This window comes from Bubalus kerabau, chromosome 9 (assembly GCF_029407905.1).
Source record: "Bubalus kerabau isolate K-KA32 ecotype Philippines breed swamp buffalo chromosome 9, PCC_UOA_SB_1v2, whole genome shotgun sequence".
Classification (NCBI taxonomy): Eukaryota; Metazoa; Chordata; class Mammalia; order Artiodactyla; family Bovidae; genus Bubalus; species Bubalus kerabau.
The window spans coordinates 108,961,892-109,106,070 of NC_073632.1; the positions used below are offsets into that span (position 1 = coordinate 108,961,892).

Consider the following 144,179-nt stretch of genomic DNA (forward strand, 5'->3'; position numbering starts at 1 on the left):
CTGCGCATGACGTAGAAAGGAGCTGATAAGTATGAGAGGTAATTGATGCATGCGATTTTTTTTTTTTTCATATGCATGGTTTGACATTTCGAGATCTTGTGTAGGAGAAGTAAGTGGGAGGCTAGAGGAAGGCAGAATCAAGTGAACAAACTTCAGGGCCTGAAAAATCAACTATGATCTCAACAGGAGGACAATAAAAAAGAAAAAGCAAAGATTACATCAACCACAAACCAGGGCAACTACACTGTGGCCACCTGAAGCCAAGAGCCGGCTCGCTGGGAAAGACCCGATGCTGGGAAAGACTGAGGGCAGGAGTACACTGTGGCCACCTGAAGCCAAGAGCCGGCTCGCTGGGAAAGACTGGGGGCAGGGGGAGAAGGGGACAGCAGAGGGTGAGATGGCTGGATGGTATCGCTGACGCAACAGATGTGAGTTTGAGCAAGCTCTGGGAGATGGTGATGGACAGGGAAGCCTGGCGTGCTGCAGTCCATGGGGTCGCAAAGAGTCGGATGCGACTGAGCAACTGAACGACAACAGTTAGTTAAATGGCATTTCGGTAAAATCTTACTTCCTTTTCAATTTAATTTTGAATAGGTAATAAATTATTCAAAAATCAAAAAAAATATAAAAAGCTATGGCGTGAAGTCTCCCTACATCTCCTGTTGCCCCTGCCCCCGGGTATCCACTGCTCCCACGGAACTGCCAACAAAGCACTGGGCGCGCTTTCTGAGTTTCCGCCATGTTTCTTTATGCAGCACAGGCGCACACAGGCATACGCTTTCACTCTTTTCCAACACAAAAGTGTGGGTGTGTGCACGGCTTTACACTTTGCTTTCTCCACATGACGACGTATACAAAGAGCTTTAGTGCATTCATTTCACTGCTACAGATTTTCTTCAGCCTGGTCCCTACAGGCAACTTCCGGTGGTTTCTTCGACTGTTCTCTTCAACCAGCGCTGCCATCAGTTAATACTGGGATTCTCAGGTGGCACTAGTGGTAAAGAGCCCGCCTGCCAATGCCAGAGATGCAGGAGATGTGGGTTCAATCCCTGGGTCAGGAAGATCCACTGGAGGAGAGCGGGACAACCCACTCCAGGATTCTTGCCTGGAGAATCCCCATGGACAGAGGAGCCCAGTGGGCTACATTCCACAGGGTCGCAAAGAGTTAGATACGACTGAAGCAACTTAACATGCATGCTAATACCCAGTGAAGTCATCTTGCCTGTGTGTGAGTACATCTGAATGATAAACTCCCAGAAGTAAAACAACTGATTCAAAGTGAAGTGAAAGTCACTCAGTTGTGTCTGACTCTGCAACCCCATGGACTGTAGCCCACCAGGTTCCTCTGTCCATGGAATTCTCCAGACCAGAGCACCGGAGTGGGTTGCCATTTCCTTCTACAAGGAATCTTCCCAACCCAGGGACTGAACCTAGGTCTTCCGCACTGCAGGCAGATTCTTTACCGTCTGAACCACCAGGGGAGCCCAACTGATTCAAAGAGTACATGTGTTGTTAATTCTGATCGACACTGCCAAATGGCTCTCTTCCTGGGCTCTACCAATCGGTGCTCCCACCAGGAATGCACACCAATACCTGCCTCCTCATAAAATTACCAATGGTGTGTTAAACAATCTACTAATTTTTGCAAATCCAACAGGAGAAAATGGTACCTTGGTGTGCTTTTAAATGGCGTTTATCTTATCATGAAAGGAGCTTCCCTGGTGGCTTAAATGGTAAAGTGTCTGCCTGAAATGCAGGAGACCTGGGTTCAATCCCTGGGTCAGGAAGATCCCCTGGAGAAGGAAATGGCAACCCACTCCAGCATTCTTGCCTGGAAAATCCCATGGTCGGAGGAGCCTGATAGGTTACAGTCCATGGGGTTGCAAAGAGTCAGACATGACTAAGCGACTTCACTAGCTTATCCTGAAAGAGGCTGAGCATCTCTTTGTTCATTTTTGACTATTTTTATTGGGTTGTTCTTTTTCTTCATCATTCTGGGAGCTCCCTGTATGTCAGGCAGAGCTCTGCTGTGATACGGACTATTAGAGTTTTCTTACAAGGCTGACAGTAAAGAAGAGCCTTGACTGCCCTGTTAGAAGCAGGAGAGAGATAATGCAGACAGGCAGAGGGTGTCACAGAATAAACTGTGATTCGATGTTATTTAGGACCATCAAAAGGTGTTTTTGCAAATGTAGACTAACTCCTCAATCTTTCCTTTGATTAATTCCAGATTTTGAGTCACATTTAATGGCTCTCCCTACTCCAAGGCAAAGTCAGACACAACTGAACTGAACTGAACTCCAAGGCTAGAAAGGAACTTCCTTGTTTCTATGGTATCTTTTTTTAAATGTATATTTAAACATATGATCCATATGGAATTTATCCTGGAGTAAAAGATAACCTCTAATTTTATTTTGTTTCCAGATGAGTACTCAGTCGTCCCCAAATCATTTATTCAATAATCCATCTCTACTTCTCCTACATGAGATGACACTTTTAAAGTATACTAAATTCCTCTACGTGTCTGGCGCTGTTTTAAGGTCTTTCAATTCTGTTGTACTGGTTTATCTGTTCACATGCCCACACCACATTGTTTGAATCTCTGCAGTTCTGTGAGTAGGTATTTAACCTGCCTTAAGATAATTAACCATGAGAGGCAAAGAACATTATCCTAAAAAGGCACAAGGACTGAGGACCCGAGAATGTTTCCACAGTAAACTTCTGGTCCTGGGACAAAAGAAAATTGGAAAAAAAGCATGCAGTCTTAATAGCAAAGATAAAGTGTACAATGACCCAAATGGAGGCAGCACAGTGATCAAGCTCCTGTGGGTATCACTGCAGAGGTTTATCTGAGAAGCTGCTAGAACCCCGGGACAGGGGAGCACACCCAGGTCGTGGGCAGAGCGGCGCAGCCTGACTGCCCCCCCCCCAGCCCCCCTGCTCGGGGTGCTCCGCCCAGGCAGGGACGCGCTCTTCCTGCAAAACTGCTTCTTACACAGCACTCACCGACTTCTAAAGTCCAGATACGCTTGCATGCTTATAAATAATTCAGCATGTCCAAACACATGGCACTGTTTCAGCATTTCATAAGCAACGCTTTCTCTTTCCTAGTCTAGAAAATGTTTTTGTCAAAGTAAAAAGCTTTTTATCACCACCTCGGGAACTAAAGCTGAGGCGGCCAGAACACTCTTAATGCTGATCGCCCCTCCGCCCTCAGCCCTGGAGCTCCCCGAGCCCATGGCTCAGACACAGGAAGATGCCACGCTCTCAGCGACTCCGAGGCCCTGTCACTGGGTCCAGAGCATACTCAGACCCCGTGGAAAAGAAAAAAGAATCAAAGAAGTTCTGGCTTACACGGGCAGAATTTATTGGCCACATTACCTATCTCATTGTTCCTCTATGGAAACTCATGTTTTTACAGGACCGTCTTGCTCAGTCTCTCCCACTCTCACACCTTCTCCTGCTTATTCCTTAGACTTCTGTCACTGGCATTTGTGCGAGGCACTGAGGTTAAGACAAGGAATAGAAGGTGTTGCCTGCCCTCGGGGAGCACACGCATGTGGACCAGTACAAGCTTCAGGCACTGGGAGACACAGATGGGCCCGTGAGCAGCTGCAAGCAGGGCTGGACTCCAGAGGACCCGAAGCAGCCCTGGTTGGGGGGGAAGGGCTGGGTGTAGAAGGAGACCTCCTGACCCAGCCAGAAGCTCAGGGTCCCAAGCGATTGGCACCGTGGGCATTGGAGGGGAGGTGAGGCGGGAGGCGCCTGGGGTCACCGCACGGAGAGCTTTAAAGGCAGATGGAGGGGGACACAGAGGTCTTCCTGGGGGCGGTGGATACCATTAAAGCACGTGCTTCCCACTGTGAAACCCTCCACCAGTTGCCAGTGATCGCCTTTGATCTTGTCCACATCCCTCATCACACAGCAGCTTGTCGAAGGCAAGGATGAGTCCGGACCGACGCATGAGCAGTAGGGACAAAGGCAGCTGGTGCTCAGTGGACACGCGCATGTTAGATCATCTGATGACGCCCCTTCCCCAACCAAACACTGAAATGACCTGGGGTGGTGGGGGGGGTGCAGGGCGGGGCCGGACCTGGTAGTCTCTCCTGGCTCCCTCCCACCAGCTTTATCTTCCCTCCTCTGCAGGAAGCCCCCACGAGATCACCCCACTTCTGCGTCCGGGATTCTGACGGCAGACTCCCCTCCAGGCTCAGCTCCACACGCCTAACACTCCGCCCCCTCGAAACACTTCTCAAGTCTCATCCCGCCGGACCATTTTCACCAAGCTGTGTCCTCAGAGCTCACAAGTGTCCACGCTTCCTGGTTCAACACAGACGAGCGTGCCCATGCTCTGTGCCAGCTCACCCTCATCCACGCCCCCCGACGCACTGTGAAGGGTCAGCCCTCCATGCTTCTTTCACCGTATACCTTCCCTCCTGCAAGGCTCTCCGATGTTCCCATCACTCCGCTAACTGTCCAGTCTCCTGTCCACCCTCTGACCAGGGCAGGACCTTCCAATCGCGCCCCTGACTCTGGTGTGGGCCTGGGCAGCTCGGCTCAGGGGACTCGCCCCACTACCCTCCCACTCCCATCCCCCTCAGAGCCCAGGGCGCTGCCCAGTCAGGGAGCCGGGCAGGAGGGCCCGCGAGGGGGCTGTCAGGCCCTCAGCCCCTAGGCCGCTCACCCTGCCCCCTCTCTGAGGACAAGGGGCTCGGAGGTTCTGTCCCACTCTCTTTTTGCTTAGTCTTCAAACTCCTTTTCCTCAACGAATAACTCACCGGCCAGTCCTAGGTGGGAAAAGCCAGCACGTCCCTCCCCGGGCCATGGGGTGACCCCCAGGTCACGGGGTATCCCCTGGGTCATGGGGCGACCCCTGGGTCTCGGGGCGACGTCTCCCCTTCCTTCTGTGAGGATTGAACACCCCGCGGTCTCGTCTCCACTGCCCCCCAGCCCCTGAAGACAGCTCCGCCTCCACCGCTCCCCGGAAGCCCTGCGGAGGCTTCGCCTCCTGACTCTCAGACAGCCCCTCCTCAGGGCCTCCACGGCCCTTTCTCTCCCATTGGCTTTGCCTCTGGCCCTTCACTCCCACGGTTATTTCGAGTTCCCATTCAAAACAGGGCTCCACCTGCTCCCTGAGGAGTCACAGATCTCCTCAGTTCCCTGTCCAGAGCCCCCCATCACTCATCAGAGCCAGGGGGAGCCTCACCCCACAGCACAGGGCTGATTCTTGAGCGACCCCCACCAAGACTCTCGACTTCACCTGAAGCACTCGCAGACTCACAGCAGGGAACACACAATCCCATGGCTTTAAACACCATGATTATAATCTAAATCCTCCGGTCTTGGTCCATCGACCCCTTCAATTTCCAGACTTAACTTATCCAACTGCCTTCTCATCAGCTCCACTGAACTGCGCCACGGGCATCTCAGACTTGACACGGCCACACAGGACGCCTGAGTCCCTCCCGTCACAGCAGTTTCGCTTGGTGCCCCCATGCTCCAGCCAAAGCCTGGGTCTTGTTCTGGACGCCTTGCTCCCCCACCCCCCACCTCTCCACGTAGCTGATCCACTTGCACGTCTCATACATTCTGCCCCCAAACACGGCCCCGAAGCCACGGAATTCGACGGCTTCCTTTGCCATCATCACCACCCTGATCCAAACGACCACTGTCTCTGGTCCCAACTACAGCGAGGTGGCCTTTGGGCCACCATATCCACCGCAGCCCCTCAGACTCACTGGCCTGACAGCAGGCAGAATGGACTGACCTCACGGATCACCCATCACACACCTGCCTAGAACCTTCGGAGACCGTCCCCCACCAGGGAGCAAAAGGCAAACTTGACAGGACCCTAACCGCCCGTGGGCACCTCAGGGAGGTGCTCCCAGGGGTCAGGCCTCACTCTGCTCCTCGGGGCGACCTCTGTCTGGGATGACCTCTTTCTCACGCCCACCGAGCTGGCAGCCCTCGGTCGCTGACATTCCAGTGTAACTTCCTCTTCCCAGAGAGACTCTCATGGATCACCCAGACTGGAGCGGCCAACTGTCCAGTTTAACTCACTGCAAACTCTGAAGATGCTTGACACTTCTGCTATCTGGGGTCCCCGCGTCTGACGGCTCAGGGCCTACAGCACAGCAGGCAGGCACCACCAGCAGGGCTTGCCACAGGGCAGGCACAGCGTCTTTCCATGCTGATCTTTCTTTTCTCCAGGTCACAGGACCATGCCCCCGCCCCCAAAATACACCTCCACCGTCCCCGACCTCACGCGGTCACCCAGCCCATCCTGCCCGGCCCGGCCTCCCCTCACCTGGAGGAGGGCCTGCCACAGAGGAGCCCCCCGCCCTCGCCTCCGCCTCTGCCCAGCTCTACCTCAGAAGGTGGTCTTCTCACCTTTCCCCTTACGTCTCTGTACAGCCCTTCAAAGGACAACCGTGAGACCCTCGGCAGCGGCCTGGAGAAGCTCCGTCAGTCTTACAGCCCCCTCCCCAGGAAGCCCCTCAGCCACCTCCTGAAGGGACGGGGAGGCACCAGCTCTGACTGCCTGCGGGTCTCTGTCTTGCCCATCGACCACTGCTTCCCACTGCCTCTGTCAGGACAATCACTGAAAGGATGCCATCTCTAGGCTTCCCTGGTGGCTCAGAGGTAAAGCGTCTGCTTGCCATGCGGAAGACCTGGGTTCGGTTGCCGGGTCGGGAAGATCCCCTGGAGAAGGAAATGGCAACCCACCCGCTCCCGTACTCTTGCCTGGAAAATTCCACGGATGGAGGAGCCTGGTAGGCTACTGTCCATGGGATCGCCAAGAGTTGCACGGGACTGAGCAACTTCACTTCCTTAATGGTCTGCCTCGGAGAACCTGCCCCACGGCCAGAATGTGAAACTAAAGAGCCTTTGTTCAGCTCAGGGGAACACCCTGACCCTGCCCCGGGGTTAATGGCTGCAGGAACTAAGAAATTAACACATCCCCTCCCGGAGGCCAGCCTCTTACTTGGCTCCTTCAGGTCCTCGCCCTCCCTGTTCTATGAAAGACCCAGCCTCCAGACTCCCATAGAGGGTACTCCAGGACACTAGTCCACAATCGTCCTGGATGCCAGACTTTGGAATAAACTTGCAGCTCCTTGCATCCACACCTCGTCTTCTGATTACCGGCTCGTCCTGCAGTGAGCAGACCACCCCTGGACTCAGGAACACAGACGGTAGGCTCCGATGTGCCCTTCCCCGGCCCTCTTCCCCCGGCCCTGCCTGGAAGAACCCTCCACTGCAAGACCTGGCCCGGCTGCTGTGTAATGTTTTCTGGGCCCTCCGAGGAGAGGGGCCTCAGCTCGGGCCCAGAGCTGCTGCACCAGCTTCGCCAAGGAACCTGCTGTCTGCTGGCCCTAACAGCCCTAACCTGCTGTCCGCTGGCCCGTCTCTGTGCTCCCTAACACATGGTGGGCCGACTCCTGGCTCCTCGGGACAGGGCCAAGGCCAAGGGCACTTCTGATGAGTGGCCTTCAGCGTCTAAGCTCCTAGAAGGCAGACATCATGTTGCTGTTCGGCTTCCTTTCGCCTCTGAATTTTCAACACAAGGATCGGCTCCTTCCATGGGTGTGTCACCATCTCTCCAGGCTCAGGACTGTAACCCAGAAGAGGAGCCCCTGCCCTCAGGTTCCCACCAGGCTCACCTTCTGCACAGGGAGACAGGCAGCAGCAACCAGGCCAGGCCCTGAGTGAGAGAACTGCAGAGGTGCAGAATGCGACAAGTAAAATCACAGTGCGGGCATCCTCTACGTCCTTTGTAAGATTTGAGCAGCTCCACCGCTGAGCTGACTATGGCTCCAATCATCAGCTTCTTATTGCAAAATTCAGACTCAAATTGAAGAAAGGAGGGAAAACCACACTTTGGAGAAGGAAATGGCAACCCACTCCAGTATTCCTGCCTGGGGAATCCTATCGGGCTACAGTCCATGGGGTCGCAAAGAGTCGAACACGACTGAGCAACTTCACTTTCACTTTCTTTCACTCAGGTATGACCTAAATCAAATCCCTTATGATTATACAGTGGACGTGAAGAATAGATTCAAGGGATTAGATCTGGTAGACAGAGTGCCTGAACAACTATGGACAGTGCTTTGTAGCACTGTACAGGAGGTGGTGACCAGAACGATCCCAAAGAAAAAGAACTGCAAGAAGGCAAAGTGATTGTCTCAGAAGGCCTTACACATAGCTGAGGAAAGAAGAGAAGTGAAAGGCTAGGAGAAAGGAAAAGATAAACCCAACTGAATGCAGAGTTCCAGAGAATAGCAAAGAGAGATAAGAAAACCTTCATAAGTGAACAATGTAAGGAAATTGAGGAAAACAATAGAATGGGAAAGACTAGAGATCGAGTCCAGAGAACTGGAGATACCAAGGAAACATTTCATCCAAAGATGGGCTCAATAAAGGACAGAAATGGTGTGGACCTAACAGAAGCAGAAGACAAGAAGAAGAGGTGTCAAGAACACATAGAAGAACTGTACAAAAAAGGTCTTAATGACCTGGATAACCAGGATGGTGTGGTCACTCACATAAAGCCAGACATCCTAGACTGTCAAGTGGGCCTTAGGAACTATTACTACTAACGAAGCTAATAGAGGTGATGGAATTCCAGCTGAGCTATTTCAAATCCTAAAAGATGATGCTGTGAAACTGTTGCACTCAATATGTCAGCAAATTTGGAAAACTCAGCAATGGCCCCAGGACTGCAAAAGGTCAGTTTTCATTTCAATCTCAAAGAAGGGCAACGCCAAAGAACTTTCAAACTATCGCACAGTTGTGCTCAGTTCACAGGCTAACAAGGAATGCTCAAAAGCCTTCAAGCTAGGTTTCAGCAGTATGTGAACCAAAATCTTTCAGATGTTCAAGCTGGATTTAGAAAAGGCATAGGAACCAGAGATCAAATCACCAGCATTTGTTGGATTATAGAGAAAGCAAGGGAATTTCAGAAAAAAAAACATCTACTTCTACTTTTATTGACTAGCTAAAGCCTTTGACTGAGTTGTTGTTGTTCAGTCACTAAGTCATGTGCAATTCTTTGCAACCCCGTGGACTGTAATACGTCAGGCTTCCCTGTCCTTCACTATCTCCGGGAGTTTGTTCAAACTCATGTCCATTGAGTCGGTGATGCCATCCAACCATCTCATCCTCTGTCATCCCCTTCTCCTCTTGCCCTCAGTCTTTCCCAGCATCAGCGTCTTTTCCAGTGAGTCAGCTCTTCCCATCAGGTGGCCAAAGTATTGGAGCCTCAGCTTCCACATCAGTCCTTCCAATGAATATTCAGGGTTGATTTCTTTTAGGATGAACTGGCTGGATCTCCTTGCTGTCCAAGGGACTCTCAAGAGTCTCTCCAGCACCACAGTTTAAAAGCGTCATTTCTTTGGTGCTCAGCCTTCTTTATGGTCCAACCTTCACATCATTCATGACTTCAGATCTGACTGTAGGGATCACAACAAACTATGGAAAATTCTTAAAGACATGGGAAAACCAGACCACCTGACCTGTCACCTGAGAAACCTGTATTCAGATCAAGAAGCAACAGTTGGAATTGGACACAGAACAATGGGCTGTCCAATTGGGAAAGGACTACATCAAGGCTGCATACTGCCATCCTGCTTATTTAACTTGTATGCAGAGTACATCATTTGAAATGCTGGGCTGGATGAAGCACAAGCTGGAATCAAGATTTCCAGGAGAAATATCAGTAACCTCAGATATGCAGCCCTCTAACGGCAGAAAGCAAAGAGGAACTAAAGAGCCTCTTGATGAAGGTGAAAGAGTGAAAAAGCTGGTTTAAACCCAACATAAAAAACTAGGATCATGGCATCCAGCCCCATGACTTCATGGCAAATAGATGGGGAAAAGGTGAAAATAGTAACAGATTTTCTTTTCTTGGGCTCCAAAGTCACTGGGGATGGTGACTGAAGCCATACAATTGAAAGACACTTGCTCCTTGGAAGAAAAGCTATGACAAACCTGGACAGCATATTAAAGCAGACCCATCACTTTGCCAACAAAGGTCTGTATAGTCAAAGCTACGGTTTTTCCAGTAGACATGTATGGATGTGAGAGTTTGGACCATAAAGAAAGTTGAGTGCTGGAAAATTGATGTTTTTGAACTATGGTGTTGGAGAAGATTCTTGAGAGTCTCTTGGACTATAAGGAGGTCAAACCAGTCCACCCTAAAAGAAATCAGTCTTGAATATTCATTGGAAGGACTGATGCTTAAACTGAAGCTCCAATACTTTGGCCACCTGATGTGAAGAGTCAACTTACTGGAAGAGACCCTGATGCTGGGAAAGACTGAAAGCAAAAAGAGAAGGGGAAGACAGAGGCTGAGAAGGTTGGATAGCATCACTGACTCAATGCACATGAGTTTGAGCAAACTCTGGAAGACAGTGAAGGACAGGGAAGCCTGGCTTGCTGCAGTCCACGGGGTCACAAAGAGTGGGACAAGACTGAGCGACAGTGTAACAACTTAGTGGAGCTTCCCTTTAGTCAGATTTATATCAGCTGGAGGAGCTCGATCTACATTTTAAAAGGAAATTAAAATGTTTTTTAATTAAAACTGAGTTCTTCTTTTAAGAGGGAAATATTCCTTTTTCGTTAAAATTATTTTTTCTTTCCTTCTCACAATTTGTGAGCTGATTTTAACAAACAATAGCTAACAGTGTATTAACTGGTAAAATGTTCACCACATCAAGCTTAACCTTCTGTACAGTAAACAGAATCTACTACCTTGTATACTGCATTTGTATGTGTGTGATAAGTACTTTTAAGATCTACTCCCTTGGTAACTTTCAAATATGTAATACAGTATTAATAATTACAGTCACCATGCTGTATCCCCATCACTTATTTATTTATTGCTCCTCACTTAATTTTGTTAATGGGACAGAAAAAGTTTTAGATGCAAAATTACCTAAAGCTCATGGGTCAGGCTGACGTTGCAGAAGACACCATCTTCTACGGTTTCCACTGTTTCTCATTTAAATGTTTAGGGATTATCTTTGTTCATGGAAGTTGCTTGAAATTAAAAGAATTTTGTGAAACTAAAAATTGACAAATCTGAATAACTCCTCCCGGTTCAAACAGCTTCTCCTTTGGATTAAACCCTGATTCCACCAGTCAGGACAGACACTGGCACCTCCACTTCACTGGGCTCTTTCCTGATCTCACCCGGGCCTGGCGGCAAGTCCTCACAGCGTTCCTCTGCTGGTTATCTTGGTGGGTATCCCATCAGCACTGCAGCTCCTCCGAAGGACTGGTTTCCGCTGTTTGCATCTCCCTGTCAGTTGCTGTTAACTGATGTCTACTCAGTTTCGCTGCTGTGTGGTCAGCCTCGCATCCCACTGCAATCCCAGAATCATCAGGTCCACAGGAACAAGTTAAATGTGAAGTCTAGAGTAGAGTCTGTGTGTTACACGCACTTGCTCTTAAAAGGGACCATATTTATCTCAGTTTGCTCAAGTGTTGGCCACACAGTATCTTAAGTCTCAAGAAACAGAGCAAGGAGTGGTTAGTCATGGATGGAGAGTATATTAAAAATCCACCTTTCCTAGACACATACACATTTTCTGTTCAGAATATTTTAGAAATACACAACAAATTGTAGCGTGAAGACGTGTTTGCCGCCTGCACCAACAAACACTTTCTCATCCTATCTCATCTCTCTCTATCTCATTTTCCTCGCTATCTCTGCTGTCTATGAGCAGTATTTTTCTTTTCTACAGCTCTATGCATTATTCACAGCAGCCTACTGGGGAAACACCCATGAGAAGAGAGGCAGGAGCATTTGTGTGAGGAAGAAAGAGACAAGGACCTTCCTTTAACTTTCGTGTGTCCTTAGGGCAGGATTCCCAACTCAACTCCAAGTCCTTGCCCCACCGGTGTACATACCTCCTGCACGCCCTGCCACGCTCCACGTGTAGACAAACTGAGCTGTTTCCTCCAAAAGACAATGCAGCTCCTACTGGCCTGTCAAAGCATGGCCTCTTGGCATTCCTTTCCTGTCTGTGTGCGTGCGCGCGCGCACACACACACACACACACACACACACGCGGCACTGCAGAGCGAACTTCAAAGCAACACCTCTGCGAGCAGTGAAGTCCTGAAGCCCAGTGCCGGAGGACAAGCTCAGAGGTCAGCGCTTAAAGGCAGATGGCTGATGATGCTCAGTTGGCACCAGCCTGCCAGGGTCAGAGAGCGACCGCCAAGCCCCCTGGCACTGGGCATCATTGCCGCACTTGCTTCTCGGAGGCTCTCTTCTCAGGTTGGTGAACTCTGAGACTACAGCCTGGTAGGGCAGCACCTGGCAAGTGGCAGGAGCTCTTAATAAGTGTTTGTTCCGTGTATTACCGAGCGAATCAGTGAATCTGTGTGACCAAAATGCAGAGCCAAAATGGACAGGAGTGGAAACAGGATATTATACTCTCAAAACACGATTTGCTTTCCGATGATGGTAAAACAGGCATTTCTACAAACAACAATCAGACATAGCAGCCTTTATGTGACAACTTGCTTGTTAGACCCAGAAGAGATCAGACAGAAAGGAAAAAAGGGAATAAACGTCCACCAGCTATGACACATCCTTACACATGTGGGCACTTTTGCATTCTTACAGAAGCCCAAATTTTTCTCAAAAAGACTCATTTTCATTGACAAATATCAAAAAAGTCTGCCAAGGTTCAGGTACTTCAGCAATTCTCACAAATGTGGCTTGTCACGCAGCAACAGACAGAAAGAGTCCCTAACGTGAAGGACACAGTGTCCGAGCAGAAACTGATGCGGTCCTTAAAGCCACCATCTAGCCTCTTGCCATTTTTGCAGTGAGCTGGGTCCAATAATAGATTTTTCTCAAAAGCGTGTGTGCGTGTGTGTGTGAAAGGCCCTCAGTTGTGTCCGACTCTTTGAACCCCATGGACTACACAGTCCATGGAATTCTCCAGGCCAGAATACTGGAGTGGGTAGCCATTCCCTTCTCCACGGGATCTTCCCAACCCAGGGACCTTTAGTATTTACTACCTTAGTAATGTCCCAAAGATTTTTATAAACATTGGTTCCTATTCAAATCCCAAGCTACTTCTCACTGACTTGGTTAAGGGGGAGGAAAAAACAAACAAAAAAAAAAACCATGAAACAAACAAACAAAAACCTTCAACAACTCCTGAGTCTATTATCGCTGGGCCTCTCCCTGTGGAAACTCCCTGCAGGGCCGGGGGTGGGAAGGGGGGCAGATGGCCCTCTCCCCGGGGGGTCCTCTGTCTTTCCAAAAGGAAAGTTTGCTAAGGACTCTCCCAGGACACCTCCATCTTACCTGAGATGTTCATCTTTATTCTTCTCCCCAACACCCCTCCCAACCTGCCCCACCCCAAACAGCAGTAACAACAGGAACAGAAACCTCATCATTTTAGGGAAATCCCTACATACCCAGTCTCCCTAGCACAGTCATTCACCCAAAACTTTCAGACGCAAGGTATGGGAGCCTCCCCCCCTTCTCCCTCCCTTCAACCATCTGCAAATTGTGAAAAACTGCTGTTTTATTTTTTAGTGAAAGAAATCCCTAGTTCAGGAGGAAAGGGTCAGACTGGAACCCCAGTCCTAGGCACCGGACTAAGTCAGAGTGAGTTAGGAGCTCCACACTCTCCACCAGCCTTCCTTCAGTTCACTGCCAAGCGGCGTCCGTTTCAGCAAGTACAGATGTCCATACCTAACACGTCTAAGGGCAGCAGGCGAGGCCGCTCCCCGCAGACCGTGTCCTTCCTGAACCGCAGCAACTAGGAGTCAAGCAACATCCGCAAGGTGGGGGCCCGAAGGAGGTAGACACCTGAGAGCTGCCCTGCGGGTCGGACTAGGGGGAGGCTACAGGATAGGGGTGTCCACTGGGCGGCCAGGGCCCACACCCCGCTGTCCTTTCAGGTCAACGGCAAACACGAGCAGAGACTGCCGCCAGCGGCTCCAGACCGCCAACAAGCGTCCGCGAGGCCGCTGTGTCCCGCGGCCCGAGCGGGCTGAACCTGGCCAGGGAGGCGGGAGCTCGCGGCAGGATGGGGGGCGGCGGCCAGGCCCCACCAGACACGCTCACACGCCCGGGAACGGCACCCCAGAGGCTCCCGGGCGGGCGGTGAGCCCAGACGGGTTCCGGCCGCGAGAAGGGGTCGGACCCCAGGTGCCCGGGAGGTTGCAGGCCGGCCAGGGCTGCGGAGTGAGCGGCAGATGGGAGCGGGAAGCCGAGAACGGCCACCCTGGAACCGCCGGCCGGGAGAAGGCGCCGCGGAAACGCGGGTCCCGGGCGAGAAGCAGACAAAGGCTCGGGTGCGCACGCGGCGGACGGTGGCGCCGGAGCCCGCGCCGAGGGCCGTGAGGAGCCGCGCCCGACCCGGCTGGCGCCGGAATTGCCCGGGGTTCCCGCGGGCGCGACCTCCCGCCCCGCCCCGGTCTCCGGTCCTCACCTCGCTCGCCCTCCATCCAAGACAACGGCGGCCCCCTCCTCCGCGCACCCGGCGCCTCTTCCCTGAACATCTCCTGCCTCCTGCCTCCTAGCAAATATCTGCCTCGATGCTTCTGCTCGGTTTTGCCCCCCTCCCCCGTGACACGCCTTTCGCCACCCCTGCTCCAGCGCGCTCCGAGCCCCGCTCGCGGGGAGTGTCCGGGGTCCCGGGTGGGGCGCGGCCCCAGGGGTCCGGACCGGCGGCGCCGTTCTCCTTCGCCCTAACAGCCCATTGTCTTGCCCCTTACCAACCCGAGCACCGGCTAAGCCCCAGGATCTAGACTCGAGATCCGAGAGAAAGTGGACTCTGGGCGGAGGCGCACCCATCTCCACGCGGTCAGTCCACGCTCTGGAAACGGGTCCCGGTGGGACCCGGGGTAGCCAGGCCGGGCCGCGACACCGAGCCCGGGGAACAGCCCGTGCCTCCACCTTGGGGAGCGCGGGGTCCCGGGGCCCTGGCCTGCCCTCCTCCAGCCGAGGCAGGCAGCGGGCGGGACCCCCCCGGAGGAAGGAAGCGCCTCTGCTCCAGCCAAATGGCCCCAGACTAAATAGAGAGGAGCCAGCGTCCGTGGTGTGGGAGATGATAGCAAAAGACGTGTAGGGCGAGCGTGGCCAGAAACAGCCCCGGGGGCCCGAGGCGGGCAGCAGCAGGTCCCGTCCCAAGCGCGCGGCTCCCGCCGCCCTCCCGGCTTACCCTTCCCCGCGACACGAGGAGCCTGGGGAAGCCCGGGGTGCCGGGCTGGCCGAGCCCCCCCGACCCTCCAGAGAAGCCTGTCGCCGGCCGCCCAATGCCCCCCGGCCGGCCACACACACCCGGCCCGCCACCCGCCTCGGGGAACGCGGAACCTGGCACTTACTGGGGCTCAGGAAACACTCCGTCAGCCTTCGGAAGCAGCTCGCGTTATTAGAAGGTCCATCTTCCATGTCGGAGCCGAAAAGCAGCGGGAACGCGGAGGCGAGCGCGGCGCCGGCGCCTCGGGGCCGCCGCGCCGTTCGGCCGCCGCCGCCCGGGTTGGGACCGGGACCGGGAACCGGAGCGGGGCAGCCCCCGCCGGCGCCCGGGAAGCCGCGGGAGCCCGCGCGGGGGGCGGCCGGGCCGAGCGGGAGCCGGGGCGGCGGCGGCGGCCGGGGCCCGGCGCGGGGCGAGAGCAGCAAGCCTCGGAGCGCGGGGGAGAGGAAGAGCCGCCGCCGCCCGCCGCCGCCGCCGCGGTGACTCCTGCTGGGGGGGACGCTCAGGGGAGCCGCCTCTTGTCCGCCGCCGCCGCCGCCGCCAGCATCGCCGCCGCCTCCTCGGGCCGCCGCCGCCGCCGCCGCTGCGCCCTCCCTTCCTGGGAGACGCGCGGGGAGGTGAAAAGCAGATGAGGAGGGGAGAAGAAAAGGCGGGGGTTGGGGGGGCGGCGGCCAGAAGTAAAAGGAAGATGGAGCGGAGACGCGGACCGGGGAGGAGAAGGCGAGCGCGAAGGGAGCGCGCGCTGCGACCCAGCCACCCCCGCCGCCGCGCGCAGACAGGGCGCCGGGGCCCCCCGGGGGGCTGGCGCGGCCAGCGGAAGAGGGGGGCGGGCGCGGGGACCAGGCGCGCTCGGCCCGGCCGCGACCAGGCGGCTCGGGGGCCGGGCCCGGGCCGGCTGCGCTCCTCCCGCCGGCGGCGCTGCGCCCGGGCTCCGGGCGGAGTTTGCCAGAGCCGGGCTCGTCCCCCGCCGCGGGCAGGGGGGCCTGGGGGCGGGGAGCAAGTGGCTCTTCGGGGCTGGCCATGGCCCCCCTCCTCCTCCTCGGGCCGCCGGTGGGGGCCGGCCGCGGGCGGGAGGGGCGCGCGACAGGCCGGGACTCCGCGGGCTCCGCCCCCGCAGGGCCAGCCCTCCCGGGCCGATCGGCCCGTTCGTCAGTCTAGTCCTCCTCTCCTGTCTTCCGCGCCCGCTCGGCCCAGTCTTCACATCGTATTCCGCATGGGGGGCCGGGAGGACCCGGGGCCCGGAGGGCGAGTCCCCCGCGGCGGCGCCTGGCTGCCGGCCGGCGCGCACAATCGGCGTGCTCCCGGCGGGCGAGGGGCGGCGGAGACGCTGCCTGCAAGCGTGGCGTGGTCTGTGCGCGCTCCGGTGGTGGCTAAGCCTCAGCGACTGCTCGAAAGCAGCGGAGAAAAGCGCCGCAGTGCCGCTGCCCGTGGAGGCGGCGGCGGCGGCTGCAGAAGACGCCCACTGGCGGAGCCAAGGCGCCCCACGCCGCAGCCGCCCGCGCCCACGCAGCGCGCCCCGCAGCTACTTGGCCCCCCGGCGCCAGGCCCCACACCCCAGCGGCTCCCGGGGTCCAGGGTGCGCCCCGGGCCCGGGCCGGAGGACCGAGCCACGCCCGGGTCTCTGCGAGGCGTCCTCACATCTGGGCCTGGTGTTAGATTCTTGATACCCGCCGCCCTGCAGCTGCTCCAGCTGTGCGCCGCCGGGCGAGCCTTGTCCCCTGCCCGGGCCCGGGAACCCTCCCGCCAGCCGGCCCGCAGCTCCAACCGAAATGTGCTCACAACTCCCAGGAGAGTGCCAACTCAGACGCTGGGTTGGAATTTCTATCCAGGCTTACTGTTCCCAGTAAACTAGGGTTTAGCAAGCCAGCTCTTCCCCAGGACTCCCTTTCTGATACTTTACAACGAACTTTGTGTGCACAACCCAGTTTGCCCAGGTGAGGCCAGAGAATAGAAAAGGCAAACAAGTTCTGAGACTGAGTCCTCACCCTCGGCTTTCTCGGACCATGCCCCCCTCCCTCGGCCCCCAGCCCCAATCCAGACAATGACTACAGAAAGGAACTATGTCGCCCAACGGGCGCTCTGAGCACGGAGCGGCCGCCAGAAGTTTGCCAAGTTGGAGAGCCGAGCGCCCGGCGCGCAGGTGTCGGTACCCGCCCATCGCAGGCAGCGGAGCCATAGCAGCGCTGCGGATCGGGGGTTGTGGCGGTGGGCCGGCTGCCCCACGGCGGGACGGGCTGCCCAGACTCCCTGGCCTAGGTCACCTTCCCAGGACTGGGGCCGGCGCGCCGAAGCCCAGCTTCCGCGAAGGTCAAGACGGTCACCTGAGCGAGAGGCATGCGCGGCGGTGCAGCCGCTCGGTGGACGCAGGGCCGGGGACCCCAGTGTGCGCTTGGTCCCGGGGTCTCTTCTAGCCCTCCACTTTTTTTTATTCTTCTCTCCGTCCAGTTCGGAGGGATTTTTTTATCTTGAAATATAATTTCTTCCCTAGTCTGCTTTTCCCCACTCTCATCCAAACGGCCACAGTGGAAAAGGGCATGTGTGTATTTGCACCAGACTGGGCAGGCGGGGCGCGGGGACGGCGGCGCGGCCCGGGTTCCCCAGCCAGGTCCCCGGGCGTTTCCGCGACTGCCCGGTGAACTCTGAGCGTCGCTCCTAGCGCGCGCCAGCCCTGGCACTCGCTGGATCGGAATTCTTCACTTTGCGGAACCAGCAAAAGATTCCGGTGGCTCTTACCTTACGGGGGGTGGAAGGGGGTGGAATTTGCCTGCTGTGTTTTTTTGTTTTGTTTTGTTTGGCGAAGAAAGAACCGAAACGGCCGAGCCGCATAGCCCGGTCTCCCGAAGCCTCCAGGCCGACGCGGCTGGCTTCGCTAACACCTGTTACTCTCCCGGGAGTCGGGGATCCGCGCGCGCGGCGCCCTCGGCCCCGCGGGAAGGGTCTGCCTGGCTGCCCGGCGGTTTGGGGAGGACGCGTTTCTCCTGGAAGTGTTCACTGTTCATTCTTCTGCAGGCAGAATGCTTCTGAATGTCCTTTAGGTTTCTTCGGTTGCCTTTTGGAGTTATTAAAGTGACTTTCCTGTTACAAGAAAATGTGTCTTTAGTTTGAAGAGAAGCCATCGGAGCGCCCAGGCACAGGGCACAGGGAGGAAAGCATCAGATATTTGTTCTTTTGGGTCTTCGTTAAATCAGGACACAAGCTTCAGGATGGTCACTAGCCCTCTTCTGAAATCAATTTCTTTCTACTTTACTTCCTTCTTTTCTCCAGCCGATGGCTGGACAGCACACACTTCCCGTACCAATGAAAAATGCCAGAGCCTGACAACGGAAAAGGAACAGGTTGAGGAGGAGCCTTCTGATTACTGATCATATCTGTTAAGTGTCCTCCTTACTTAATACTGGAGGGCACTTCTGTTCATGTGAATCCAATAGGCGCCCAGCCACTGTTTCTTCTTCATGAAATATTTAGTCAAAGATTTAAATCACAGACACACAGCCTCAGAGGGCACTGTCACTCACCCGCGTGTGCAGGTGCTGCAACACCTGTCGAATGCTGTTTCTTGCAGATTCTTTTCCTTCGCTTTGAGTTTCCTTAGTGATGTCTCAGAAGGAGAAGACTGGGACTGAATACTTGTTACTCCAAACCTTTCAGGAATAAACAGGTTGGCTCATAATTAAGTGAGCTCTCCATTCTGATAGCCCTCATAAAGCTTGAAACTTAGTTACATGTCAAAATGTTATCAGATCACAATACAATTTAAGCAAACCGAAATTAGGAGCTGTAATTCCAAAAGCAGAGGAAGAACCACTGCCAAAGTTCACCCCACTACTATGTACTCTCTATGAAATGAACAGTTTCCTTCGTTCTCAGGTGAAGACATGCCCGTCCACACTGCAAAGATTGGAAACTAAGAGAATATCAGCAGGGCAGCTAACACCAGGAAGGGTGCCAAGATCATGATGCTCATCACTAGCAGTTCAGCATTTTAGAATATAAAACATTCGCCTCTGCCCTCTATGAAGGAAAACGATCAAGAAAGAAATCTATATTGGTAATGAAGCCTTATATTAGTGGACCTGTGCAACTACAAGCAGACTTACATTCTCTAAGAATTCTTCTATATGTTATTTTAAAATTAGCTTAATTGCATATTAATTTTATATTAATTTTAGTATTTTATGCATAATAATCCATATATAGAGGAAAGAATATCTGCCTGATTATTATCTAATTTGAAAGATATGTTCATAAAAACATTTTAAAGCATGGCTCAAGGAAGAGACTAAGAAATGGTAAAATGTTGGTTTTTCTCATCAAATTTCTTTATAAGTTAACCATGCACCCCTTTTACAAAAGAGCTTAAGAGTTAGGTACAATAAGTATAATTAATATTTTATGAATGCTTTGATCAACATGTGGGCCTGTGTCTCAATTGATTTTATTTTACAACTTTTAATATTAGTGCTTACAGCTATAAAAATTCACAGTGCTAATTCTTGAATAATGTTTTTTCTTTTTAAATGCTAGTAACCTTTCTTTATAAAGATATAAGACACAGGTTGATTAAATATTAAACTTGTCTATTTATACAGACAGTCTATAAAAGGACATTCTTTTTATCCTGATTTTAATTTCTGTGACATTTAAAATAGTTATTTGAGCAAAATAATTTACAAGCAACTGTCTATTGCTCCCAAACGTAGTAAAAACATGTGGGTTTATATGTCAGACTTTTCCATTTAATTGCTACTAAGTTATCAACATGTGTCATATCACACAAGCTCTCTGCACTCTAAGAAGATAATTTATTCCTTGTCTGGCATGTTAACCTGGAGTCCAGCCGCCAGGCATTAATTCACGCCTCCCAAGCCCACCAAGTCTCTCACTGGAGTTTTAAGCACTTCTTTCTCAAAGCCTGCCTTCATTTTTCTCCAATCCATCACAGCTTTGTTGTCTCCTGGAACTAAGGTATTTTATCTGCGTATATGAACGTGTTACACTAAACCTCTTCCAAATTTTAATGCACATAAAATTTGCATTGACAATTTTACTTTAAACAGCGTGATATGTGAAGTCATGCGTCTCTTCCTCCGTAACCTCCAGCAGAGGCCAGCACGCAGGAGGCACTCAGCGTTGGCTCCCCTGCCTGTCACCTCGTGCCACCTGATGACAGACTGCCGTTAGCACTGACGCCAGCAAATGGTGACTGGAGAGAAGCATGCGTTCTTACAGTACTATTACAGTCAGGCCTATTTCTTAAAAGGGCATTACAATTTCAATAAGCACAATGTTGTTACACAGTCAATACACTGAATGGGACAGCCTTGAAAACAGACTGGAGTTGAGAAAACCAACTCCTTCAGCCCTAATATTCCTAAAACTGCAGTTTTGATTAAATTATTTTATGAACTCAAATCAATTAACTATAAAACAAATTAAATTTTAGTATTGCTTTGTGTTATAAAACAACTAAAAACCAGTTGCTCTTCTTCACTAAAACAATGCCTAAATGGTGCTTAATTTCCAATTAGGGAATGCTTTTGAGAACTGGCCTGTTGTTAAAACATTAATATTCCAAATAAATCTCCTTAAGTATGAAAGGGGGAGTCAGCATATTCCTTGCTGAATAATAAGATCCAAGTAGAAATTTTCATTAATCAAAAGCAAAACATTAATTCCTCATGCAAATAAGCACTGCTTAATGGCTGAGTATCCAGCCCCTGGGGCTTCCCTGGTGGCTCAGAGAGGAAAGAATCTGCCTGCAATTGGAGAGACCTGGGTTCAATCCCTGGGTCAGGGAATGCCAACCCACTCCAGTATTCTCACCTGGAGAATTCCATGGACAGAGGAGCCTGGTGGGCTACCATCCATGGGGTCACAAAGAGCTGGACACGACTGAGACTAACACCTTCGCTGCTTTCATCTAGCCCCCAGGAGGCTGGTGCTAAGAGGCCTGCTGAGGTTAAACAATCAATACTAAGTTTCTGTGATAATCCTATGAGCATAACTACATTTTGAAGATACTGCCATTTTGAAAATATTGAGTCACTTCAGAAACCCACTGAGATTCACAGAATGCTGAGGCAGTCTTCACTTCTCAAAAGCACCCAAATTAGAATACAGCCCTGTTAAACGATCAACACTGTTAAAGTGTTAAATGATCAACACTTTGAATCAGCTTTCAGAGGTCACATGTATCACTTTCCTTGGAGGCTATCTTAAGAGTCAAACAGAAAACTGAATAAGAGAATTATATACATTTTTATATATTATACAAATAAAAGACTTAAACAAAAGAAACACTTCTCAAAGAGACCCAAAGTCAATTTAAAGCATTTAAGTAGAAAGTGACCGTGGAGGCACTGGGGATAAATAAGACAAGCTGCTGCTGCTAAGTCGCTTCAGTCATGTCCGACTCTGTACGTCCCCATAGACGGCAGCCCACCAGGTTCCTCCGTCCCTGGGATTCTCCAGGCAAGAACACTGGAGTGGGTTGCCATTTTCTTCTCCAATGCATGAAAGTGAGAAGTGAAAGCAGCCCATCAGGCTCCCCCGTCCATGGGATTCTCCAGGCAAGAGTACTGGAGTGGGGTGCCATCGCCTTCTCCGAAATAAGACAAGTTGGGAATGGCCTAAATTTCCTGACCCCTGAGACCACCTTACATATAGACAAGCAGAGCGTTTCATAAACAGCTGTTAAAGTTCCTAATGAGTGTGTTCCCCAGGGAGGCTCGCCTTGTGTCCACACAAATGACTATGTTGTCAAGGTCATTTGAAATAAGCAGGTCTTCATCTGTGGCTTGGGAATCCTTTCCTTGCAAACATTATTTTAATAGCCACATTTCGCAATGAGACTTGACCTTTATACGAGGGGACACAGTGCCGTTATAAGAAAAAGTAAAATTGTTGATTCCGAGATTTGTCTCAAAAATAAGAAACAAAATGGCTCATTTAATCCAGAGAATGTATTCCTTTCTGTTCATCTCAAAACAAAACCCCAGCAGAACACAAAAACCAGTGGCTCCAGACTCGTGCGCGGATCTGGAGCAGAGCTGGCGGGCCTCTACGGGCGGCCAGCGGAGGCCGTGGCCGTTCCCACGGGCGGGCGGCTCAGGCCGTGACTGACCAAGACTGCGTTCTCCTGAGCTCCTCTCAGAAGAGCATCTGAAGGGAAAAGGAGACGGAGAGAAAGGCTGGTGCAGCCGCCGAGGGCTCTGCACACATCAGACACACAGACAGTTTTTTCCGGGTCTGGGTTTCACAATACAGACGGCCCTTTTCCTGACGACGGCAACCCTCCTCACACACACGCCATCTCAGGTCTGGAAAAGCTACACGTTGTGAACTATCACTGAAGTGAAGTGAAGTCGCTCAGTCGTGTCCGACTCTTTGCAATCCCATGGACTGTAGCCCACCAGGCTCCTCTGTCCATGGGATTTTCCAAATACTGGAGTGGGTTTCCATTTCCTTCTCCACAGGATCTTTCCGACCCAGGGACTGAACCCAGGTCTCCCGCATGGTAGGCAGGTGCTTTACCATCTGAGCCACCAACTTTGCATATTAAATCTTTTGAAAGGACCCTTATCACAAAAAAAAAAAAAAAAAAAAGGACTCACTGAAGCCAGAAAGTAAGCAGCCTTGTTTTTTCAGCCACAGTTGTCTGTGTGACCACAGGAGCCAGAGAGCTGTGCTTGAAGGAGGAGAAAGCTGAGAGAGTGTGTCCTCCGAAACCTCTGGACACTTGCACTTTGTGTGGTTGAGATGCAGGGGTTTAATAACTTTGCTTTATCGTCTGTACTAATTCACATTGTGGTCATCAACAAGAGCAATGGTACAGTCTCCTTTCCTCCCCAAGGAGCTCTTTGGCAGGACATCCTTTGTTTCAGACAGAGGAGAGGAAAATACTACGAGCCAGAGCCTGGAGGCCCCAAGTTCAAATCTGCCCCTTTGAGGATCCTTGGTGTGCGGTTAGATTTTTGCCATCTGCTGGTGTGTGTGAAGGGCTTCTCCAGTGGCTCAGGGGTAAAGAATCCATGTGCTGTGCAGGAGCTGCAAGAGACGCAGGTTCAGTCCCTGGGTCTGAAAGATCCCCTGGAGAAGGAAATGGCAGCCCACTCCAGTATTCTAGTCTGGAGAATCCCATGGACAGAGGAGCTTGGCAGGCTACAGCCCATGGGGTTGCAAAGAGCTGGACATGACTGAAACGACTTAGCACGCACGTATGGTGTATGTGAAAATTCCCTTATCCTCCCTCTAGGACTCCACTCTGGCAGAGACTTTCACAGGATGTTTCCAGAAATCTCCACCAGGAGTCTTGAGCCCCTGGCACAGTATTCCACACTCTGCCTGTGTGCTATGCGGAGCTAGCTGCTTAGTCGTGTCCGATGCTTTGAGACCCCATGGACTGTAGCCCGCCAGGCTCGTCTGTCCATGGGAGTCTCCAGGCAAGAACACTGGAGTGGGTTGCCATTCCCTTCTCCAGGGGATCTCCCCAACCCCGGAATCCAACCAGGAGCTCCTGCATTGCAGGAGGATTCTTTACCAGCTAAGCTACCAGGTAAGCCCCACACTCTGCCTACTGGTGTTCAAAGTAATCCTATGTAAGAACATGTGCCCCATTCAAATAACCCATCATCACTTCTATCACTAACCAAACCCAACTATGCAGCATATCAAGCCTAGCTGAAAAAATAGAACAAAAAGCCACATATGTTCCTAAGTGGAATTCCCCATAATAAATATCCAGTTTTCTTTTCTTCCGCTTGCTGTGCCCTGAGAGCTTCTGGCTGAGGGACATGACTGTGGCCAACCAGGCAGACGCCATCTTTGCAGAAGACCACACCAAGGCTAAGTGGCCTTAAGTAATCTGTTGGCTTTGCTTTCCACGTCACACTGGTCCTTTCTAGAGGCCCAGCTGGCCCCAAGAAAGTCCAAGACAGTGCACCGGTCATTGACGGGGAGAAAGGGAACGTCCGTTAAAGCCGTGCCACCCGGCAGGGGGCCAGGACACTGTTCTGCCGCACTGGGCGGCTCATGGGGCCTCAGCCACGGAGAGCTTCGGATGGGCAAGCCCTGGGCACTCTCTGTGTCAACTCTGCCCGTCTTCTCCTTCCAAAGGGAGTGAGGGTGGGCCTCTGGTCCCAACATGGGCCTCTTAATCTGAAGATGGAATAGAGGTGGACATATATGGCGCCCAGACCTAGTACACTCCTTAACCTGAGCCACTAGGGAATGCATTTGAGTGAAATACAGGAAACAAAGGGTGGCTTCAAGGCAGTCACACCACAGTTACCACTCAGGGGCTGATTTCCCATCCACAGCATAAAGGGGCACTTACCACTTACCATAAAGGGGCACTTTCCCTTACCACAGGGCCACCAAGAAAAATAACAAAACATCATTAACTCAGATTCAACTCATTGACAACAAAAGTTTAGAAATGTTAATGTGCATCCTGAAAAATTCTCCTGCTGCTGCTGCTGCTAAGTCGCTTCAGTCGTGTCCAACTCTGTGCGGCCCCATAGACGGCAGCCCATGAGGCTCCCCCGTCCCTGGGATTCTCCAGGCAAGAACACTGGAGTGGGTTGCCATTTCCTTCTCCAATGCATGAAAGTGAAAAGAGAAAGTGAAGTTGCTTAGTCGTGTCCGACCCTTCGCGACCCCATGGACCGCGGCCCACCAGGCTCCTCCGCCCATGGGATCCTCCAGGCAAGAGTACTGGAGTGGGGTGGAATTGAACATTAAAACCAAGTTTAAAATGACTGTGACTTTTATCTGATAATCTTACATAATTGCAAATAAGTCAAGATACAGTCACCTTGATGTAAACCTGTGTGTTCCCCGTGGGAGCCTTATACCTCGGCTCTGGAGTTTAACTAGAAGCAGTGGCGGTATTTCTAGGGAAGCTGTCAAGGTCAGACCTGGTAGAGAGGACTTACAATCCCTGGGCTCTTAGAATACCCCAATCTCCATCACATTACACTCTTTAGGTGAGGAACAAGAATGGGGATAAATGTAAAACAAACTGAGAAGTTACAGTGGGCGGGGCCCCACTAGTTGAATTGGGGTCACACTGGATGAAGGAGACCTTCCCGGTGTCTCTGTTGACCGTGTTCCTCCACCTTCTTGCTAACTGCTGGAGTCTTAACAGGTGGACACTGTACACCCATGGCCTGCCTTTCACACTGTTGTTGTTAAGTCACTAACTCATGTCCAGCTCTTTTCAACTCCATGGATTGCAGCACGTCAGGCTTCCCTGTCCTTCACCATCTCCCAGAGCTTGCTCAAACTCATGTCCATAGAGTCAGTGATGCCATCCAACCACCTCATCCTCTGTCACCCTCTTCCCCTCCTGCCCTCAACCTTTCTCAGCATCAGGGTCTTTTCCAGTGAGTCAGCTCTTCACATCAGGTGGCCAGAGTATTGGAGCTTCAGCTTCAGCATCAGTCCTTCCAACGAATATTCAGAGTTGATTTCCTTTAGGCTTAACTAGTTTGATCTCCTTGCTGTCCAAGGGACCCTCCAAGAGTCTTCCCCAACACCACAGTTCGAAAGCATCAATCCTTCTGTGCTCAGCCTTCTTTATGGTCCAACATGCATGACTACCAGAAAAACCATAGCTCTGACTATATGGACCTTTGTTGACAAAGTGATGTCTCTGCTTTTTAATATGCTGTTTAGGCTTGTCACAGCTTTTCTTTCAAGGAACAAGCATCTTTTAATTTCATGGCTGCAGCCAGCATCGGCAGTGATTTTGGAGCCCAACAAAAGAAAATCTGTCACTTTCACATTACCCTACTCTGGTAAACAGATGGATTTCATAGGTGTTCAATGTATCACTGTTAAATCACCCTGAAGAAGAAGATCACTGTTTTTGAAGAACAAAAAGTAAATAAGGACTCCCCTGGTGGCACAGTGGATAAGAATCCAACTTGCTAATGCAGGGGACATGGGTTCCATTCCCTGTAGGGGAAGATCCCACACGCCCTGAAGCAAGAAAGCCTGTACGCCACAACTACTGAACCGGTGCTCCAGAGCGCGGGCCGCAGCTTGCAAAGCCCACTCGCCTAGAGCCCAGGCTCTGCAACAAGAGAAGCCACCACGGTGAGGAGCCTCCTGCAACTAGAGAAAGCCCGTGCACAGCAACGAAGACCCACGTCAACCAAAGATAAAAATAAAAAGTAAATGCTCTCTGCTTATAAATTCCCAGGGTCTCTGTTTTTCTGAATATCAGCCCATGAGAGGCTGCAGTGAAACACTCTTCTGATCTTTTTAAACCATTTTGATTAAATTTTCCTAACCCTCTTTTCCCGAGACTGGTAGATTTGGTAGTTACGGTTTCAGGATTCAATGAGCCTGATACCCTGGGGTGACCACAGAGGACACGTAACCCCTGAAGAGCATAGATTGGCAACAGCTACTGGTGCCCCCTGAACTCGAGGACTGAGCATGCACCATTCACACAGCCTCTGAGAGCCACGTCAGGCCAGGAGGAGAGAACAGATTGCTGGTTCTGCCCCCTTCATGCCGACCATTTCCTGTGTCTCTCCATGAATGTGTTATTACGGCTGCTCTCAAACACTCAAGTTAATTTACTCCCATAACTGCTCATAACAGCTCTCGAGGTGACTTTTATGGGCTAGGAATTAGGCCCATTTTGTAGATTTTGCATGTGGATTATAAACCTGATGAAAGGCAGCTACAGAAGGCAAATTAGGGCCTTTGATTTCCCTTTAAATATATAATGTGTGCTTTATTCTCCAAAGCAGCATGTCTGCATTCGGTATTTCCAATTTTTGTGTTTATTATAGTTAGATCACTTTAAAGAGGGTTCAGTTAATATGTTCCTCTGATATAAAAGCAAGCTTAAGCATGAAATAGCCCAGTTTTCTATAGCTGGGTTTTTAAGTATACATGCTATGAAAATCTATCCATTTGTTTTCAGTCAAATCTTATTTCTTAAGTAACCATAAAATACAGGTGAAGTCTGATTTAATGTTTGGAACTCTGATTTAAAGAAGTTCACTGTAAATAAGTTTTCAGGAGATCAATGCAAGGAGGTTAGGGTTAGGGTTAGGGCTAGGGTTGGATCTATAATCTAACTTAAAATATCCCTTTATTCATCTGTTTGCTTGTCTATTTTTGGCCAGACCTCAGCTTTTGGAATCAGAGTTCCCTGACTCGGCATCAGCTCTGGCCCTGGGCAGTGAAACTGTCCTAACTTTACTTGACTGCCAGAGAATTCCCTAGAATATTCATTTGAATCTTGCATTTAGAACCTGATTCAAATTATAAAATAGAAGATTTCCACAAAGTTTATCAGAAAATCATTAATTGCTTAAAGGTATCCATTACCCATCTATATCTCCTGGGTCACTGTCCAAAGCAAGGGCTTTTAACTTGACCAAAGCCTTTTAACAAAACTCCAGCAATTCACTGCGGCCACTGGAGTCTGCAGTCTGTACTGGATGTCAGAGCCTCCTTTCCCGTTCCCTTTACAGAGGATTAAAATAAGGTGAAAGCGGTGGGCTGACGCTGATGAAGGCGGTTAAACGTGGAACTAAACACACTTAGCGTGCCCCAGAACTGTCATTTCTGGGTGGGTTTATCTAGGATACAGTTACTGAGCGCAGTATAACTGAAGAAACTATAATTAGTGGGGGAAAAATCTAATTTTTCAAATCTTTCATTTGGCTTATAAAATCACATTTTACTTTAAAACATTAAAAGGTAGAAGAATCACCATCACAATTTCCTGGCGCTGTAACGGTGTTGCTGTGCAAGTACAGGCCGGACGGGCACGGTTTGTGAAGTCTACTTGGTAGGGCAAGTCTTAATTGGAAAGTAAACGTGCAGATTCACAACCGCAAAATACAGATGGAAAGTTCTGTAATAATAGAAAAACCCAAAACCCTGCCTCTAAAAAGCCCAAATCAGTGGCAATACATGAGCTCTGAGTGGCAAAGAATTTAAAGAGGGTCTAAAAATCATGGTCTATCTGTTGAATAAGTAGTCACCAGGCACAGCGCAGCTCTGATGAAAATAAAACTTTATCAGTAGATGAAAGAGATGAAGGAAGGGACTAGGACGTGCACCCATACAGGTGAACATAACTCAAGATTCCATACTGTGGGCAGACTCCCCAGAGTGCATTTCCATGGAATTCAGTTTACAAAAGCCAAACCTATAACCCTACTTTGAAGCACGCTATTCCAAAACAAGAAACGCAGAGCAGGTAAACGTTTTTCATTGTTTTCTTTCCAGACCATAGCAGGTTTGGCTTCTTTAGAGCAACGTATTGAACGGCTTCTTTCTCAAGTTTGAAAGACAACGGCTAATACTCAGGTCCTCAGAGAGCAGGAGTTACTACACTGTGGCAGCGAGAGGCCCCCCAGAGATCCCGAGATCCCGCCCACAACTGAAGCCTCTTCCCGTTTCACAGAGTCAGCTCAATACCGTAGTTTCTCTTATCTTATACGCTATTGGTTTCAGCTGCTCTGAACTCTCTCTTCGCACTTGCACTTACCATCTTCTCTCAGTTTTTTGTGATGTGTACACAGCTCCTTTATTTTCAGGCTTTCTTCTCTCATGCTGAAGTCATTTCTTTCCATACATTTTCCCTGAGTTGTGCTTTCAGGGGTCCCATGGTCTTCGAAATAAAATATTCCCCCTTTCACATGTTTCTAGATTTCTAATTTCAGTTTTAACATCCTCTTTGATAGACGGGTTATACAGAAGTGTGCTTGTCAATTTCCAAGTAGCAAAGAATGTTTTCAGCCACATTATTATCGTTTTTTTAAATTTTTTGACTATAGTAAAAGAATATGCCCTGTAAAATCTCTGATTTTACATTTAAAGTGTTCTTTGCATCCAAGTGTAAGTTCAACTTTTATAAAGATCTGGTGGGGAAGAAGAATCTGAGCTGGGCAGACTTGTGTCTTTGTTGGAGAGACAAACTGGCCAAGTTTAAACTGCTTATACCTCCTTCCAAGTGTGTGTCTCTGAACAAAATACAGAACGGCTTTGAGCTTCATTTTTCATCATCAAAGTGGGAACAATAATAGTATTCATGTCCTAATGTTACAGTGAGAATTATGGAGGACTATGCAACCCAGATACCATATAGAGACATTACTTTGCCAACAAAGGTTCGTCTAGTCAAGGCTATGGTTTTTTCTGTGGTCATGTATGGATGTGAGAGTTGGACTGTGAAGAAGGCTGAGCGCCAAAGAATTGATGCTTTTGAAGTGTGGTGTTGGAGAAGACTCTTGAGTGTCCCTTGGACTGCAAGGAGATCCAACCAGTCCATTCTGAAGGAGATCAGCCCTGGGATTTCTTTGGAAGGAATGATGCTAAAGCTGAAACTCCAGTCCTTTGGCCACCTCATGCGAAGAGTTGACTCATTGGAAAAGACTCTGATGCTGGGAGGGATTGGGAGCAGGAGGAGAAGGGGACGACAGAGGATGAGATGGCTGGATGGCATCACTGACTCAATGGACGTGAGTCTGAGTGAACTCCGGGAGTTGGTGATGGACAGGGAGGCCTGGCGTACTGCGATTCATGGGGTTGCTAAGAGTCGGACACGACTGAGCGACTGATCTGATCTGATCTGATGTGTGTAAAATGTCTCACGTGGTGCCTGGCATGTCATATGCATGCAATAGACAGGAATACTATTAAGAAAAAAGGAAAAGAAAGAAACTGGTCTCTGGAGTCAGAAGAGCCTGATTTTGAAGCCTGGATCTGCCACACTCTGGCAGCTCTTTCAAGTCATTTTAGACGTAACTGTGAGGATTAATTGTGAGGATTCAGAGAGAAAATGCATGCCTGGCACAGGGCCAGCGCCCCATGACTGGGACCTACTATTTTTCTTAGGGTCATAAAATGAGACAACTCAGGCTGAACCGTGTTTTTAGCGAACAAGCTTTTAGCCTAACTGATGATTCTTGAAGGCCTTCCCAGGCCAAAGAAAACCAGTGATCTTGTCGCGAAAGGACAGAAGCCACCAGGCCTCAAAGCATCTGCCGCAGAAAAGTGCAGCTGCTCTGTGAGCACTGTCACACCAACTTCCAACGCCAATCGGGATTTTTCGTGTCTTTTGTGGGCTTCTCCCCAGCTCAGTTCTCAAAGCTTGGGGACATGTGGTTCCATTCTGTCTCTTCCTTATTCCCTCACCTCTCAGCCTCCTCCCTGAGCCTTGGCATATTCTCCATCCAGGTGCCCACAGTCCATACCCGCCCACCGCAGCCAAGGCCTTTTCTTCTGCGAAAACTGAGCAAAATTGTCAACCTTGAGTTTTTAGAGTAAGTCATCTTGGTGATAAGAAGAGAGGTGAAGATATCAAGATAATTTGATATTAGAAAAATCAACGGTTTTCTATACTTCTGTCTGCCCTAAAACTATGGCTATATTTTTAATATGAATTTGCTATTCTGAAAATAAGCAACTCTTTTTATATGCTTTTGAAACCCTACGATTTAAATATCTGCTTTGTCTGCTTGTTTTTGTTTGGAAAGACATGTATTAAGCAAAAGGCGCAAACCCCAGAACTTTGCATCTCATCACTGCAAAGTGTAAATAAAATTAGACTACATGCCGGCTAGTCATTAGCAGTGCCATCCATGCCTGGGTCTAAAGTCAGGGTTTATTTTTATTTGATAAGGCTAAAGTATATTATTGTGTAAGTATTTTCTGCATATTGAGAAGGGAAAAGAAGTCTTTCAATATTTTTTAGTTCAAATTTTTTCTTGAATGATTTACATTCTATATTTAGTTAAAATAAGATCATTTTTAAAACCAAATGAACGAATGCGCGCAGGGCGCTCCTGTGTGTGGATGCCCCGAGGAGACGGGCAAACGCAAAAGCACTGCCATGTCTCCCCAGGTGGCCTCGGGCCAAGAAGGAAACCCGGCAACACTGGCCGAGGGGTCTGGGGGCGGCTGACCACCAGCTCTTGCACCACACTAGGAAATCACTCATGTGCTCTGTCAACAGACACTTAGCTGGGTGTCCACCACGCCAGGCATTATTCTAGACACTTGGGATACATGAGTGAACCAAGCAGATAGAAACCCCTGCCCTTACGAAGCGCATACTCCAGGATGGAGAATAGAAAGCCATAAATGTCATAAGTAAGTAGGCTGGACGGTGGCAGCCGTGGTGGATATGAGGGGGTTGGGCACTGGCAGCCTTTCAGCAGCGGGTGGGCGGGGCTCACTGAGAAGCTGAGATGTGAGTCAAGACTTGGCAGAGGCGAGGGTGAGCCTGTGGGCGTGGGGAGAATACTACTCCGGGGGAAATACTTCACGGGCCCCACGAAGACAGCGTGTGTGGCTTCTCCAAAGGAGCCAGGTGGTCAGTGTGCCAGGAGACTTGAGGCGGGCAGGGGCGGGAGTGGCCAGGAGGTAGCAAGGGCATGGCCACCAGTTCCTGCAAGCTGTTTAGGCCATTGGCCTTGGTCTTCCTTCTTCATGAAATGGGGAAACTTTGGTGGACTTACATGATCTGACTTTTGTTTTTAAAAAATATTATCTACATTTCATGTATATTTTTTCTCCTGAATTGCTCTGGAAGGATGGAGGTACCAGGAGGCTGGCAAAGTGGCAATCCACAGCTGTGCCCCCTTTCCTGTGTAAGGACAGGTCTGTAAGCTCAGGAGTGGGTGGAAAAGTGAAAGTGAAAATCACTCAGTCGTGTCCGACTCTCTGTGACCCCAGGGACTTCAGTCCATGGAATTCTCCAGGCCAGAATACTGGGGTGGGCAGAGTGGGTAGCCTTTCCCTTCTCCGGGGGATCTTCCCAACCCAGGGATCAAACCCAGGTCTCTGACATTGCAGGCAGATTCTTTACCAGCTGAGCCACCAGGGAAGCCCAAGAATACTGGAGTGGGTAGCCTATCCCCTCTCCAGCAGATCTTCCCAACCCAGGGATCAAATTGGGGTCTCCTGCATTGTAGGTGGATTCTTTACCAGCTGAGTGGATGGAAGCTGACCTTCAAAGAGCCCTGAAGGTGAATGGGGGAGGGGCCTCAAGCGCCATCTCCTCCTGCAGGACAGGTACTATCTTATTCCCAAGAAATGGAACTGTTCTGATAACGACTTTCAAAACAAAATTACAACCAGTCAGAATGGCTGCGATCCAAAAGTCTACAAATAATAAATGCTGGAGAGGGTGTGGAGAAAAGGGAACCCTCTTACACTGTTGGTGGGAATGCAAACTAGTACAGCCACTATGGAGAACAGTGTGGAGATTCCTTAAAAAACTGGAAATAGACCTGCCTTATGACCCAGCAATCCCACTGCTGGGCATACACACTGAGGAAACCAGAAGGGAAAGAGACATGTGTACCCCAATGTTCATCGCAGCACTGTTTATAATAGCCAGGACATGGAAGCAACCTAGATGCCCATCAGCAGATGAATGGATAAGAAAGCTGTGGTACATATACACAATGGAGTATTACTCAGCCATTAAAAAGAATACATTTGAATCAGTTCTAATGAGGTGGATGAAACTGGAGCCTATTATACAGAGTGAAGTAAGCCAGAAAGAAAAACACCAATACAGTATACTAACGCATATATATGGAATTTAGAAAGATGGTAACAATAATCCTGTGTACGAGACAGCAAAAGAGACACTGATGTATAGAACAGTCTTATGGACTCTGTGGGAGAGGGAGAGGGTGGGAAGATTTGGGAGAATGGCATTGAAACATGTAAAATATCATGTATGAAACGAGTTGCCAGTCCAGGTTCGATGCACGAAACTGGATGCTTGGGGCTAGTGCACTGGGATGACCCAGAGGGATGGTATGGGGAGGGAGGAGGGAGGAGGGTTCAGGATGGGGAACACATGTATACCTGTGGTGGATTCATTTTGATATTTGGCAAAACTAATACAATTATGTCAAGTTTAAAAATAAAATTAAAAAAAAATACAAGATCTTTCTTAAGTTATCCGCACTCTTCCTTCCTGCAGTGGTTCACTTTGTACATCCGTTTGCCTCCCCACAGTGCCCACATGTGTGGTCTGCACGGTGCAGGGAAGGCGTCCTTTAGACGAGATGAACACTGACGCTCACAGACGCTGGTGCTCCTCTTCCTGTCTGTCTCTTTCTCCCCCTCAAGTAACCCCAATGCTTTTGGTTCTGCTTCTATGTAGAACACTTCCCCAGGATCCCTTCCTTGTTGTTAAACCTTGTATTTAGACCTTGCTCTTCAGTATTTCTAGAAAATGTTTCTGTATTATCTCTTACTAAGCAATAACCTTTTGGGCTTTCTTTTTTTAAATTTAAACTGTAAGGGTGAAAGCACAAATCCTCACAGCAATTTTACTTGTTTTCCAAAATACAGTTAGTAAAAATGGCCTCCATCCCCTATTCTGCTTGCCCTGCAGAGACCGTTTGTCTTATGCTACTCACTCCTCGCCAGGCCCCAGCCCCAGCCATGTCCTTTGCCAAATAAGTCTCAAACCCTCTCTTGGCTGTATTGGATCACGGCCCTCATCCGCCCACACCAGCTTCTCCTTCTTTCTTTCTCCCTTTGTGCTAACAGGTTTTGCACATAAGCTCTTACCAAAAAATAAAAAAAATTCTCTTTGAATGATAAATTAGCATGCACATTCCTATTCACACGTGGTGGAAATTCTATCCTAGCAACAGTCACCAAATTAATTGTCATCCACAAGGACTGGGTCTGTTTTCTTCTAGAAGGAGATTTAAAACCATTAGCCAGACTTTTCCAGATTCTTTTATGTTAAGGAGTTCATTAGGAGATAAAAGCAAGGAAACAAATCCCACTGAAATGATCTGTTTGAACTTCTGACTTTTTCCAAGCGTATTTTGATAACATTTGTATGAAAAACATTTGAAGTGTGGAGCATGTGGTCACTTCAGGTAGCTGTGGCCTGGGCGTTCACACACAACAGCCTGCATCCGTCAGCGCAGCTGCACTTTGAACAACCTCATCCGGAAGGGAGAACAAAATGTGAAGGGATAAGAAAAGAGAGCTGGGTGAGATAACGTAGCTCTATTTAAAAACTAATTTAGGCAGATAAATCTCAGCCCAAATAACCTGATCTTTAAAAAAAGGGGGGAGGGAAGGAGAAAGCTTCAAAGTTGATAAGGAAAAGAGGTGAAGAGCCTCCCCGAGTCCTCCTAACAAACCTGGAGGCGGGTATGGGGTCAGGAAGGCTGCCTGGCAGGGGCAGTCTGGATTTTGATGCAGCTCTTACCTCTCCCAGGCTGGAGGGGCTGCCTCCTCCTCCTTCTGATAAAAACCCTCCAGAGATGCTGTCCACGTGAAGCTGGCCTCTGGAAGCTGTCCCAGTACAGGAATGCCAAGGAAATACTTCACAGTCTCCTTAGGTACAAGGCTATTCTGCTTCACTTTGGGAAAATATATGTAATACAGTTGGACCTATGAAACTGCTGGTACTCAACTGGTTTTGCCCTGTAGAAATGGTATTTTATATGGTTGAGTTCAACCCTCTTTCACTTTAAAGACACAGGGTAACAGGATTTCTTGAGTCTAGTTTCAAGATACAAAAAGAAAAGTTTGGGAAGTGGCACTTCTGAAATGGTCTTCATCTACAGGCACCATGGATATGTTAGATTCTGCTGGGTACCTACTGCGGGTAGTGTTAAGTGTTAGGTACGCCATTGGGTGCTAAGTCACATCAGTCATGTCCGACTCTGTGCGACCCATAGACAGCAGCCCACCAGGCTCCCCCGTCCCTGGGATTCTCCAGGCAAGAACACTGCAGTGGGTTGCCATTTCTTCTCCAATGCATGAAAGTGAAAAGTGAAAGTGAGGTCACTCAGTCGTGTCCGACTCTTAGCGACCCCATGGACTGCGGCCCACCAGGCTCCTCCGTCCATGGGATTCTCCAGGCAAGAATGCTGGAGTGGGTCGCCAGTGCATCTCCATTGGGTAGTGGGATGGAAACAAATAATTTTGGATCTTGTTCTTTGGTTTTTCTCCTAAGGAGTATAGCACCTAACTGGGAGAAATGAAAAAACTCTACCATGAAATTTCTTCTTTAAGGTATAGGGAGTAATATGTTAATTCAGATGACCATTATATCTACTACTGTGGGCAAGAATCCCTTAGAAGAAATGCAGCTGCCCTCATAGTCAACAAAAGAGTCTGAAATGCAATACTTGGGTGCAATCTCAAAAACAGCAGAATGATCTCTGTTCACTTCCAAGGCAAACCATTCAATATCACGGTAATCCAAGTCTATGTCCCAATGACTAACACCAAAGAAGCTGAAGTTGACTGGTTCTATGAAGACCTACAAGAACTTCTAGAACTAACACTGGAAAAGATGTCCTTTTCATCATCAGGGACTGCAATGCAAAAGTAGGAAGTCAAGAGATACCTGGAGTAACAGGCAAGTTTGGCCTTGAGTACAAAATGAAGCAGGGCAAAGGTTAATAGAGTTTTGCCAAAAGAGTGCACTGATCATAGCAAACACCCTCTTCCAACAACACAAGATGATTCTACAAAGGGACATCACCAGATGGCCCAAACCAAAATCAGATGGATTATATTCTTTGTAGCCAAAGATGGAGAAGCTCTATACAGTCAGCAAAAACAAGATTAGGAGCTGACTACGGCTCAGATCATGAACTCCTTATTGCCAAATTCAGACTTAAATTGATGAAAGTAGAGAAAAACCACTAGATTGTTTGGGTATGACCTAAATCAAATTTCTTACGATCATACAGTGGACATGACAAATAGATTCAAGGGATTAGATCTGAAAAACAGAATGCCTAAAGAACTATGGACGAAGGTTCGTGACATTGTTACAAGAGGCAGTAATCAAGACCATCACCAAGAAAAAGAAATGCAAAGAGGCAAAATTGCCGGGAGCCGGCATATTGCATATTGAGTGCATATTGCATATTGAGTGCAGCACTTTCCACAGCATCATCTTTCAGGATCTGGAATAGCTCAACTGGAATTCTATCACTGCCGGGAGCCAGCGTGAGGAACTCCGCCCATGACAAAGGTCATGAGGAAGGAGGCTCAACATACGCAAAGGCGGGATCGAGCCTCAGGAGTCCCCCTGGAAATTCTCGAGCATCTACCCCCAAAACCAGAGTCTGCCTACTTTACTACTTTGCTTTCTCCCCTACACCTCTGACTTTACGGGGGGCTGTCCCCCACCACCACTTTCGGAGAAGGAGTTAACCTAGAGCTCCAGTTAATAAAAACTCCTGGGCGTGACAAGAGTGTTTTAACCTACAAACTCCTCTGAAGGTTCTCTAGCCTGCCTGACAGGCTTGTCCGGCCACATGTGATTGCTCACAGCCTCCCAACCGTGAGAGGCACGAGATGCTTTAAACCTTCTAAAAACAGGTTCCTTAGAAAAGTTAGAAAGCTATTAGTATAAGTATAATGAGCTGATTAGAAATTGTATTGGTGAAGGGTTTTTTCATTTGTTGAGCCAATGTTTGTTGCTAAGTCTCCATATCCCCTGCCCTTACACACATTAATGAATATATAGAAGAAATAAGTATTAACCTTTGATATTAATCACGTTAGACCTTAAGCTAAGTAAATTCTTTCCTTAACTAAAACCCACTACACCCTCACCCTATAGGAATGTAACTTTATTTGGGTGGCATCTGTTTTAAGAATAATCACCCCTGGAGAAATAAGTGTCCTGGTTGACTGACCGCTGTCACAAGGAGAGGGTCATAAATTGTCAGCAGGCCCCCTGGCCAGAAGATGATGTAACACCCCTAAGACCTCTGTATACATTTGTATGAAGCACCTGACTTTGATAAAAGTCAGGACTGCTGACCCTGCATGACTTTTGCATAACATCTCAGTGTATAAAAGTAGACCATGGAAAATAAAGAATTGGGATCAGTTCCTCAAAAGACCAGTCTCCCCATGTCTCTCTCTCACTCTGGCTGAGTCTCCATGTGGAGCGCAGAACCCGCCATGCTTACTAATTATGCCTGGGCTTCTAAGATCCGACCGGGGAGGCCTCAGTGTCTCCTCTCCTTCGGGAGAACGGAAGGACGCCTGTGGCCTACATAAGTGGTGCAAACTTCTTGTCTTGAAGTTTTATTGGTCTCCCGCGTAAACCAAGCTACTCAGCCTCTTTTCTCCACTGAATTTTCCTACTGAGCTATCCTCATTCTATTACTCTTTATATCCTTAATTAACGTTTAATTAAGCAGTTGTTTCCTGACCCTCGCCTACGCCGTCTCTCCTTCGAATACCCTGGATCAGCTGGGGCTGGACCCCGGCACAAAATGGCTGCCTGAGGAGGCCTCACAAATAGCTGAGAAAAGAAGAGAAGCAAAAGGCAAAGCAAAAGGCATTCACACCCATCTGAAATGAAGAATGTCAAAGAATAGCAAAGAGAGATAACAAAGCCTTTCTAAGCGAACAATGCAAAGAAATTGAGGAAAACGATAGAATGGGCAAGACTAGAGATCTCTTCAAGAAAATCAGAGATACCAAGGGAATATTTCATGCAAAGATGGGTACAATAAAGGACAAAAATGGCATGGACCTAACAGAAGCAGAAGATATTAAGAAGAGGTGGCAAGAATACATAGAAGAACTACACAAAAAAGATCTTAATACCCAGATAACCAGGATGGTGTGATCACTCACCTAGAGTCAGACATTTTGGACTGTGAAGTCAAGTGGGCCTTAGGAAGCATCACTATGAACAAAGCTAGTGGAGGTGATGGAATTCCAGTTGAGCTATTTCAAATCCTAAAAGATGATGCTGTGAAAGTGCTGCACTCAGTATGCCAGCAAAGTTGGAAAACTCAGCAGTGGCCACAGGACTGGAAAAGGTCAGTTTTCATTCCAATCCCAAAGAAAGGCAATGCCAAAGAATGCTCAAACTACCACACAATTGCACTTATTTCACATGCTAGCAAAGTAATGCTGAAAATTCTCCATGCTAGGCTTCAACAGTGCATGAACCAAGAACTTTCAAATGTACAAGTTGGATTTAGAAAAAGTACAGGAACCAGAGATCAAATTGCCAACATCTGTTGGATCAGAGAAAAAGCAAGAGAATTCCAGAAAAACATCTACTTCTGCTTCACTGACTCTGCTAAAGCCTTTGACTATGTGGATCACAACAAACTGTGGAAAATTCCTCAAGAGATGGGAATACCAGATCACCTTATCTGCCTCCTGAGAAACCTGTATGCAGGTCAAGAAGCAACAGTTAGGACTAGACATGGAACAACAGATTTTTTCCAAACTGGGAAAGGAGTAGGTCAAGGCTGTATGTTATCACCCTGTTATTTAACTTATATGCAGAGTACATTATGCAAAATGCCGGGCTGGATGTAGCCCAAGTGTGTATGCGTGTGTGTGTGTGTGTGCATATGTGTGTATGTCTGTGTACCTGTGTGTGTGTGCGCGTATGTGTGTGCTCATGCATGTATGTGCGTGTGTGATAATGCATGTATATGTGTGTGCATGTGTGTGTGCGTGTGTGTGTATGTTTTCCCATAAAGTGGTGGTTGACTGGAGGATCTCTAAGGAGTAGTCTGCTCTCCCCAGAGCTCCTGGTTCAGACCCAGCCTGGGCTGAGCACGCACGTTTCTATCAAGTCCTCAGCTGGGCCAGCACAAGACTACTATTTCCTTAAATGATAAAGGAGCCTATGGTTATTTCATATCCTTCTCTCTTTCATCTAAAAAGAACAAACTGTAAACAGGAGATAGTCACCATATCAGTGTTTTGAAATTCACGTGTTGTTTACTCAGAATCGGCTCTGAGCTGAATCACCTTATAAAATGGTGTGATCTTTGCAGGGTCGCAGTGACTAAGCCGAACGGTCCGGTTTTACAAGGGCACTGGCCACCGCCACTTGCTTTGCCCTAACAGAGCCCGTAGAGGAAGTGAGACGCTTAGAGAAGTGCGTCGACATCCTAAACTAACTTGGTGATACCTCCATTTGTGCTAATGATAAGGAGTCTCACTTTTCTGAAAGCATTTATTGTCATTGAAAGAGTGTACAATCACTCAGAGAACAGTGGGTGTCGTTCTGGAAAATCTATTTCCCACGGCCACAATGAACTGGCTGTAAGTTGTCCTTGATCTAGTTTTGACGTGCTGATTTTCCACCAATCTATAAAACCAGACAAACTGATCTCAACATGGCATTTACCATCCCGTGGGAACATGGTCAGCAGCTACAGTCCAGAACCTGGCGGTGGCAGCTGCCACATCACCGCTTCTGGAGGGCCGCACGCCGCCCGCAGGTCTGGGCTGGTGTCCGCCCATCCACCCTGTGGACACCTACGTTTTCCCCACGTCAGCACTCGTGGTAAAGTCAGCTGCTCGCCTCTCTGGTCCCTCCTCACTCCTCAGCCCCCCACTCCCCACCTCCCTCTGCCAACAACGTACAACTTGGGCAGAGACCAGCTCTGTGTGCATCACTGTCTCTGACACTTAGCCCAGCTCCTGGCACTCAGTACATATTCACTAAAACAGCTGCTGAACGGATGGCTGACAGGAAGCAAGGAAGACCAGAGATGCAGATGATAACTCGGCGTGGGGAGTTTTCCAAGGGGACTGATTATCTGTGCTCCGGGAGGACAGCGCAGAGCAGACGCCAGGAGATGGTGAAGGACAGGGGCGCCTGACGTGCTGCCGTCCACGGGGTCACAGAGCGGGACGCGACTGAGGGACTGAACAAGAATCAGAGTACCGACGCAGACCTCGGGGGACCGGGCGACGGATGCAGTGTGAGCAGAAAGAATGTGGTTTAGGACACACTGAAGACCTCCCTGGGGGCACCACCAACACAGACGTTCAGGAAACAGCACAGCCAACAGGTATCCCGAAGGAAAAGTCAGACAAGCACCGAAAAACAACAAAAAGTGTGTAAGTAAACACATGCACACACAGCACCTACTAAGTCCCTTCTGAAGCAGCTCCACAGCCGCACTTGTCTGATGGGGCACACTCCTACCATCCCGGGAGGAGCCCTGCGGGTCCTGAGATGGGATGCGTTTGGAGCCTCAGCTTGCGAGACTCTTGGGTCTCTCCTGTTGGGCTCGGTGCCTCATGACTGAGGACAGGAAACGCCTCCAGGAGTCTGACTCTTCTTAAAAGCCTGCCGCCTCCTGTCTTTGCCGCCATGCTGGCTTCAGGAGACCTCTTATGTTTGGGCGACCACGTGTGCTGCTGCTCGGGGAGGAGCCACAGCCACCCTGCCAGCATCAGGCTTACTGGTTCTGTTTTAAACACCAGAGTGAGACTGGGATTCCTGCAGTGTCAGCACTTAAAATAACACATAGGGCCTTCCCTGGTGGCCCAGTGGCTAGGACTCTGCGCTCCCAGTGCAGGGGCCCAGGTTCCCTCCCTGGTTGGGGACCTGGATCCCATACGCTGCAACTAAAACCAGGCGCAGCCAAATAAATAAATACTGTTTTTTTGTAAAAAATAAATAAAACAACACATAAAGAAGACAGAGTACAACAACGCCTAAGACAAAGGTCTCTAATATATGTTCGTAGTAGGAAGAAAAACAGCCTTTTTTCCAATCAAATCATAAGTTGTATTTGTACCTGTTCTTTTGTTTCGTCATGTCTTGGTAAGTAAGTGCTTTTTAGAAAGCCCTTAGAGACGCTGTGGATGCTGGTCATTCAGACGTGGGCACAAATACGGGCAGAAGCGTCGTCACTGCGTTTGTTGGCTCTCGCGGGCCTGAGCCTGCTCGCAGGGCAGGGCACGAGCTCCTGCCCAGATGCTCTGGAGGCCGCCCTCTCCATTAGATGCCATTAGACGCGCCGTGGGAAGGCTTTGGAAAGCGCACAATAGTCTGATGCTAAGGTGAGTGACAGCAGCAACACTCGGACAGAAACAGCAGCTGCTGAAATGGCGTCTACACTTCTGTCTGTCCAGCGTTTTAGCAAAGAGCGGCTCAGAGCATGGCTGCTCCCCACCACCCACTTTCCTTTCAGTCTGCCCCCACATGCACCCACACCCTTCCTCCAGCGGCTTTAAGGCACCCGCCCGCCCTGCCAGCTCCCACAATGCCCACGGGCAGGCCACTGCCCGAGGCAAGCACGCTTTTTGTAGGGAGACTGTATTTCCACATCAACACTCATGAAGATGTCTTAACTACAGAATCGCCAAGCAGAGGGAATCTGAGGTGGTTTTTTAGCATAAACTTGAGCATCACTACCTTGTATTTAACTCTCAATGGACCTGAGTTTGAGCAAACTCCAGGGGGTGGTAAAGGACAGGGAAGCCTGGCGTGCTGCAGAGTATGGGGCTGCAAAGAGTCAGACACGACTTAGCCACTGACCACCACCAACAAGAACAGAAGAACTGTAAAATCAAGAAGTTCGTAAGTAAAAGATGTCACCGAGTGGGACAACCTGAACCATCATCGACCAGCTTCTTTCCCACTAGTTCCACTAGCAGGATGCGGGTTTCCAGAGATGTGCATTGGTTTGGTAGTCGTGAGGGGCCAACTTTAAAATGATCCTTTCTTCAAGTATAAACTGCAGAGGCCCACCAACATTTGTATCATGTATCAGGCTTTGCCTGTCTAAGTCACTTCTTTATACTTTATTTCACAGCGCTTCCATGAAATATTGTTACTGGCTCCACATTCTAGACAGGCAGTCTTAGACACAGAGGCTGAGGTTCCCAGCGAGGAATCTGATTATTTTTAAACAAATACTATGTGGTGTTCACTCTTTGCCAGACATTGTTTCCCCAATATTCACTCCTTTAATAACCCAGCAGCCTCAGGGTGTGAGAACTAGGAGGCTAAGCAGCACAGAGGCAAGCAGCGCGCAGTGCTCACAGCTGTAAGTGGCAGAGCTGAGATCTGAGCTGAGACTGGCCGGACTCCAAAGCCCCTGTCCTCAGGCACCACCCCAGGCCAGCGGGTGGGCCCCACAAATGTAGCCAGTTGGTGTGGCTCACCCAAGACTGAAAACACACGTGCATGCTAAGTCACTTCAGTCACGTCTGACTCTGCAACTCCAGGGACTGTCGCCCACCAGGCTCCTCTGTCCATGGGATCCTCCAGGCAAGAACACTGGAGTGGGTTGCCATTTCCTTCTCCAGGGGATCTTCCTGACCCAGGCATCGAAACTTTTCTCCTGCTTGGCAGGCAGATTCTTTATCACTGAGCCACCTGGGAAGTCTAAAGTCATTAACTTGAGATGTCCAGTTTTCTTTAATAGTACTTTTAATATTCCAACTACCTGGTTTTTGTTGCAGAATCCCTGTGTGTGCTGGCCCCTCCCTTGCCTATTCGGAGCAGTCCCTCAGACCTATCTGAGAGGCTGTCTTCCAGGCTTAGGCCCTCAGTTTCGTTTGCCAAATAGCACATAGTTCTCAGCTTTCGGGCTGCGCGTTTTCTGCGGTTGACAGTTTCTGATCTGGTACGTGGTCTCCTCCCAACAGAAACAAACAGTCTCTGGCTGCTTGGGCGCTGTTCTTCTGGCACCTTTCTCCACAAGTCCTCACATCCAACGTTGGTACAACCGCAACCATTCCAGCCCGCCCACTTTCTGGTCTTCCTGGCTGTGCCCTTCTCCATCCATTTCCTTATGAAGCCAGAGTGAGCTCCAGAAACCTGGAATCTGATCCGGCCACCCTCTTGGTTCTCAGGGACAAGTCCGAGCTTGCTGGTGAGCCTCGTAGGGTCTTCATGGGGTTACATCTCCCACCACCTACAGACGCCTGAAGCCACAGCACAGCCTCGGGCTCCCACCTGCCTCACCTCCTGGGCTGAGCACAAACTCCTACTCGTCCCATCCTCTCCTTCACCCCATTCCTACCTGAGCAACTCCTGAGGTGCCCTCAGGAGCCTCTCTCAAGCCTCCGAGTGTCCAACCAGAGCTCCAGCAGGGATGTCTTTCCTACCTGAACTTCCCAAGGAGCCCCAGAGCTCCCAGCTATTCATCCTGCCTCCCATGGGCTATAAACTCTGAGTTGGTCCTGTTTACCATTCATCTGACACTTTTAAAACAAGCACTTGCTAAGCACTTACTGAATTAGTGAATTTTCATTATATCTTTTACACTTATTGAACATACATCGGATGAAATTGATAAGCAGTCATCCCTTTTAGTCCATACAATGAGTCACCCCTGGAACAGGGTCCCCTTCCATGTAATTTTATATTAAAAGATACGATTCTAAAAAAGTATCTAATTAGTGACAGGACTAACTCTCAAACATAGACCAGCATAGTCTAGACCAGCATACTGCTCTGTTCACTAGACTCCACTAATGCAAGAGGGAAGGAAGGGGATGAGCTGTGACACAGGGCTTTGATGCAGGAAGATAGAGGCTCATATCCAGCTCCAGGCCTATATCTGCCAGCCTCTCCAGAGTGATGGTCATAAGGCCAGGCCTCACAGAGTTCTGTGAGACTGTAAAGGTGCCTGAGGCTGGGAGGGCACTTGCCAAGCTCTCCTTATATTCAGATCCACAGTTCTGGTGAAAGGGGTGTGGCAAAGGGTTTAGCTTATATTTCAGGGTATAACTTTATAGCAGACTGCTGTGCTCTGAAGAAGTGAAGGCATTCCCTCTTCTTCAGGGCACCTGTGAATGAGGACAGTGGTGTGCTTAAGCCTTTGGCGTGCCCTCTTTGATGGCAGACATATTAAAAGGCAGAGACATTACTTTGCCAACAAAGGTCCATCTAGTCAAGGCTATGGTTTTTCCAGTACTCATGTATGGATGTGAGAGTTGGACTATAAAGGAAGCTGACCACTAAAGAATTGATGCTTTTGAACTGTGGTGTTGGAGAAGACTTTTGAGAGTCCCTTGGACTGCAAGGAGATCCAATCAGTCCATCCTAAAGGAGATCAGTCCTGAATATTCATTGGAAGGAATGATGTTGAAGCTGAAGCTCCAATACTTTGGCCAGCTGATGCAAAGAACTGACTCATTGGAAAAGACCCTGATGCTGGGAAAGACTGAAAGCAGGAGGAGAAGGGGATGACAGAGGATGAGATGGTTGGATGGCATCACTGACTCAATGGATGTGAGTTTGAGTAAACTCCAGGAATTGGCGATGGACAGGGAGGCCTGGTGTGCTGCAGTCCATAGGGTCGAAAAGAGTCAGATACAACTGAGTGACTGAACTGAACCTTTGGTGGTAAGTGGGCATTACAAAGACTTCTGCTCTCATAGGCAGTGCCGAGCTAGGGCTTCTTGTTCACTGGCCCAGGAATCCTGTCTGTCCCCACCGGGCGTACTTCCTGACCACTATCAACAGGACCCCACAGCCCTCTCTCTTCTGTTTGTCCTTCCAAGTGCCTTTCGGCTAAAACGTCCCAGAGCTAAGCTTATGTGGAGGAGTGTTTCTCTTTAAAACCTTAGTCTGGAAAGCATTTTCTTGGCAGTAACACAAACAGCACACACCAGCCCTGTAGATTCTAAACAGATTTTGTGTTTAGGGGAAAATTCATATTTAGAGATTACCAGAGCATTTTTGATTACATATGTGCAACCTTTCTAACAAAATAAAAAGTACTGCCTCATACAACCAGAGAAGTGGAGTGCTGCATTTTATTTCTAAGTTTCAACTAAACCCACAGTGGCTGTGCTGCAGAGATGTGTCTGCAGTGCATTTCTGGGGTGCAGGAAATGGGGTCCTCTCTTATTTCGTTCACACCACAGAGAAGACAGAATAGGCCTAGGTAACCATCAGCAGCCTGAAAGATGCATCTGTTCTAGGTGTCACATTTTAATTATAAAAAATCATTATGTCTTCTAGTTTGTGCTGAGTGTTGAATCTCTGAGGGAGGGATTTAGAAACACTGGCTTGAGTGATTTGCATTTCACACTGGGTATCTATACAATGGTCAGTTCAGATTCTCATTTGGGAGAATACTGGGTGAAATCATGAGTGAAGTGAAACATTTAACATTGCAGTGACTGTTTTAGAATATGAATATCAGTCAAGTACAATACTCCACCGCACTATCATGGCTTCTCTTTTTACTATTATTTTAAAACCTGTAAGTATTCCAAGTCTCACAATGTTGGTTTTAAGGACCTGACTTGTCTGAATAATTTTCACCAACCTAAAAGCACAACCTTGTATTCCCCGATCTTAGCACCAACCAAATTCATCTCAGGAATTAATTCTTTTGTGGGGCCAATTGACTTCAGGCAAGAAGACAAAATAATTCATTCATAGTGCGTTGTTAAGCAATTTTCAGATTTCAGATAGTGACGGCTCTTCCCATATACTCATAAAAGTTTTTAAAAGTTTGTTTTTCCACTACGCAATATAGTTATATGAATCATCTTATTGTTTTTCTAAAATATATTCTGAATTTCATGAATTCAGTTTGAAAGAAATATTTTAATGGATACAGGTCAAAACACTGCACAAACCCACACAGCATGGGTGCACAGTGGTGTTAGATAAAGGAAATGGAACACTGTGCTCAGCCGTGTCCCACTCTTTGCGACCCCATGGACTGTAGCCCACCAGGCTCCTCTGTCCATGGGATTTTCCAGGCAAGGATACTGGAGCGGGTTGCCATTTCCTTCTCCACTGTTAGATAATGTGCATATAATTCAAGGCCCTCTGAATGTAACATAAACCAAAAGGAAAGGTGGCTCATTATATAACAGGCTTCCTGCCGTTGGGGGAAAGGCATAAGTATATCTCACTACAACTATCAGAGACAGACTTACAAAATCAGATAAGTAGGGAATTCTATAATTTTTTGACATTGTTGTTCAGTTGCTCAGCCGTATCCAACTCTTTGTGACCCCATGAACTGCAGCACGCCAGGCTTCCTTGTCCATCACCAACTCCCAGAGCTTGCTCAAACTCATGTCCACTGAGTTGGTGATGCCATCGAACCATTTCATCCTCTGTCGTCCGCTTCTCCTCCTGCCTTCAATCTTTCCCAGCATCAGGGTCTTTTCCAATGAGTCAGCTCTTCACATGAGGTGGCTAAAGTACTGGAGTTTCAGTTTCAGCATCAGGAAATCACTCCTGAAAACTCATTGGAAGGAACTGATGTTGAAACTGAAACTCCAGTACTTTGGAGTTTAAAGTAATGTCTCTGCTTTTTAATACACTTTCTAGGTTTGTCACAGCTTTTCTTCCAACCAGCAAGTGTCTTTTAATTTCATGGCTGCGGTCACCATCTGTAGTGGTTTTGGAGCCAAAAAAAAAAAAATAATCTTTCACTGTTTCCATTGTTTCCCCATCTATTTGCCATGAAGTGATGGGACCAGATGCCATGATCTTAGTTTCCTGAATGTTGAGTTTTAAGCCAGCTTGTTCACTCTCCTCTTTCACTTTCATCAAGAGGCTTTTTGGTTCCTCTTCACTTTCTGCCGTAAGGGTGGTGTCATCCGCATATCTGAGGTTATTGATATTTCTCCCTGAAATCTTGATTCCAGCTTGTGCTTCATCCAACCCAGCATTTCTCATGATGTACTCTGCATAGAAGTTAAATAAGCAGGGTGACAATATACGGCCTTGACGTACTCCTTTTCCTATTTGGAACCAATCTGTTGTTCCATGTCCGGTTCTAACTGTTGCTTCTTGACCTGCATACAGATTTCTCAGGAAGCAGGTAAGGTGGTCCAATATTCCCATCTCGTTAAGAATCTTCCAGTTTGTTGTGATCCACAGAGTCAAAGGCTTTAGCATAGTCAATGAAGCAGATGTTTTTCTGGAATTCCCTTGCTTTTTCTATGATCCAATTGATGTTGGCAATTTGATCTCTGGTTCCTCTGCCTTTTCTAAAACCAGCTTCAACATCTGGAAGTTCATGGTTCACATATTGCTGAAGCCTGGCTTGGAGAATTTTGAGCATTACTTTACTAGCATGTGAGATGAGTGCAATTGTGCGGTAGTTTGAACATTCTTTGGCACTTCCTTCTTTGGGATTGAAATGAAAACTGACCTTTTCCAGTCCTGTGGCCACTGCTGAGTTTTCCAACTTTGCTGGCATACTGAGTGCAGCACTTTCACAGCATCATCTTTTAGGATTTGAAAGAGTTCAGCTGGAATTCCATCACCTCCACTAGCTTTGTTCATAGTGAAGCTTCCTAATGCACACTTGACTTCACATTCCAGGATGTCTGGCTCTAGATGGGGATCACACCATTGTGGCTATCTGGTTTTTGTCATTACCCTCAGCCTTGTAATCAATCCATTTTAAGGACACTGTGCACCATGTTTCACTGTAGAAGCTACAGGCAAAGATATGGAGCCCCCTCCATCAGCATGCTGGGAACCAAGCAGTTGAGGCAGCAGCAGGAAGTCATGCATGACCTGCCATTGCATGAGTGGAAGTCTGGTCTATAAGCTAAACCGTTGAATCTCCTAGTGCTAGAGGCTGGGAGTCACTGCTCTTCAACTCCACCCCGAAAGTGTCCTGTAATAGCAGCAGCTGGAGCATGGAGCCACCATGAGGCGGGAAATCAAGGCTTTGCCACATGGGGCTGATGACGGCAAGAAGCCTCATACCCCCAGGACTGTATTCCCTCACTTACAAAAAATGAGAAGAGTTCAGTCCAAGGTCTCTAAATGCCTGCTCAGCTAGAAGCTTCTCTGGGTAAATGCATCACCCAGTAAGGCTTTGTTCTGTTTGTTTTTAACTATCTGGGACACAGGGTGGATGAGAAGGGAACACTGACAGTGTGTCTTTAAGACAAGACACAAAATCAGAACAAAATCTGGCTCCTAAATGAAACAAAAGGCTCCTCACAGAGGGTGTTGACTCCCTGAAAACACAGTTTTAACCAGTCAGCAGTTTCCCCTGTATTTGCCATGGCTTTCCATGCGATCAGTTATGGGACTTTTCCTCCCAGGAATAAATCTCTCTTACTTGAAATTGAAGCCAATGGAAAGCCATGTTTGTTTCTCAGCCTCATTCCCGTAACACTTTATCCCCTGAAGTGAACAATGTTTCCATAAGAGATATAAATGAAGATATTTTTTCTCTAATGGCTAATAATCAGAATACTATCATTTAGAGATCAATGTTCCACCACAGTGTGAAGAGCTCTGTGGGCTCCTTACCAATGAAACTGGTGAAAACTGTGGGGGAAAACCCATATACTTGAAGCCTCCGAAGTGATTGCCAAAGCACACAACAAATGGAGACACCTCCATGCAAGAGCATCTACAGTCATTTGTTAACGAGACAGTCTGTGATAATTGCACCGAGATGGCATCTTCCCTTCCTCCGGCCAGCTGCACCTCAGACAGCCACAGCCAAGACGGCGCGGCTCCTCTCCCCGGCGCCAGGCCCCAGGCCAGAGAAGCAGTGGCTGGAGCGTTTCTCACCCGGCCCAGCTCCCCGCGGCTGACATGAGTCCCAGGTGAGCGTGGTGAAGAGCTTCCTTCTCAGCTCAGGCTCAATTCATGGAGTGGAGGCTCTACCATGGCTGTGGCATGTTCAGAAGTCTATGCCCCAGGCACCACTCCTCCAGCTGCAAGGCTGCAATGCCAGGAGAGGAGAGCTAAGGGGACCCCAGACTGCTGTCTACCTCTCTGCTCCCACAAGCACTCAGCCTCCAGAGCAGAAGTGTCACTCAGAAAGAAGCTGGCCACTGTCCCACTCCCAGCCGCAGAGCCTCGGCTCAGCACTTCTGTCTGGGGAGGGAAGCATTCTGTAAAACAGGTAGCTCCTATGTCTTTGCAGTTGTTCAGTCACTCAGTCGTGTCTGACTCTTTGCAACCCCATGGACCACAGCACGCCAGGCCTCCCTGTCCATCACCATCTCCCAGAGCTTGCTCAAACTCATGCCCATCGAGTCGGTGATGCCATCCAACCATCTCATCCTCTGTCGTCCCCTTCTCCTGCCTTCAACCCTTCCCAGCATCAGGGTCTTTTATAATGAGTCAGTTCTTTGTATCACGTGGCCACAGTACTGGAGCTTCAGTTTCAGCATCATTTCCTTCAGTGAATATTCAGGATTGATTTCCTTTAGGGTGGACTGGTTGGATCTCCTTGTAGTCCAAGGGACTCTCAAGAGTCTTCTCCAATACCACAGTTCAAAAATATCAATTGTTTGGCGCTCAGCTTTCTTTATGGTCTCTCTCTTAGGAAGAGGAAGGAACTGACTTCACTTCCAGAGAAGTTTAAGTCTGAGGGCAACTTCAAGAACAGCAGAGGTTGAGATGAAAGGCAACTGGGAAGAGATTGATGATTTTAAGGAAATGACAGTCTCAGCTAGCTTGCTGGAGAGAACTAAGGAATAAGATTACCCTCAGTGGGTGCCCTCTTAGGGTTAAAATATCAAACATGACCTAAGAAACCTTTCCTTCAAAGGAGCCAGAATTTGATTGGATTCGTTTGTCAATCAATGTATCCCCAGGGCATTGTTGAAAGTAATTAAATAATCTTCCCATCAGGTAGCCAAAGTATTGGGGCTTCAGCTTCAGCATCAGTCCTTCCAATGAATATTCAGCACTGACTTCCTGTAGGGTTGACTGGTTTGACCTCCTTGCAGTCAGAAGTTTATGCTGTGTGTACTGTGTGTGTGTGTGCTTGCCCGTGCACACACTAAAATAATCCAGCAATAACTAAACAAATAAGCAAGCAAATACAACAAGCCCTGGTCAGAAGGAGGACCAGAACCAGAGTGGCTACAATATATTATCTGAAATGTCCAGTTTCCTAAAAAACGTTATGACACATGTAAATAAACTGGGAAGTATGACCCGAACACTGGGGAAAAGGCTGGGGGAAGGAGGGAAAGTAAAAAATAGAAACTGACTATGAGAGTAACCAGATGTCAGAGTTAATAGGGGATATCAAAGTAGTCATTATAAATATGTTCACAGAACTAAAAGAAACCATGATTAAAGAAGTAAAAGAAGGCATAATGACAATGTCACATCAAATAGACAATATCAGAAAATAAAGAGAAATGTATAAAAAAAGAGCCAGATGGAAATTGTGGAGTTCAAGGGGCAATGAAAAGTTGACGAGGTGCTTCCCTGGCAGTCCAGTGCTTAAGACACTGGGCTTCCAATGTAGGGGATGTGGGTTCCATCCCTGGTCGGGGAACTAAGACATGCTGTGTGGCCCAGCCAAAAAAACTAGGGGAGCTCAACAGTAGATGCAGACTGGCAGAAGAAAGAATTAGCAGACTTGAAGAAAGTTTGACAGAGTTTGAACAGAGAGAGAAAAAAAAAAGGAACAGAACTTTACAGAAAAGTGGAGTACCATTAAATGTACTAACCTACACATAATATAAGTACCAAAAGGACAGAAAAAAAAGAAGTCTTCAAATAAATAATGCCTCAAACTTCTCCAATTCACTGAAAAACTATGACCGATAGCCTACACACCTAGGAAGCTGAATGAACTTCAAACGTGATCAACTCAAAATACCCACAAATAGACACATCATTGTAAAAATACTGAATGGCGAAGACAGGAGAGAACCTTGAAAAAAGCAAGAGAAAATGAATGTGCATTAAAAGGAACCACAACAAAGTTAAAAGCTCACTTCTCAGGAGAAACAAGTCCAGAAGGCAGCCAAAAACACATTTGAAGTGCTCAAAGGAAAAAAAAACCCTGTCAACAAAGAAGTCTATACACAGCAAAGATATACCTCAAAAATGAAGGGGAAATAAAGAACTTTCCCAAAGCAAAAACTAAAATAACTTGTTGCTAGAAAACTTGTTTTATAAAAAATATTAACAGAATTTTTTAGCCTCAAGATTATAAATTCTAATTCACATGAGTAAAGACCACTAGCAGAAATAGTTACAAAAGACACTCGAAATGCATATTTTTTTCTGATTCATAACTCGCTAAAAAAGCTACTATATAAAAATAATTATATAAAGTAATGGCTGTATTACATTTTTTAGTCCTATAACATAAGAAATGTGACAGAACTATAGTGTATCTGCCAATAACAGCACAAGGGAAGTGCGTGGGGACAAGGCTGTAATTGCTACGGAAATGGTGGCAGATGGTAAAGTAATAATTACGAAAATATACTGTAAGAAAATATACTGTTGGATTTGTATTATAATAAACTTAATACGTATAACAGTAATACCATCAGAAGGGGGGAAAGGATAGGGCTGTGTAGTAATACTAGCAGCATTTCTACATCTCACTGGACTGGTTCAGTTGCTCAGTCGTGTCTCACTCTTTGAGACTCCATAGACTGTAGCTCACCAGGCTCTCTGTCCTCCACTGTCTCCCCGAGTTTGCTCTAATTCATGTCCATTGAGTCGGTCATGCCATCCAAGCATCTCATCCTCTGTCACCCCTCTCTCCTCCCACCTTCAATCTTTCCCAGCATCAAGGTCTTTTCCAATGAGTTGGCTCTTTGGATCAGGTGGCCAAAGTATTAGAGTTTCAGCATCAGTCCTTCTAATGAATATTCAGGGTTGATTCCTTTTACAATTGCCTGATTTGATCTCCTTGCAGTTCAAGGGACTCTCAAGAGTCTTCTCTAGCACCACAGTTTGCAAGCATCAATTCTTCAGTGCTCAGCCTTCATTACAAACCAACTCTCACATCACATGTGATTACTGGAAAAACCATAGCTTTGACTATATGGACCTTTGTCCACGCAGCTCAGTGATAAAGAATTTGCCTGCCAAGCAGGAGATGAGAGTTCAGTCTCTGGGTCGTGAAGATCCTCTGGAGAAGGGAATGGTAACCCACTCCAGTATTCCTGCCTGGAGAATTCCATGGACAGAGAAACCTGGTGGGCTACAGTCCATGGGGTCGTGAAAGAGTCAGACATGACTGAGGGACTGAACAACAAAGACCCATCACTGGGCTTGAGCTACTATAAATCTGAAGCTGCTTCTAATATGTTAAGATATATATGGCAGGCCTTAGAGCAACCACTAAAAAATAACTCAAAAATACAGTGGCCAATTCACACCCACCAGGATGACTCTTATCAAAAAACCAAAATAAAAAACAACAAACGAAAATAACAAGGATGTGGAGAAACTGGAACCTTTGTTATTTGGTGGCTGACGGAAATGTAAAATGATGTAGCCATTATGAAAAAGTGCTATGGCAACTTCTCAGACTTTAAGCAGTTCTACCTCTGTGTTTATGCCCAAAAGAAGTGAAAGCAGGGACTGAAACATACCTGTGCTCTGATATTCTCAGCAACTTTATTCACAATGGACAAAAGGTGGAAATGACCCAAGTGTTTGCGGGTGGATGAATGGATCAACAAATTATGGTACATACATACAACAGAATATTATTTTAAATGATTTAGATGGTAAGTTTTAAGCTATGGGTATCTTACCCATAATAAAAAAACTTAATTGTAACTACAGGGTAGACGAAAATTTTCCAGTCTTACAACAGAATGATCTCTATCCGTTTCCAAGGCAAACCATTCAATATCACCATAATCCAAGTCTATGCCCCAACCTGTAATGCTGAAGAAGCTGAAGTTGAATGGTTCTATGAAGACCTACAAGACCTTTTAGAACTAATACCCAAAACAGATGTCCTTTTCATTATAGGGGACTGGAATGCAAAAGTAGGAAGTCAAGAAACACCTGGTATAACAGGCAACTTTGGCCTTGGAATACAGAATGAAGCAGGGCAAAGGCTAACACAGGTTTGCCAAGACAACACACTGGTCACAGCAAACACCCTCTTCCAACAACACAAGAGAAGACTCTACACATGGACATCACTAGACGGTCAACACTGGAATCAGACTGATTATATTCTTTGCAGCCAAAGATGGAGAAGCTCTATACAGTCAGCAAAAACAAGGCCAGGAGCTGACTGTGGCTCAGATCATGAGCTCCTTATTGCCAAATTCAGACTTAAATTGAAGAAAGTAGGGAAAACCACGAGACCATTCAGGTATGACCTAAATCAATCCCTTATGATTATACAGTGGAAGTGAGAAATAGATTTAAGGGACTAGATCTGATAGAGTGCCTGATGAACTATGGAATGAAGTTCATGACATTGTACAGGAGACAGGGATCATGACCACCCCCATGGAAAAGAAATGCAAAAATGCAAAATGGCTGTCTGGGGAGGCCTTACAAATAGCTGTGAAAAGAAGCGAAGTGAAAAGCAGAGGAGAAAAGCAAAGATATAAGCATCTGAATGCAGAGTTCCAAAGAATAACAAGGAGAGAGAAGAAAGCCTTCCTCAGCAATCAATGCAAAGAAATAGAGGAAAACAACAGAATGGGAAAGACTAGAGATGTCTTCAAGAAAATTAGAGATACCAAGGGAACATTTCATGCAAAGATGGGCTCGATAAAGGACAGAAATGGTATGGACCTAACAGAAGCAGAAGATATTAAGAAGAAGTGGCAAGAATACACAGAAGAACTGTACAAAAGAGATCTTTACGACCAAGATAATCATGATGGTGTGATCACTCACCCAGAGCCAAACATTCTGGAATGTTAAGTCAAGTGGGCCTTAGAAAGCATTACTAGGAACAAAGCTAGTGGAGGTGATGGAATTCCAGTTGAGTTATTTCAAATCCTGAAAGATGATGCTGTGAAAGTGCTACACTCATTATGCCAGCAAATTTGGAAAACTCAGCAGTGGCCACAGGACTGGAAAAGGTCAGTTTTCATTCCAATCCCAAAGAAAGGCAATGCCAAATAATGCTCCAACTACCGCACAATTGCACTCATCTCACACGCTAGTAAAGTAATGCTCAAAATTCTCCAAGCCAGGCTTCAGCAGTACGTGAACCGTGAACTTCCAGATGTTCATGCTGGTTCTAGAAAAGGCAGAGGAAACAGAGATCAAATTGCCAACATCTGCTGGATCATGGAAAAAGCAAGAGAGTTCCAGAAAAACACCTATTTCTGCTTTATTGACTATGCCAAAGCCTTTGACTGTGTGGATCACAATCAACTGTGGAAAATTCTTCAAGAGATGGGAATACCAGACCACCTGAGCTGCCTCTTGAGAAACCTATATGCAGGTCAGGAAGCAACAGTTAGAACTGGACATGGAACAACAGACTGGTTCAAATAGGAAAAGGAGTATGTCAAGGCTGTATATTGTCACCCTGCTTATTTAACTTCTATGCAGAGTACATCATGAGAAACACTGGGTTGGAAGAAGCACAAGCTGGAATCAAGATTGTTGGGAGAAATATCAATAAGCTCAGATATGCAGATGACACCACCCTTATGGCAGAAAGTGAAGAGGAACTAAAGACCCTCTTGATGAAAGTGAAAGAGAGTGAAAAAGTTGGCTTAAAGCTCAACATTCAGAAAACGAAGATCATGGCATCTGGTCCCATCACTTCATGGCAAATAGATGGAGAAACAGTGGAAACAGTGGCAGACTTTTTTTGGGGCTCCAAAATCACTGCAGATGGTGACTGCAGCCATGAAATTAAAAGACACTTACTCCTTGGAAGGCAAGTTATGACCAGCCTAGACAGTCTATTAAAAAGCAGCGACACTACTTTGCCAACAAAGGTCCATCTAGTCAAGGCTATGGTTTTTCCTGTGGTCATGTAGGGATGTGAGAGTTGGACTGTCAAGAAAGCTGAGCGCCGAAGAATTGATGCTTTTGAACTGTGGTGTTGGAGAAGACTCTTGAGAGTCCCTTGGACTGCAAGGAGATCCAACCAGTCCATCCTAAAGGAGACCAGTCCTGGGTGTTCATTGGAAGGAATGATGCTAAAGCTGAAACTCCAGTACTTTGGCCACCTCATGCACAGAGTTTACTCATTGGAAAAGACTCCGATGCTGGGAGGGATTGGGGGCAAGAGGCGAAGGGGACGACAGAGGATGAGATGGCTGGATGGCATCACCGACTCAATGGACGTGAGTTAGAGTGAACTCCGGGAGTTGGTGATGGACAGGGAGGCCTGGCGTGCTGAGATTCATGGGGTCACAAAGAGTCGGACATGACTAAGTGACTGAACTGAACTGAACTGAACTCAGTCACCATTCCCAGGAGTAGTGAGTACTGGTTCCTATCAATCGTCCTAATAATAGCACCTCAGAGAATTATTTTATGCCTCAGGCTTGGCTTTGTAGAATTAACCTCATGAAGTGAATCCTTGCTTTTCCTTCAATATACCAACTTCCTATTATTAAATAAAACAAACAGACAAACAGAAACATATTTCCTTAGTGCTTAACTACAACTTTATTTTTTTGGCTTGTGGGATCTCAGTTTGCCATCAAAGATCAAACATGTGTCCCCTGCAGTGGAAGCATGGAATCCTAACCACAAGACTGCCAGGGAATTCTTCCCAACTGAATTTTAAGAGCTATGAATGAACACCAGGGAGATTATTCAGCAATATTACTAGTTGCTGAAGGAACCGCTATTTGAACAGGCAGGTAAAGCAGGGACTCCTTGGCTCAGCTAGCAATCTCTTCTGTCTCTAGTGAAACACTTAGGTTAAGCCCTAAATTCTAGTCCCTTCCCCAGTGTTATAAAAACATTAAAATTGGGATAAATAACACTAATAAGGGCTACTACCTAAGGAAAAAGCAAGGAACCTGAACTAGGGCCCTATGGAGAGAAAACTATCTATAATCATAAATGTAAGAAGCGGCCTGATACAATAGAAGGTGAGAGCGGTTTGCAATCAGAAAGAAAAAATAGAATGAAAAAGTCATTAATGAGATTAAAATGTTACCATGAGATTAAAATGTTACCTTAGAAAATATTATGCAAGGCCAAAGAAATCAGTGAAGGAAAAACACAGAAACAAAAATGAGATATATCTCTAAATGAGATACATAGGGGCAAAAATAAAACAGCAGACTTAAATCCAACTACAACTAACACAACATTGTTAATCAACTATACTCCAATATAAAATAAAAAATTTAAAAATTCAACTATATTAATAATAACATTAAATGTAAATAGGTTGAACAATCCAACTAAAAGGCAGAAATTGTCAGACTGGATTAAAAACTCTTTATTATCTACTGAAGATGTACTTTAAATTGAAAGATACAAATAGGTTTAAAGTAAAAAAATGAAAAAGATATTATCAGGAAAACAGTACCCACAGCAAAGCTGGAGTAACTAGTATCAGGCAAAACAGAGTTTAAAACAAAAAACATGTTACTAGAGATAAATGGGGCTATTGCATAATGATAAAAAGGTGAATCCATCTGGAAGACATAACAAAGATACATGCACTTAACATCATAGCACTGAAATATATGAAGCAAAAACTGACATAATTTAAGAGGGAAAAGGACAATTCAACAGTAAGAGAGGTTTCAATACCCCAATTTACAATGAGGCAGACGATCAAGAAGGAATGAGAAGACACGCGCAACACAGGACACTCCAGGTACCAGCAGCGGGACACCTTCTCAACAGCACACAGCAGATTCTCCAGGACAGACCAGATGCTGGAGCATAAAACGACCTTAACAAGTTAACAAAGATAAAAGTAATAGGAAGTATGTTCTCTGGTCACAGTGCAATAAAATTAAGAGTCAACAACATGGAGATTTGGAAAAGTCAAAAATAAATGAAAATTAAGCAACACTCAACAACCAGTGGGTCAAAGAAGAACTAAAAAGGGCATCAGAAAATACTTTTAGATGAATGAAAATGAAGACAGCATAACAGAATTTATAGAATGCAGTTAAAGCAGTGCTTAGGTGGAAATACATAGCTGCAAATGCCTTTGTTGATAAAGCAGAAAGATCACAAATCAATAACCTATCCTTCCACTTTACGACACTGAAAAAGACACTGCAAACTAAACAAAGCAAGCAGAAGGAAGGCAATTATACAGATTATAAGAGCAGAAGTTAATGAAACTAAGGACAGAAAAACAACAGAGAAGATCAACAAAGCACAAATGTTTAAAACAGCATTACCAGCAATAGCCAAAAGGTGAAAATAATCCGAATGTCCACTGACTAGAGAGTGGAAAGACAAAATGTGGTATGTCCATCAAATGGAATAGTATTTGTCCACAGAAATGAGTGAGGCACTTTCTACACACGCTACAACATGGACAAAGCTTGAAGACATTACGCTGCATGAAAGAAGCCAGCCACAAAAGACCATGCACCACGCAAGCCCCTCCTACAGAAGTCAGAGCAGTAGGGACAGAGAGCTGGGCTGCTTAGGGACACGAGAGGGCGGCGGAGCCACGGGCAGTGGCTGGGAGCTAAAGGGCACGCAGTTCCGTCCTGAAGTAACAAAGATGTTCCAAACCCGACTGCGGTGACGGCTGCACGGATCTATGAATATACCCCAAACCATCCAATTGCAGGCTTCAAATGAGCAAATGATAGCTCAGGAGAACTGCTGCTGCTGCTGCTGCTTAAATATCACTTCTCGTAGTGCCTCCCAGCATGAGCACAGACACAACGTGTCCTCCTTTACTTTTTGCAGGTAGCATCACAGAGAATATTAGAGAACTGGGTGGGGATTAAAATGCTATTCATTATCTTGTGTCAAATGCGGACAGAAGAGAATTTGGAAGATCAGATTTGAATTTAAAGTAACTTTTGCTGCAGGTTACATGGTTCATCCTGTGCAGCTTTATACCTACTTTTCTAAAGATAATGCTGCAGGCTGGTTGTGATTGGAATGAAATTTCATCTTCCAAGTGCCAGCCGTAAGCGTTTTTGCGAGTGTACCCCCGCTGGAAGGATTTCAGCATCAGCTTATCTCTGGGGTCAGAGCAACACATACATCCCGCAACTGACTAGTTTTCTTGTCCCCTTAGGACAAACTCTGAGGAAAAAGGTACAATTTAACGTTTACATGACTTTTTTTTTTTCTTAAACAGAAGATAAAGTTATCATGCAGATGATTTTACAGGTAGTACCAATGAGAGAAAGTGAGACATCTGAAGGGTTTATCTATGCAGGGTCGTCAGCAGCCCTGGCTGGGAAACTGTAAGATATTCAGTGTCTGATATCTGCATTCTGTCAGAATTGGGAGAACAAAGTCAGAGGTCCTATTTGTAATATCAGATTCTCTTGCATCTCACAGATAATGGTACCTCAGTTAAATGCCTTGCATATACAGAATAAACATCAGTTATGAAGCATGCTCCAGCTCTATTGATAGACCGAAGGATGATATTTTGTTGGCACAAAAGGCCCTGGCTTCAGACGTCTGGGTGCGAATTCCTGAGAAAACCAGAGCGCCTGCAGAAGGGCCCCCCTCGGCTCTGCTGAGGCCCACCACCCGCTCGGTCTTGGGGGTCTCCATGCTGTCCACAGGTTTGTGTGCAGAACCAGAACCCCAGCCACACAGCAGGCCATTCTCGCTGGGCTCTCAACTGTGAGAGGAGGGCTCCGTGAATGCTGACCCTGGCAGCTCCGCTCCAGTCCCAGCTTAGAGCGTGCCATCTTCCGCGATTCCGCAAAAACCGTTCTGTTGACTTCCTAACATGTTCCCATACGGTGGTGGCGGGGCAGTTGCTCAGCAGTGTCTGACTCTTGCAACCCCATGGACTGTAGCCCGCTGGGCTCCTCTGTACGTGGGATTCTCCAGGCGAGAACGCTGGAGTGTGCGAGTACATAAGGTGGCTTCTGCCCTCAGGAGAGTCGGTCTGGAGAGGAGGCAGACGTAAATAGTCTCAGAATACCACGAGGTGAGAGGACAAGATACGCTGGTACCTGGAAGGGAGGACCATCAACTCTTCCTGGAGAATGTGCGTGTTTGGAGTGAGGTATGGGGAAGACTGGAGAAGGCAATGGCACCCCACTCCAGTACTCTTGCCTGGAAAATCCCATGGACGAAGGAGCCTGGTGGGCTACAGTCCAAGGGGTCGTGAAGAATCGGACACGACTAAGAGACTTCACTTTCACTTTTCACTTTCATGCATTGGAGAAGGAAATGGCAACCCACTCCACTGTTCTTGCCTGGAGAATCCCAGGGACGGGGGAGCCTGGTAGACTGCCGTCTATGGGGTCGCAGAGAGTCGGACACGACTGAAGTGACTTAGCAGCAGCATGGGGAAGACTATATAGGCTTGAGATGTGTCTTGAAAGAATGACTTGCTTGATAAACTAAGGGAAGAGAATTACCGCAGTGGAGGGACCCTCACGTGCTACAAAGGGGCTGCCGGGGGACCCTGGGCGCTGTGGCCCTGGGTGCTGCAGCCTCAGGGGCAAGACGGGAGGGCCTGCAGAAGGTGGAACCACCTGCTGGAGGGCATTGATCCTCCCTTCAGGAGGCGAACACTGTCTGAGCCCCCGAAGGATGGAACTTCCTCAGGGTGAGGGTCAGGACAGACCCTGAGACACAGAGTCGGCTTAAGGGTAAACTCCATGAGAGATAAAGGGCAAAGGGAAAACCCCGCAAGGCAGAGAACAGGTGCACTTGTTAAACTGAATTTTCTAAAAACACCCAGCCCTTTGTCTCCTTCTGAAAGCGAGCACTTTTAACTGACAAAAAGGCCAGACCAGGCTCCCCGGGAGCTGACGTCAATGGGCTTTCTGCCTGAGGAAGGACCTCAGAGCCGCCCCGAAGGGCTTGAGTCTAATCTCGGCACAGGCCGGCAGCACCCTTCCACGGCGACAGCTGGGGCGGCACTGCCGTGGGGCACGCGCGTATACAGGCCCGCACAGGGACGCTCCGCAGCACGGCAGACACCTGAGCGCCAAGGAGCAGGCCGTCGGGATCGACAAGCTCCAGGCGGGAGTGGCAGCACGTGGCACACTCAGGCGTGTGCTAAGCGAAGAAGCCGTGCACGACTCAAGGGGGCGGGGAGCGGGGCTGGACAAAGGCGGCCCGCTGTGCGCACAGGAAGCCGGGCTGGCAGCCGGCTCGGGCCTCCCACGTCATCCAAGCAGCGAGAACGGCTCGTTACAGTCACTCGCGCTATCTAATCTGCTAGAACCAGAGGAACACAGGGGCTCTGATACTCGTATTACACAAGACGACGGCACGCAGAAGCAGGATTTGCCCTGGGAAAGGCCACTGCCGACAAGGAGCAGGCCGGGGAGAACCCACGGCCTCGGGAAGGCGCGCGGAGGCCCGGCGCTCACCACCCAGCCCGCCACCCGGAGACCGCCTGAGCAAAAGAGCCGGACAGCGCCTCTCAGAGGCAAAGGCACACACGCCACTCATGCAGGAACAGCGCGCAGTGGGGAAGGGAAGGGCGTGTCGTGTTGCACACCTCGGGTCCTGGAGCTGTATAAACCTGCGAATAATTATTTCAGTAAGGCAGGACTGCAGCCACTCCCGCCGGTTCCAGTAGTGCAGACTCTGGGATCACTGTGTCACACCATCTCACACACACAGTGTCACACCGTCTCTGTGTTACACCATCTCATACACACAGTTTCACACCGTCTCACGCCATGTCACACCATCTCACACACACAGTGTCACACCGTCTCACACCATGTCACACTGTCTCACACTGTGTCACACCATATTACACATAGTACACAGTGTCACACCATCTCACACTGTGTCACACCGTATCACACACAGTGTCATACCATCTCACACAATGTCACACTGTCTCACATCATCTCGCACTGTCTCACAGCCACACCACATTACACACACAGTACACAGTGTCACACCATCTCACAGTGTCATACGATCTCACACAGTGTCACACTGTCTCACACCATGTCACACTGTCTCACACTGTGTCACACCATCTCACACACACAGTGTCACACCATCTCACACAATGTCACAGTGTCTCACACCATGTCACACCATCTCACACTGTGTCACACCATATTACACAGTACACAGTGCCACACCATCTCACAAAGTGCCACACCATCTTACACCATGTCACAGTCTCACACTGTGTCACACCATCTCACACAGTGTCACACTGTCTCACACACAATGTTAACACCATCTCACACCATCTTACACACAATGTCACACTGTCTCACACCATCTCACATACACAGTGTCACACCATCTCACACTGTCTCACACTGTGTCACACCATCTCATAGTGTCACACCATCTTACACTATGTCACTGTCTCACACACACTGTGTCACACCATCTCACACTGTCTCACACCATCTCACACACACAGTGCCACACCATCTCACACTGTCTCACACTGTGTCACACCATCTCATACACAGTGTCACACCATCTTACACCATGTCACACTGTCTCACACCGTGTCACACCGGGGAGTGGCCCAGCCGCTCCTAGGAAGGGCTGCGGCGCTGGCGCTCTGCCGCCTGGAGGGGAGGTTGATGCAACTGTCACGTTAGCCTCCTCCAGGGATGGCGAGGGGGGCAAAAAACATGGCCTCGCTTTGCCAGGTTTAGAGCTGTAAGAGGTTTTGGGGGCAACATCATACAAAGATAAAGACACAGCTGGGCTCCTTCTGTGCTCACTCCCTGTTAGCTCTCTGCCCCCGCCCTGAGTTCCAAGGAAGCAACACATAGCAGAGACTGTCCGCCAGCTCAGAGCCTTCAACAGTAAGTTCAAAAGTCATAGATCTGAAGTTAAGGAACATGCAAATGGAGCTGAGGCTATCTTCCAAGAACAACGATAAGAAATATTACTCATCTGAGAGCTCAGAAACTCTGTCCAATTTGCTAAATTACTCCAAAGACCATGCTGTACCTTGCTGTTCATTCTGTAAATCTTGGTCTTAGGCCGGAGGCAAGAAAATGTGACCTGACCTTCTCTGGGGCCTCCCATCTTCCACCTCCATCCTGCCTCTTCAGCACCTCCTAATCATCAGTCCTTCCCAACAGCAACCCTCACCAAAGGCCATGGGACAGCATGGCACTGAGAAGCTGACCAGGGACAGCCAGCCTGTCTCTGCTTCTTTTCACACCCCCTGAGATTCTCTGAGAAGAAGTGGAGGTGGCCAGTCCCTCAGCAGTAAGGATGTGACTTCGCAAGTCAGAAAGTCAGCTTGCAAGGAAGAATGGAAGCAACAATCAGCTACTGGAGTTGTCAAGCCATGGGGAACACAGCTTCTAAGCATCTCCTTTCTCCACACATTTTCCCAGGCAGCTGCACACACCCCCAAACGTATTCACACGTGTTCACCAAGGAGGGGGTAAACCCAGCTGCAGCAGCGTCGCACACGACGGTGAGTTGTCCCTAACAGAGAAATCCTGTAAACGTTTGGGAACGGGCTCAAGTTCTCAGGCTCTGGGCCAGCAAACACTGTGGGCGTTGTTGGCTGTGGTCCTTGAGCGATACCCACTGCCAGCTGAACAGGGGCACACAATGCCAACAGCTCTGGAGGAACCCGCGTGTGCTCCTTTAAAGAAAGGGAGAGTAGCGTGGGGTCAGGAAAGAGAGCGAGCAAAGACCCAGGAGAACCCACGTAAACTATGAGTCAGCCACCATCCCCACTGCCTGTCTGCTGGGGGCCTGGCTGAGAGCGCTCCAGGGAGAGCTGGCGGCAGGAAGGCTTCCCTGTCCAGTGCTCCCTCCCAGACGAGTTCACACAGAGGTGACATACGTTATCCTGTCACCACTCAGACCCCTCAGAGGCGCTTCTGTCCTTACCATCACACCTCTGAATTCACCAGTGTGCTGACATTAAGAGGGGACAGAAATCAATGAGATTTGATCAACAGCAAAAATTCCTGATAATTAGGTTTTGAGGACAGGTTTCACTGAACAGGAAATGTACCTTTTCGTAGATCTGGAGAAGTGTGAGAGATTAATAACATAAACACAAAAAAAGCTACAAACCCACACAGATAGACAAAAAACCATTCCTGTCATACACCTCATCATCTTTATGGTCCAACTCTCACATCCATACATGACCACTGGAAAAACCATAGCTTTGACTAGAGGGACCTTTGTTGGCAAAGTAATGTCTCTGCTTTTGAATATGCTGTCTAGTTTTGTCACAGATGTTCAGGCAAGGAGCAGCATTTTAATTTTGTGCTGCAGTCATGGTCTGCAATGATTTTTGGAGCCCAAGAAAGTAAAATTTGTCACTGTTTCCACTTTTTCCCCATCTATTTGCCATGAAGTGCAACCCTGAATATTCATTGGAAGGACTGATGCTGAAGCTGAAGCTCAAATACTTTGGTCATCTGATGCGAAGAGCTGACTCATTCAAAAAGACCCTGATGCTGGGAAAGATTAAGGGCAACAGGAGATGAGGGCAACAGAGGATGAGATAGTTAGATAGCATCACTGACTCAATGGACATGAGTTTGAGCAAACTCCAGGAGATGGTGATGGACAGGGAGGCCTGGCGTGCTGCAGTCCCTGGGGTCACAAAGAGTCGGACCTGACTGAGTGGCTGAACAACATAATACACCTGATCATCTTATGGTTTTGACTGATTGAGTGAAAGTCACCCAGTCGTGTTTGACTCTTTTCCACCCCATGAACTGTATAGTTCATGGACTTCTCCTGGCCAGAATACTGGAGTGGGTAGCCTTTCCCTCTTCAGAGAATCTTCCCAACCTAGGGATTGAACCCAGGTCTCCCACATTGCAGGCGGATTCTTTACCAGCTGAGCCACCAGGGAAGCCTAAGAATACTGGAGTGGGCAGCCTATCCCTTCTCCAGCAGATCTTCCCAACCCAGGAATTAAATTGGAGTCTCCTGCATTGAAGGCAGATTCTTCACCAGCTGAGCTACTAGGGAAGCCCTCATACATTTTTGGTCAAGGGGAAAAAAGTCATACTGTAGAAAAATAGAACAAATTAATTCCATCATCAGTTGATAGCAGTCCACAACCAAGCGTACAGTTACAGCGTATATCCGGGACTTCCTCTCCTCCTCGTTTCTGACCCTGCCTTTCACATCACCTCCTTTCAGCAATCGTCCTCTTTTCACCCTGGACCCTACTGTCCTCATGGGCAAGCGCAATCCCGACGCTGCAGCAGGTGGCTTCTCCTGCGTCACCAGCGCCCAGCACTCCAGTTCTCATTGGCCCCCGCCTGTCCTCCACCCAGATGCCAGGGAGCACCCCACAGCCCCTGATAGAGCCATGAGGACAGGACTCAGGAATTCTTGCAACATTTCAAATAGAAAACCTTTCAAAGCACAGAGATGGCTTTAGGCTTCACCATGTTCCCTGAGCACCTCGCATGATGCCAAAAGCAGAGTAGTCTTCTAAAAAATGCTTTTTGGGGTGGTGAGGCAGAGTCCATGAACTCAAGAACTTATTCAAATAACCTGTTGTTATAGAATTGAGTGATATCAAATACAATTGACAGTAAGTAGACCTTCGGCGGGAAAATATTCATACACAGTTTTTGGTTTTTGATCTTTTGATATAAAAGATGGCTATTAAAATTTACATACTAGACAATTTTGATAAAAGGTAAAATATGGGGTGTGTTTTTAAAAAAGATGCCTCATGACTTTAAAAATATCACAACTGCCTGTGGATTACTAAGATGATAACTAAAAATCACTGTTGGTGGGAATGCAAACTAGTACAGCCACTATGGAGAACAGTATGGAGATTCCTTAAAAAACTGGAAACAGAACTGCCATATGACCCAGCAATCCCACTGCTGGACATACACACTGAGGAAACCAGAACTGAAAGAGACACATGTACCCCAATATTCATCGCAGCACTGTTTATAATAGCCAGGACATGGAAGCAACCTAGATGTCCATCAGCAGACGAATGGATAAGAAAGCTGTGGTACATATACACAATGGAGTATTACTCAGCCATTAAAAAGAATACATTTGAATCAGTTCTAATGAGGTGGATGAAACTGGAGCCTATTATACAGAGTGAAGTAAGCCAGAAAGAAAAACACCAATACAGTATACTAATGCAAATATACGGAATTTAGAAAGATGGTAATGATAACCCTGTATGTGAGACAGCAAAAGAGACACAGATGTATAGAACAGTCTTTTGGAGTCTGTGGGAGAGGGAGAGGGTGGGATGTTTTGGGAGAATGGCATTGAAACATGTACAATATCATATAAGAAATGAATCGCCAGTCCAGGTTTGATGCAGGATACAAGATGCTTGGGGCTTGTATGGCGTCATACATACAAAGGGCTTGTATGGGGTCCCACCTCCCTCCCCGTAACATTCCTCTGGGAGACGGCACAGGGAGGGAGGTGGGAGTGGGGTTCAGGATGGGGAACATGTGTACAGCCGTGGCAGATTCATGTTGATGTATAGCAAAACCAATAATGTAAAATAAAAAAATTTTTTTAAGTCATTTGCTAATGAGGAACCCTTCATTTAAACATTGACAAGCTCAGGAGTTTCAATTTACCATGTGAGTTCCCCACCTCCAAAAAGAGTTAAGATTGACTAGAACAGTAACACAAGTGACCCAAGAAAGAGTCAGGCAAGCTGTGGTCCTCCTGGAGTGCGGAGGTAATGGGATGCCTGTCCTCCCAGTGGGATGGCCATCCTCCTCCTCGTACAGCATCCTAACACTGGTGACAGAGACACATCCAGAAAGATGTGGATGGACGGACGGCTGACATGGTGCAGTGGTTTCAGAAAAGCCCACTTGAGTGGTGCTGAGCTTAGTAGGGAGGGGAAAAATAAAAGTCTGAGAACAAGAGCATCCCCGTCACCAGACGATGTTCTCAGTGGGGCAGCAGGTGCACCAGGCGATGTGACCATGGTCTAGGGAAGCGTCCTTCAGGATGCGATCGCCCTGCACCTTCACTCTGCATCCGTAAGCAAATCCTCACTGCTATTCTGGCTTCCTAGACATCTCAGTATCAGGAAAGAGGTTTCCATGGATTACAGACAGGAAGATTCTGGTTACTAGAAAGAGACTGTCATTGTTACAAGTCAACTGGTCCTCTGATAACTACTTGAGATGGCAGTCAATTACCCAACATGAATACTTATTTTATGCTTTTGAACTGTGGTGTTGGAGAAGACTCTTGAGAGTCCCTTGGACTGCAAGGAGATCCAGCCTGTCAATCCTAAAGGAAATCAGTCCTGAATATTCATTGGAAGGACTGATGTTGAAGCTGAAATTCCAATACTTTGGCCATCTGATGTGAAGAACCGACTCACTGGAAAAGACCCTGATGCTGGGAAAGATTGAAGGCAGGAGGAAAAGGGGACAAAAGAGGATGGGATTGTTGGATGGCATCACCGACGCAATGGACATGAGTTTGAATTGGCTCTGGGAGTTGGTGATGGGCAGGGAAGCCTGGCGTGCTGCAGTCCATGGGGTCACACAGAGTCAGACACAGTTGAACAACTGAACTGAATACTTATTTATGTAGGGTAACTGACAAAGATCAGTGTCTCATCCTTCTTGGCTGAGAACAGGGCTTGAACCAGAGTCAGATCCAGAGGCCCTGTCCCCCCCAACCTCCATCCTGTTCTCTCACTTGATCCCAATAACTCTCTTTAGCCTCAGTGTTAAACCTTCCTCCACTTAAAACTTCAAAGACTATGATTAAATCAATCCATCCTTCTAGAAGCTTCATGGTAGCCATGACAAAAAAAGGAGAGAAACTGTGGTAGAGAATTAGTTCTCATTACCTGATGAAAGGATTCTTTGGAAACAATATTAAAATCCGATTTTCATTCACCATGAAGACATTAGAGAAATAAAGATTCATGTATGACAATTTACATGATTTCATTCAAGAAAAGCAAATTTTTCAAGAGTTTTAAAATGTTGAGAGACTATTCTTAGACTTAACCCCAGGGCTATCCCATCAGAGTAAGTAGTTCAGAATTTGCTTAAGCCTTTGACAAATGCTAACACTGTAATCCTAACTAGGAATGCTAACATATAAAAGTTGAAATTCTAAAGTTTATTTCAAGTCAATTGTTCAAAACATGAAATATATCTCCATGGAAACAGCAACCTTAAAATTATGGGAATTGCTGGGGCAGAAGCCCAGGAAATCCTATTTGACCCCAAACGTAGCTGAAATGGTGCTCATAGATGTCATGAGCAAATACCATGGCTGGATCGCTGGCCCCTGAGCCAGGTTGCCCCAGGCTGCATAGTGGCTCCCCAGCCCTGCTGATTCTCTCCAAAACAGGGTTGTACAGACCACTCCTCTCTGCTCACAACCAAGTTTCAGGGTGCCCAGACCCTGGTCAGGGCCCTGCCCACCGACGTCCCAGAGACAGCGTGGAGCCCAGACTCAGAGGCCCCCCTTCCACTCGTCATTTGAGGAAGCTAGCCTCCCTGAGCCTCCAGGTCACATGGAATGTGCTAATGAGCCCTGTGCTTCAGGACACCCCAGGGTGGAGGACAGGAAGCTCCTCTGTGGATCACCACACAGTCTCGGCTTCTAGGGAATCCTGTACTGAGTTTCAAATAATTGAATTACAAGCAAAAAGTTGAAGTATTATTGTTGGAGTTGCCTTTACTATATTTTTACTGACTTTTTGTGTTCAATTTTCTTCTCTTACAATAAACTGGTTAGTATTAATAGCTGTTGATTTGGGGTTCACCTCTGCAATTCACACAGGCAACCTAAGATTTCCTGTCTCCTAAATCTTCCAGTGTATGGTATGGCTTTTGCTATGTTCCTCATTCAGGATTGACAAATCCCTTTTCAGCTTGCTTTGCTCCCTTTTCCAATGAATAGTTCCTCTTCTTCCAGGCTAATTTTTCTTTAGGCTTCCCTGGTGGCTCAGACGATAAAGAATCTGCCTGCAATTCAGGAGACCTGGGTTCAGTCTCTGGGTCGGGAAGAACCCCTGAGAAGGAAATGGCAACCCATTCACTCCAGAATTCTTGCCTAGAGAATTCCATGGATAGAGGAGCCTGGCAGGCTACAGTCCATGGGGTCACAAAGAGTCGGATTTGACTGAGCGACTAACACTTTCACTGTTTCACACAGGCCTTTGTGGGAGAACTCTCAGCAGCCTGGCCCCCAGAATGTGCTGTGGAAACAGATTGCTTCTGCGCTCTTCTCTGAGTAGCCACTCACCACGTGCGGCCACTGAGCACTGCTAATGCGGTAGTGTGATTGAGAAACTGAATTTTTAATTCCATTGACCTTTGATGAATTTAAATGACAGTAGCCACAGAGGGCAAGTGGCTACCCAATAATGTAAAGACGCTGTTATTGGTTTCCACACTGGACTTGTATTTGACGTTAGACTTGACTTTGCACGTGTGTGTGTGTGTGTGTGTGTGTGTGTGTCTAACTGTCTGCAGCTGGCTGGCACTGCTTTTTCTTCAAGGCATCTTGACTGGTGGGATAAGCAGCTTTTTTCCTATGATTAAGGCTGAAGGGAAACTATAGATCTTGCTCTGGAGACTACTATAGATCGGAGGTGATCTCCACCTGGCTAGAGGATGACCGAGTTTGCTACGGAGAGGGAGAGGGTTCAGTCACTCTGCCCGGCCCCATATTAAAATAAATTAAGAGTAAACAAACCCTTCTGACCCCACCTCCCTGACAGCTTATCATCCTACCTCCTTGTTCTAGGAGCAAACCCCACGGCAAGAGTGCTCCACGCCTGCTGCCTTCCGTGCCCACCGTTCTGCCTGGGCACCCCCCCAACTCTTTCAGCCCTTGGCCCACCCCGTCAGCCCCCCGTTCTGCCTGGGCCCCCCTGTCAGCCCCACGTTCTGCCTGGGCCCCCGTCAGCCCCATGTTCTGCCTGGGCCCCCCCATTAGCCCCACGTTCTGCCTGGGCCCCCCCATTAGCCCCACGTTCTGCCTGGGCCCCCGTCAGCCCCACGTTCTGCCTGGGCCCCCCGTCAGCCCCACGTTCTGCCTGGGCCCCCCCGACAGCTCCACGTTCTGCCTGGGCCCCCCCATCAGCCCCACGTTCTGCCTGGGCCCCCCCGACAGCCCCACGTTCTGCCTGGGCCCCCCAACAGCCCCACGTTCTGCCTGGGCCCCCCGACTGCCCCACGTTCTGCCTGGGCCCCCCGTCAGCCCCACGTTCTGCCTGGGCCCGCCCCCAACAGCCCCCGGCCCGGCCCCGCTGGGAACAGCTCTTCCACAGGTCTACGCGGGGCCCACGCTGCCCAGCCCTGCCCTCCGCTCTCCAGGCCCTTTGTCACCTGCTCGCTTTCTCCCGGAAAGGCTCCCCCTTCTCAGCCTCTGGTCCCACCCGCCTGGCCTCCCGCCCCCGTAGCCTCCGAAGGCGCACCGGCTTCCAGAGGCCGCAGGGCTCACTCCTCACTGGGACCCGGCACTTCCCTTGGAGCCCCCAGCCTGTGCCACGAGCTCACCCACCACACGGCTTCTCACCACCTGTCAGTCCCCGCAGCACCAGCACCCGTGCTATCTACTCAGTGAAGAGCATGCCTGACCTAACCTTAAAAATCAAAGAGATAAAGAGCGAGCATATTGGTCAAACAGACCTTCAAACATGGGAAAAGTAAGTGAAAGAGCCAAAAGCCACGCAGGTTTTCCAGAAAATTCATGTCAGGCTGCCTGCATTGCTGGGAACCACACTAACATCAACCATGCCCACCTCTCTCCCAATCGTGCAGAGCTTTTTTGGCCACTGTCCACGAAGCCCCCGCTCGGATGAAGAGGGGTTCTCAGAGAAGGGGGAGACGGGCTGAGGGGAGGGGCGCGTCACAGCAGGCCTTCCTTCGTACCTGAGGCATCGCAGGCGTCCAGGCCGCCTTCCGCTGGCTCATGGCTCATCTGCTCCTGGGGGTCTGTCCTGCTTCTCAGGGTCAGCAAAGCGGGTCCTCTGCTCCCGCTCTTCAGTGTGAAAGGGAGGCAGCTGGCTGGAGAGAACAAGAGGAGACAGTGTTAATGTCGATGAACAGCGAGGCGTGGGACTTCCCAGGTGTGCAGTGGTATACAGTCTGCCTGCCGGTACAGGAGACGAGAGAGATGTGGGTTCTGTCCCTGGGTGGGGAAGAGCCCCTGGAGGAGGGCGTGGCGACCTGCTCCAGTATTCTTGCCCGGAAAATTTCAAGGACAGAGGGGCCTGTGGCTATGGTCCAGGGGATGGCAAAGAGTCAACCACAACTGAGAGACTGAGCACACACACACACACACACACCCCCAGTGAAACATGCCACTACAACCAGGAATGGGGCCCTCCCTGAAAGTCTCCAACCACAGGCAGATGACTCTTTGTGTGCCTTTGTGCCCACTCCCTGACAAAGGTCTGTCTCAGCTGCAGGATTTGGTCTGAGAATTACTTCATCTATAAGGTACCTGGGGAGGGGGAGACAAGAAAGGTGCCCTGTACCTTTCACTCCCTGGTGGCTCAGACAGTAAAGAACCTGCCTGCAATGCAGGAGATGGGGGTTCAATCCCTAGGTTGGGAAGATCCCCTGGAGAAGGGCATAGCTATCCACTCCAGCATTCTTGCCCAGAGAATTCTATGGACAGAGGAGCCTGGCGGGCTGCAGTCCACGGGGTCACAAAGAGTTGGATGAGGCTGAGAGACTAACAGTTTCACTTTCCCTTCACCCTTCACCCAGCTTTAACTACTGGGTCCCAATGGCATCCTCTATTAAGAACCTGCTGGCTTTGAAAAATACCAAAGTGGCTTGGGGGAGTTTGCAACTTCAGCTCTTCTTCTGTTGAAAGTAACTTGTTACAGTAAATATGATTTTTAGTAATAACAGTTTGGCCTTTTCTTGAAAATCAATTAGAAGAAGTAGGTTCATCTCTCATTTGCAATCGGAATGGCTTTCTAGAGTGGGAGGGATGGGACAGAGGTCCAGTTATCCAGTGGGAGCTGCCCACGGCCCTGGCATTTCCACAGGCCAGAGCGGAGCCAGTGACCGCCATCGTAGTCAACAGAGCTGGAGAGCACTTTTCTAGAGCCAGACCTCAGGGGCCCAGTGCTTCAGTAAGACCACGAAGGAGCTGGGGACCACTGAACAGCACAGGCAGAAGACCTGGGCACTGCGTGCTGAGAAAAAAAGCAAGGACTGAGGAGAGGAGCAAAGGGGACTGAAGACAAAGAGACATGGGAGCAAACAAGCCCAGAAGCACACCAAACGGCCGTCCTCTTCAGCCGTTAGCCCAGCCCTCTCCGTGCCGTTCGCAGCAGGGAGGGGAGCCAGGGGAGAGCCAGGACTTCAGGCATTAAGACGTGTGCGTGAGGCGTCTGTGGGTCTCTGGCTTGCTATTCTCACCTTTCACATATAAATAACTAACAGGAAAGCCAAGGTCACAGATGTCTGAAGTGAAAAATCATACAACACTCGACTGTAAGGAATTTTTAAGTCCTACGTACAGATTCTAGAATGTTTTATTGGTGAAAGGAGGACTTCTGATATGTAATAGACATTCATACATATGATTATTTTAAGACAGCTTCACGAAGGCATAGCTGACACCTAAACTGCCCATATTTAAACACAGCACTTGGATGAATCGGGATACATGTATGCACCCGTGAAACCACCAGCATAACATTTTGAGTAATTAGAGTAGTGTGGAAACGAAAACACAGAATGGAGCAAATGCTGGAGTCAGACGACTAACATCCTAGTCTGAGCTTCAGTATTCCCCACGCAGCACAGACAGGTAACATCACACGCCTCATACCAGAGTCACACTACGGGCTCGACGCAGGTTCACGAGCACTGCCTCTTTCATGCGGACAACCCACCGGGCGGCAGCGATGTGAACCGGCAGGCAGGGCAGGGCCGGGTGTGGGGCATCCCCAGTTTTGCCTTCCTGACCCCTCCAGTCTCCAGGCTTGCGTGGTGTAATAGATCACGCGTACGTGCGTGTGTGCTAAGTCACGTCAGTCATGTCCAACTCTTTGCAACCCCATGGACTGTAGCCTGCCAGGCTCCTCTGTCCATGAGATCCTCCAAGCAAGAATCCTGGAGTGGGTTGCCATGCCCTTCTTTGGGGGGATCTTCCTGACCCAGGGATTGAACCCACGTCTCTTATGCCTCCTGCGTTGGTAGGCAGCACCTGGGAAGCCCATAATAGATCACATATGTTCCTTTAAAATTTCAGGATATTCTAATGATATCTGTGTCTAAAAGACCAGAGCCAAAGTTTCTTTCTAAAATAAGAGGAATAGACAGTGGCTAAGACCCAGGACATCACGGGTCAGCAGGAGGTGCCCTTCTCCTGAAAAGCTGCAACAGGCAGAGCAGGTGACACCTCTCTGCCCTGAGGACTCTCCCTGCCTGCAGCTGGGACAGCTTCCGGGACTGCGCTATAGGCACACACAAGCCGGTTGTCAGACTAGGGGACACAGGAACTGGATCACAGAGGAGGCCTCTGGGGCCCTTGAGAGAAATCCACTGACTGACACGTTCAGGAGTCTGCTGTGACCATCTGGATTCAGTCCAGGGCCGAGGGCTGCAGAGAGTCACTGTTCTGCACACAAGCGATGGGCACACAAGAAGGTGTGTGTGTGAACACAGAGGGTGCTGCACTGGGCTCCAATGATGCCAAGCCCAGCAGGTAGGTCAGCAGAGCACCTAGGGGCGACTGCTCTTCCCTGCAAAGCTCGGATGAGCAGAGACTGGGAGCTCTGGGGCCAGACCAGCAGGGTGATCTGCCCTTGGCAGGAGCCCAGGCCCACACATGGGCTGTGGGCACAGGGCGGAGGTGGGGATGGGCTTGAAGCAGCAGAGGCTGGTAGTCCTGAGGACAGGGGGCAGCGGAGAGAGACTGAGAGGGCGTAAAACGGCACCGGAGTTCTCAAACCTGGAGAGGCTGAGGGACGCAGATGACAAACATTTCTGAGATAAGCAGCCCCATTTTTATATGGATGAAAACCAGCATTTAAAGTTTTTTAATATAAGATGAAAAACATTAGTCCTAGACAACATGCCGCACACAGACTTGACAATCACCCAGCAGAAGCTGCACGTGCATTGATAAAGATCATCTAAATTTAAGCCAATCTCGAATTTAGGCATTTCCCTCCAAATAAACCATTCAGCGGATTCCAGGAAGGCTGTGTTTTGGAGCCACTGAAAAGACCATGTTTTCCTGAAGGAGAAAAGACATGCATAGGAGTATCGGATTCCAAGAGGAGAAGGGGGAGACATGACAAGCGAGGACACACACATTCACACATGCACACACGTGCACACACATGCACACACACGTAAACACGCCAAGCCTCTTTCAGAGAGTGAGAGCTTGGCCGTATGGAAGGCCAGCCAGATGGATCAGGGCCCAGAAAGAAGACAATACAAAACTGCCTGACAGAAAGCAGGGATGATCCAATGGCTCTAGAACAGTGGGGGCTTCTTCTGGGGGCAGCCGCTCTCTGCATTCTGAAATTGTGGGAGTCCAGCCTGATTTCCCAGCACCTGTATCCTTCACTCTGGACTAACTCAGGTTACTCTTACAAATTGCTTTCTACCCAGCCTTATCCTGGAGAAGGAAATGGCAACCCACTCCAGTACTCATGCCTGGAGAATCCCAGGGTGGGCTACAGTCCATGGGGTCACAAAGAGTCAGACACGACTGAGTGACTAGCACAAAAGCCTTAGCCTCTTCCACCAGAGCACTCAGGTTTCCCTTCCTTCTCTACACCATCCCTGGGAGTTGAGGAAATGCAGGCTCCTTGACCATGGCAGGCCGTCCGCTTAGGGACGAGGCCACAGAGTAAGTAACTTCACCCGTGGAGGACAAACCTCGGAAGAGCAGAGTTCTAGCAGGAAGACCACAGAGCGTGCTCTCGTCCAGACTGCAGAAACCAGGTGCCCGGGTGCCAGGCCAGCACTCTGCACCCAACAACAGTCAGGGAGTCTTTCCGACAATGGGGCACTGAGGCCGGAGTGGTAAATTTCCACAACTGTAAAATGCACAATTTATTTACAATCGATTCAGTTTGTGAAATTCACAGCATGGCTGCTTTACAAAAGCAGCTCCTCCGTTTTCCTTTATTTTCTGAATGAGCTCAGGCACCCAGTAGGGCAAGGCACGAGAAGGGGTGTCAGGATGGAACACGCCCGCAGGCACGCTGAGAGGCCGGTCCCGCTGTGCAGGACCCGGTGCCCCGTGAGGACCGTGGAAGCAGCGCTGTCCCTGGCCATCAGCAGCCTTCAGAGGGCCAGGGCTCAGGAAGCAGTTTCAGGAGCGCTTGGGGCAGGGCGTGGAGGTAAGGTGGGAGGCATTCTGAGAAGAGCTGACGCTTGGAGATGCGAAGCAGAGGGGGCAGGATGAGGCCTGTGTGGAGAATGCGCTGGAAGAGATCTGCCTTAGGCTGATGGAGCCTGGAGCACGGCTTTAATAAGGGAAGGAGAAGCTGGTGACGACAGGGACTCACGTTTATGGATGAGCAGTCAGGGTGCAGAGCCTGACTGCTGTGTGAGGAACTGGATGAGGAGGAAGATGTTATGCCTCAGGGAAGGAGGGAAGACAGGTCTCTGTGCATTTAGGAAAAAGGGTGAAGACAAAGAATTCTGTCATGAAGAAAACTAAGAGAGAGGAGGCACTCAAGATGGTTTTGAACATCTGAGCAAGATGAAATACCTGGGAACGCAAATGTTTTCTTTTTAATGGTTATTCCTGACTTGAAATTTTTTTAAATCTCGGTGCATACGCACATAAGCTTTTACGATTTTACCATAAAACTTTATCATTTTTACCTTTTAAAAGTGTTTGGTTCACTGTCCAAAGTGTAAAAGTCCCTGTCGTCACCAGCTTCTTCTTCCCTTATTAAAGCCGAGCTCCAGGCTCCATGAGCCTAAGGCAGATCTCTTTGAAAGTGTTAAGCGCACTCACCTTGCTGTACAGACATGATCACAGTCTGTCTCCAAAAGTCTTTTCATCTTCATAAACTGAAGCTCTGGGCCCACTGAAAGCTACCCCCTAGGCTTTCCACTTCGAGCCCTGGGAACCACCAATCTGCTTTCCATCTCTGTCAACCTGACTTCTCTAGGAACCCTGAGTGGAATCGTGCAGTATTTGTCCTTTTGCAACTTAAGTTTCTCTCAGTTAACATACTGCCCAAGCCTCGTCTATGCTGCTGTGTGTGTCAGAGTTCCCTGCCTCTACGGTGAGGAATATTCTACTGAGTGGATATAGCCACATTCTTTCATCCATTCATCCCTTGATGGATACCTGGGTTGCTTCTACCTTTTGGCAACTGTGAACATAAATAGGCATGTACAACTATCTCTTTGAACTCTGCCTTCATGTCTCTTGGGTATACTTCCAGAAGTGAAATTGTTGGATCATATATTTTTGAAGAGTCGTCACACTATTTTCCACTGCTGCTGGATAACTTTCACATTCCCATCCACATTCCACAAGGGTCCAACATTTCTATATCCTCAGCAGCTCTTGTTCTTTTCTTATTTTCCTTTTTATATATTCAAAAAAAAAAACAGTTATTCTGAGGGATGTGAAGTGGTATCTCATTTTGGTCTTGATCTGTATTCCTCTAATGCTTCCTAATGGTAAGCATCTTTTCATGTGCTTACTGAACATTAGTATGCCTTCCTCAGAGAAATGTTTATTCAAGTCTTTTGTCCATTTTATAATCGGATTGATTTTTGTTGTTGTTGAGTTGCAGGTGTGCTTTATACAGTCTGGATGGCAATCCACTATCAGATACATGATTTGCAAATATTCTGTCCCATTCTGTGGGCTGCCTTTTCACTCTGTCTATTGTGCCCAAAATTAAAATTAAAACTTTCAAATTTTGATGAAGTTCAATTCTCCCTTTTTCACTGTCATCTATGCTTTGGTATCATAGCCAGGAAATCATTGTAAATCCAGGATCATAAAGTTTTCTTTTTATTTTCTCTTAAGAGTTTTATAGTTTTAACCTATATGGTTAGGCCCTTGGTAAATTTTGAGTTAATTTTTTGAAAATGTGAAATATAGCAGAAATTTACTTGTCATCCTTGCACATAAGCCATGCTATTCTTCTCTAAGTTCCAATTTTAGTACACGTTCTGCCAAACCAAGCGCTGAAACAAAATCCTTGGAAGAAATGCATTAACATAAGTATATGAAAATAAGACTGTTTATGATACACTTACAGTAATAAACGCTCTCACTGTCTAACTTGAGGATTCAACGTATTTATCCTGGCTCCACCAGATGCTTTAACTGTCACTGTTTAAGCCCAACTTTGCCTCCTCCACTCGAAGTGAAGCATTTCCTTAAGGTTCTGACCCTGACTCGCACATGTTCTATAATTATTCTCCAGGCTTACGCCAATGTCTTTCCCACTCTCAGTGACAAACCAATAGGAACACAGCAAGATTTTTAGGTCCTCTTATCAATTTTCCATAATTTACAGATGGAAGCCATGATGAAGACATTTCAAAGACATTAGATATTGATTCATACAAGGGGGTTGGTCTGAAAGCCTTACATCGAGAGTCCAGACCTGCAGACACTTTCCCCCATCCCTAGAAGAAGCAAAGGATTTATTCTTGGGACAAACTAAAGCAGAGAGACTCTGAAGTCAGACACACTGGGGAGAGGATGGAGAACGCTGCACACAGAGGAGGGCAGAGCTGAGGCTCTAGACTGACAGGAACACGGTTAAGAAGCAGCATTTCTGAATGTAGGGCGCCCCGCCACTGCCCCAGCTGCCTCTTCCCACGCGGCTGCTGGAATGTGCGCTTCCAGTGTCTACTCCTGCACCCACCCTGCCCTGACAGGAGACAGGAGGCCTCTTCCCCAGAACGGACCATGCCAGAGACAAGACCTGCTGGTACTGACACCTGAGGTCGCCCCACACAGTCACTCTACAGAGAGCTCATCAGACCACAATCTCTGACATCCCTCTCACTTCACTGGAGCTGCCAATTTGCTTTTCAGGTGTCATTCTTAAGTAGGAAAGGATTATGAAGGATAATGCAATAGTCAAGGAAAGTTTCCAACATGGAAGATTGAGGCTAAAGTCACAAGCAGTTAAAAGAACCTTGGAAAGAGACCACAAGGAGGAAAAAAAGTTCTTAACACTATAATATTCTCAGAAAGAGAAGAAAATATATTACATTCATGGTAAAAGGAATGCTATAAAATGAACAACTGGAGAACAGTAAAGAATTCTTGGAAAAATAGAACATTAAAAACTGTAAAAATCAGTGGAGAATTTCAGGGAAAAAATTGAAAAACTCTCACAAGTAGAACAAAAATAACTAAAGAAGAGAAAAGATAAAAAATATAAATATTAATTCAACACAGGAAAAAAAAAACAACAGAAGAAAGAAATAATAAGGAAAATAACCCAGGACTGAAGCATATAAGTCTCTGCTATTGTTGTTCAGTCACAAAGACACCGACTCTATGTGACCCCGTGGACTGTAGCCCACCAGGCTCCTCTGTCCCTGGGATTCTCCTGGCAAGAAGACTGGAGTGGGTTTCCATTTCCTTCTCCAGTAAGTCTCTAAACTGTCTGACATATCACATGCCTGGGACAAGAGAAAGAGTCCAAAAATGCCTCCCCAGAGTTCCAGACACCATCCATGGTCTACAGTGAATTAAAAAGCAATCCTATTGCTTTTACGGATGGAGTCTGGAACCACTTACGATGTCAGTGTGTAAGTGGCGTTACAGTATGGACAGGAAATAAGGGTAACATTTTAAAGTCTATCATCAGCGGAGATCCAGAACAGCGTCCGAGAGCTCCCAGAGAAGGAGAGGCCGCAGACAAAGGGAAGGGAGGAAGGATGGTGTTCTCTTTCTCAAGAACCTCACTGGACACCAGAAGATAGTGAAGCGAAGTGTCCAGAACTCAGACAAAAACGGGTTTTCAACCTGGAATTCTGTTTCCACTGGAAATATAATGGAGGGAGGAAAAAAGAATCTTCAGACATACACAGTCTCAAAATGTTTACTCCAGGTACCCTTTGTCAGAAAGGTACTACATAATGGGTTCTGACAAAGTGAGAGCACGAACCAACAAAAAGAGAAACACGAGGTAGAGGGGGCTCCTGGGCACGTCCCAGGCTGCTGATGAAAGCAGCTCCCAGGACCACAGTGGGCAACAGGTGTGGCCCTTCCAGTGGGCCAGAGCTGAGGGTGCCGGGAGAGTGCTCCAAGGGAACAGACCACGGGGCTGGTGGAGAGCTCTAAACATGTTTGAAATAAATTTGGAAACTGGCTTGTTAGCTGTGACAAATCTGTTAGAGCATTTGGGGAAAATAATCAAACAAGATATAGCTAAAAAATAAAGCACACTAAAAACAAGGTTAATTCTAAGCAAAGGGAAAATAAGTTATACAAGATTAAAAAATGGAATTCAGGTACCCTATTTAGCTCAGCTATGAAGAATATTTACATGGACCAAATAACACAAATGCCATCACCTTAACTGACAACTGAGATCTCAACAAACTGCGCTCACAACAGCGTATGGTGGAAGTGAGTGTCCTCAGGAGAGGCAGTCCTTGGCTCCATCACGGAATTTCAGCAGATGACCTGATGTGACTGGTAAGAGCTAGGGAGTTGTGACACAATTCTAGGATGAATAAAAGCAAGTCCAGTCTCAAGAAATGGAAGACCACACCAACCAATCCCCTGCTCTGGCCTGGCCACTTAAGCACTACCGTTCTCAGTCCCAGGGTCTAAGGAGGCCACTGGCTGTGTTCATGCAGAGTCTTGAAATTGGCAAAGAGAAATCACAGGGAGAGCATGTACCATCTCCTGGAACTACAGATCTTCCTCAACTTACAATGGGGCTTTCCCCATAAACCCATCATCAGTGGACAATACTATTAAGTCTAAAATATATTTAGTACACCTAGCCTACTGAACACCACGGCTTAGCCTAGCTGGCTTTAAACATACTCAGAACACGTACATTAGCCTACAGTTGGGCATAATCATCTAACACAAAGCCCGTTTTATAATAAGTGTTGAATAGCTCAGGAAGTTTACTGAATACAGTACTGAAAGTGAAAAACAGAATAGTTGGAAGTGTACTGGCCTTTCAGCCTCGTGATCTGGCGGCTGACTGGGAGCTGTAGCTCACTCCCCGGCAGCAGGGAAGAGGATCGAACCACGCGTCCCTGGCCTAGAAAAGATCAAGATTCAAAAGTGGGAGACCGTTTCTACTGGACACACATCACTTCCACACGATTGTAAAGCTGAAAACTGAAAGCCAAACCATGATAAACTGGGGACCATCTGTAGTCATGGGCTTCCCTGGTGGCTCAGACGATAAAGAATCCACTTGCAATGCGGGAGACCTGGGTTCAATCCCTAGGTTGGGAAGATCCCCTGGAGGAGGGCATGGCAACCCACTCCAGTATTCTTTCCTGGAGAATCTCATGGACAGAGGAGCCTGGCAGGCTACAGTCCATGGTGTCGCAAAAGAGCTGGACACGTCTGAGCAACTAACTAAGCACAACATCTGTAGTCTTAGAAATTAAGAATGCCACACAAACCAGCAATTAGACGTTTTTAAATGTAGAGGATTAAAAGAATTATGTGGAGACAGAGACTGACTCATTATAAAGAACTTTCTATTGAGCTATTCAAAAATAAAATGTGTTGCCTTGCACTGTAGGGACGAGAACTGGGCCCCTGTTGGGCAGGACAGGAGGACAAAAATACAAGGGCTTTCTTGCCCTGGCTGAGACTGACTTCCAGTATGAAGGGTTGATGATTTCATGCGTTCTATCACTTCCTCTGAACCTTGAGCTAGGAAACTAAGCTTCAAAAATATTTAAGTGTTTGGTAAGAAATGATGTCATCCTCAATCCAATTCGTGACTTCTTAACTTGAAAACACTGTATTGCTTTTTACTTGCTTCAAGGTTACTGATACTTTGGGATGTGAATTAAGACACAAGAGAATTTTCTAGGAGGGATGTTGAATGTGAACCTCTCAACTCTGGGGAGGCTTTTTTGTCACCCTTATTTCCTGTCCATATTGTAATGCCACTTACATCGTAAGTGGTTCCAGACTTCATCCATGATCTACAGCAAATTAAAAAGCAATAGAATCCAGATGCTTTTTCTGGTAAACAGTTTCTTTGTAGTAAACAGAAGAGGAAGGACATCCACTGCCCTCCCTACCACACTCAGTCACACAGGAGCAGGATCTCTGTACCCAGTAGGCACACCAGCCCCATCTGTAAACTCACTGGCCCATAAATATCACCCACCTTACACATTTCTGCACTTCTTTTAATTCATTGATTGTAATGTTAAATGACATAAAGTGAGTATGGTCTAGACAAAAAGATGCTGATACATAAATTAAGAGAAGCTGAGGCTCTAATGAAACTCTTAAAGCTGTTAAAAATTTCCTCTGAGGACTGTTGATTACAATCTTGTCACATTTAGCAACCAATTGTTGGTGCTGAAATTACAGTTCTCAGGGCATTACACTCTTTTCTAAACCTAAGGATTCCAAGTTGATTTCTTATGTGGGTGTTAGAGAACAAATTTATAAATTTAATCAAATATATTGCCCTCCAATTTTTTGAGTGGTAAAGAATTAATTACAGGGTTATGTCAGATAATTGTACCAGATTAACCTCATGTTGAGGTTGGATGAACTTTATGGAAATCTATTTCCAAACATGCCCAATGCTGTGATACAAAGCAAATACGATGAATTTCCTACTACATTTACCATTATCTGTGAAAAACGGAAGGTCGATTCCTTTGACCCAATTCTGCACAACTGGTTTATAACTATGACACAAGTGTTAAAGTGTTTGTTTTTATTCATATTCATGCCAGAATAACACCAGGTGAGGCAAGACACTTGCGAAGTCAGGTATATAACAAAGTTCAGGGCCTTTCCTCCTGCTGAGCACGCTGATAATCAGTTAACATTATGTCACACCTTTGCAGGTAAAACAACAAAGCCCATTGATCTTATGAACCCTTTCATAAAATTTGTTCCAAAATAAATAAATCTATATTTTGCACCCAGAAGCTTAGTTTGGACAGTCTTTTTACTTGAATTAATATAATATATAATAACTCCTCTTGATTTGATATAAACAAAACATGAACCCAGGCACATCACCCTCTGCTTTAGACAACGAAGTGAATGATCAGGCCCTCACCCCCCTCTCTCTGGATACGTACAGTCCAGCCAAGGAGATAAACACACAGCTATGACTGTAAAGCGGACCTGACCAGAGCCACGGTCACACCAGCCGTGGCAGTTCAGAGTGCCCAGTGGGGGAGGCTGTGGACCTCTCACCTGGACGGCAGTGACAAGTCTTGAGATTCACTCCAGACACATCTCAGTTTCTCCTTAGCCCACTTCTCCACATGCGTTCTCTCTTCTTCACTTTCTCAGGAGGTGGGGGTGAGCACTTTCTATCTCGTATACAGTGATCTCTGAGCCCTTCTGCTTACAACGTGACATATCCATCGAAAACAGCGAGCCTTCATTGTCCTCTTTCACACGAAATTTCACTTGCTCACACTCAGCGGAGGGACATGCTCACCGGGGCACAGGCAGGGAGCAGCGGAGCTGGAAATCCAAGCCGTGTCTGTCACGCTCCAAAGTCCCCGGAGGGCTGTGTGCATCCTGAATCTCCCAGTGATCAAAACACATAGGCCTTCCCTGGTGGCTCAGATGGTAAAGTGTCTGCCTGCCAATGCAGGAGACCTGGGTTCCATCCCTGGGTCGGGAAGATCCCCTGGAGAAGGAAATGGCAACCCACTCCAGTATTCTTGCCTGGAAAATCCCACGGACTGAGGAGCTTAGTAGGCTACAGTCCATGCAGTCTCAAAGAGTCAGACATGACTGAGCGGTGCTCCGGCTCTTGGAAGAAGCGAGGGAGGAAGCATACGGAGCTCCAGGGGTCTGCTACCCTCTCAAGCGATCAGACACATAAACTGAGAAACACTCTACAGAACTGGAAAGCATTATCATGTTGGGAAAAATAGAATGAGGAAACATCAGAAAAAATATTTTCCCCTGGGGAAAAGAATTATCCTCAACAGTTAGATGAAAATCTTCAAAATTTTACATTTTTAGTGACAAATATAGCTAGTCTTATAAATAAGCAAAATAAATGACTACCCAGATGACATAATTCAAATAATGTCAGCAAAAACCTGAAGAGATGACCACGGGGCTAAAAAAAATGAGGAGAAAGCTGGTGGAAGGAGGCCTGCAAAAGCTCAGTGGCTGCAAGTCAGAATGCTGCTGGACCAGTCATCCTTGCTGGCTTGTCTGTAAAAGGCAGGGTGGGGGTATCCGGTGGATCCCACCCGGCCTGAGAAGCAGCTTCTCTGGGCAGACCCATCCCTCCCGACATCAGGGCACAGAATAACACAGGACTTCCCTTGCTGAGTTGAACACACAGCACCATATTTTATAAGAACAGATGCCTACTCAAGGAAAACAAGCTGAAACTCCCCTCTGGGAAAAGTTCTCCACTTCATTTGTGACCCAACTGGAGATTACAGAGAAGCCCAAATGTGCTCCAAACCAGTAAAACAGAAAGCAACCCCAAGGGCAGGTGGGCAAGTCTATGGAGAAGAAAGTAAATGTGCCATCGTGTCAACAGACAGTCCAGGGGAAAGGATCCTTCCGTGGCTCCGGAGCGGAGCATGCGCTGAGGCGTCTCTGCCCTTCCAGCCGCCCTGCCTCCGGGCCGGAGTCCGTGCTGTGAGCCCAGCACCGGACAGGACACGGTTTCCCAGCTGCGATGACCGCGCACCGGGCCCCCCGGATGAGCTGAGGGCTGACTTCACACAGAAGCGCTGACCGCAGGAGCTCCGTGACTAACACGGAGGAGAGTTCTTGAGAACTGACACCCGTTTCCTCCCCAGAATCACATCCTAACGTTGCAGCCAAATTTTACTTAATTTTGTGTCATGATTCTTGCTCAGAAGCTTACGTCAGAGGTCAGCATGTAGAGCCTGTCAGAGAAAAGCCGCCCTCCAGTGAATCGGGAGGGACTCTTTCCTGCTGAAGCCAAGGAGCCTTTCCAGAAGTCCAGGGATTTTTAAAAGGTTAATTCTAGGTGTCTCTTTCTCTTCCTTCCTTTCCCTGAAAAGAGTTCAGGGTCCGGGAAGGAATTACTGCAAGAAAGCCGGCCCCAAATTGACAGATGGCCTGCAAGTGTCTCCTGAGCCGGCTCATTGGTTATTTTCCTAAGGCTGAAGCCACAGTGGTCGACTCAAGAATTCAAAATGTTTATGGAAATTTGGAGCGAACAGATAGGAGGAAGAGGGCCAGGAGATCAAAAACTGTAAAAGAAATGAATAAATCATTTGCTTTCTTGTCCAATCACTTGATTCACGGCAAGGAAAAATCTTAGCCTGTTTGTTTATTTAATGAAACATAAGTTCAATAACCCATGTTTCCAAAGAAAAATGAAGACATTTTATTTTGTCCAGCTGCTTTTCATCTTATGCTGCTGAAAAGACCAAAATTCAAAGCTGCTTTGTATGTTTGCAAAAATGAGATGGGGGGCGGGGGAAAAGAAGTAAAAAGGATTTAAATTGTTTTCTCCTCAGACAACTGGGCCTTAGTCTTTAGCAGAAAACTAGGCAAAAATCCAACCATTCAAGGAATCCCATGCACCCCCAACACACACACTTTTGAGAAGATAAGACAGTGAGATCTACAGCAGTTTGCAGGAACTCTGCTTGTGCGGGATTTCTTCTGAGGCCCTGCACCCTGAAGTAAAAGTTATCTACTGGAAGAATCTCTGAAAGCTCATTAGAGCGACTGACCCTTTTTCATGGAGTCTCAGAGTCAACACCGTTGCTCTCATTTTGCCCAGCTACTCTTCTAAGCACCTACGGAGCAGCTTCGGGGGCACAAGAAGAAACTCGTGGGTCTCACCGCACGCCAGGAGAGGAGGGCACAAATGTCAGCCAGCTCAGAGCTGGCTTCACCCCTCCTTCAGGAGTGACGTGGGTGCTGGCACTGACCCAGCACAAAGATTAGCTCTCCTGCTTCCACGCAGTTTCTCCAAAACAATACAGGTTCTGAGAAACGTCTGAAGACAAAGAATCCATTTACAATTCCAACACACCAGTTTTCACCATGCAAAAATCTGACCCCCTCCACGATGCTGATATGGTAATGACTATGACAAGACTAGAAGGGTTGCAACAGTAAAAAAAAAAAAAGAACAAGGATATTGCAACGATAGCGTATTTAGGCAAAATGCATTTTTAAGCCATCTGAAGTGTAGGTAAGATACGTGAGCAAGCTTCGGGAGTTGGTGATGGACAGGGAAGCCTGGTGTGCTGCAGTCCATGGGATCACAAAGAGTCGGACATGACTGAGAGACTGAAGTGAACTGAAGATACATGAAAATGTAAAATACCCTGGAATAAGAACAGAGAACAGCCTGGGAGAGACTGTGCCACATCCAAAGACACTCACATCCCCAGTGAAACTTAAACCACCTCCTGGGCCAAACAGCTCTGATTTTTAGGGCCCAAGTTGATCTCAAAGTCCTTAGTTTTTGGGACTCTGCTTTCTGTGTTGACTAATTTATATTATGGAATAATTATAAACATTTTTCGTAAAAGAAGAACTGTCTTTGAATGACGTGAATTAAACAGAGGTCAGGGAAAATGCATGTATTTAAAGCTTTCCAGTGAAAATTCAATTTCAGTGAAATTGAATTATCAGCCTTTTTCAGAAGCAAAACACTCAAAATACAATAGATTTTTTTTTATCCTGATTTCATTTTCGAACTTAAAGACATAAAGAGATAAAGTAAAACAAAAGAATATTTGGATAAATTATTTAAAGCAATTGTTTCAAACATGGAGAGTTGGAAACCTTTTTTTAAAAAAAAGATTGCGTGAAGAGACACAAGTGAAAAGTGGAAGAGTTAGTCGCTCAGTCATGTCTGACTCTTTGCGACCCCCGGACTATAGCCCGCCAGGCTCCTCTGTCCATGGGATTCTCCAGGCAAGAATAGTGGAGTAGATTGCCATTCCCTTCTCCAGGGGATCTTCTCGACCCAGGGATCGAACCCATGTCTCCTGCATTAAAGGCCGATTCTTTACCAGCTGAGCCACCAGGGAAGCCCAAGAATAAATAACCACCACCCTTTCCTACCACTGGGAGGCAGTCACCCAACACTCACCTAACTGGGGCGCTCAGTGGGTAACCTGGGGCCCAGCCACACAGGCCCAAAGTTTGCGGGGGTCACTGTACTAATGGGATCAGTCTTGGTAAACCTCTGACTTAAGTGTGTTAAAACCATTAGCTTGACTAGGTCTACGGGGTGATAACTTCAGAGGTGAGCTTTTAAAAAAAAAACTGCAAAGGGGAGAGCAAATATTGAAAGTGTTCATATCTGTTCTCAGATAACCATGCCTGCCATGGATTATTAGGCAGAAAAAAGTCTCAGGTTATTTTAAGGGTAAACCAGATGAGGTGCAGGCTTCTAGGTACCAGCAGAAGCTGGAGACAGTGGAGCAAATTTCTGCTGTTAGTGATCGAATGACCTGAGCAGTCAAGCTGTGTTTTGAAGGCAGCTGAGAGACTTTCATATATATATATATATATATATATATATATATATATATATATATATATACATACACACACACACACACATACATATAATATGCCACCTGTACATGTTTTCTGAAAAAATTACTAGAAGTTGCACTCCAACTAAAAGACAAGGGGGAAGAAAAAAACCCCCAAGCCCACTCAAAACTCAAGACTGGGTTAAAAAAAAAAAGTGGGGACCCTGAGAACAAGAAAAGATAAAGCTGAAGGAAAATCACTCCTTCCCACCATTTCCACACCCCTCCTCTATTTCTACCGACATGTTCCATGACTTTATTTTTCTGGACTCCAAAATCACTGCAGATGGTGATTGCAGCCATGAAATTAAAAGACGCTTACTCCTTGGAAGGAAAGTTATGACCAACCTAGACAGTCTATTAAAAAGCAGAGACATTACTTTGCCAACAAAGGTCCATCAAGTCAAGGCTATGGTTTTTCCAGTGGTCATGTATGGATGTGAGAGTTGGGACTGTGAAGAAAGCTGAGCGCCGAAGAATTGATGCTTTTGAACTGTGGTGCTGGAGAAGACTCTTAAGAGTCCCTTGGACTGCAAGGAGATCCAACCAGTCCATCCTAAAGGAGACCAGTCCTGGGTGTTCATTGGAAGGACTGATGCTGAAGCTGAAACTCCAGTACTTTGGCCACCTCGTGAGAAGAGTTGACTCATTTGAAAAGACCCTGATGCTGGGAAAGATTGAGGGCAGGAGGAGAAGGGGACGACAGAGGATGAGATGGCAGGATGGCATCACTGACTCGATGGACACGGGTTTGGCTGAACTCTGAGAGTTGGTGATGGACAGGGAGGCCTGGCGTGCTGTGGTTCATGGGGTCACAAAGAGTCAGACATGACTGAGCAACTGAACTGAACTGAAAGCCAAAAGCCACATTTGCTCAGAAGTCTTTCTCTATTTGAGGTCCCCTTGTCAAATGCATCACTCTCTCTGATCCCAGAGGGCTTTCTGCATTATCCTCTCTACAGCATGCATACAAAAATGTGAGCAAGTAGTTCAGGATTCAGGTATCCAGGCCAGTGATAGAGTACTACCCCACTCCAGAAGCTCTGGGGTTTCCCCTCCTTACACCCCACACCTCCAGAAGGAACCATCGTCCTGTGGGTCCCAGAGACGTAGCAGAGAACGTGACAGGCAAACCTAGCCCCTGGGAGAGACAGACAGAAGAGAAATACCGACGTCAAGCAGGCAGGCAGGTGTTGAGTGCCGTGGAGGAGTCACGTAGGGAAGGGGCTTGTGGTGTCAGGAGAGGGGTCTGGACTCTGCTGTGCCAAGTAGGCATTTGGGCAGAGACAGGAAGGGACTGAAGGAGGGAGCCTTGAGACTATCTGGGGAAGGGGCGTCAGGGCAGAAGCACCAAGTCTGCAGTCCACGTGGTCGCAAAGAACCAGACACACCTGAGCGACTGGACAGCAACATGAAGTACAGTGTGCAGAGCGCGCCTGCGGGGCTGGAGGAACGGCAAAGACCAGCGTGGCTGGAGGAGAGCCAGCGAAGGACGACTCCAGGGTTTTGCATGAGTAACTGGAAGAGCGGAAAAATGGACTGCTGCCATCAATACATGCTAATTTTCTAAAGAGAAAACCTAATAGTTACTTTAACACAGTAAGAGCAAACCAGTAAAAATGTCATGTGGGATCCAAGTCTGAGTGCATCTCAAGGATAATTCTCCAAGCCCTGTCCAAGCGCTACTGATCCAGGAAATACCACAGAGCGGTAAAACGCCTCCCCTCTAAAGCCCAGACTTCGATCTAAACCCTAACACTGCCACTCTGAATACTGTAGCAACAGCGAGTCATTTAACCTTCCTGGGCCTCAGTGTCCTTACCCGCAGGATGGACACACCGCATCGTGTGACTCCGAGGACTGTGTGCATTCAGGCATTAGGGCACTTAGCACTGTGCCTAGGAGGCAGTAGGGCTCAGAAAGAGTTATCATCTGTATGATGAGCTAGACCTGCAGGAGACTCAGTATTTTCTTTTCACCTGGTATCAAGGGCCACGGTAAGAAGGAGACAATAAAGGCGTTTTTGGTAAATGCCTTTCAGTTCATTTCAGTTCAGTCGCTCAGTCGTGTCCGACTCTTTGCGACCCCATGAACCGCAGCACGCCAGGCCTCCCTGTCCATCACCAACTCCCGGAGTTCACTCAGACTCACGTCCATCTAGTCAGTGATGCCATCCAGCCATCTCATCCTTTCATTTGGGTAAATGCCTCTACATTTTTGGTAAAACTGAAGACATGCCCATGGTTTTCAGATCCTTTATGTGAAACTCACAAAATGAACTTTTCTGGATGTAGTTATGACAGGGAAATAAGTGTTCTTTTATGAGAAAGTTACTCCTGGCACAGCATGGACCACACAGTGAGAAGCCTCTCATTCTGAGTTAGCTCACCCTGTTGTCTGTTTTGCTATGGCTTTCAGGAAACATGAAGGTAAGCGTGTCCTCACCTGAAGCAACTCGACCAGCTTTCTGACGGTAACGTAGCCTTCAGTTCAGTTCAGTTCAGTCGCTCAGTCGTGTCCGACTCTTTGCGACCCCATGAATCGCAGCACGCCAGGCCTCCCTGTCCATCGCCAACTCCCGGAGTTCACCCAGACTCACGTCCATCAAGTCAGTGATGCCATCCAGCCATCTCATCCTCCATCGTAGCCTTAGCCCTTCTGTTATTTCATGCTCTCCCTCCCTGCTTTACCACCCAGGGTTTTCCTGGGGTTAAGCCAACTCCACACGATGTCCCGGCAGCCCTTCACCTTTTGACAGCTCTCTTACAGGAGCCTGTTGGCATTTTCGCCCTCAGGTCCCTGGTTCCTCGTGACAGTTCTCTGGGATGCCAGTCTTCTGTCTGGATGACTGACCACCACCTGCTCTCAAACCCACAGGTTCTCTGTGCCAAGGAAGGCTGCGCTGTTCCAGAAACGGCACGCCCTCCACTTCCTACATTGTTGATCAGGGCTACAGACATGCTTTCTTTCCCGCTGCAATTATCCTAGTAAGCCCTGTTCTCGTCTTGCTGAAAACTTCACCAGCCATGCCCCATAAAGTCAGAGATACAAAGCAAAAGTGAGCAAGAAGCTAGCCTATTAAGTTTCTTCTCTGAAGACCATGCAGGATGGTGATTTACTTTCTTCTATATTACTTTAGGTTTAAACCCCTTCCTTGAGCTGGGCAAGGGGGGGAAGACTCTTCCTATGTTTCTGGCTGCACATGTGTGAATTTATTCACGGGATTATCTGATATTCTGTTTTCAGTGTTGGGCTCCCTGGTCCTCATGTTCCATTAAACCAACTCTCCTGCTAACCGACTAGCTTCCACAGTGTGCAAAGGTGTTGTCAGGATAAATGGCAAGGTCTACAAAGTGCTTAGAATTCTCTGAACAAAAAGCGCAGTAGAAGAAAGAGTGTTAGCACGTTATTATGCTCATAAAGTGTGGGTGGAATGTGCAAAGAGAAATCATGTCAAAGATGTAAGGAACCTTGAAAGTCTGAGACTTTAAAAGGCTAAGATTATTAAAACACCCAGTTGTTTGACAGGAGAAAATTAAACTGTTCTCCTGTCTCAAAAGATATAATGCCACTTTCTCATTACTTACTGTACCTCAGTCTCTTCTTCCTGCACCGAGCTTTCAGAGAAGCCAAGAAAGCATGATATGTGAAAAACTGCTGTACAGATGTAGCATAAAATGACAATCTGATCATGAAGGGGGAAAGGAACAATGCTCTTTTGCCAAAAATAGCACCTCTAGTGATGGGTTACCTGTAGGACCCAAATGCAACACCCAGGTGCCCAGGCAACGTTCACCTCTTGTTCGTGGATATGGCATGAGGCTTTGGGTCCGTGCAAGTTGGGGAAAAGAAGCTGAGACATCAGCTTAGACCTGGGACTCTACACGGGCTGCATCCCCAAGGAAAAGGAAGCTAGAAGGATCTATTCACTGGAAAGAGAGACTGCAGGCAGCACATGCTTCCCTGGTCTCTCGGGGAAAAGATCTCTGAGAAGTAAAACACGATGACTGCATGGTTTTGGGATCTAACTTACACTGTGTCTGTGCAGTGTGGGAACCCACCCCCTGGGGCAAAAAAAGAAAGCCTAAGGATGGTTCACAGGGAGGTGCTGCTCCTGGGCCACACCAAAAGCAAAATAATACCCATCTGGAGGAACATGGCCACCACCTAAGCCACACATGCTTCTCGGTGTAAAGGTATCAACGTGAAAAATGACCAAATGGGAGGCAAACACACACAGAGGCTATGTACATACAGCAAACCAAAGATTAGCACTCCCCCCACTTCAAAAACTAGGACAAGAGAGAAAAATGACAGGTCTACTTGGAATTCTTAGATAGGAAAGCACTGAGAACCACAAAGCAAAAATGTTATGAATAAAGAGGCAGGCAGATTTGAAAAAGAACCAAATAATAGCTTCTGGAAATGGACATATAGTCACTGAAAATAGAAAAAGAAATAAGCAGCATATTGGATGACGGAGACAAGAGAGAACTGGCAGACCAGAAGGTGGAATGGAAGATTACCTAGAACACACCTGGACTAAAGAGTCAGGACACGGAAAGGAACTGTTAAGAGACAAGGAGCGCAGACGGGCTGCCAGCACGTGCCCAGTCTGAGCACCAGAGGAGGAGGTAGAGAGCATGGCCGAGACGGATGCAAGGGCAGACTGCTCAGGACTGTTGAACATCAAGACCTCTCACATCGGAGGAGTGCACCAGTTCCCAGCAGGATAAATATCCACACACCTGATATTAACTCTGCATTTGTCAACGGGCTCCAGAGAAACAGAATTAATAATAGATATATAAAGAGGATTCTTATAAGGAAGTGCCTCATGAAATCATCATCTGTCCCAGTTTGGGTGTGAGGGTTGAAGGCTGCTGTAGACACAGGTGGAGCTGACGTTCCAGCCGAGGCCACAGGCAGGATTCACTTAGGGAGGGTCAGTCCTTAGTTCCCATCAGGCCTTCAGCCAATCGGATGATGAGCCCCAGCCACACCCTGAAAGTGAAAGTTGCTCAGTCCTGTCCAACTCTTTGCGAACCCATGGACTATACAGTCCATGGAATTCCCCAGGCCGGAATACTGGAGTGGGTAGCCTATCCCTTCTCCAGCGGATCTTCCTGACCCAGGAATGGAACCAGGGTCTCCCGCATTGCAGGTGATTCTTTACCAACTGAGCTATCAGGGAAGCCCATGAAGGGCAATATGATTTACTCAGTCTGCCAATTTACAGAGGAATCCCATCCAAAAATACCCTCACAGAAACACCCGGAATAATCTTTGGCCAAATGGTCCAGTTGAGTCAACACATAATAATGAAATTAACCATCACAGACTTTAAGTGAAATTACAGAATGCCAAAAGACAAAAAGAAAAAAGTTAAATAACCAGAGAAGGAAGATAAAAGGAACAAAATGGGCCTGCAGGAACTTCTTCACTGATCAGAAAATATTTATAGTATCTTCAAAGTGTTGAGGAAAAATAAATGTTAACAGAAATTTTTTTACTCAATCTATTATTCAAGAGTATGGGAAAAATAAAGACTATTATAGGAACTCAAGGACTAAGAGAGTTTTCGACGCCTAGCTCAGAATGTTTCTCAGGAGACGGAAACTGCACTCAGAAAGAAGTGCTCACCAGAGTAACAGTAGCAAAAACATGAGCAAATCAAAGGCGGCACACACAGGTACTTCTGAGGAAGAATCACTGAACGTAGTTATTCCTCCGGTTTCATTGTTGTCACTGGCATTATTACTGGTGGTGGTTAAAACAAACACATTTACTAGATGTAGTGTTACTCACTCATTTTGCGACCCCATGAACTGGAGAGTCCGCCAGGCTCCTCTGTCCATGGGATTTCCAGGCAAGAATACTGGAGTGGGCTGCCATGCCCTTTTCCAGGAATTTACTAGATGGGTAACTAAAATGTTGTTGACAAAGATCTACATCATCCAAAACTGTTAATGGAAGTTCGATGCTGACACAATTCAAGAGGGATTAGACAGCAGTAGAGTTGAGTTACAGGTGTACCTTACTACTGCCCAGCAACTTTACTTCACGAACAATAACTTTTTTAAAAAAAAGGATATCATCTTATAACATTTAAAAGTAAGCACAACAATGCTATGTATTATACAGAAATATATATATACATACAGTAGAAATTTTAAAATGTGAATGTGAACAAAAGCTGCTAAATTTAAGTGAGTGGATTCTTATGGTGTGGGCAGGAAGGAAGTGGGATTGATTATGGGGACACAGGAAGACCTATTTATATCTTTTATGATTAACTTTTTAAAAAAAATCTGCAGAATATGACTTCTAAATTTACAAGACCACAAATTATAGGCAAAAAGGTTTTCTCTAGAGATTTTATTTCCATTTTTCTGATACTTCACTTGCAAAGATGACATATTGAGACTGTAAAATGCGTACTGTGATGAAATGCTGGCAGCAAGGTATGAAAGAGCAGTGGGATTTAAACAAAGCCACATGTGTTTGGTGCAGATCAGGATATCATCATAGTAAGGGGCACCTATTGATGCCTAAGGACTTCATTCCAGTTCTTTCCATCTCCAAATTCTCCTAATCATTACAATGGCAATCACTCAAAGGGGGCACTGGTAGTAACCCCCTTTCACTAGAAAAGAATGAAGCGCAAAATGAAGCAACCTGCCCGTGAGAGATGCACCTTGACCCAAACCCAACCCATTTGACTCCAGAACTAACTATGTCCATCGGGCTAAATCAAGCAGTCTTCACAGGGGCATAAGACCACTGCACCTGGCCTCTAGCTTCTATGTATTTTAAGACAAGCTTACGAGCAAATGGATCAGCGTGTGTCTCACAATGATAACCAAGGCAGATTAGACTTAGATCTCTGGCCACTGGCCTGCCTTCAGTTCAGCAAGACGGTTCCTTGAACAGGCCCCCTGCATGGACAACTGGCTCCTACACACCCTGATTCCAGCACCGCTTGTCTCTCCCCTCTGTGCCAGCCCAGATCCCAGCACACACACCATGCAGCATGGCGGAAGTGCAGGCTCACCATCCCAGTTCACGGACAGAAAGCTGAAACTCAGTACTGCCTGCTTGGACTAACTGAGAATAAATCAGATACGGCACCCTGAAGTGTCCAACACTTGCCAAGAGGTGTTCAATTAATGCCTGCTCTGATGTCACCTTACCTTTTTATAGAGGAAAACACTTCCTAGTGAGCTATTTTGGTGCCCAGTGATGAGCCTGTGTCTTAGCTGTCATTCATTATTACTGAGGTGAGTGAATCATTCACTCATTCACTAGTAACTGTGTACCGACAAAGCGCTGATTTCTACCCTGGGTACTAGGAATAAAGTCCATGATACTCTAGTGCACCTGTTTTATAAATGCTCCCAGATATGGCACTTTTAAAAACGTTTCTATTTTGCAGTCTTTCTAGTTGTACAGAACTACAGAAACAAGGCGCCGGGGCTCCCACGCACCGTCACCTGTTTGCTCCACTGCTAACACTTCACAGCTTCTTAAAGAAGTTGCATTGGTACCATACTAACCAGATCACATTCCTCACCTTCCACCTTGAGGACTGTTCTGAAAGCACCTCTCCTGCTCGTCTTTGGTTTCCACCCAAAGCTGTCGCCACGTCAACCCTCTGCCTGCAGTGTCAAGCGGGGAGAGCTAGAAGAGATCCAACTTATCAGGCCAGTCTGTGTGCATGAGCCTCAGCTTCTGATCTCGTAAGTGGGAGCAATGTGCTCTTGCAAGTAGTGTAGACACTGTCACATGGCAGGCTCTCCAGGTTATTACATGGTTTTAACACAGCAAACAACACAGCAGAGGCCACTTACTAAATCAGCATCAATCGCAGAGCCAAGGAAGTGAAAAGCTGCAATTCAAATGGAGATGCTCTGACTCCCTAGTTTATGTTCAATAAGAACATTACTCATTATCTTCATTTATAGATGAGAAAATAGAGGTTCCATGTGATTAGATCAACTTATTTTTATTCTAATGAACATTCCGCCTAGGACATGGACAAATTGCAGAGGCAGTATTACCTGCGTTTACACAAACACAAGCAAATGGGGGTGAGCATATGCAACCAAAGAGCTGACTGTGACTTCTGGATGGTGACCTATCACTTCCCTACACCTCCAGGTTCCTTAACTCAGCAGCTTCCACAGAACTGGAAAAGGTCAGTTTTCACCCCAATCCCAGAGATAGGCAATACCAAAGAATGTTCAAACTACCACACAACTGCACTCATCTCACACACTAGCAAAGTAATGTTCAAAGTTCTCCAAGCTAGGGTTCAACAGTATGTGAACTGAGAAATTTCAGAGGCTCAAGCTGTATTTAGAAAAGGCAGAGGAACCAGAGATCAAACTGCCAACATCCGTTGGATCACAGAAAAAGCAAGAGAGTTCCAGAAAAACATCTACTTTTGCTTTATTGACTATGCCAAAGCCTTTGACTGTGTGGATCACAACAAACTGGAAATTTCTTCAAGAGATGGGAAGAATTTCCTGAGAAATCTGTATGTAGGTCAAGAAGCAATAGTTAGAACCAGACATGGAACAATGGATTGGTTTCAAATTGCAAAAGGAGTACATCAAGGCTGTATATTGTCACTCTGCTTATTTAACTTCTATGCAGAGTACATCATGTGAAATGCCAGGCTGGATGAAGCACAAGCTGGAATCAAGATTGCCGGGAGAAATATCAGTAACCTCAGATATGAAGATGATACCACTCTTATGGTAGAAAGCAAAGAGGAACTGAAGAGCCTCTTGATGAAGGTGAGAGAGAGAGTGAAAAAGCTGGCTTAAAACTCAACATTCAAAAAACTAAGATCATGGCATCTGGTCCCATCACTCCATGGCAAATAGATGGGGAAATACTGGAAACAGTGACAGAATTTATTTTCTTGGGCTCCAAAATCACTACAGATGGTGACTGCAGCGATGAAATTAAAAGACACTGCTCCTTGAAAGAAAAGCTATGACCAAGCTAGACAGCATATTAAAAAAGCAGAGACATTTCATTACCAACAAAGGTCCATCTAGTCAAAGCTATGGTTTTTCCAGTAGTCATGTATGGATGTGAGAGCTGGACCGTAAAGAAAGCTGAGCGCTGAAGAATTGATGCTTTTGAACTGTGGTGTTAGAGAAGACTCTTGAGAGTCCCCTGGACAGCAAGGAGATCCAACCGGTCCATCCTAAAGGAAATCAGTCCTGAATAGTCATTGGAAGGACTGATGCTGAAGTTGAAACTCCAATACTTTGGCCACCTGATGTGAAGAACTGACTCATTGGAAAAGACCCTGATGCTGGGAAAGACTGAAGGCAGGAGAAGAAGGGGATGATAGAGGATAAGATGGTTGGATGGTATCACTGACTTAATGGACATGAGTTTGAGCAAGCTCTGGGAGTTGGTGATGGACAGGGAGGCCTGGCGTGCTGCAGTCCATGGGGTGGCAAAGAGTGGGACACGACTGAGCGACTGAACTGAACTGAATACTGGCAGGTGGCGTTAGTGGTAAAGAATCTGCCTGCCAAGGCAGGAGACTTAAGAGAAGCGGGTTCCATCACTGGGTTGGGAAGATCCTGAGAGAGTCATTTCCTAGGCAGGTTGATAGGAAATCTAGGGGTCCCCAAAGAGAGAGGGGTCTGGAATTCTCAAGGAGGAAGAAAGGACAAAATAGCCTGCAAGTGTCAGACATTTTTATCTCTCTTAAGCGGCAGGAGGAAACAAACTAGCAATATTTTTTTCCTTCTCTATACAAATTTAAAGGGAGGTTTCTCTTAAAATACTGTGTGGCCATAATGACACCTGGTTTCGCCTGAAGTTAGCTATTCTTGAGCCTAGAGATAACCAATGCCTTTTTCTTATGGAAATGTTTGTCTTAAGCTATGCTAATGTACTATGCCTTTACCCCAAACTCTGTCTCCAAGTCGGTTCCGCCTCTTGGCCCAGAACCTACTTGACAAACCAGTATGTAATACTCAGATATTGTTCCCCTAATCTATGTAAATGAAACTATTTGTATGGTGGTCTGCCCTTCTTTAAGATTCAAGTTAATCATTTTATGGCCCAGGATAAACCATTTGGTGCCAAGATTATCCCAAAATGCATCTTATGGGTAAGGGGCCTGGTGCTATTCTGAATTTTAAGACATTCCTTTCTTTCCTTAACAGATTGCTAGTGACTATATAACATCCAGCTGAAGACTAACAGGGGGTTACTCTTTCTGCCCTCTTCTGATGCCTATGTCAGAAGCTTTCTCTATCTCCTTTATACTTTAATAAAACTTCATTACACAAAAGCTCTGAGCGATCAAGCCTTGTCTCTGGCCCCGGATTGAATTCTTCTCCTCCGGGGGCCGAGAATCCCTGTGTATTCGCGTGATTCAACAACAACCTTTCAATCCCTTGGAGGAAGATATGGCAACCCACTCCAGCATTCTTGCCTGGAGAATCCATGGACAGAGGAGCCTGGCAGGTTACAGTCCATAAGGTGACAAACAGTTGGACAGGACTGAAGTGATTCAGCATGCTTGCACGCAATACTGTCCATAGGGTAAAACGGAGAGTTACCTATTTGAAACGAGTAGTCTATTTGAAATGAGTTATTTTCAAATTATGGTTTTACAGTCTCTCAGGAAAATGGCAGAAATAATATAAGACTCTAGATTCATTACAAATTCCTGACATAATCCATGTTTATAAATAGTAATGTCTACAGAAAAAAGCATCCCAAATTCATCCAATTCTTATAGAGCAAACTCATTGGAACAGATGAGGCAGGCAAGCTTGCATTTTCACATCACTATAATTAAAGATCTCATAGTAAAGACTGAGCCAGTTTTTAAACATTTTAAAAACAGTTTTGCATATGGGTACATAGTTTCCTTAATTTTAATTTTAGTCTTCTTAGTATTTCACCAAGTTACCCTTATCAATTTTCCCATGATATCTCACTTTAAATGGTTTCATAGTTTATGTTATTTGTGTCAGAGAGAATACTGATATTAATAATATCATTTTGATATGAGGTCTTACACATATTTATGAAATAAAAAAGCACAACCCTAAAATTTTTTTACATGCTTGAAAACAAAATCTATTTTTCCCCTTAAGTTTACACTCAAAATTCATTGTGAGTCATTATCTTGCTAACATGTTCCACAGAAAGATATCAATGTATTTCAGTGTAAGATGTCACACGACATACAGCAGATACATATAACATCTTTAAAAAAAAAGAAAAAGTCTGAATTCTGAAGCACATTCTGCCCAGAGTTTGGACAAGGGATTGTGGACCAGTTTTCCCTTTGTAGTACTTTGAGTCACTTATTTTTGGTAAGTTTCTAGTAGTGAGATTCCTGATCTAAAGGGTACAAATATTTTTATTTAAAAATATTATTCTGATTTACAATATTATTGGGAATTTTTCAGTATAACTATTCCCTTCAACCTCTTCTGTATTCAATTTCATTTTAGAATAGCTTTTGCTAGTTTTACAGAATGCAAATAGTAGTTCATTGGTATTTTAATTATCTTTTATTTATACACAAGCCAATTTAATAATTTTTCCCAGATGATGAGCTCAATAAGAATAATCTCTTGATATGAGGCACTTAAAGTTGTGGGAAAGTTCACGTCATGGTTTCTTTACGTAAAGTGTCTTTGAATTTTCTTTACACACATTCTTTATTTTTAATTACTTGTATAATGTGTTGTATACATTAACCCTTGACCATCACATTTATCACAGCTGTTTTTCCATGATTTTTTTTTCACTTTTAGCTGTACTTTAGTTGTATTGATTTTCACTGTACAAAATGCAGGTCTTTGCACTTTTAATTTGTAATTCCTTAATTACATGCTTCCTTTAGTAGAAAACTGTCAGTTTTGAATAGCTAACTCATATCCTTTCAAAGCTAATAGCACTTTTATACTTTTCTTGACTTAATAAACGCCTGCTATAAATATGATTAGAAAACTTACTTCATTCCCAGTAAACCACTACTTCCCCATGCTGCTGCTGCTGCTGCTAAGTCACTTTAGTTGTGTCTGACTCTGTGCGACCCCATAGATGGCAGCCCACTAGGCTCCTCTGTCCCTGAGACTCTCCAGGCAAGAATGCTGGAGTAGGTTGCCATTTCCTTCTCCAACGCATGCATGCATGCTAAGTCACTTCAGTCGTGTCTGACTGTGTGTGACCCTATGGACAGCAGCCCTCCCGGCTCCTCTGTCCACAGGATTCTCCAAGCAAGAATACTGGAGTGGGTTGCCATTTCCTTCTCCCTACTTCCCCATAAATGTAGTTAATTCACAATATAGAATTCAGTCAAATAATGTTAAAACTCATGCTTGGCTTATTGGTTAAAACAACATTGATCTTTACCTCTTTCTAGCTCTTTATAAACATTTTTACAACTTTGAGGTTATTGTTTATTACATGAAAATCTCTTTCCAACTGTTTCAACACAGTCCAGCATAAGACTAGGGGCATGCACTCATTCAGTGCCTCTAACTTAGTGACTTGGTACATGCCTCTCAGCTCTAAGGGGTAAGAAAGACACATTAGAACTGATCCTTGCATTCAACTTTTTGCAGTTTGTTTAGAAGGCCAGGAAACATCGAAAATCAAGGCAGAAAATCATGAGCACAAAAGGAATCTCCAGGGGATCTTCCCAGTCCAGGGATCAAACCCAGGTCTCCCACATTGCAGGCAGATTCTTTACTGACTGAGCCACCAGGGAAGCAAAAAAAGAAATAATCTAGACATTAAATATCTGGTTGAGAGAAGAACAAGAACAGGGTGAGTATACTAGTTAGGTGACTCGCCTCAGATTTATTCTCTAAATGCTGTTTTATAAACATGAGTTTTAAGGCAGACCCAGTAAAACAGCCCATCATAAATTAATAGAGAAGAAACTGGGACCTTAGGAAGTAAATTCAGGAACACTAAATTAAAGCTGGGGCCCACAACATCAAATTATCTGCTCTGCTTTACTTTGAAAGAAAGTGGCTATGGGATCAGCATATGTTTGAGCTCCCAGGCAAGTGAAGTCATGAGGAAAATGTACACTAAGCTCACATGATTTGTGCACATAAGTGTGCACATGATTGAAAAAAGACCATTTGCTAGAAGAAAATGGATAGGCCTGGACAGCTGTGTTCAAAACTCAAACTTAGCCTATTTCAATAACATCCCTAAAGCACATAAGATAACAAGCATCCTCTCAAAGCAAAGCAATCATACATCTCAAGAGTGCAATCCATAAAGGAAACAAAGTCACACGGGGGCCAGAAAGCCAAGTTTCTAATCATTTAACTTGATTTCAGGACAGTATTAAAATAGTTAATATGTTGAAAATAACTATGCATAAGTTATGATGCATATATATGCATAAGATATGATCATGACTGCTTGAAGTGGTTGTTAAAAATTAGACTTTTCAAAGTTTTTTAAAAAATAAACAGTAAACAAAATTTACTGAATACTTTCTCACATCCATTATGATGATCATTGGGCCTTTCTCCTTCACTAGAGGATATTGTAGATTACATCAACATTTGTCAGCTGAATAATGTTCAAATGTCCATGCAACTTGGTCTTAATTTTTTAAAAGTTCAGTCAGTCCAATATGCTATTCTTTAAAGAATTATTGTTTATGTATTTAGAGGTGGGACTGGCTTACGATTTTTTCCCTATGTCATTTCCTGGCATTTCCTTTAATATCAGAAATACCACACTAAGAGCTTGTAAGTGCATGTACAACTGACTTTTCACAATGAATAAAATTAGCCCCCCTAACTTATGCCACATACAAAAATCAGTTCAGATAGGGAAAGCCCTTAACACAAAAAGACAGCTTTAAAATGCTTAGCAGAAAATTTGGGAGAGTATACCTTTAAGATCTGTAAGAACAAATCATAAAAATAATGGTTACAGAAGTGAGACCTTTAAAATTAAAAAATTCTGTTCATCAACAGGAATAATAAATAATTAAAATGAAACAACTCAGAGTAGCAAGAAGATACTTATGAATATAAATATAAATAAGAAAGAACAAGTATCTAGAATATTAAAAAACCACAAATCTGCTACGCTGCTGCTGCTGCTAAGTCGCTTCAGTCATGTCCGACTCGGTGCGACCCCAAAGACGGCAGCCTACCAGGCACCACCGTCCCTGGGATTCTCCAGGCAAGAACACTGGAGTTGGGTGCCATTGCCTTCTCCCAAATCTGCTATGGAAGACATCAAAAACCCAATAGAAAATGAGTAAAAGAAATGCCAGACACCCACAGAAAATACTCTAGCTCCTCCTACTTAAATGTGAATCTTTTGCTCCAAAAAGGCCCACTAGCATTTAATTGTCAGTTCTCCTTTTATTATTTATACTGGTTAGGTACTTAGAACATAGAAGTTTCTTGCCCTGAAAATGGATACACAAACCATTAGAAAAGATTAAGTGCTAAACTACCTAAGCCTTGAGGAAAGTGCTTTGGGTTCTGTACTCCTACTTTGTCATGCGGTTTCTAACATCGTAGCATGAACATGTACTCCCTCCCTGCTGGAACTGCAAGGGTTGTATTCTTTTTCCCCTTTCAAATATTTTTCTTCCAATGAACTTCAGAGTCTCTGGTTCTGCTAACACCACCACTGTTGTTTCAAAGTCAAGGACATAATAGAAATACTTACATTTTCTTGTCTGTGCCAAAGGAAATATGTGGGTTGTGGAAGCAAACTGTTCACAGTAGCTACTACCAACAGTTCTACAAAGGCAGGGATGAGGGGCAGTTATCCGGAGAGGAGCAAATCTCACAGCAGAAAACAGATGTAGAGGAGGGACACAGTGCACAGAGGCTCAAGAAACCCAGTGTCGAAACCTGAGTGCCCACTTCACTCTTGGGAAGGGTGTGTGTGTGTGTGGTTTGACCCACCTGTGAAGAGCCACCATAATTGGGAAATAGAATTACATTACCCTGAGGGACCAGCTGGAGAGGCAGAAGTGTGTGAGTGCTCAGTCGCTCAGTCGTGTCCAACTCTTTGAGACCCCGTGGACTGTAGCCCACCAGTCTCTTCTGTCCATGGGATTCTCCAGCCAAGCATACTGGAGTGGGTTTCTGTTTCCTACTCCAGGGGATCTTCCCCACCCAGGGATCGAACCAGCATCTCTCTCATACATCTCCCACATTGGTGGGCGGGTTCTTTAGCATAGTGCCGGCAACAGAGTGCAGCTCAATGCAGGTTAGGACTTCTAACGTATGCCATTGCCACTGAGTGCTTTGAGCAAGTTCCTAGCCCCCTCTGCCCCAGTGTCCTCATAGGTAAAGTGAGGATAATAATAGAACCAGTCTGGTAAAGCTGCTATGAGAATCAAGTGAGTTAATGCACATTAGAGGTAATACGCATGAGAACTAAATTTGGCACACACAAAGTTCTCAGTTAAGACACAGCTATCATCGTCACTGTCCCCAAACACCACCACCCTCACCACCACCACCTCATCATTATCACCTCACCACCACGTACCATGATTCTCATCACCATAATCTTTATCAACCATATCACCATCATCATTCATGGACTATTTCTTCCAGTGAAGAAATTATTAAATTATAAAGTCATTGAAGTGAAGTGAAGTCGCTCAGTCCTGTCCGACTCTCTGCGACCCCATAGACTGTAGCCTACCAGGCTCCTCCATCCATGGGATTTTCCAGGCAAGAGTACTGGAGTGGATTGCCATTTCCTTCTCCAGGGGATCTTCCCCACCCAGGGATCGAACCCTGGTCTCCCACACTGTAGGCAGATGCTTTAACGTCTGAGCCACAAGGGAAGCAAGAAAAACAAATCCAAAATAGGCAACTAAAAACTCCTAAAATATTAAAAGGACTTCAAATATTCCCAGTTGAAGGCACCTTTTTACTCACTTTCCTACTGGCACACTTACAAACTGATTCTGACCTCCTCTCAAATCTAATTTCTTTACACTTTTATTGGTGTATGAGAAATATTTCCCCTTCAAATTTCTGCTTTTTAGTATTTACCTTCTCTGACACTAAATGGGCAAAGAGAAACACCACCTGTTGATTCAGAAATGCCTCACGTTTCCAGCTCAAACCCTGAGACTTACTCTTTCCTTAGCATTCATCAGCTACTCACATTTCCTGAAGTTTTCTGTATAGTGTTTAGCGGGAGTGTGTGAGACGTGGGGTTGCTGGGATCTGGCTTCCTCCTTGACTGACAGGCTTCTGTGGGAGCCATCTGAAGAGGGAGTCGACTTGACAGAAGGAAGGCACGGGTGGGCGGGAGGCGTGTGGGCACTGTGCAGAGTTGGAAGCCGTGGAAACAGGCTTTTGTTCAGTGAAGGGGAAAGACGCTGCCTGAGTCGGTGGAGGATGAGAGCTGCAGTTCGTGTAGAGATCTCGAGCACATTGGAACGATTAGGAGGAATTACCCGAATTTAAGTTCTGAAATTGAAGTGGTCAAAATAGGCAACTGAAAAGCAAGAAAGGACTGGAGTCCTGAGAACTTTTCAAGGATGCGGAAGACTGCAGTTGAGGGCAACAAGGCCGGCAGAGACGGTGCGGGGAGCTCCGAGGAGTTGCAGGTGGCCTTGTGAGGCCCACGTCCACGTCCACCCCTGGGCCATGGCGGACAGAGCGGATGGACCGGAAGCACTTAGCCTTCGGCTTCCGGTTGGCCCCGGAAGGCCTTGGGTTACAGCTTACGACTGCTTTTGGCTCCTTTTCAGACGCCATCTTTCGCCTCCTGTCCGAGGCATGAATTTGAGCTTTAGTCCACAGTTGTCTCTGAGGCTGTGGGCTGACCTCCTGCAAGTGTCACACAGACGGGAGTGCCCCCCTGCGGAAAACGGGCAGATGCACAGCCATAATTGGTGGGTACCATGTCTGTGCACAGAGCCCTGGGTGCTTGCTCACAGGAGACCACTCTCCCTCGACTGTTCACTCGGGGATGGCAGTGCTGTCTTCAAGCCCACGTTTCAGGAGAGGCCCTAAGTCTCCTTAACACATTCACCTTTCCTGCTTTTATGCTTTCCAGAGTGAGTGTGGCAAGTGCTCCCGTGGTGACTCCAGTGGCCCCCGCCTTCTGCGGGGTGGGGAGGGTCACACCTGTGTCGCCCCTCCCCTCAAGGGTGGCTTGCTCTGATGGATGGAAGGCAGCAGAAGGGATGAGAGGCCAGCCTGGCAGTGTGCCCGGGGAGTGAAGGAAGGTCAGGAGAGGTTGTGAGAGGCCTAGAGCCAGAGGACCCTGCAGAGCTGCACCCCAACTCCTCACCCACAGGAACCCAGAGACAGGAAGTGTGTGCCCCTTCAAAGTGCCAGGATGTGGAGTCTTTTGTTACACAGCCATGGGTAATCAGTAGAACTGGTTCTGTCATCTGTGCCCCAAAGAGTCTTAATGAATACATCAACTTGGCAGGAGTACTAAAAATTCTCAAATGCTCTTTCCTTCAGGTTAGAACAGTAAGGGACTCTGAGCATTTCATTTCTACTGCCAGCATCTGTAAGGAAACAACCTTTGAAGAGATGCTATTTGAAATACGAACTACACTACACAGAGTTATGTATCCTCTGATGATTTTCTTTTATTCTTGTGGGAAAGTTACCAAAATTAAATCACATTAGGAAATGTCCATTCATTTCTTATATATGTATTAAATGTATGTATCCATGAATAACAACTACTTTTAATATGCCAATCATTTTACTAAAGAAAAAGACCTATTGTTATAATTTGAGAGAAATATAAATAGTCTTTAAGTTGATTATCAATTAAATGTTTCTGTGAACAATATGTGAAACTATATTACTTGAATTTTAGGTAACCAAGACAAGTCAGAGTTGTTAGAAATATATCTAGTATCAATGTTATGTTGTCTTGCATCTTTATTGTTTAGTCCCTAAGTCATGTCTGACTCTCTTTGTGACCCTGTGGACTATAACCCAACAGGCTCTTCTGTCTATGGGATTATCCAGGCTAGAATACTAGAGTAGGTTGCCATTTCCTACTACTCAAGGGGATCTTCCTGAGCCAGGGATCAAACCCACATTTCCTGCATTGCAGGTGGATTCTTTACCACTGAATCACCAGGGAAGCCTATTGCATCTTTAACAAATCAAATAATGTACTTTAGACCTTCATTCCCAGGGAGTTTGTAGGTTAGGTTGAAGGAATGCATTTCACACAGTCTTGGGTAGGTAGACTGGCAGGGTCCACCTTTGGACTCTATTCAGGTAGCTTAACCTCTAGCAAGGTGGGGGAACCAAACTCTCAATAGGAAGGGCACCTGATGGTGTCTCATCAGACAAATTCTAAAGGAGGAACTTTATTTCACACACGGAAGGCCCCCATGAACAGCTTTCCTTTACCTAAGCTAAGAATACACTTTGTTTTTGTTTTAAATAAAAATGTGAGAACTCACAGGTTTTATTTCTTAAAGGATAATCACAATTTTGATTTAGTGTTTAGTTTTCTTTTTTTCCCCACCATAGATGCTAATTTGAGAAGGAAATGGCAAGCCACTCCCATGGACAGAGGAGCCTGGTGGGTTACAGTCCATAGGGTCTCAGAGAGTCAGACACAAGTGATCATACACATATGATGCTAATTTGCTTAAATTTAAGCTAAATGAATTTCAATAACTAATTATGGGCTTAAAGTTTTGGGTAACTTCCTTTCAGTGACAGAATCTCATCTAATTCATCACAGTGAAGTATTCCTGAGAGTTTACAATGCTGCTGTACTTAGAAGTGCAGAAATACTAATGTCTATACATGCTTTCCACATTGATATAAGCGTGGTTATAATTGACTAGAAGTCAGAAAACACAGACAATAATTCCTCAACAGTCATTTGCTTCATGTTCATGATTTAGCATACCCCAAACACGTGCAGCTAGTGAGATACGTAATGTAATGTACATACCAGAGTTGCCAAGGGCACTAGAGTCTAGTCAGGTTGTAACCTGGTGCCAGGAAGATGGCATAAGTGATGGTAGAACTGAACCTCCAATGTTTTTGAAGCACAGATTGGAAACATCTCCCCAGAGAATGAACTAGAACAATCATTTGCTTCCTACAGAGCAGTGAAGACCTACTGCTCCTGATGTTAATACTAACCAGTGTGCTGTTGGAGAAAACTGCTTTAAAGGTAGTTTTTTGAAAATATATATTTAAATTTTAACATAACAGTTCTTATAGGTATGGACAATCAAAACATACTTTATATACATACGTGTGTGTATCTTTTTATTATTATTTTTGGTGGCTAAGCACATGGATTTTGGATTCAGAGAGCTGCAACTCCACTTCACTTACAATGTGGACTTGGACAGGTCATTTAACCTTCTAAAGCTTCAGTTTCCTCACCTTCAGAATGGCAGTAACAAGGAGATCCTATTCATTGTGTTGTTTTAGGAATTAATTAGATAAAACATGTAAAACACTTAGCTGGTCACCCTTTTGGAGTCAAGAATAGAAATATGTCACTCCCATCTGAACACCTATCTTACTGCAAATCATTTAATCAATCTAGAATTAGAATTTCTGGGACACAATAAATAAGCTTCCCACAAAGAGCTTCTATCTTGAATATTATCTAGAAATATTACAAAAAGTAGATTTTTATTTCAATAATGTTTGTGTTTAAAATTGAACAAAACCCCCAAACAGTAAAATAGAGTTTATATAGACAGACATGCTTAGTTCTTTGAATATTTGAATAATATCTGAAGTCCTATAAAGGCTAACCGTGTTCAAACAAAAGTATTGGGCAGTTTGTGATGAGTATAATAAGCAACGGCCGTTCACAGCCATCTTAGAAGGCTTGTTTCCTTAAAGCCATTATTGAGAATCAGCTTCAAGAGGGGGAAATAAAGTTTGAAAGCGCTGTCAATTATACACACAGCTGCACTGTGGCAGAAAGCCATGGCTGTGAGTGTCTTTGGTCTCTGAGAACAGTAAGCATATGATAATCAGTGTTGGTATTTCTGTTTCTAAGTCAGTAAAGGATGCTGGAGCTGTGCTTTGTTTTCAATAAAACAGTATGTATCTGTGGTCAGTAAGCTTTAAAAAAAATTCTCTTTATTTTCTTACAGATAATTTTAATATGAAATCATCACGATGTATACTATGAATATTTTACAAATTTACTTGTTAATTATATTACAATAAAGTTTAACCTGGTGGCTCAGACAGTAAAGAACCTGCCTGCAGTGGGAGAGACTGGGGTTTGATCCCTGGGTTGGGAAGAGCCCCTGGAGGAGAAAGTGGCAACCCAATCCAGCATTGTTGCTCGGGAAATCCCATGGACAGAGGAGCCTGGCAGGCTACAGTCCATGGGGTCACAAAGAGTCAAGACACTACTGAGAAACTAACACTTTCACTTTTTTCAAAGCTAAAATTAAAAAATAAATATCCCTCCATGGGGGGAAAAAAAATCTCATTGCAAACACGTGTGTGGTTTTGGTTTTTACTGTTTACCCGTAAGTTAGGAGTGTTAGGGAAAAAGTCAAAATCCATGTCTTGGAACCGTTCTGCATCTATCTTAGATATTAAACAACAAGCAGAGAGAGACAGCCACCCCCTACCTCCTCCACCCTCCCCTCTGGAGGTGACTCCGTTGAGGATAGGGCAAAGCAGAAATGAATTCCTAAAAACATTTTTCTTTTGCTATTGAACTTCTCTGAAGAGGTACTTGTGTCCTCCGTTCAGAGGAAATCAGGAGGCATTGACCTGACACGGACCTGGGGATAGCAGGAAAGTCAAGTCCGAAGTCTTTCTGTGCTTTGCTGAAAGTGGCCGGCATCCTCATGAAAAACAGCATTCTTAATGAGATCACTTAGTAGCAATTATTATTTCGTGCTAATAGGGTCCTGACTCTGACCATGTTACAAAATAATAACTACAAGTTATCAACTTTAAAGTACTTATGACACTTACTTATAAGACAATAAAATAAACAGTTGCCCTGGGGAAATAAGGTTTTTGAAATGATCCCATAGCTGGGCATCTGAAGAAAAAGCTGCCTGTGTTTAAACAAGTCTTTGTCAGCAGACTTCTCTCTCTAAATGTCATTCTACCGTCACTCAGAAACACTGCTATTAGAATCACTCTTTTCCTTAAAATACAGCACAAAAAGCAGGGTGTCTAGTCTTCATTATCAAATAAGCTTCAAAGCTGTTCTTCACCTAGTAATTTGGAAGAATGGCTGATAAACAGTGATTTAAACCAGGGAACGATAGGGTTTCATGTTTCGAAAGGCAGTAAAAGGAAAGAACCCGGGTGGAGGGGGTTTGTGGAAGAAGAGACGGGAGAGAGGGAAACACAGAGCATTGAAGAAGCCGGAGGGCCGCCCTCAGCCCCGCCCAGGGGCGCGACTGGCTCCGGGGATCACGGCCAGTCCAGCCATCATCCGCCTCAGCACAGGACTCAGGGCTGCGGGTTCAGCGGGTCTGGCCACGCCTGGGGAAGCAGCAGAAACCTGGGCGGGCGCCAACGTGCCTGGGGCACGTTTCCAACAGCGGTCATTCTGCAGCTTCCTCTCTCCACGTGGACACAGGAGGCTGATTTTCCCAGGGTCCAAACGCGGGTCCAGAGGAACCCCTGCCATGGGACCGATGGGGAATCCGGGACCTGCCCATTCTGGGAGCCAAATCCCGACTCTGTGACCCCCAGGACTTGGAGCTCTGCTTTTCTCTCAGATCAGATCAGATCAGATCAGTCGCTCAGTCGTGTCCGACTCTTTGCGACCCCATGAATCGCAGCACGCCAGGCCTCCCTGTCCATCACCAACTCCCGGAGTTCACTCAGACTCACGTTCATCAAGTCAGTGATGCCATCAGCCAATCTCATCCTCTGTCGTCCCCTTCTCCTCTTGTCCCCAATCCCTCCCAGCATCAGAGTCTTTTCCAATGAGTCAACTCTTCGCATGAGGTGGCCAAAGTAGTGGAGTTTCAGCTTTAGCATCATTCCTTCCAAAGAAATCCCAGGGCTGATCTCCTTCAGAATGGACTGGCTGGATCTCCTTGCAGTTCAAGGGACTCTCAAGAGTCTTCTCCAACACCACAGTTCAAAAGCATCAATTCTTCGGCGCTCAGCCTTCTTCACAGTCCAACTCTCACATCCATACATGACCACAGACGAACCTTTGTTGGCAAAGTAATGTCTCTGCTTTTGAATATGCTATCTAGGTTGGTCATAACTTTCCTTCCAAGGAGTGAGCGTCTTTTAATTTCATGGCTGCAGTCACCATCTGCAGTGATTTTGGAGCCCAGAAAAATAAAGTCTGACACTGTTTCCACTGTTTCCCCATCTATTTCCCATGAAGTGATGGGACCGGATGCCATGATCTTTGTTTTCTGAATGTTGAGCTTTAAGCCAACTTTTCCACTCTCCACTTTCACTTTCATCAAGAGGCTTTTGAGTTCCTCTTCACTTTCTGCCATAAGGGTGGTGTCATCTGCATATCTGAGGTTATTGATATTTCTCTTGGCAATCTTGATTCCAGCTTGTGTTTCTTCCAGTCCAGTGTTTCTCATGATGTACTCTGCATAGAAGTTATATAAACAGGGTGACAATATACAGCCTTGACAAACTCCTTTTCCTATTTGGAACCAGTCTGTTGTTCCATGTCCAGTTCTAACTGTTGCTTCCTGACCTGCATACAAATTTCTCAAGAGGCAGCTCAGGTGGTCTGGTATTCCCATCTCTTGAAGAATTTTCCACAGTTTATTGTGATGCACACAGTCAAAGGCTTTGGCATAGTCAATAAAGCAGAAATAGATGTTTTTCTGGAACTCTCTTGCTTTTTCCATGATCCAGCGGATGTTGGCAATTTGATCTCTGGTTCCTCTGCCTTTTCTAAAACCAGCTTGCACATCTGGAAGTTCATGGTTCACATATTGCTGAAGCCTGGCTTGGAGAATTTTGAGCATTACTTTACTAGCGTGTGAGATGAGTGCAATTGTGCGTAGTTTGAGCACTCTTTGGCGTTGTCCTTCCTTGGGACTGGAATGCTCCGGGAAAGGATGGGCCCTCTCTCTCCTAGTTTGTCTCCTTCCACTGAAGAAATTTGCTCCAAAGACGCAAACAATGTGAAGGAAAGAATACGGAGATCAGGCTGCACGAATAACCTTGTTTATAGGTTTCTGAGCACAGTTTCCAACTAATGATATATATATATATATATATATATATTTTATCTATAGGATAGATCATGAAATACAACACCCGACAGGCCTTTTCCTAAAGATCAGCAAGTTCTGTCTTCTCATTGAAAACACATGGAAAATCCAATTCAAAGTGGATTACAGAGCCGGCAGATCATCCAGCTCTCCCGGCCTCTCTGTGGCGCCTTCCTTTTCCCTCCTCTGTAGCTGCTCACTTTGATTCAACTATGGGCTTCCCTGGTGGCTCAGACAGTAAAGAATCCACCTGCAATGCAGGAGACCCAGGTTCGACCCCTGGGTTGGGAAGATCTCCTGGAGAAGGGAATGACTACCTGCTCCAGTATTCTCGCCTGGAGAATGCCACTGCCAGAGGAACCTGGCGAACTACAGCCCATAGAGTCGCAAAGAGTCAGATTAAACTATACTTGCAGTGGGCTGAAAAGTGAGTTCTAAAATTGTCTCATAAGTGGTATTATTTTTGTTTCACGTCTACTTCATCCTTGTAGAATTATTTTGTACTTAATTGCATATATTGGTTAAAAGCAATGTACTGAACATTACTGCTATAATTTTGCACATAAAGTGCACATCCTAGAATAATTTGATCCTAGAATAAAATGTACCGAGTTTAATCCCATGATACTTTTTGGAAATGATTCTTTTTCAAAAGGGTGAAGACATGTAAGTTATCTCACGGTCTTCTCTTCCCATGTACAGTTAGTACAGCAAGAGAGCCCTGTCACAGAGGTTTTTCATCATTCGTATAAAGGGAGTGAAACTGGGATTTAATTTCATCTTCCTACACTGTCTGAAAGCCTAGAGTTAAGATTAATCTGAAGGCTGGCCAATCCCCCACCAGGTCCCTGGGCCACTCACAGTAGCTGCTAAAACACTACACACATGTGTCTCCATGGCACCCCACCGCAGAATTCCTGCCTGGGAAATCCCATGGGCAGAGGAGCCTGGTAGACTATAGCCCAGGGGCTTGCAAAGAGTTGGATACGACTGAGCGACTGAACAACAATGCATCTCCACACATTGGGGATTACTGACAACTCATTTCCAGCTATTTTTTCCTAAACATGAAACTGGCTGCTCAGCTAATTGCATCATTAAAGAAAAAAAAAAAAAACTTAATTATTACATTTACGCCCCAGATGTTTATCACCATTCTTCTGCTTCTGATTACTTCACTAGATCTGCTACTCACTTTACAAAATTGTAACTTATTTCTTTGTTTTTTTGATAACCATCTGTCATCCAATTCTTTGCTGTCAAGTTCTAAGCTTCTTCTACTTCAAACTTCATTTCCAGGAGGAGTCTTATTGCCTATATAAAGGGGAAATGTACAGTACAATGTATTTTCCGCTTCTTTGTGTGTATTTACCTAACAGCGGAATAATAGTATTTGTGTACCCCAGCCAGAATGCAGGAGCACCAATGGTACTAATAGTAACTGATATCTAATTATTATTGCTTCCGCCGTAATTGGCACTTGTGAGCACTTGCTCTCTGCCAGGTACTTCTCCAAGCCAAGGCCTGGGACGAGCGTGGTCAGCTGCGCCCATCCTTCTCTCTTGTCCTGGATGCTGACCCTGGAAAACCCAAGGGCGCTTGTTGGCTCTGTTGTGTGCTACTCCCTTCAGAAAGGATGAACTCTCATTTTTCTTTCCTTTATTTCCAAAGGCGAAACTTAACTTGGACTTGCGGTTTTATATGGATGATCTCTTTTACTGCTTGGTCACATAGTGGATAAGAAGACCATGTGGTTTTCGTCTTTCCTGGATTCAGAGTTTACCTAAAGCAGTTATTTCAACCTTGTCACTGTTTCCTTCCATCCTCCTCTATCTTATTCCCTTTCTGCATCCTTCCCCAAATGAATCCTTCCCCATCCTCTTCAAATGAACATTATTCGTTTCTAATAACCCACTTTACAGATGAGAAAACTGAAGTCTGAGCAAGCTCTTGGGGTTTCCCAGGTCACATGGCTGTTCAGTGGCTTGGACCAGATTTGCTGATTTCCTCCCCCTCTGCTTTTTCCATTATGTCAGCTACTAGGTTTTTAATAAGTATTTGTTGACAGCGCATGAAGTATGTGTGCTAAGCATTTCACTGGGTGCACCCAGAAGAATAAAGGAGTGAGACCCTGCCTCCTAGAGCGAGGGCGGCTGCTGGCTGAAACTTACTCTCCCACGTCCCACTTGATGTTTCACAGGTATCATCTTAGTCTTCTAACGGAAGCATGATCACTCTCGTTTCAAAGGTGAAACCATTGAGTTCGTACCAATTTACCGACTAGTCCCAGGCCCCATGGCTGGTAAGTGGCCGGGAAGCCCCAGTTTGAGGCATGGGTTTCGGTTAACACAGCTCGAGCTGGCTCCGGAGCCTCCTCCTGGTCTGCCCCCTAAAGAGTTTACACTCACGCTGATGGCGATGATGGACATGCAAGAAGGCAGTATGAAATGACAGTGCCTTTCCTAGGATTGATAGGAAACGTAAATGCTACAGAGGTTCACATGCATGAAATAAATCAGGTGCGGACCTTGGGAAATGAAGATGACTGCGCTAATGTTTAGTTAAGGATCACCTCTCACTTAACTTTCTGTATCTTTTAAATGTTTCTAAAATCTGAAGACCTGGTGACCACTGACAGAATGAGTTGTAGACAACCTTTAAAAAGGCATTAGCTAAAAAGACCATTCGGTGGATTTCTATTAAAAATAACCAAAGAGAGGATTAGTTACTGGTTTTCAGTTACTTCTTACTGTAGAAGGTAGTTTTAGCCACATAAGATGATGTACTTCAAAACATTTATTTTATAATTTATATCTCAGTGTCATTTGAAAGTTCTATCAGCTGGTCATCTATAGTATCTCTGCTGGGTCCATCACAACTTTGCCAAGACCCTTTACATTTCCCCTCAGTTTTTAAAACTCATTTATTTTTAATTGAAGAAAAATTGCTTTACAGTATTGTGTTGGTTTCTGCCATACATCAGCATGAATCAGTCTGGGTATATCTATGTCCCCTCTCTCTTGAACCTCCCTGGCACCACCCACCCCATTCCCTTCAGTTTTGCTTAATATACAAGCATGACTTTAAAATGTTCTACATAAAGTTAAGACATCAGGTCACAGTAGATATTTAAAACAGCAGATTAAAAGAGCAGTCTCAGATATTATAAATACAAAACACTTCGTGTTTTGATGCAAATAATTAAAACATGTTGTTCATTTGCTCAGTCATGCCCAACTCTTTGCGACCCCATGGACTGAAGCACTCCAGGCTTACCCATCTTCCACCATCTCCCAGAGCTTGCTCAAACTCATGTACATTGAGTCAGTGATGCCATCCAACCATCTCATCCTCTGTCATCCCCTTCTCCTCCTGCCGTCAGTCTTTCCCAGCATCAGGGTCTTTTCTAATGAGTCAGCTCTTTGAATCAGGTGGCCAAATTGTTGGAGCTTTAGTTTCAGTGTCAATGAATAATCAGGGTTAGTTTCCTTTAAGATTGACAGGTTTGATCACCTTGCAGTCCAAGGGACTCTCAAGAGTCTTCTCCAACACCACAGTTCAAAAGTATCAATTCTTCTGCCCTCAGCCTTCTTTATGGTCCAACTCTCACATCCATACATGGCTACTGAAAAAACCATAGCTTTGGCTATATGGACCTGTGTTGGCAAAGTAATGTCTCTGCTCTTTAATATGCTGTCTAAAATATATTACAATGTTTTAAATGAATATTATATCTGCTATCAATACAATGAATGTATAGAAGACACAGAAATATCCCTTTCAAAGGAAACTGAAATGTAAATTATAAAATAAATCTTTTAAAGCACACCCTGTCAGGTGGTTGGAACAACCTTCTACAATAAGAAGTAACTGGATGCCTAGTAAATGATCCTCTCTCTTGTTATTTTTAATGGAAATCCACTGAATGGTCCTTAAACATAATGCTTTTTAAAAGGTTCATTGCAACTTATCCTGTGAATGGTCACCAGATCTTTAGATTTCAGAAACATTAAAAAAAAAATGATGGTTTAAGAGTAAGGAAGACAAAAAGGGGGAAATTACTAATTTTGTAGACCTATTCTATAATTATATTTTACAGTTATACAAGGGATCATTACAAATTAAGTGAATTAGAACACAAAAACATAATGATTACAAATCAAATAGCTATGGTTCTTATAAAAATTTAGCTACATTTTTTTCCTATGTCACCACAAATGCCACCACCTTTGCCTCAACTAACTTACTCCATTGTCCTTTGGGCTGTTGTCTCCACAATAATAGCAGGTGAAATATAGGGACATGTGTGCATAGAAGCATTGAGTAGTAGTCCTTGAAGATTATGATGACTGGACTCAGGAGAAAGGTGTTCATTTCTTACTGCTTTTGCACATCCAGTATATGGTAGGACATATGCCAGTACTTACTTGAAATAAAACTTTTAGCCTAGAAAGAGCTAGCTTATATTGACTCAGAAAGATTCGATCTTGCATATGATTATATTATTTAGTTACAAATGGCTTATAAGGTCTTGTTGTTGTCACTCAGCCAAGTCCTGTCCAACTCTTTGCCACCCCATGGACTGCAGCTCCAGGCTTCCCTATCCTTCACCATCTCCCAGAGCTTGCTCAAACTCATGTCTATGGAGTCGGTGATGCCATCCCACCATCTCATCCTCTGTCACCCACTTCTCATTCTGCCCTCAATCTTTTCCAGCATCAAGGGTCTTCAAATCAGTTGGCTCCTCACATCAGGTGGCCAAAGTACTGGAGCTTCAGCTACAGCATCTGTCCTTCCAATGCATATTCAAGGTTGATTTCCTTTAGAATTGACTAGTCTGCTCTCCTTGCTGTCCAAGAGACTCTCAGAAGTCTTCTCTAGCACAACAATTATAAGGCCTTAGCAAGAATTTTATTTTAAACTTTGATTTATCTTGTCCCCATTCAATTTGGCATGGAGACCGTGGTTGAGTGCCCGGCTGAAAAGCTCTGTATAAAGTTTAGACAATGAACTGGAAACCCTAGCAGACAGTCTGAAGGCTTTTGCAAATTAAGATCAAATCACCATGCAATTGTTTTGTTCTGCAAGCTAGCTGAATTTAAAAAAATATTATACCCATACTTTTATTGTTTATTGGTCATGTGGCAAACACTTCCTGCAGGCAACTTGTCCAGGCTGGATTTTTTTCACAGCCCAGCAGATGAAGCCACCAGGCCCGCAGCTCTGCGGTGATCCTGCCAAAGGACTTCAGAGATTTAAATACAAATGCAGAGAGCGACAAACAAGTGGAAATAAATGTGCTTAGTAGTTTGCCAGCGCACTCAGAATCATTCCATTTACTGCAAACTTTAGAGACATATGAACATCCTGTGTGGTGCAGAGCTCTATTTATACAGCCGTTAAAAGATTATAGAACATGCAGTCTTGACTTTAAAAAAAGATGCTTACTACTTGAGTCTTTCAAACTTTTCATTGTTTTAGAATTGAATTTTCTGGCTCACAAATAACACACTCCGCTTATAATTTATACTTTTAGCTAAAGTGAAAAGAGCCGCTTTCTTACATTTCTACATGACAACAGGGACTTGATTTCGCAGTTATCATTTCACTCTGACACTTGAGTGTTTTCCCCCTCAGGTTCCCTAAAACGTTGGATCAGACAACACTCAAGAAACTTACATACGATTAGATAAAGTGTTAAAAAGAAAAACCAAGAATTATATATTTATCTTAAAATATTTTATTGCGATATAATAATATACCATAAAATTCATCCTTTAATAAAAGCGCATAGTTTGTAGAGTATTCACAAAGCTGCACAACCCCCAGCTGAACATTTCCTAATCCCCAAGGGAAACCCCATTCCCATTAGAGGTCACCCCCGTTCCTTCCATCCCCCAGCTCCTAGCAACCACTAGCTTCATTTCCGTCTCTGTGCATTTGCTTACTCTGTTTCGTATACACAGAATCTTACAACATGAGATCCTCTGTGACCGGCTTCCTTCACTTAGCATGTTTCCAAAATTCATCCATAGATGAATGATGCTTAGATGTTTTAGCATCTATTAGTACTTCATGCTTTTTATGGCTGAATGCTATTCTGTGGTAGAGATATGCCTTATTCTGATTTTCTGTCCATCAGCTGATGGACATTTGAGTTGTTTCCGCGCTGGGGTTATAACTATGTTACTCCTCAGTTCAGTTCAGTTCAGTTCAGTCACTCAGTCGTGTCCAACTCATTGCAACCCCATGAACTGCAGCACGCCAGACCTCCCTGTCCATCACCAACTCCCGGAGTTTACTCCTATGAACATTCAAATTCAAGTTTTCATGTGACTATATACTTCCAATTATCTTGGGTATATATTTCGTAGTGGAATTGCTGAGTCTTATGATATCTCTATGTTTCACTTTTTGAGGAGCTGGCAAATTCTTTTCCACCATGGCTGCACCATTTTAACATTCCCACCGAAAGGTACAGGGTTTTAATTTCACATGTTTTTGTCAACACTTGAATTTTTTTTTTTTTTTTTATTTTAGCCATCCTAGTCGGTGCAATTCCATCACATGAGCTTGAGCAAGCTCCAGGAGGTGGTACAGGACAGGGAAGCCTGGCGTGCTGCAGTCCTTGGGGTCGCAAAGAGTGGGACATGACTGAGCGACTGAACGAGGACAAAGTGGGTGTGAAGGTATCTCACTGGTACTCTGATTTACATTTCCCTGCTCACTAATGATGTCGAGTGTGTTTTCATGGCTAATTGACCATTTATATATCTTCATTGGACCGACTCAGTGGACATGAATCTGAACAAACTCTAGGAGATGGAGGACAGAGGAGGCTGGCATGCTGCAGTCCATGGGGTCCCGGGGAGTCTGACAAGACTTAGCAACTGAACAGTGCAATGCATATCTTCTTTAGAGACTTAGCTCTTTAAATCCTTTCCTTCTTTTAAAATTGGATTGTGTTTTTATTGTTGAGTTGCAAAAGTTCTTTATCAACTAGATCCTTATCAGATACACTCTGCAAATACATTCTCCCATCCTGTGGGTTGGTCTTTTCACTTTATCAATAGTGTTCTTTGAGAAACAAGTTCTTCTTTTTGATGAAGTACATTTTTTTTCTTTTGTTGCGTGTGCTTTAAGTTATCACATATAAGCAACAACTGCCTTTTGGGGCTTCCCTGGAGGCTCAGATGGTAAAAAATCTGCCTGCAATGTGGGAGACACAAGTTCAATTCCTGGGTTGGGAAGATCCCCTGGAAAAGGGACTGACTAATCACTCCAGTATTCTTGCCTGGAGAATCCCATGGACAGAGGAGCCTGGTGGGCTACAGTCCATGGGATCGCAAAGAGTTGGACACAAATGAGCGACTAACACTTTCACTTTCTTCTAAGAGTTTCATAGTTTTAACTTTTACATTTAGGTTTTTGATCTATTTTGAGTTAATTTTTCTATATGGTGTAAGGTGAAAGTGGCTCAGTCATGCCGACTCTTTGTGACCCCATGTAGTCCATGAATTTCTCCAGGCCAGAATACTGGAGTAGGTAGCCTTTCCCTTCCCCCCAGCGGAATCTCCCAATCCAGGGATTAAACCCAGGTCTTCCGTATGGCAGAACTTTAGACTGCAATGGATGCATTCTACTCTTTACCATCTGAGCCACCAGGCAAGTCCTAAAAAAGATCATACGAAGTCCTTCTATAGGGAAACAGAAAATTACCCAACATCACATATTAGATCACCTATATAAAGAATCCCATAATATAGTATTTCTAAGCACTTTTGAAGCTCAATGTATCATATACATAGAGAAAGTTAACGCCAGAACAATGCTGGCCTTAGGCGTACTGACCTACTGCATAGTTGACAATTTGAGCGTAACTTATAGTCAGTTCAGTTCAGTTGCTCAGTTGTGTCCAATTCTCTGCAACCCCATGCACTGCAGCACGCCAGGCTTCCATGTCCATCACCAACTTCCAGAGCTTGCTCACACTCATGTCCATTGAATCGGTGATGCCATCCAACCATCTCATCCTCTATAGTTGCCCCTCCCAATACGTGGTCCCTCTAGATGCACGGTTCTGCATCCATGGATTCAACCAACTTCATATCACACAGTGATGCAAAAAATTTGTGGATACTACAAAAAATTCACACATAAGCAGAACCACCCAGTTCAAACTTGTGTTATTCAAAGGGGTCAAATATATGTATATTTAATGTGTATATATATGTATATTTTATAATATATTTTATACATATATTCCATACATATATGTATATAATATATATGTATGTATATAAAGTATGATAATCTAGGGTTAGAAACCCAAAGAATACTAGGAAGAAAAGATAGGAAATCAAGATTGGCCTTTTAAATCATTTTTCCTCAGATATCAGTGAAGGGCAGTAAATGTCAGTGGTCTGTGCTACATCCCTTCAGGCGTGTCCGATCCTTTGGGACCCTGTGGACTGCAGGCTGCCAGGCTCCTCTGTCCATGGGATTCTTTATAACTCCACCCAAACCAGCACACTGTGTCCGAGCTTGAGTCAGCTCCTGCTGTGTTAAACCAGAGAAACACAGCGACTGTCATCCACGTGACTGTTCTCACGCTTTCCTCCCTTTGTCTAAAAAAGCAAACAAAGCATAGCAAGCACGGAGCTCCACAAACTCAAACGTGTTACATGCTACGTGAAAACAGGACAGAGGCAACTGAAGCCCCGATGCGTGCTTGATGTTCTGGTCTGTAAGAAATATATAGGGAGCTGCACCTCCGCCTTCACTACACTTCACAAATTACTACAGAAAGTTTTCCACTTGGACTCTGTTTATGATGTATGTTCATTCTAGACTAGTGCAATCCAATGGAACTTTCTGAGATGATGGCACATTCTGTACCTGTGCTGTCCCGTACAGGGCCATAACAACCTGTGGCTATTCGGTGCTTGAAGTTTGGCCAGGCTGGCTAAGGAGTTCAGTGCTTAACACTGTCTATTGTAAGTGAGTCAAAATAACCACAGGTGGCTCCCGTGCTGATGCCACACTTTTATCATCTAGGGGAAGCAGTGACAGATTTTATTTTCTTGGCTCCAAAATCACTGCAGAAGGTGACTGCCGCAAGAAAATTAAAAGACGCTTGCTCCTTGGAAGAAAAGCTATGACGAAACTAGACAGCATGTTAAAAAAAAAAAAAAGACACATCACTTTGCTGATAAAAGTCCATCTAGTCAAAGCTATGGCTTTTCCAGCAGTCACGTAGGGATGTGAGAGGTGGACTATAAAGAAAGCTGAGTGCTGAAGAATAGATGCTTTCGAACTGCAGTGCTGGAGAAGACGTTTGAGAGTCCCTTAGACTTCAGGGAGATCAAATGAGTCAATCCTATAGGAAATCATCCCTGAATATTCATTGGAAGGACTGATGCTGAAGCTCCAACACTTTGGCCACCTGAACCGAAGAACCTACTCATTGGGAAAGACATTGATGCTGAGAAAAATTGAAGGCAGGAGGAGAAGGGGGCGACAGAGGATGAGATGGTTGGATGGCATCACTGACTCAGTGGACATGAATTTAAGCAAACTTCAGGAGGCAGTGGAGGACAGAGGAGGCTGGCATGCTACAGTCCACGGGGTTGCAAAGAGTCAGACATGACTTAGCGACTGAACAACAACAAAGCTATAATCCGCTTTAAAATATATGAATTTTAGAATCGGTGAGACTGTCTGCTGAAACTGACCTATTTCAAAAGAGGTGGTGGGGGTGGGGGCGCTGGGGGAAAGTTGAGATATAGCTCCTGTGGCAATCTGTATTGGTTAATTTAAACAGTCATGTATATATTGAGACTCACTTCCTCTCTCTCTGCCAAAGAAAAGAATATATGCAGACTTCTGGCTGAATATATCTTAGACTCTGCCAAGTATGTAACTAAAATTAAGCAAAAGTTTAATTGCTAATAGTTTTTCTTTTTTTACATGCTGTGAAAATCCTGGAAAGCACATAATCAGAGCAATCACATTCATATGGAAACGTAAAACATGAGCAAGCTTGTCTGTGAGCAAAGGCACAGTGTAGAGCCTCATATCTCAACAAAGAACATACAGCGCTTTATAACACGGACCAGAGAAGAGAAGCCAGCCTCAGTGCTACGTTTAAAAAACTATCTTGCTCACTTAATGCTTTAGTTTTCAAGAATTTGTATGTATAATACAAATGTAATAAATTATTTATGCAACATGCTATCTTGGGAATTGGAAGGAACTCTATACACACAAATTCCTTGTAGATAAAAAGATCATCCTTAGTCTACTATATGATTTTTATTTTTTCTTTTAATGTAATTCCAGAAAATATCAACAGATACTGATATTTTCTAAAGAAACTCCCTTTTTTACTCAAAAAGGAGTCCTGCAAAAGAGACACTGATGTATAGAACAGTCTTTTGGACTCTGTGGGAGAGGGAGAGGGTGGGATGATTTGGTGAATGGCATTGAAATACGTATAATATCATATATGAAACGAGTCGCCAGTCCAGGTTCAATGCACGATACTGGATGCTTGGGGCTGGTGAACTGGGATGACCTAGAGGGATGGTATGGGGAGGAAGGAGAGAGGAGGGTTCAGGATGGGGAACACATGTATACATGTGGTGGATTCATTTCGATATTTGGCAAAACCAATACAATATTGTAAAGTTTAAAAATAAAATAAAAAAAAAGGAGTCCTGGCTATTGAACCATTATGTTGTACATATAAAGCTATCATATGTCAATTATGTTAATTTTTTAAGGGGAGTCTTGACAAGATCCTACTCTCCATATCTAGTCCTGAATGACACATAGAGGAGCAAACATTGCAATAGAAATATTACCAAATGAAAACAAACAAAATCCATCTGTTAGCAGAGGTATGATTTTAAAAAAAGGTAGATCCTTTCTCCTTGGGCTAGAACAGGGTCCTGTGAGGGCCCACTGGCAGTGCTCAGGGACTTAGGAACTGTCAAACAGTATGCTCTGCAACGTAGAAAACAAACATGCAGAAAGGTGTCCAGTGGCAAATGCAAGTCTCCCCACCAATCCCCAACCTGCACATCCACTGCCTGGATAAAGAAACATTTCCCCTGCATCCTTCCAAAATGTTGTCTGTGCAGATATTCACACATAACAGGCAGTCTTTTATTTCAAGAAATCATGTAAGTTTCATGAGCCTGAGGACGAGCTCTGGATTTCCACCCTAGAAACAATGGAATCCCTGTGGACTCGCACTTCCCCTCCTGTTCACACAGTACTCAGCCCAGGCTCCTATGACCATGTGACGTCATGACATCACCTACAGGAGAAAATGCAAAGTCCAGGAGCAGAGCACTGGGACCTTGCTGCCCCTTCCCCAGGTGCACCCATTGCTGCTGCCAACCTGCCCAGTCCTTGCTTCTGTCTAGAATTTCCTAGCCAGACATCCTGCTGATGGTCACCACTCCCTGCTAGGACACCCACACCCTCTGCCCAAAGACTGCGCTCCTGGAAGACTCACCACAGTCGGTGGAATCAGTCGGTGGAGTTTGACTGAGGTTCCCAGGGCAGGGCTCCTGTTTTGCTAGTATCTTTACCTGCCCTGCCCAGTACAATCTGTGGCTGAATGTGTTAGTTGCTGAGTCGTGTCTGACTCTTTGCAACCCCATGGACTGTAGCCTGCCAGGCTCCTGTGTCCGTGGGATGCTCCAGGCAAGAATACAGGAGTGGGTTGCCATGCCCTTCTCCAGGGAATCTTCTCAACGCAGTGACCAAACGTGGGTCTCCCATGTTGGAGGCAGATTCTTTACCATCTGAGTCATCAGGGAAGCACCAAATATCTGTATTGATTAAACAGTGAGGAGACCCAGAGAGTCTATAGTGGTCACTATGGAGTATGAGTATAAACATCCACGGAAGCTGAACTGACTTCATTCTGTTTTGTCTGCAGAGCCCCGGGAACCAGGTGTGGCTGGGTTGCATCTCATCACACAGGACAGGACCGCTAAACTTCGCGTGAAGCCTCTCCCAGCCCCCAGCCCCATTTCCCTGTTAGCCCCACAGACTTGTCAGCGAGTCCAGTACAACCTGCACTGCGAATGCCTCTAGGTTTATCCGCACAGCCCTGATTCCACAGGTCCAACAAGTAGGTTCTCATACATGTGAAGCGACCTGCAGGAGACTTCCATTTACTCCAATGAAATAAACAAGGAATAAAACTTCTCCCTCAAAGCTTATGTTCCTCAACAATGCTCCATATAAAACAAATAATGCATTTGTGATGATGACAAGTCATGTAATTTTAAGATCCTGATCTCACTGCTATCAAATTTCCAGTTTTTGTTTTTTTTTTAAAGAAGGGAACTAAAGAACTTGGAAGCCCTGCTTATCTCTCCTACCTCATTAGGCTCTAGCTTGTGAGCTGGTGGCTGTTCTGGGAATTTCGTGGACTGTGCAACCTCTGCCTGCTCTAGAACAGCACGAAGGCTCTAACCACGGCCACAGGTGGTCGATTCCATTGCCTGCAGGGCTGTGTCCACGTGACCGGCGGCAGGCCTGGGCTTGTAACTGGTGGGATCCGAGCCGAAGTCGTGTAGTGCTGCTGGGTTTGCCTTCAGAAGTTCCCTTGATCCTTCTCCTGAAGCTGAACATTCACACTGGTGTATGTATTTAGCTGTGTTTGAAAATACCTCTTTAAATCATCTACCTTAAATATTCATATTTCTGTGAAACTGGAATGATGTTTAACTCTGATAATATCTTCTAAAATAATGCAAACTACTTTTAGTCCCAAGAATAAAGAATAAAGCATTGTGCGGTTTGAAAAAAGTCTGAAGAGGAAACTACTATTTTATAGGGATTTTTTTTTCATGTTCAAATAGGATGCACTTTAGTTATTGTGCAACATAATTAGGCTAAATACGCCTTTAATGTTCTTCAACATTTTCCTATCCATCTTCTGCCTACAGTAAAGGCCTAACAAAGAGGAGGAAGAAACCCAACCCTTTAACCTTTAACTCCTCTTTCAAAACCCTGCTGCTTCCCAGGTGTCCATTTTAATATCGCATCACGTCGGACGTTGGAGCCCCTCCTCTGCGGGTTTCCACTTGCTCCTTCTAAAGCCCTGGTCCTTCCCGTGGTGGGGGGCCCACTTTTCCGGGAAGCAGTAGGACCTCCCGGGGCGGTTCTCTTTCATCAGGGGGCTTCTCACCTCATCTAAATATGGTCGGCTGGGTGACCTCTAGGGTCCCTTTCTAACTTTATGATCTAACGATTATGACCATTTTTTGTTGTGTATTTTAATTAGCGCTTTACTTTCCAAATAAATCTAGCTGGGAAAACAAACGGGGGCGGGGAAGGGGAGGACGCAAAGGCTCTGACTCCTTTTTTCATTTAATAATTGAAGAAAGATGGTGCTGGTTGAGTTTGACGGGGAACAAAGACTTGGACAGAGTGAAAAGTCTGAAAGACAGACTATTCAAAGAAACACAACATTTTGTAAAGCAATTATCCTTCAATTAAAAATTTTAAAAAACAATAAAATTATATATATATATATATATGAAGCAACAGCTCGCCCTGTGACCTGGGCCGTGGCCCCCAGCCCAGCAAAGCACACACAGTCCTGGACTAGCCTGTGCACCAACCATCATCTTCATGGAAATAAGTTAAGTGAGTTCTTCATCCTTAAAAAGTGGATCTTTCAGCAAAGTCATCTCTATCATCTTTCCCTGGGCCAAATCATTTTTTTAACAGGCAAAATGATCTGTGAAAGCACGTATCTCTCTGAATTTTCGTGTTTTATTACTTCAGATTCAAATGAATGAGCTTTTACTTATATCCAAAACAGCACAAATCATTATATTAAAATACGCACACGTATAACTGGTCTCTTTCATCATTGGCAGAAGAAATAATCATTTTTTCTTCTTGAAAATATTTCTTTTTTTTTTTTAATTTGAGAAATGAATGTTGATGCTGTGGGTCCTCTCAGAAGTTTCCACATCTGAAGGGATGTTCAGCAGAAAGTCTGCCCTGTGTTGCTATGAGAGGCAGCCTTTGAAAAGCTGTCCTTATTGTTTGTGATGACAACTTGTTCCCTATTGCTTCATCACTTTTTTCATATACTCAAATAAAAGCATTAACTAAAAGAAACAGAAAGCACTTCTCATTTTAAAATATTTCTTTTTTCTTCCCACAAAGAAAAATTCAGATCTTCAACTTTAGTTATTTTGACCAGGACACACCCAAGAACCAAAAATAAGAAAGAGGCCCGTGACACAAATTTATGCTCTTAATGAGTTCCCCACAGATAGAAGGCTAGTTTGGGTTTATTAATTTATGGTTAAATTTTCCAAGTTGTTAAGAATGGTTTATTAAGAATCAGGAAGGAGAGGGTTTCCAGAGTCTTAACCAAGAATGAGAGCAAAAGTCTCTTTGTCAATGCGACACTAAGTCAATGGGCAGAAATACCATAAAATCTGGATATAAGAGAAAAAAAATCACATGGGACCATTAGTGCAACAGGGAAAAACAGCCCTCGACCTTGGAAAATCTTAAATCATACGATTCAGCAAGCATATTCAACATGATTGCAGGGGTTGTTTGTTTTCTGTTTGTATTTTTAAGGCTAAGATGTGTTTAAGACATTATTTCAGAAAGACTACCATCCAGAGAAGATCTGGCATTTCAATTGTCTGGGAAAGTCACTTGTAACCAATCTCTTCAAAAACCTCCAATAAATGGAGACCTTTTAAATTTAACATTCTCTTCCTCTGAAAGTGGGATAGAAAGAAAAATGTGAAGTAAAAAGTCAATGTAAAGCGAAAGAACTTCTACAGGGTGGAGGTAGATGGATGTGATGTGGATGAGATTGTCTTTAAATTTTGTGCTTTCTTTTCATCTTAATTTCACTCTAAAAATAACTATTAAATAGCAAGATTCTTAGGAAGAGATTTGCAACCATAGAAATTAGAATTATCTATCTTTAAGAGAATGTTGAGGGGAGAAAGCGAATTGTAGGGACATACAGAAATAAATATGTGGTTTTTTGGTATATTTTAAAAACACATATAGATTGACTACGTATTATATCCTGTGAATATGCAAACGTTTAGTAGAATGGCCTGGAAAATCATACACGGAACTCCCTATAGTCATTGCTCTGGAGAGTATGGGAAAGAGCTGGCAGAAAGAACTTCCAGTCTTACTGATAATCCTTCCTTTACTTGAAAGAAAAAGCTACTTTTTCCTTCACTTGAAAGGAAAAGATTGTTACTTAAAAGCTAACGTGACAAAAAGACAACTCACAATTCTTGATGGCTGGAATACAGCTCTATGCTTTATTACTTGCTTTAATTTTCTGTTTTTAATTTTTTTGTTTCTTTAATACTTCTCATTTTGGGCATGACCCATCATGGCCATGATTCTGAGGACAGTGAGAGGCTAGGAACTTGACTTCTGGCTTCTCTCCATCTCATTATTTAGAAGAGAAAAATTAAGAAGACCACCAGCAGCCTGTGAAACAGTGTCAGGCTGAGTGACCTGCCCGTCTCTGGAAACAATCCACATTCCACTAAATACAAATGTGAATGCTTCCAGCCGGCCAAGTGGAAATTTTTTTCTAGTTTATCTCAACAGTATTATCGAGAATATAGTTAGTGGGAAACAAAAAAGAAGCACTGAAAGCCATTTTCAGGACTGGCTTGTTGCTACAATAAAAATGGTAATCGCTGGTGCGGAGCGGATACCAGGTAGAATTCCAACCCCTGCAGAAGAGCTGACGTCTTCCTAACGCGTGGAGTGGCCATAACAACCACTTGGGCAGCACAATGCCTTCCACCGTAACACTTCCTTAGCAACCATTTAACACCCTGACTTTGAAATCATCCATTATTTTGGCGACAGGAAGAATATTTGCTGTTCATGAACTTTCGAAGGTCATCAGCTGAAAACAAAACCACTTCCTGTGACTCAGCCCCTCCCCATTCATGAAATGTACAAACCACTCTGCAGATGGAAAACCTAATTTGTTGAGGAAAAAATACTTTTTGCACTTTTAATGGGAAAATAAAATCTTATTTTGGGTACATTAGAAAAAAAAATCCTAATGTCAATGCCCACATTTTATTAACTGCTACTGATTAATAGAAAGAATAAAAATGATCAAAAATGAATCATTTTGTGGAAGCAGTTTTAAGCATTTTGGTTTATTCTTTAAAGCCAGTTATTAAAGTAAGACTTTAATAGGCTTATTAAAGCCTATAAAAATTGCCAGGAGAACTATCAACAGCCTCAGATGTGCAGATGATACCACTCTAACAGCAGAAAGTGAAGAGGAACTAAAGAGCCTCTTAACGAGGGTGAAAGAGTAGAGTGAAGAAGCTGGTTTAAAACTCAACATTCAGAAAACTAAGATCACAGCATCTGGTCCCATCACTTCACGGCAAATAGAAGGGGAAAGATTGGAAACAGTGAGAGACTATTTTCTTGGGCTCCAAAATCACTGCAGACGGTGACTGCAGCCATGAAATTAAAAGACGCTTGCTCCTTGGAAGGAAAGCTCTGACAAAACTAAACAGCAGAGACATCACTTTGCTGACAAAGGTCCATCTAGTCAAAGCTATGGTTTTTCCTGTTGTCAAGTAGGAATGTGAGAGTTGGACCATAAAGAAGATTGAGCACTAAAGAATTGATGATTTTGAACTGTGGTGTTGGAGAAGACTTTTGAGAGTCCCTTGTAAGCCAGGAGATCAAACAAGTCAGTCCTACAGGAAATCACCCCTGAATGTTCACTGGAAGAACCGGTGCTGAAGCTGAAGCTCCAATAATTTGGCCACCTGATATGAAAAGCCAACTCATTGGAAAAGACACTGATGCTGGGAAAGATTGAGGGCAGGAGGAGAAGGGGGTGACAGAGGATGAGACGGTTGGATGGCATTACCAATTCAATTGACGTGAGTTTGAGCAAACTCCAAGAGGCAGTGGAGGACAGTCCTCCAGTACTGCAGGCGTGCTGCAGTCCTTGGGGTCACAAAGAGCTGGATGTGACTTAGAAACTGAACAACAAAGTAAGACTGTAAATGAAATTATTTTCCTAATTATCTTTTTGGGTTGCTCATTGCTAGTATAGAAATGCAACTGATTTTTGTGTGTTGAATTTGTATTTTGGAACTTTACTGAATTCATTTATTAGCTCTAACTTCATGTGTGTAATCTCTAGCATTTTCTAGATAAAAGATCATGTTGTTTGTGAATACAGATAATTTTATTTCTTCCTTTCTAATTTGAATGCCTTTTTCTTGCAGAACATCTAATATGATATTGACTAGAAGTGGCAAAAGTGGGCTCTGTTCCTGATTCCAGGGGGAAAGCTTTAGTCTTTTGCTGCTGAATATGTTGTTAGCCATGAGTTTTTCATATATGGACTTTTATCATAGTAAGTTTCCTTCTATTTCTACTTTAGTAAGTGTTTTTATTATGAAAGGATGTGGAAGTTTGTCAAATTCTTATATTGCATCAACCGAAATGATTTTTTTTTTCCTTCATTCTATTAAGGTAACTTATCACATTGATTAATTTTTGTTGACCGATTCTCAAATTCCAAGAATAAATTCTACTTGGTCATAGTGTAAAAAAATAAAGTAAGTAAGCCTGTAAAGCTCATATAGTTAGCAAAAATGCAAAATTAGTTGACTTTCAAATTTTAACTAATATTATTAAGACTTGAACTTAATTTTCAACAGGAAAGAAAAAGTGGCCAATGTTTATACTACTTCCAGAAAAGTGTAGTTTCATATTGTTATAAAATTCATTTGAATAATGCATTTAATCAGCTTCTACATTGGCAGTGTCTTCAAATAATTTTACCAGCTGGGTATGTCTGAGAAGAAATCAGAGAAATTTGCCAATACTATTGAGGTGCTTTCATTTATTAACTATTTTCAAAATACCCTACTTGATGAGAAGAAAATACTCAAACTGTTTCTCAAAGTTTCATGGCTCGTTTTACTTGCTCCGGCTAGAACCGCTAATAGAGTATTGACTGGAAGTAGCTGTGAGATTCACACTAATTAGGATAAACTTATTTTTAGAATGATTCTTGTTAATTTTATAAACCAAGTAGTTGTTTTTATTTTTACTTATTATGCATATGTGTAGCACATATTTAAATCTAAAGTATAAAAAGGCTAAAATGTAAGAAAATTTGAGGACGTTTCTGCTTCCGTTTTCTCCTGGTGAATCACAGTGGTGTCCAAATGTGTCCAACAAGTTCAAAAGTTGGTACAGTCGTTGGCTGTTTTTGCTCATTTCTGTGAATTGAAACAACTGCAGTAAATACACTAGGTGAATGATTGGTTCAGAAATAAAATACTCGCTTTCACTCTAACTCCTTACAAAACAGCGGGTTATTCTTTATGTACATATAGTAATTATTGGGAGAAGGCAATGGCAACCCAGTCCAGTACTCTTGCCTGGAAAATCCCATGGATGGAGGAGCCTGGTAGGCTGCGGTCCATGGGGTCGCTAAGAGTCGGACACAACTGAGCATATTCACTTTCACTTTCATGCATTGGAGAAGGAAATGGCAACCCACTCCAGTGTTCTTGCCTGGAGAATCCCGGGGATGGGGGAGCCTGGTGGGCTGCCGTCTATGGGGTCGCACAGAGTCGGACACGACTGAAGCCACTTAGCAGCAGTAGCAGCAGTAATTATTACCAGTCATTGCCCTTTGCAATGGCATTACTCACTTTAACTTTATGAGCTCTCTGGAGTTCCCAAAGCCTTTCCACGTGCTGCCTTTTCTCCACGGTCTGCGGTTAACTACCCTCTTCCCTCCTCCAGCCTCCGTCTTCACCACTTCCTCTTCGCCCCTCCCTCCCTCCCTCCTTTCCATCCACAAGGACCTTGTATTCTGCTGTGAAAGCATCGAGGAAGCCACATGACTGATCTCTGAGAAAGTCACAGGCGAGTCATCAAAGTGGAGAGGTGGAGAGCAGGGCAGGGGTCCTTTTGTTTTAAGACTTGGGAACTGAGGTTCATGGAGGGTGAAAAGCTACCCAAGGTTTAATCAAATCAGCACCAGGTCCTAAGTCTCCTGGATGTTTTTTCCGACTAAGATTTTTCTCTCCATGTTCAGATGTATGTAACAAAATGAACCATACGTACGTGTGGGTTTGAGCCTCCCATTCTCTCCATTTTAAAAATAAGGAGCAGCAGGTGTGAAGCAGGGAGGCAGGGGAAGGAGAATCTGGGTCCTGCTCCCCTGTCGTCTTTAAAGCACACACCAGTGGCTGGTGTTCTGCAGTTTCCTGAAGAGCAGTGTTGGGCCCAGATCCCACTTCCCTCCATGGGACTGGCGCGTGGCGGTGGGGTGGAGGATGGGGCGTTCGAGCAGCAAGAAAGCTGCTTTCCTACCACTTGCATGTATCTATCTGTGGGGGCAGAGAGCGAGAACAGACAAAGATTGTGGGGTTTCAAGGGAGGCAGCGGCCTGGTGTTCCTCCCGAGGAATGAGTTGATTGCTTTCTCTGTGTATTGTTGCAGTTTTCACGAAGGACCCTTTTCTAAGGAATGGTTAAGACAGGACACTGGTCACTTAACCCATGAGAAGAGAGCCAGAGCCTCATCTTTGCCACCAACAGCACTCTGCCTCTAGGAAGGATAACGGATGATTCTGGATTATCTTAAGCAAGAAGGTAAATCTGGTGAACTTTCTGTGAAAAGCAGGTGGATGCTCTCCCGTTATGATCAAGTTCTAGCCTAGGGAAATGGCCGGCTGTGCAAAAGGACTTGAAAGATGGATTAAGACAGAGAAGGTTCATTCCCCCAGGGCATTTTCATTTATTGTTGTTCAATGTTTAATGCTTCCAAAAGACTATCTGTATAAAGCACAGTGCTAAGTTATGAAGCTTGAGAATAAACTGACCACTGTTAGTCAGTCATCAAACACGGAATGGGATCAGGCCTCCACCGGCATTTCAGCTCTGGCCTGCTCTCTCCCCTCCCCATTTCCACCTTCTCCCTAGAGGGCCCGTATTTCTCATGTCTATTTTTTAGCTTTGCTTGGTTTGGGATTTCAGCAAACCGTGTCACTGTGTTTACAATACGCCAGCTTTCATTTAGCATTTTGTTTCTAAATTCACCCATTTGGTAGCATGTAGATGACATAGCCATTTTCACTTCTGCCTCATGTTCCATTTTGTGAATAAACAATTTTTATTCCTCCTGTTGACGGATTTCTGGGTTGCCTCCAAAGCCACTGTGCACCTCCCTGTACCCCTAGCAGATCTGAACCCACCTCCCATTGTCATGAGGCAGGGTGTGTTCCATCCTGTGGGTTTCTTTCACCTCCCACCTTCCCACATGGACACAGCTCTGACTGGCCTAGAAAGGACCATTAGCTACCCTCTAATGCACTGCTAAAGCTGAAGGTCCAGTACTTTGGCCACCTGATGTGAAGAACTGACTCATTGGAAAAGACCCTGATGCTGGGAAAGATTGAAGGTGGAAGGAGAAGGGGACAACAGAGGATGAGATGGTTGGATGGCATCACCGACTCGATGGACATGAGTTTGAGTCAGCTCTGGGAGTTGGTGATGGACAGGGAGGCCTGGCGTGCTGCAGTCCATGGGGTCGCAGAGAGTCGGACATGACTGAGTGACTGAGCTGAACTCACGGGTGCCCATGCCCCGCAAGGCCCAGGCACAGTCACAGAGCATGTGTCATGCCCTGCTGGTCTCCTGAGGCATGCAGAACCTAGCCAGGCCATTTCCCACCACCCTCACTCCAGGTAACCTGCCGTGTAGAATTCCGATCCTTGATTCTCACCCACTGCTTTCATCCTCCTCATCACCTGTGACGTTCCCCACGATGTCCTGCCCTGCTCCCGCCTCCCTCCAGGATGAGGTCAGGGCCTTCCTCCCAGTGTTCCACTCCACCCTTGCTGACTTCTTTCTGGGCCTCAGCATCATTTCACTTACCCAGTAATGAGTCATCAAATGTTCTAACTTTGAATAAATGAATTTTAAGAACGCATATGACCTTCATCTTGACCTGCCAAGCCTACTGCATTGGAAGACCTTATAAGCACATGAGGAAACTTCAGCTCCAGCCTCCAGATCTCAGCGCATTCTCAGTTCACCACAACCATCTCACCTGCTACTTGATACAGTCTCAGCCCTACCAAACGTGCTCTTGTATTCAGTCAACAAACATGTATATATATACATGACTCATTGGTAAAGAATCTGCCTGCCAATGCAGGAGATGCAGGTTCGAGCCACTGGAGAAGGAAAAGTATTCCCGTATTCTTGCCTGAAAAATCCCATGGACTTAGAAGCCTGGTGGGCTATACTCTGTGGGGCATAGAGTTGGACACGACTGAACTACTGAGCACACATGCATATACATTAATATATAGTGATGTTGACGGAGAACTGAATAGGACAGGGTTCTTGCCCACAGTGGGCTCACAGGTAAGAACACAGACAGACAGCTGTAAGCAGCTCTGGTGAGTCTGAAAGTAGAGAAACACTCTTTTAAAGGGCATGCCTGGCAGGGACATCTAGCTTCTTCAGGGCTGGAGGAGGAGGTGTTCAGTGACAACTTCCTGGAGGTGAGTGGGATCTGGCAGAGCAAAGCTGCTGCTGCTGCTAAGTCGCTTCAGTGGTGTCCGACTCTGTGCAACCCCATAGACGGCAGCCCACCAGGCTCCACCGTCCCTGGGATTCTCCAGGCAAGAACACTGGAGTGGGTTGCCATTGCAGAGCAAAGAGGAAGCATCTATTCCATCGAGAAGGTAAAACACGAGCAAAGGAAATCAGAGAAGCGTATCGTGGTGAATGTAGGGAACTTCAAATTATTCCAGAACTTCTCTACCACCTCCTCTGACACGGCTCCTTCCATAATCCTCTCCCTCCCATGTCTGTGCCTGTTTTCCTCTGGCTCATTCTTTTCCATCTACAAGACTTGTCCAAGTCTTCCTTGTTCTAATGACCCTCCCTCAGCCCTGCCGTCAGCTCAGGGGAAGGTCCTCGACAGGTGCTCGCCAGCCTACCCACCACGGAACTGGGATCCGAGAGTGAGGCAGACTGCCGCTGCTGCCTCTTCTCTTCCTGTCCTCCCATTGCTTGGAGCAAGACGCGGGAGCGGGACCCAATCCAAAATTGCTCAGCACTCAAAAACCGGGAAAATCTCCACTTGCATGGGAAAGACGATCAACCAAGGCCGAAGCAAAGATGACACAGGTGTTGCTATTCAGATACATCAAAACAGCTATTATACAGAAAGGATTTGGAGTTTTGCGTTTACCTGGTATGTGAGACTCTGTGCTACTTGGAATAAGTTCTCTTTCTGAGGACAGAGGCCTGTTTTTGCCTCAAGTCTGAATGTCTTATTGCCTTTTACATCCTCTGCTGCATGCTAAGTCACTTCTGTCATGACCAACTCCTTGTGACTCTATGGACTGTAGCCCTCTAGACTCCTCAGTCCACAGGATTCCAGGCAAGAATATTGGAGTGGGTTGCCATGCCCTCTCCATATATTCAATTTTTTCCCTTCTCAGATTATTCAAATTTATATCTTTAAGTGGTACAGGTTTGAATCCAATTGTAAAGTGCCTTGAGTTTGTCTAAGGACAATGAAATTTAACAAATAATAAAAATAATAATTCCTAGTAATTTTTTTGCCTAAGCATTCAGCATGAAAGTGCAATAAAATAGAATAGTCTTTAATATTCAGAAAGGCCAGTCATTTTCTTTCAAAATGTAATTGAAATTTTCATGCTTAATGAATCCCAGTATGGAAAGTAATTAATAGAGATGTTGAATCTAGTAAAATGACAAAAATGAGTTTGTAACAATTATCTTTACACCAAACCAAAATGAATATATCATAAGAGAAGAGTTAATAACCCCCTCATGTGATTAATTTGAACTGCTGTGTTTTCCAGATAATACATTAGAGCCTGTGTTACAGTGGGGGAAAAAAGAATCCCTATGAAAGTTATAAATGGAAAATGGTGAAGTAAAATAGCACAGTTCTGCAGGTGCCCAACAAATGCCATCCGACACTGGGCTCTCAGGCAGATGGAGAGCAAAGTGACAAGCTCGGAAAGCCAGGTCCCTGGTGTTTAATGAAGTCCACGCAAGAGGAAAGCATCATCTCTGAGAATTTATGAGACCATCTCTGTGCTCTCTGTAGTCACCAAATCCTCGTGATAAATAACCGCTGAGATTGTTTGTGCGCAGAAGGCACAGCGCTGATCTTCACCTGCCTGCACCGGCGTCGGCTGCTGGTTGGACCTTGACAGAGGTATCTGATGATCAACCCTTCTGCACATTTAGTATAACGCCTGACACTGACTGTCTCTCTACTCAGCATCTGCTTGTTGTTTTAACTTCCTATATCTGGTGTCTGACCATGCTGCTGCTGCTACTGCTGCTAAGTCACTTCAGTCGTGTCCGACCCTGTGTGACCCCATAGACGGCAGCCCACCAGGCTCCTGTCCCTGGGATTCTCCAGGCAAGAACACTGGAGTGGGTTGCCATTTCCTTCTCCAAAGCATGAAAGTGAAAAGTGAAAGTGAAGTCGCTCAGTCGTGTCCGACTCTTAGCGACCCCACGGACTGCAGCCCACCAGGCTCCTCCATCCATGGAATTTTCCAGGCGAGAGTACTGGAGTGGGGTGCCATTGCCTTCTCCAGTGTCTGACCATAGGCAGGTTCAACTCTGGTTGATGTCTTGCTGTTTCTTATCTGGTGCATTCAGCCCTAAGACTGGGTATCAGTGCAAAAGGAGCAAAAAAGAATTAAGAGAGATGCAAAGACAATAATAATATTATCCTTTCAGGACTTTGTGTGTTGGAGAACATGAAATACACACACACTGACCGTCCTATTTTGGTGAGAGCCTGTGGTCAGCAGGATAAGATCCCCCTCCTAAAAGATGCTCAAGTCCTAATTTCTGGAAACTGAGAATGTTATCTTATGTGCAAAAGAGTCTGTGAAGATGTAATTAACTTGCAGATCTTAAGATGGGGCTATCATCCTGGATTTATCAAGTGAGCCCACTTGATAAATTGCTGTTGATAAATCACTGTTGCTATTTAGTTACTGAATTGTGTCTGACTCTCTGTGACCCCATGGACCGTAGCCCTGCAGGGCTCCTCTGTCCATGGGATTTCTCAGCGAAGACTACTAGGGTCGGTTACCATTTTCTTCTCCAGGGGATCATCCCAACCCAGGAATCCATCCCACATCTCCTGCATTGGCAGGCAGATTCTTTGCCACCGAGCCACCAGGGAAGCTCTAATGTAATCACAGGGGACCTTAAAAGTGGGAGGCAAAAATAGAAGGAGAAGCAGAGAGAGATTTGGCTGTAGAAGAGGAGGTGATATTACATGAGAAAGACTTGGACAGATGCTGCTGGCTTTGAAGATGGAGGAAGAAGCTACAAGCCAATGAATGTGGACAACTTGTAGAAAGTGGAAAATCCAAGAAGGAAAAGGCTGCAAAAGAAATGCCTTCTACTAACACCTTGATTTACCCAACACAGCAGGACCTGTGCTGAACGTGTAATTCATAAAGCTGCAAGATAATGCTTTTATGTCATCTTAGTCCACTACGTCTTTGGTTATTTGTTACACTAGCCATAGAAAATAACACAATGCCCCAAATCAAGGGCAAGAAAAAAAAAAGGCCATAGAAGGGAGAAATACTCAAGAATATGGGAATTAAGGTAGTTAATTTGCTGTCTAAGCTAAGTGTAATCTGAAAGTTGTAATTAAAATATGTTCACCTTGAACTCTTAAATCAAAAGTTTCTTAATAATTCAAAATTTAATCACGAAGTTAGCATATAGCTCTGTAAAAGGACTAAGTCATGTGAATCACTGACAAGTTAATTGTCTTCTGGGATTTTCCTGTCAGCCTCTTCATGAATTTGATTTATTGCTTCAGAAAAATTACATTGCTAATTTAAGCCTGCCTTACAGGCCTTGCCACAGACACATCCCCTTACTTCAATGCACAAAAATGTATTTGATCATCCTAATTGAAAATCACTCTGTAACCTAGTCAGAGGGTCCAGAGTGGGGCCAAGGTGTGGGAAGTCCGATCAAGCGTGTTACAAACTGCCTAAAAATAGATTGAGCCCTATTGATCCCTAAGGCAGTTCAGACGTGTACAAGCGTCACACGCAGAGTTAAAGATCAATACGGTTTCATTGTTTTTCACTTGACCTTCAGAGATGAACACTGGACTCAATTACCCAACCCTCCCCTAACATTTCCTGTGGAACTTGGAACTCGGCTAACTCAATTCACCATGTTTCCCCTGCGTCCACACATAACGCAGCATCCATCATAAACTAACTCTGAAGCTGCGACGTTCTTCAGGACAAGAACCGCATCTTACTGCGTGCCCAGTGACGCACGTTCTGCTTCAGTGCATCGGCTTCTACGGGTGCCTCTCGACCTAACTAATATCCATCATGAGGAGCAGGAAATCGTACAGCCAGATTTCAAAAGCCAAGTTCAATTTTTTAGGTGAATTATGCACAGTTTTAAAATGCCGCTGAATACAAAGAGAACAAAACGACCCAAATACAGGTTTTAGTGTGCTGCTTTCATGCTGCTGCAGGTTCCTAACACTTACTTTGTCACACTCCGATGTTTCACACCCACTTTCCTGCTCATAAAGTAACGAGTAAATAACTTGCCCACTCTATAAAATCATGCAGTCCTTGAAGGCAGTGACCACTTTCTGGCTACCTGGCAATCCAAAATAGTGTATTACGTAGGCAAGGGCTTGGTGAGTAGCTGCTTTACTAGAGATTAAAAAAAAAAAAAAACCGTAGAGGAGAGCATCTTATCACGACCGTCCAGCTACACAGACCCCAGGGACCGTTACAGAGCATGTTGTGAGTTACTATCACAGCCGTAACTTTACTCATGGTTTTTACAGTGCGCTCTATCAGTCCTACGAGGATATATTCTCTTTGAAGGTCAGGAACAGATGGTTTAGATTTTTATCCTCTACCCGAGCATGTGATGTGGCACAGTTTTACTCATTCATACCATTCCTACAGAATGAATGAATAACATTAATAAACAGCTGTGTGTGCACTAAAAAGGGGTCATCTCTCCCACCAAGGTTTTTTAGGAGTGTTATAATTCTGTTTAAAGATTTCTAAACCAGTGGTGGGCATTGATCATAGAAGAGAAGATTCTTCTCAGGGAGGAAGATTTCTTTCCCAGAAGCACAAGGAGAGCCCTGGGGCACAGTGAGACTGTTGGTTTAGAGAAATCTTACGCTCGGAACAGGAGTGTCATAGGCTCAGTGCTCTACAAACCTTGAGCTGAGTGTTGATGGGCCAGTTTAAAGACTCTGAAAAATAACACTCTTTAAGAACCAGGAGTGATGAAAGAGTCCATCTAATTCAACCACCTTCATTTTAGAGAAGAGGAAATCAGAACAGAAGAGTAAGTTCCAACTACTAGTTAACTTAAAAGCCGGGAGCAACCCAGGTTGATGGTGAGAAATGAATGAACCGGTGTCTAGAGAAACTGAGAGAAGGCAACGGAGGTGGGGAAATGTATCTTTAATTCATGAGACTGGTAACAGCGCACTTCAGAGTTGTGTAGGACTCACTTCTGTCTAGTCAAGGCTATGGTTTTTCCAGTGGTCATGTATGGATATGAGAGTTGGACCATAAAGAAAGCTGAGTGCTGAAGAATTGATGCTTTTGAACTGTGGTGTTGGAGAAGACTCTTGAGAATCCCTTGGACTGCAAGGAGATCCAACCAGTCCATCCTAAAGGAGATCAGTCCTGGGAATTCATTGGAAGGACTGATGCTGAAGCTGAAACTCCAATACTTTGGCCACCTGATGAGGAGAGTTGACTCATTGGAAAAGACCCTGATGCTGGGAGGGATTGGGGCCAGGAGGAGAAGGGGACGTCAGAGGATGAGATGGCTGGATGGCATCACTGACTCGATGGACATGAGTTTGAGTGAACTCCGGGAGTTGGTGATGGACAGGGAGGCCTGGCGTGCTGCGGTTCATGGGGTTGCAAAGAGTCGGACACGACTGAGCGACTGAACTGAACTGAACTGAAGACTCACTTCCTTGGCCCTTGGGGATGTTGATCAAACAACCCACCCCATGTCTACCTTCTCCCCCTTTGCCCCCTCCTTTCCACTTTTCCACGTTAACGTCCTGTGTGCTCACTCCACTAGTTCCATCTGACAAGCAAATCCTTTCTCATCTTTTTAGTTTTTAGGCCCCTTTTTTTTAACAAAGGTAAGGAAATTAATACAACTGAATAAAATTAAATAATTCAAACTTCAAGCTTCCGATATGGTAGAATACTGAATAATACACAAGAGGTATTGTCACTACCTTTAATAGAAGCTAAATGCAAAAAGTAGCAAGTGATGCCAAATCACTTATTTAAATGTGCTCTTGAAAATGATACAAATGAACTTACTTACAAAACAGAAAGAGATTCACAGACTTAGAAAATGACGTTATGTTTGCTGGGGGGAAGGGATGGTTAGGGAGTTTGGGAAGGTCATATACTCACTGCTATATTTAAAATGGATAATCTATAGAACATGGAACTCCGCTCAATGTTATGTGCCAGCCTGGATGGGAGGGGAGTTTGGGGGATTATGGACACATGTGTATGTATGACTGAGCCCCTTTGCTGTCCTCCTGAAACTACCACAACATTGTTAATCAGCCATATGTGCGTGCTTGCCAAGTTGCTTTAGTCCTGCCCAACTCTTTGCAACCCTATTGACTGTAGCCCCCCAGGCTCCTCTGTCCATGGGGGTTCTCTAGATGAGAATACAGGAGTGGGTTGCCTCGCCCTCCTCCAGGGGAGCTTCCCCACCTAGGGATTGAACCTGCGTCTCCTGAGGCTCCTGTGTTGCAGACAGATTCTTTACTGCTGAGCTACCAGGAAAGCCCATTAATCAGCTATACCCCCAATACAAAATACAAAGTTTAAAGCTTGGAAAAAACCTTAATGTGCACTTGAAAATCACCATCCACTTTGCAACCTCATAATAAGTTCAAATGTCCCCAATAATTTTGTTTTTATTTGTGTTCCATGCAGACCAAGTTAACTGCTCAGAGGGTGGGAAAGTGATGGACACTGAACTAGACAAGGTAGACTGAGTCCGTGAGGCGATAGCTGCAAGCAGGATTCAGGTGGAAACTGTACAGCTGGGATGGGGTCAAGACAAGGAAAGGTGACCATGGGGATAGAATTGCTTGAGTTCCATTTGAAGAAGATCAAACAAGGTCAGGAAGAGTTGGGGCTGGGACTTTTCAGTGCCAGGGAAGGTTCAATCCTGGTGGATTGGTACCTGTGGGAAGACCTGGAGAAAATGTTGCTTGTGAACCTCAAAAAAGAATGTGGAGCCACAGGAACTCTCATTCATTGCTGATGGAAATCCAACATGGTAGAGCTATTTTATAGACAGTTTGACAGTTTCTTACAAAGTCAGACATAATCTTAGGGGACCTCCCTGGTGGTCCAGTGACTAAGGCTCTGCCTTCCCAATGAGGGGGCCTGGGTTCAATCCCTGGTTAGGGAACTAGACCCCACACACCACAACAAAGGGTTCACGTGAGGCAACGAAAGATCCCTCAGGCTGCAGCTAAGACCTGGCGCAGCAAATGAATAAATATTGAAAACGAAACAAAAGCGTAATCCTACTAGATGGTCCAGCAACCCAACTCTTTATTGTTTACCAGCGGAGGGCCCCTCCCAGGGCTTCTGCCTGACCTTTGTGGAAGTTTATCCATCCATCCATCCATTCGTTCATCCATCTATGTCTTCTAACATTTGGGGCACTGTGATGTCATGCTTTTAAAGAGGCAAATAACTGCCCATAGCAGCCATCTGTCTGGATAATATTAATAGCAAAATACTCTAAGTTATTTTGTACTCTCTTACGTATAAAGTTGGTAGAAACTTATTGTTGCTTTGTATTATTTAAATGCATTTTGTTTTGGTAAATGAACTGTGTATAAAATATTTAGGCCATTAACACTGTTTTCAGAAAGTGTTTTTAATTTCAGCAAGTTTGGTCACGTGTTGCAGGCCTGTTAACACAACTGACTTTTCGCGTCAGCACATTGCACATTTCTTTCTCCTGTTGTTGACTTGCAAGCCCTAGTAATGGCCGAGTACATGTACAGCAACAGAAGTAAATTAAAGATTCTGGCTAAGACTGGATTATGTGGAATCCAGTGTCTGGCTTTGGGTCACTATGTAAAAGGCCTGAAGAATCACCTTAGCGTGCCATCTGTGATAACTGAATGCTCTTTGTATATCTGTCTCTGGTGTAAAAGGTGGAGAAACACAATTACAATACACGATTAAATGCAGTAGTCCAGATTCTTTTTCATTTCCAATAAATACCTCTTATTTACCACCTCTAGAAAAAGAAAGAAAGTTTTAAAGCTCTTCAGGGAAGGAAAAACAAGACGAAACTGAGGTCTGATGAAACTTCAGGTAGTTCTTTTCAAAAAAAAATTGAGCTGAAATGAGTTGAAAACTTATGTTCACACAAATACATACACATAGATATTACCGCAGCTTTATTACTAATTGCTAAAACTTGGACCCAACCAAGATGTAAACTAGTACATTCAGTCCTAAAAAGAAATGAGCTATCAACCACAAAACAACATGGAGGAACTTCAAATGCATGTTACTAAGTGAGAGAAGCTGAAAGCGCTTCATGCTGTATCATTCCAACTATAAGACATTCTAGAAAAGGGAAAACTGTGGAGATGATGCAAAGATCATGGTTGCCAAGGGTTGGGATGAGGAAGGGGTGAGTACACGGGCTACAGAAGATGTTTAGGGCTCTTAACCTGTTCCCTGTGATATTATAATGGTAGATACATGACATTACCTGCCACTTGCATTTGGCAAAACCCACAGAATGTACCAAGAGCTATCCCTAGGATAAACTACAGACTTCAGTTAGTAATAATGTATCAGTGTTGGTTCATCAATTGTAACACCTGTGCGGCACTCACATAACATGTCAGTAATAAGGGAAACTGTTGCAGGAAGGGATGTGAAGGGAAGATGAAAAAGGAATATAAGGAACATTGTTCTTTCTGCTCAACTTTTCTGTAAGCCTATAATTACTCTAAAAAACAAAATCTTGTCAGGGGCACTGACAAGAATAATCAATTTTAGGCTTGGACACTCGTGGCTGATAGTTCAAAATATCACTGCCGTTTTTCTACGGTGGTTTAGTGACCGAGAACCATCATGCCACTCCACTCCACCCATTCCCAGTCTTTGTTTCTCTGTCTTAATTGTAAGAAGGCACAGGCCTTATAAAAAGAAAAGGAATGATTCACTATGATGAAGAAAAACCTGCATTTCACAGTTTCAAAAATCCCGTCATCAGAAATAAAGACGTGACGCAAGGTCTTTTGACGAGAGGCCAGCTTTCCCTCTGGCTTCAGCAGATCACGGCTCCTGGCAGCGCTCTGCTCCGGCTGCGTGGCTCCCACACCCTCCTCCTGACGCCTTACCAGAGAGGAGCCTGAGCCCCGCCGCTGCCCAAGCAGCTGCAGATCACTGGTTCCCAGCGGAAGCTGCTCTCAGCAGGCCGGCTGGGGGAGCTCCTCCTGGGTGGTCCCTGCCCATTCTGCCACATCAGGGGCACACACCCCGTTACCCATGATTGTAAGAAAGTGGGCAGCTACTTCTGAACTAGCCAGTGGCTCCACCAACTTGCAAAGAGGGTTAAGGATAGGTGTTTTGATATGTAGTTCAAAGGCTAGCATTTTGCGTTTTAACTTCTGTAGATAGCTCTCCAATGTTAAAAGGGAATAAATACCTGTTTGACAGATTTCCACACTGAAATACATCTAATGAAAAAGAAACATTCACAAAATAACAGTAATTTGAATTTATTGTGTTTATTATGGGTCAGGTATCGGAACTGACATCTTACTCACATCATCTCATTTTGCTTTCAAAAAGTAGTGTAAAATAGGTAGAATTTTTGTTTTATAGAGTCACAAAAATTTAAACCTGCCCAACAACTCAAAGCTAGTAAGGGGCAGAGAGCTAGGATACAAAAGCTGCCTCCACATCCTGGTGTCATGTCTATAATGCAATTCCACTCTGCACACTCACTTACACACCCATGCATTTACACTTGCACACACTCACACCCTCAACTCACTCTCACTTTCACACACTCACATGCACATACACATACATTCGTGCACACTCACACACTTGAAACTCACAGGAATGAATTCCTCATATAACAGAAAGTCACCTTAACACTGGAAAAATTAAATCCTCTGAGAACTGATCTCTGCCAGATATAATGGGTCTTTAAAGGGCATAAAGTGAAGTAATGATTTTATCATGGAATTGCACAAATCATCCAGAGTAAGTGAAACTTTCTGGAATGAGGAACTTAAAGTGCTGATGAAAGCGATCTCCAAAATTATTAATGAATAAACATGAATGTGCCTATTGTTTTTGAGCAGCACACAATCCTATAATAGAAAAGATTAAAATTATATAGATACTCTATCATAAAAGAAAACCTTATGCGACATGGGCTTATTTTAGAGCTCTGTCAAAACAGAACTGTCATTTCAATGTCAGAAAAGGAGTTAATTTTTCTGCATCTCTGTACCCCCACTCTCCCAGCTATTGTTCCTGTCATCTCACGGCACCTGAACTGACTTTCCTGGGGGTGGTTCTGAACAGCCTGACGCAAGGCACCCCCTCTGGAGGGTGGCTGCCGACGCCTTCGTCTCTCTGATCGCTCCTCTTTACTTTCCTCTTGCTCTTTCTTCTGGAAATGCCCTAACGCCTCTCCTGTCCTTTGCACAGTACCCAGCCATCAAGTTGTCTGAATAAATGCATCTCTGGCAGTGATTTTACTGCTCATGACCCTCACTGGCCACCATACTGTGGTGTCCAGTGTGGGCTGCGCTGGCCACTGGGGTCTTCATGGAACATCAGGGGTAAAAATGGACCAATGCCCTTGGCTGAGTTGAGCAGCTATGTCTCTGACCTTCACCCCTCTCCTGCCCTGAAAACATCCTTACTGATGGAGACCTGGGTACACAAATGAGGTCAAAAGGAATATTGACTTGTGGTCCTCCACCTCCACACTCACTCAGATTGTCCTTTGGATGAACCCGACAGCTACATTATGCATTGGAGCTTGGAGGGATTGATGTTCCTTAGCCTTTATTTTCTCAATATTCATCTGAAACCTCAGTTTTTAAAAAAGTTGCTGAATTCAACACAGTCAAAAGAAAACCCTTGCCCAGGAGGATTCTACAACTAGATTGCATTTCAACACCTCTCAACTCATCCAAAAATTGGAGAAGAGATTTCTTCAGTCTCATTAGCCATCTGCTTACCCATCTGGGCCAAAGGGGCACCTCCCCACAATGGTAGGGCCAAGTCGTAGTGTGTCCCGTGGTCCTGCTCAGGCTGTGTAATGCCCGAGTGATAGATACAGATCTGTATGATTACATGGAGGAGTCATGTACAGATGTGAGAGTTGGACCATAAAGAAGGCTGCGTGCCAAAGAATTGATGCTTGTGAACTATGGTGCTGGAGAAGACTCTTGAGAGTCACTTGGACTGCAAGGAGATCAAACCAGTCCATCCTAAAGGAAATCAGTCGTGAATATTCATTGAAAGGACTGATGCTGAAGTGGAAGCTCTAATAGTTTGGCCACCTGATTGGAAGAACTGACTCCTTGGAAAAGATCCTGATGCTGGGAAAGATTGAAGGCAGGAGGAGAAGGGGACGACAGAGGATGAGATGGTTGGATGGCATCACCAACTCAATGAACATGAGTTCAAGCAAACTCCAGGAGATGGTGAAGGACTGGGAGGCCTGGCGTGCTGCAGTCCATGGGGTAGCAAAGAATCAGCCATGACTGAGCCACTGAATAACAACAATGGTTATGCATGAGAATTGAGTGAGTTTCCAAAAGTGAAGTGAAACTTGTTCAGTTGTGTCTGACTCTTTGTGACTCCGTGGACTATACAGTCCGTGGAATTCTCCAGGCCAGAATACTGGAGTGGGCAGCCGTTCCCTTCTCCAAGGGATCTTCCCAACCCAGGGATCAAGCCCAGGTCTCCCACATTACAGGCGGATTCTTACCAGCTGAGCCACAAGGGAAGCCCAAGAATACTGGAGTGGGTAGGCTATCCCTTCTCCAGCGGATCTTCCCAATCCAGGAATTGAACCTGGGTCTCCTGCACTGCAGGCAGATTTCTTTACCAATCGAGCTATCAGGGAAGCCCAAGTTTCCAAATCTGTAGTCAATAGTCTCTCCCTTTCACATAAATTTCACAAATAATAGAATTTATTCTCCAATATCTAGAATCAGATCTTCCCGATTATTCCTCAGTGTCTTCTATGACAACTTTCATTTTTGTTATTCCAAACCAGCCTCCAGTCGAGGTCCAGGCTTTGCCTTTTGGTTGTTATGTGTCTTGAGTCGCTTTCATCAAAACCTTCACGCCCTGGTTCCCTGCCTTCCCACCATTTTCACAACATTGAAGCTGTGAGGAAACCAGGCCAATTCTTTGGTAGAATATTCCACTTTCTGTATTTACTGTTTCCTTATTGTTTCCAAGGGCAGCCCTGGTGACTCAGAGGTCAAAGCGTCTGCCTCTTCCCGCTTCTTCTATAACTTCTATTTCCTGATCATTAGAAGTTAGGTTTGGATGAGGTAACCATATAGTTTCTTGTCCAAACTGGAATATTTATGAGAGTAAAAAGGGCCCGTGTTCATAACTACACCTGCATACCAGGCAGGAACTAGGAAATAGGTGCAAAAAGGTGCGTGATCACCTTGTTCTGCAGGCTTGATGGAGTTTGGGTGAATGATTCAGGCGAGGACACCTCCTGGGTGCTTCTGTCTACTTTACTTTGTCACCATGCTCGGTCTCATGACTCAGTTAAGTAGTGATCATGGGATCCCCACTGTATGGGTTTGGTTTTACAATTTGCAATTAATAAGTCACTATTCATCAGCAGCTTTCATTGAACTGTTTTGAACCCATGGGTGATTCTTATCAAATCTGTTATTTCTTTGGGAGTTGAAAAATGATTGTTTCCTAAACCTATCATCATTTGTCCTACACTTATCAGAGCTTGCATTTTTCATAATGGAGAGCTTTTCCCTATTATCCAGGGCAAACTACAGTCCCTCCTAGAAAGACAGGATAAATTCCTTCCCTTTACTTTACAATGTTCAGAATGCGGACCTAGGGGAGTCACTGCCACAGAAGGAGTAGTGTCTTTTCTCTCTTTCTTTAAGCATTACCATTGCTTGAAGATACTTTATTTATTCAATATTTTACAATCATTTATAGTAATTATTCTTTTTTATGGTAAGCAAATTATTAACATGATCATAAGTTTAGGAGAACTATAGTCTGAAGATTTAGCAAGTGACCAAAGCATAGTAGTCATTTTACAAATGAAAATATGTATATTTGGAAGATATTTTAAATTTTTGATCTTGAAACAATGAAAGACAAGCACAACATTTACACACCAAACACTTCTTGTTTCAAGCAGGGCAGAGCCACATGCTCATTCATTACCGTTTTCCTGCGCTTTGTTTCTCTAACTTGTGCGATAGCGTGTAATCTGAAAATACAGCAGACGAGGCAGGTAAAAGTGTCAGTAAATTCAGGTCACATTCTATTGTTGAGCAAAGCCTGAAGTTAAAGTGTTTTGGATTTAGTAATTTTGGCTTTTGCTTCCATCCTGTTGAAGAAATAGTTCTTGAAGCGGTGGGGGAGGCATCACGCTGCTCCTTCATACATACTAGAATGCATGTAATTTTAAAATGTCCATGCTTAGCTGGAAAACCAGGCAACTTTGAAGTTTAAGATTTTGTTAACATTGTATTTCTCAAAAATATCACCTTCGTGACCAATTACACACACTCAGTAAAGTTCCTGGTTGTGTTCTGCCTATCTGTTAATGAAAAGTGAATATGGTGGATTTTGTGAAATCAGGTCCTTGTAACAGAAAAATCAGGATAAAAATGATAACAGGAATTATGGGGAAACCAGGTGCAAGGTCAGGAGAGCCGTTGGACGTTTGACGTTTGACCCAGCGGGTCCCAGAGTTGGCGCTCTGTCCCGCATGTGTCAGAACTTGGCCATTTTGGTCCCTTTCGGACCTCACAAGAAGACAGGCTCCACTCGTGTGCTGCAAAGCCCACACCACTGCCCAAGCTTTGAAACAGCGGTCATTTCTCTAAGTGGTGGCTCAGAGGGGACCTGCGGTTGGAGAGAAAGAAGAGCCTGGGATCCACACCAAATGTGAAGCTGCTTCATCATTCATGCAAAAAGCTGAAACTCTTCACATGGAAATAAAATATTTTAATGATATTAATCATCAAAGTTACATTTAAACCAGTAGCATTTAAGA

General features: G+C 45.7%; 1 long non-coding RNA gene and 1 other non-coding gene across 2 annotated transcripts; both read right to left on the reverse strand.

Annotated features, from left to right (window-relative positions):
- Positions 1 to 18,620: 18,620 nt before the first annotated feature.
- On the reverse strand, positions 18,621 to 102,129 carry LOC129619499 (uncharacterized). The gene is made up of 3 exons (XR_008697908.1): positions 101,649 to 102,129; positions 69,663 to 69,797; positions 18,621 to 18,871 (listed from the first exon to the last, which is right to left on the reverse strand). It is a non-coding gene; the product is annotated as an uncharacterized LOC129619499 (long non-coding RNA).
- On the reverse strand, positions 75,833 to 75,934 carry LOC129620312 (U6 spliceosomal RNA). Its single transcript, XR_008698495.1, has one exon. It is a non-coding gene; the product is annotated as a U6 spliceosomal RNA (small nuclear RNA).
- Positions 102,130 to 144,179: the final 42,050 nt, after the last annotated feature.